This window comes from Miniopterus schreibersii (assembly GCF_964146895.1).
Source record: "Miniopterus schreibersii genome assembly, chromosome: 20".
Classification (NCBI taxonomy): Eukaryota; Metazoa; Chordata; class Mammalia; order Chiroptera; family Miniopteridae; genus Miniopterus; species Miniopterus schreibersii.
The window spans coordinates 15,797,173-15,909,736 of NC_138122.1; the positions used below are offsets into that span (position 1 = coordinate 15,797,173).

General features: G+C 51.6%; 6 protein-coding genes and 1 pseudogene across 15 annotated transcripts; 3 read left to right on the top strand and 4 right to left on the bottom strand.

Annotated features, from left to right (window-relative positions):
- Positions 1 to 1,246: 1,246 nt before the first annotated feature.
- Positions 1,247 to 12,266, bottom strand: TCN2 (transcobalamin 2). Of its 2 annotated transcripts, none has more exons than XM_081122961.1 (10): positions 12,160 to 12,266; positions 11,718 to 11,928; positions 8,621 to 8,813; positions 7,733 to 7,902; positions 6,639 to 6,800; positions 5,960 to 6,132; positions 5,644 to 5,830; positions 4,579 to 4,750; positions 3,954 to 4,069; positions 1,247 to 1,812 (listed from the first exon to the last, which is right to left on the bottom strand). In XM_081122961.1, exons 2-10 carry the CDS (start codon positions 11,779 to 11,781, stop codon positions 1,751 to 1,753), a joined length of 1,299 nt encoding a protein of 432 aa, XP_080979087.1. In that variant the 5' UTR covers positions 11,782 to 11,928; positions 12,160 to 12,266; the 3' UTR covers positions 1,247 to 1,750. The 2 variants fall into 2 exon arrangements, with proteins under 2 accessions (XP_080979087.1, XP_080979088.1); XM_081122962.1 differs by having other exon boundaries at positions 11,718 to 11,931; positions 12,160 to 12,244.
- A 1,974-nt stretch (positions 12,267 to 14,240) lies between these two features.
- Positions 14,241 to 27,446, top strand: PES1 (pescadillo ribosomal biogenesis factor 1). 2 transcript variants are annotated; one of them, XM_081123087.1, is made up of 15 exons: positions 14,241 to 14,584; positions 17,252 to 17,331; positions 18,028 to 18,181; positions 19,616 to 19,725; positions 20,301 to 20,472; positions 20,563 to 20,652; positions 23,123 to 23,239; positions 23,355 to 23,429; positions 23,664 to 23,750; positions 23,909 to 24,039; positions 24,397 to 24,522; positions 24,657 to 24,841; positions 25,286 to 25,449; positions 25,567 to 25,728; positions 26,939 to 27,446. In XM_081123087.1, the coding sequence occupies exons 1-15, from the start codon at positions 14,561 to 14,563 to the stop codon at positions 27,020 to 27,022; spliced, it is 1,761 nt and encodes a 586-aa protein (XP_080979213.1). In that variant the 5' UTR covers positions 14,241 to 14,560; the 3' UTR covers positions 27,023 to 27,446. The 2 variants fall into 2 exon arrangements, with proteins under 2 accessions (XP_080979213.1, XP_080979212.1); XM_081123086.1 differs by having other exon boundaries at positions 14,476 to 14,584; positions 25,286 to 25,728.
- A 1,983-nt stretch (positions 27,447 to 29,429) lies between these two features.
- On the top strand, positions 29,430 to 41,384 carry GAL3ST1 (galactose-3-O-sulfotransferase 1). 2 transcript variants are annotated; one of them, XM_081122810.1, is made up of 3 exons: positions 29,430 to 29,559; positions 39,066 to 39,202; positions 39,950 to 41,384. In XM_081122810.1, exons 2-3 carry the CDS (start codon positions 39,075 to 39,077, stop codon positions 41,088 to 41,090), a joined length of 1,269 nt encoding a protein of 422 aa, XP_080978936.1. In that variant the 5' UTR covers positions 29,430 to 29,559; positions 39,066 to 39,074; the 3' UTR covers positions 41,091 to 41,384. The 2 variants fall into 2 exon arrangements, with proteins under 2 accessions (XP_080978936.1, XP_080978935.1); XM_081122809.1 differs by lacking the exon at positions 29,430 to 29,559 and adding an exon at positions 34,430 to 34,500.
- Positions 41,385 to 47,334: 5,950 nt separating this feature from the next.
- On the bottom strand, positions 47,335 to 47,972 carry LOC308549887 (peroxiredoxin-1 pseudogene; annotated as a pseudogene). Its single transcript has one exon. The product of its transcript is annotated as a peroxiredoxin-1 pseudogene (transcript).
- Positions 47,973 to 54,936: 6,964 nt separating this feature from the next.
- LOC308550147 (SEC14-like protein 3) lies at positions 54,937 to 82,870 on the top strand. Of its 5 annotated transcripts, none has more exons than XR_013997850.1 (12): positions 54,937 to 55,074; positions 57,650 to 57,725; positions 58,997 to 59,040; positions 59,325 to 59,384; positions 59,517 to 59,705; positions 61,351 to 61,446; positions 61,749 to 61,809; positions 62,792 to 62,875; positions 63,396 to 63,502; positions 63,573 to 63,711; positions 63,802 to 63,971; positions 65,129 to 66,370. XR_013997850.1 is itself a non-coding variant. In XM_081123613.1 (12 exons), the coding sequence occupies exons 1-12, from the start codon at positions 55,021 to 55,023 to the stop codon at positions 82,031 to 82,033; spliced, it is 1,203 nt and encodes a 400-aa protein (XP_080979739.1). In that variant the 5' UTR covers positions 54,937 to 55,020; the 3' UTR covers positions 82,034 to 82,870. The 5 variants fall into 5 exon arrangements, 4 of the variants coding, with proteins under 4 accessions (XP_080979739.1, XP_080979736.1, XP_080979737.1 ...); XM_081123613.1 differs by lacking the exons at positions 57,650 to 57,725; positions 58,997 to 59,040; positions 59,325 to 59,384; ... (6 more) ...; positions 63,802 to 63,971; positions 65,129 to 66,370 and adding exons at positions 74,844 to 74,919; positions 75,173 to 75,216; positions 75,348 to 75,407; ... (6 more) ...; positions 80,924 to 81,093; positions 81,912 to 82,870; XM_081123610.1 differs by having other exon boundaries at positions 63,573 to 63,709; positions 63,799 to 63,971.
- Positions 82,871 to 87,698: 4,828 nt separating this feature from the next.
- Positions 87,699 to 91,320, bottom strand: MTFP1 (mitochondrial fission process 1). Of its 2 annotated transcripts, none has more exons than XM_081122495.1 (4): positions 90,775 to 91,320; positions 89,861 to 89,988; positions 89,221 to 89,453; positions 87,699 to 88,298 (listed from the first exon to the last, which is right to left on the bottom strand). In XM_081122495.1, the coding sequence occupies exons 1-4, from the start codon at positions 90,839 to 90,841 to the stop codon at positions 88,226 to 88,228; spliced, it is 501 nt and encodes a 166-aa protein (XP_080978621.1). In that variant the 5' UTR covers positions 90,842 to 91,320; the 3' UTR covers positions 87,699 to 88,225. The 2 variants fall into 2 exon arrangements, with proteins under 2 accessions (XP_080978621.1, XP_080978620.1); XM_081122494.1 differs by having other exon boundaries at positions 90,792 to 91,168.
- Positions 91,321 to 92,663: 1,343 nt separating this feature from the next.
- Positions 92,664 to 112,262, bottom strand: SEC14L2 (SEC14 like lipid binding 2). Its single transcript, XM_081122496.1, has 12 exons — positions 112,096 to 112,262; positions 109,963 to 110,038; positions 105,817 to 105,860; positions 105,362 to 105,421; positions 104,907 to 105,095; positions 103,739 to 103,834; positions 103,492 to 103,552; positions 103,004 to 103,087; positions 99,988 to 100,094; positions 99,768 to 99,907; positions 99,461 to 99,630; positions 92,664 to 94,150 (listed from the first exon to the last, which is right to left on the bottom strand). Exons 1-12 carry the CDS (start codon positions 112,147 to 112,149, stop codon positions 94,020 to 94,022), a joined length of 1,212 nt encoding a protein of 403 aa, XP_080978622.1. The 5' UTR covers positions 112,150 to 112,262; the 3' UTR covers positions 92,664 to 94,019.
- Positions 112,263 to 112,564: the final 302 nt, after the last annotated feature.

Consider the following 112,564-nt stretch of genomic DNA (forward strand, 5'->3'; position numbering starts at 1 on the left):
GTTGGTGTCTCAAGGAGTGGGGAGGCGGCAGGGGGGTGTAGTGGAAAGTCTTGAGGGCTGGAGTCGATGGATGAGGGTCTGGGCTCTGCTACTTCCAGACTGTGTGACCTGAGGCAACCTGCACACCTCTCTGAGTCTTTACTCTCCTGCGACGGGGCTGTAAAGGGAAGAGTCACAGGGCAGGTCCTGGATCCTCCTGGATGTACACCAGGCAGTGATAAGGAAGGACAAGTGGCCCAGCTGGGCGTGGCTCAGCAGTTGATCCCTGACCTAGGATCCAGGAGATCGAGGTTCAATTCCCCATCTGGGCACATGCCCGGGTTGCGGGCTCAATCCCCAGACGGGGGCATGCAGGAGGCAGCTGATCAATGACTCTCATCATTGATGTCTGAAATCAATAAAGATATATTTAAAAAAAAAAAAAAAGGAAGGACAAGTGAACAAGCATCCTGGGTTCTGGGCACAGACAACTCGCCTTGAGAGGCTGCTTTGTCATTTGGCTTTCTGATACTTTGATGTTTGTTTCAATACAAAAGAATTTTTAAATTGCCTACTTCCCCCACCTGCCCAGACCCTACATATTTGAAACTGGCACCCTAGGAAGAGGCACCTGTTTAATCTTTGGTTTCGAGGACTCCATGTGTATCACTGTAAAGCCTGACAGACATGCTGCCAATCAGAGGGCCCCTAACCTTGGTGGGGTGTGCAGGGTGTCTCCCTGGCCTGAACCCCACTTCCCAGAGGGTAGCCCAGGGCCTTCCCACTGAAAGGCAGGGTCCCTGCACCCTGGCTGCCGAGGCCTGGGGTGGTGTCCTGACTGCACTGGGGGAAAGCCAGGGGTGAGAGCCCAACCTCCAGGGTCTTGGGCCTCTGGTTGAACTTGGTGTTTTCCATGTAATCATAACAATCATTGAAGCCCCCAGTTTTCAGTGTTTGAGTGAAGCAGCCAAGAGGCCACCGCAGGCCAGGTCTGTCTATCTCCTAAGCCATGCTTGACACTGTGGTGAGTCAGTTTCCCTCTTTGAGCCTCAGTTTCCTTATCAACGACCGCAGAGTTATGCAAGAAAGTGTTTAACAAGTACATGCTCCCTAAACAGTAATCAACGTGGCCACTGCCAGCATCGTTTTCCCAGGACCCAGAATACGCACCCACCCTCCTCTGCTCCCTGCCTGGAGGTATCTCCGCTTTCTCTGCTCATGGCACCTGCACTTGCTCCCTAGCATGAGGCATCAGGACGCTGGGGCATGTGCATAATCAATACTTTAATCATTTCGAAGATTGACTTTGAGCAGGGCCCTCACCAGCTGCTATGCCACAGCCAGCTCTGAGGCTGCCGCCCTCCCAGTGGACTGGAGAGCTGGGCTCAGGGCTGCACAGGTGCTCCCTGTAGGACCCCAGTCCCAGAGCAGGCGGTGCTCACAGTGCAGCGGCCAGCAGCCTTCTTGTGCTAAGGAGTCTGAGTTGCTTCAGACTATGAGTGGCCTTCATGACACGCCCCCAGGGCCAGGCTGGGCCAGACCCAGGCAGACACCCCAGGGAAGGTGCTTGGCTCCCTACTCCCAGGTGGGCAGTGGCTTAGGAGCCTTGCAGGGGTGGTGGTTGCAGCCAAGAGGCCACCGCAGGGGGACATTGCTCCAAGTGCGCATGAGGTGGCGGCAGGGTCAGGCAAGTGCCTGTTACAAGGATATCTGGACAGAGGGTAGAGGTACAGAGATTATTCAAGGCAGCTGGAGTAGGTGAGCTGGGAGGCTACCAGGTAGCCAGTCTCAACTCAATGGTTTCTCCATCCTTGGGTCTGTAGTCAGCAATACCTGCAGAAACAGTTTGAGCAGGGATGTTAACAGGGCAAAGCGTCCCACCCACCCCCATCTCATCTTCTGGGCCTCCACTCTGAGGTCAGGGTCCGTCAGATCTGCTCAGGGTTTGGTGGTAGGAAACTGGGGGCTGTCCAGAGCCGGTGTGGAGACTCTGAACTCACCTGTGACCTAGGGTCCCTGAGGCCCACAGCTTCATTTTGCAGTGGGGCAGCCCCCAGAGGGTGGGTGTTAGGGACAACCTACTGGATAACCAACACAGGGTGAAAGGAACCAGAGACACTGACAACACCTGACGGTCACTGTCTTTATAGTCCCTGAGGGGCTGCCAGGAAGAGGGACTTGCTCAGTGTGGCCTGGAGGGAGAACCAGGACCACAAGCAAAGTCTCCTAGAAGCCAGCTTTCACTCACTGCAGACAATCCAGGCTCCAGCATGACACCTGGGATCAAGCCCCAGCTCTGTCACTATTGGCATGACTTTGGGCAAATTAATGAACCTCTATGAGCGCTGGTGTCCCCATTTCTGAAATGGGGCAGTAAAGATATCAATAACTGGGCCCTCCTTCTTCCCACAGGGGTGGCCATCCTACTGGACTGGAGGGCCAAGGGGGAGGGAGGCAGAGGACGCAACCACCCACATCTGCCTCATGGCTGAGCCCACTGGGCTCTCCCCCTAGGCTACATCTTCCATCCAGCCTCTATTAGTAACAGAGGCCAGATCTGGGGTCTTCATCTGCCACCCCTTTGTTTTATTTATCAATTTGTTCAGAAGCCAGGCAGAGAAAGAGAATGCTTCTCATGGGGCTCCCTCAGAAAGTTCCCACCTTCCATAGAGCACTTGGCCCAATGACTGGTACATGGTAAGTGCTGAGCAGAAGTTCCACGAAGCAGGAGCAGGGGCAGGTGACTTTTAAGAGTCTGTCTGGTGACTGGGCTGTTGCACAATGATGCTCATGACAGTTTGAGACATAAGACGTAAAACTGGAGACAACTTAGAGGTCCACCCATCCTGATCCATGCCCCCTTTTGAAGTACCCAGCACTGGGGCGGGCACTGAATGGCCTAAGCAAGTCATGTGGTGATCCCTTCTCTTCAGCCAATGGTGGTTGCAGAACCTGGGCCATCTCCTAGCAATAGGGGTGGGCCCGGGAATGCACCTGTGTCCCCATTCCACCTTCGAGGCACCAGGAGAAGTTTGCTGAGGAGTCAGACAAGTTTCCTCAGTCCTAAAAAAGAGGGATCTCTCTGGAAGAGGAAGCCAGCTAAGAGAGGGGGACAGAGTCCCAGGGAAGGGGGCTGGAGCCCAGGTTACACCAGCCCTGAAGTCCTCGCTCCTTCTGGACTCCAGTCACTTGGGCCAACGGCTGTCAAATTGTGGGAGCTAATTTGCACTGCATTTTTTGTTATTTGCAGCCTAAAGCGCCCTAGTGGATAACATATTCTATGTGGCCATTACAAAGAAATGGGAAGATCTACACACACCAACATAGAAAGGTATCTATAATATATTAAGAATGAAAAAAGTTGGAAAACAGTACATAGAACTGCACCATCTGATATGCTAGCAATTTACCACATACATGGCCACTGAGCACTTAAATATCTTAGTAAAAAAAAAGAGCATGCAAAATATGTGATTAATAATTTTACATTGATTTCATCTTAGAATGACAATATTTTGTATATACTGGGTTAAATAAGAATATATTACTAATATTAGTTTCACCAACTAGAAAATTTAGAATTACACGTGGGGCTCACATTTTATTTCTATCGAACAGCATTGCTATAGAGTATGGCTCCATTTTTTATGAAATGACAAACTTACATATTTAAAAACTCTCTGGAAGAAAATACACCAAAAGTTAAAAGAAGTTATTTCTGGGTAGCAAATTACAGGTGATTTAAATGTTCTTCTTTTTTTGCCTATCTGATTTCCTAGAGTTGCCACACTGACTTCCCTAAAAATTCTTAAGAATTCAGTTAAGTAAATTATGCAACCTTGAGCATCAGTGATTATCCAAGGCTGGGGCCCAGAAAGGTTTGGGGGAAAGCTGGGGTGAGTTGACAAAGCCTCACTTCTGGGACAGGGCTGGGGTGGGGGACACATCTAGAGGTGGCCGGCCACCAGACTCACCTTGCTGCAGCGGGGTGTCTGGGGCTCGGATAAGCTGCCAGAACTCACGTTCTCCTACTTCTTTCCCCATCACAGAGGTCAGGTAAGGGCCTGACAAGGAGGGCTGTGTTCCATACCTACCAAAAGGGACAAGCAAAGAGGGAGAAAGGGTGAATTTTGCTCCCATCGACCCAAGGGCAGAAATGGAGCTCACTCACACTAGGAACTCAGGGCCAGTGCTAGCCAAACCCTTCCTGGGCCCTGTCCAGCCCCACTGACACTGCCCATTCAGGGGACTTCATCTCCTCTGTGTTGACCATGACCGTGGCCTGCAGGAAGGGGCGCCTATTACATTATCAACCCAGCAGCTGGCCCCTTTCTGAAGGTTGATGTTGTAGGGGTGAGAATCTGAAGCTGCCAGCATCACACATGAAATGCCAATGTCCAGTGAGAGAGGGTGAAGCCAGTGTGCAGAGAGAAGCTAGGGTCTGGGTGACCTGATGGAAGGCGCTCAAATTCTCTGGGCCAGATTCCCCATTGGTAACCCACTGGTAACCGGGGACGTGCTCCCATCTTATTTAGGCACGGCCCTGGTCCAAGGATGTGGGATCTGGTTGGGCGAGGGCTGGAAGGTGGGGGGTCTCACATGAATCCTCCGAGCTCCTGGGCCTTCTTCAGGACATCTTCCAAGGACGACCCAGCAGGGACAGAGATGTAGTGTCTGTACGGTGGCCAGACACTGGGGACCTTCAGCATGACATGGATGACCTCCGGGACTTGAATCTGTTCGGGGGTCACCGCAGCTGGTTCCAACATGACTGTATGTGGGAGAGAGGACGCGTCAGCCAGTGTGAGGGCAGGGGGCCTGGGTGTTAGTCTTCTTTTCTTCCCTTGAAGACACTGTGACCTATCAGGACCTCCTCCTTCCATATGGTTCCATCTCAGTCAACACCACCACCACCCGCTCAGCTGAAATCTGGCCACCATCTCAGGCCACTCTCATCCCTTAGCCCCCACATCCCCAGCCACCCAAGGTCAGGCCCCTCAATGGTTTTCTGCCTCCAGTATCCCCTCTCCCACCTATCTGTCACACAGCGCCCCAGAGGGCTCGTTCTAGAATATGCATTTGCTCATATCACTGCCCTGTTCTCTCTGGGGTCTCCTTTCCTTTTCATTCTTCTGCCTGCCACTCCAGCTCATTCTCCCAGACCCCATTCTTTAGCCAGACCCTCCACCCAAATTCCAGCCTTTACACCCCTGTGCCTTGTTGCCTCTGCTCCGCTCTGCCCTTCCGTCTGCTCCGCTGGCAAATCCCACTCACCAACTCAAGTCCCTCTCCCAGGGGAAGCCCTGATTCAAGCTGCTAATTGGGACTCATTATAACGTATAAGAGCTAAACAAAATGTGTCACTCCCTATCTATTCACTCATTCATTCATTCATTCATTCAAACATTTCTGTACTTGGTATTGCAGAAGGGCTGGAGATTACTGGCCTGCACAGAACTCTCCATTTGATGTCTCCCTCCCTACACTGTGAGCTTCTAGAAGCTGTGACCATATCTTAGCTGCCAGTGTGTCCCACGCACACCCACAAACTCCTGTTGACTCAACAAATCAGGACCAAACAACTACCCCTCACTGGGCCACGCAAATTTCAATGAGTGTCCTGCAGATTGAAAATAGCTGAGCTTCCGTGAAAGGCTCGGCTACCTCTTGGTGCCAGGCAGTCTGGGGAGATGAGATCCACATAGGTCTTGTGGTTCAGGACAGGCAGAAGCTGGGAAATCATGAGGGCATTCTGGAAGGCCCCGTCCCGCAGGCTGGCCAGCAGAGCAGTCCTTGCATTGAGGCATGCTGAGCCCAGCTCCACCCCGGGCACAGGGGAGGTCATCAGCAACTGGTGACAGAGTAGGGGAGAGAAGGAGGTGGGTCAGTAAGCAGGGAGAAACCAGGTCTTCCAGCCCCTGACTAGCCCACCTCCCACCAGCCTCCAGGATGGACCACAGTCCCAGAGTGTCTTTCCCACCTGCAGGGCCAGAGGGGTGCTGTAGACATTCCCAAAGTGACCCTCTGGGGTCTGGGCCCTCAGGATCTTCTCTTGCACTGTCCTGATGGCCAGGTTGATCCGGTTTCTCAGGTTGGGGTTGAGGTTGGAGCGCTCCAGACAGGTGAAGGCCAAGCCTGCCATGGCCACTGTGTCTGCGGGGGACAGAGCCAACTGGGGTCAGCCCAGGCAGGGCAGAGGGGCAATGGGTGGCCACAGGAGGGCTTGAAGAAGGGGGTCAACATGGTCAGATCCGCATTTTAGAAAGTTTCCACAAGCTAGGAAACCAACTCAGCTCAGTTTGCCCAGGACTTTCCCAGTTTAGGAAAGTGTCCAGTGTCCTGGGAAGTCTCTTAGCCAGGCATTGTGCTAAGCCCTTTACTTATAAGGCATGCCTTATCGAGATGCTGCTGGGAGGTTATTTTATAGGAGAAACTGAACTAGAAAGGCCAGCTGACTTGTCCAGGATGTCCTACAATGAGCATGTGCCATGGAGCTGGGGTCAGGATCCTGGTCCATCCCCAATGCTGGTCACAGCCGCTGTACCACACACAAACCCTCACCACTTTGCTGCTAATGGACTTGATAAGGAGGGGTCCCAAGGAGAGGTGAGCATGGGGCCAGGGGTGGAGCCTGGCCTCACAGGGTCTGACTCACTCACCCACAGAGAGGTGGCCCTCGTGGAGATGGTGGTCATGTTCCACGGCATACAGGAGCTTGCCAATCACGCTGTCGTGGACCCGCTTCTGGTGGACACACAGGGCCAGGATGCTCAGGCCATACTGGTAGTAGCTGGTGTGGGGATGGCCCTTGTGATCATGCCCTGAGAGGGAGAAAACCAAGGGGCAAGGGTGTCACTCCAGGTCTGAAGGGTTGCCTCTCTGCCCCTTCCCAGCAACCAGCCCCACCAGCACACAGGACCCTCTGACCTATACTTTCTGACACCCTCCTTTGGGTTATGGGATCCTTCATTCCCTCGACCCTTACTTGCTGAGGCCCTGCTAAGTGTCAGGCGCTGTGCTTAGAGGTATGAATACAGTGACAACAGGCCAGTCACCGTGCAGCTGGGGCCTCCGACAATAATACAATCCACACTCAAGGGAGCACGATTAGAACTGAAATGTGGATGGAGGTCCGTGCGGTGGTAGAACACAGGTCTTTGAGTATCTGGGGAGTCAGGACAGGAGTCTGCAAGGAAATAAAGCTGGGGAAGTGAGGTGGGAGAGAGCTAGAGGGGAGGGAAACCTTCCAGATACAGGAAACATATATGGAAACCCTGGTTTGGGAGCTAAGAGAAGGCCAATGTGGTTGGAGCCCTTGGAGGGGCGGGTGAGCCAGAGAAAGGGTGGGAAGAGCCTGGAGAGCAGAGAGCGGCAGACAGGCTGGGCCTGTGGGCTGTGAACACAGTAGTGAGCAGCCCCTGCAGGTTTTAAGCAGCGCTAAATGAGATCAGGTTTATATTTAAAATGCTTGCTCTGTGTGTGCTGGTTCAAGTCAGGAGGCAAGAAAGTTAGCAGAGAGGGGGTGAAGAGTAAGTAATAAAAAGGCTATCCAGAGCTGGATAGTCATGTCAATCTTGGTGGCTGAGCAGCAAAACTTGCCAACTGAGTGCATGTGGAGTGTAGGAAAGGCTTGATCAAGGATGGCTACCGGGCAGGCCCAAGCCTTGAAGTAGATAGTGAGATAGGAGGCCTAGAGACAAAACCCAAAGTTCTGATGAGCCCTCCCCACCCCAGGCAGACTGCATCTCCTCACCAATGGACCTCTTCTCATCCTCCAGGAACCGCTTCAACTGTGAGACCAGCCTGTCCCCCTTGTGGCCTCCGACAAATTCACAGTTGGCCCTGAGAGCGAGCATGTAGAGAGCCAGCTGGCCCATGGAGGGCTTGGCCTGGAGGTCACTGTTGTCATCACTGGAGCCAAGCCTAGGACAAAGCCAGTTAACAATACTTCCCGGAGAAAAGGCCACCCAGGCAAGCCTGGCTTGGGGCACCCCCCCAACATTACAAAGTGGAAAAAATCCTAGTAGTTGGAAAATTTGCTGGAACCTCCCAAAACCAGATCTAGTCAGCCATCTAAATTGTGAGGTGTATGCCACACCTATTTCATAAAAATAAAAAAATTAAACTCAAGGACAAACTCTGAGGCTTCTCCCATTCAAATGGCCTGTGGTTGCCATTTTGGTCACGTCATCCATGTACCCTTCCCTTTCTTTCTTCTTCCTGCCCTGCATCCACTTCTCAAGAGGGGGTCCAAGAAGGAAATGCTCCATGGTTCTCCTGATCCTTCATCTCTCATCCAAATTCCCACACTGGACCTCAGAACAGGCCTCCCCTTAATCCCCCTAGAAAGGGAGCACAGAGTCAGATGCTGCTTCTGAGCTCCGTATGGCAGAGTGTGGTCATGGATTAGGAATGTCTGCCTCAGGGACAGGAAGGTACAGTAGCAGCACAAGGACCCTGTATTGGCCTCTCCAGTCTAGTCAAGCCAACTCCATTCAACAGATGGAAAAAGGCCCAAGGGCGATGAGACTTGTCTGTCTCCCAACCAAGCAGTGACAGGCCCAAACCAGAATGCAGGTCTCCTGTCTCTTAGGATGCGGAGCAAGACATGGGGAAAAGAGAAGAGAGAGCATGGCAATACCTTAGGAGGCTCTGCTGGTAATCGAGCTTGAGGCTGTGTAGATAGAGGGCCTCCTTGGTACTGGCCTCCAGGCTGGAGAGGCGCAGGCCCACATAGATACTGGGGTTCAGGTGCTCCAGAGAGAGTTGGTCCATCCAGGGCAAGAGGCGCTGGCCTAGACTCTGCACCAGGTTGCTGTCCACCTCTGGTATGTCTTGGGAAAGAGAACAGGGCAAGTGAGGTGGCAGGGGCAGGCCACCAGCAAGGAACTGCTTTTACCTTAACAGGGCCTTCTCCAAGGAATTAATGTCCCCACCCCACCTCCACCCAGAATACACCCTACTTGTATGGGAAAATCTGGCCATAATGAAAGGCAGTGGGGCAAAAGGGGGGAAAGCAGGTATCCTAAAACAGAGGTTAGAGTGGGCCAGGGAGGGGTGGTGGGCTGAGGGCAGAGGAAGCTGGTTGCCAGGCAACTACTCTGCCCATCAGGAGTGACAGAGAGACTGGAGGCCAAGCCCTGTGGTGTGCCCCAGGCACCGTGCCTGACCTCATTTGGTCCTTATGCCAGCCCCTTGATAGTCACTGTCATCATAGCTTTGCACAAAAGAGGAAACAAAACTTCAAAGTCATGTCTTACATGAGGCTGCTGAGGATGGACCTGCCTGCAAAGCCGCTGCTCTTTGAAACTATGCTGATTGCTTGTTCTACGAATTTACAAAAACTTCAACCCACACATGGAACGTTACATGTCCAGTTTTAAAACACTGCCCACTGGCTACCTGGGGCTGCTTGGTGAACTTCCTCTGGACAGATCTCAAAATAACCTTCTTCCTGTCATCCCTGTTTAGACAAAGAGCACCCAAGATGGTGAGGTGAACTGTTAGAAAGCCATCACGTTTTTAACCATTTATCTACGTGCTTTGGGATTTACCTAAAACTGTCTACTAAAATACAAAAATCCCCAGGAAGCAGAAGGCTCAGGGATATTTCCCAGCTGCAGCTGACCTATTTCCCAGGCGATGCTGACTTCTGTCCACCCCTTTCCATAGGGAAGGAACCTGAGCTGAGTAGGTAGCTTTGCAGTTACCTTGGACTTTTCCCCATCTACTGCCTCCAGGTCTCTGCAGGGCGCCTGCTGTGTCCTCTGTGACCTGTCCCGGGATACTGTGCAGGCTGCCCCTCCCAAAGGAATTGCAGGGCAGAGTGCCTCCTGGGCCTCCTGTCACAAAGCCCCATCTCTTCTGGTTTGAGTCCTACCATCTTAGGTTTGTTTCCCCAAAGTCATAACTATCTGTTGCTATGAGAGCAGGAAGGTAGGGGAGTAGGGTGGGGGAAGTAAGTGGGAATTGCTTTTCTTGACCTTTCTATCTCTTAGGGTCTTTCTGTGTGTGTCTCCCTTTCTCTCTCTCTCTTTCCTCTCCCCCTCCCCCCCCCTCGCCTCTCTGACTGGCTCTCTGGTCATCTGTCCCCTCCACATTTCTCTTTCCCTGTCCCTTTTCTTCAAAATAGTGAAGGAATTCCTGCCCCCACCCTGGGCTCTGCCCTCCGGCAGGTGAGTCAACCCTGGAGTTAGAAGTGATAAGAAGAGAAGCTGGAGCTATAAACAGCCTCCTTGAAGGAAAGAGCCAGGCAGATTCACTGAGGGTAATAAAAGTGGCCCTGGGAGAGCACCCTTCCCCCTGAGTCTCCTGCTCGCAGGGCCACCCAGCTCTGCCAGCTGAGGCCTGACTGGCACTGGCACTCTGAAGCACACGAGCCCACCTCACACAAGCATCCCTTTTAATTTCACAGAGCTTTAAGCCAGTAAAGCAGGTGTGTGGGATCCTGGCACAAACAGGAGGAAGGCTGGGGAGCCTTCTTAGCCCATTTTGCAGGTGAGGGAATAAGGTTGGGAGTGACTAAGTGACTCAGCAGCAGCAAGCTGAGACCCAGCCCAGGGCTCCCCAGCTTCCATGCGAAGGAGACTTCTAAACTGGTCACGATCAGTGAGGTTGAAGACCAGGTCCCAGTTCTCCCCTGGGGACTGTCTAGACAGAAACCCAAGGGCCAAGGCTAAGGGGTCTGGTTGCATTTGCGGAACACAGGCTGGAGGTTCCTGGGGCCCAAGACCTTGTTCTGGAGTTCTGAGAACTGAGTCTGGCATAGCCAGCCTCCTGGGAAGCTGGAGCACCTTGGGCAGGTCAACTGGCCCCTCCAACCTTGAATGCTTTGCCTATCACCTGGACTTGACTGAACCTGCCTCTCCATTTCTCCAAGGATCACAAGAGCCCCCGGTGGTGCAAGTGCATTGACGAGCATAATGCTAGAGGGAAGAGGAGAGGTGGGTGGCCCCAGAGTTCAGAGGCTCCCCTTCCTGGCTTCTGCTTCCTGCCTGGCTCCAGTGCCCAGGTAGCCCCAAGTCTGTGCACTCAGACTCATAGACAGGTCCTGAGAAGCCTGTGGGGGCCCAGCCTGGCACACAAGTAATATAATGCAAATGTCTCACCCTGGCAGCTCCCTGCCTGTCTGGGACTCGTCTCCCCACCTGTGTCTCCATACTCACTTCCCTCTGCCTGGGAGGCCTGTCTGCCACTCCTTTCCTTGCCAGTTTCTTTTCTTCTACTGTGTTTCAGTTCCCATGTTGCCCCTAGCTCCTTGGAAATCCCTCCCCAACTTCTCTCCTTGAATAGGTGGCCTTCGTGCTTTCCTTTGGCACTCACCTCAGCCCCCAAACACAGCAGTGATTTGCCTCTTGACTTTATCCTTTCACTAGAATGGAAGCTTTAGGAGGACAGGGACTGTCTTGCTCTGTGTTCTTTCCCCAAACCCTAACACCACACCTGTCACAGAGAAGGCTCACTCAATGTGCACTGAATGGATAAATGAACAAATGACTGAATTAATGGAGGCGATCACGTCTGGCGGGGAGTCAGACATGTAATTAATCTCAATACAACATGCTAAATGCTGAGCCCAAACTGCTACGGGAGCCCAAAGAGGCAGGCAGATAGGTCGTACCTGCCTCCCACATCGGCACCTTGGTTTCCCCAGCTATATAATGCAGGACTTGGACAAGACGGTCCTTCCTCCTAAGGACCCAGGAGGAAAGAGGTACAGGGTAGGTCCAGATACTTACTGCAGATGTCAGCGAGAGCCCCCAGGGCCCCCAGCAGGAAGAGGAGGGCCCCAAGGTGGCCCATGGCAGCAGCAGGTGGGTGAGCAGCAGACAGAGGGCTGGGCAGACTCCTAGGCCCGGGCTCGCAGAGGCTGTCCTGACCACAGCCGGCCACTGCTCCGAACGAGGCAGCTTCCTGTCACTGATTAATCTTTGCACGTCTGGCAGGGTGCTGCTAAGTCAGCAGAGACAAAAAGGGAAAAGGTCTGTAGCTGAGGGGAAAGGAAGGCCAAAGAACAAAGGAAGGAAGGGCAGAGTGGCCTTCCTGGAGGTAGGTGCAAGCAGAGGGGAAGGGCAAGCAGGGATGGTGTGAGCCACACTTCGTCCTGCCCGGAGAGCCCGCCAAGTCTGTCCAGTAACCCCCAACTGTTCCAGCGGTGCGCGGGCAGTGCTGGGGGCCTACCTGTTGCCCCTCACGGAAGGAACCTGCACAAGCCTGGGACAGGGAACAGAACGGGGAGCCGCGGTGGTCACATGAGCGGGACTGCAGGAGTCAGCTGCTATCTGCCCGCCCAGAGGGGTGGAGCTGGCTGGACTGGTACCAGACGGGACAGTTTTCTTAACCAACCGGAAAACTGGGGGTACCCTGGAGATAAAACAAAACAAGTTAAGGAACAGGATTTAATCATTTGAGACACAGAGCCATGGGTAGCAGGGTTGTTTGTCAGGACTAGAAAAGTAACCTAAAAAAAAAATCTCTGCAAGGAGAGAAAATGAAGGATTTCTCATCTGCCCAGCCTCACAGGAGAATTGACGTACAAGCATGAACTATGGCTGTACTGTGTGACCTTAGCCAGGTCATTTAACCTCTCTGAATTTGAAATAGTTTCCCCTGTGTGAGAGGAAAGAGTTGGACAAGATCATTCTAACTAAGCTCCCTTCCAGCTCAGCTTGGGAAGATGTTAAGCCCTTAAAACACCTCTAATCATTTCCTAATAAGCTTTTTATTGCAATCATATTATGGCAAATTGCCAAGGTTCATTCTTTTATGATAATCTGATTTTGTTCCTGACTTATCACAAGTCAAGCTCTTGATATAGATACAGTCATATACCATATAATGACATTTCAATCAATGATGGATTGCATATACAATGGTGGTCTCATAAGCTTATAATGGAGCTGAAAAAAGTCCTGTTGCCCAGTGATGTTGAAGCAATCATAACATCATAACGCAAATGTTACAAAAATCAATAAGGCTGTGCTTGAGATGGCAAACACCTTTTTTTTTTTTTTTTTTTTTTAATAGCTGTACAGTGTGTTTGGGTTTCAACCCAGGTGTTATAAAAAAGTCAAAATGTTAAAAAAAAGTTAACGTTTTTAAAATAAAAAAATTACAGTAAACTAAGGTTAACTTATTAGTGTAGCCTAAGTGTACAGTGTTTATAGAGTCTACAGTTGTGTACAGTAATGTCCTAGGCTTTCACATCCACTCACCACTCACTCACTGACTCTCCCAAAGCAACTTCCAGTCCCAAGCTCTATTCATGGTAAGTGCCCTACACAGTGAACCATTTGTTATTTTTTATAATGTATTTTTACTGTAACTTTTCTATGTTTAGATATGTTTAGATACACAAATATGCACCATTGTTACAATTTCCTGCATTATTCAGTACAGTAAAATGTTGTACAGGTTTGTAGCCTAGGAACAGTAGGCTATACCATATAATTTAGGTGTGTAGTAGGCTATACTATCTAGGTGTGTGTAAATGCACTGTGTGATGTTCACACAATGAAATCACCTAACGAAGCATTTCTCAGAATGTATCCCTGACATTAAGCAATACAAGACTATACAGAGACGTGCATCTGTTTATGGAAGTACTTTATAAATAACAATTCTACTGTCCAGTGTAGGAAGGTTGGCTGTGGCCCATCGGGGTAAGATTCTAGAGAAAGAAGGAGCCCAGCTGGAGGCCTAACTTCTGTTGATCGGTGGGTTCAGAATTCCAGAGGAACCTCAGCAATTTGTGTGTAATGGAGCTGCCTTGGTCCAGGACAGGACTGCCTTGGCCCCCCACCCTCTGCTTGTGAGAATGATGGTGATGCTGGTTGTTGCCACCTCCTGGAGGACAGCCTGGAAGAGGTGGCCATAGTCAGAGACTCCTGATTGCTTGGCCACGAGTTCTGCAACTCTGCTTGGCGTTTCATCATTTTTCCAACCTACTGCTAAGGCTCAGAAAATATAAGTGGCCTCCCACGTTTGCCTCTGCAGGACAAATGTCCACTTTAACTTTATTTTACTCTCATAGCAGCGAATGAACTAAAAGAGAAGCCAAGGGCCCGCGGCTATCGGAGCGCAGCTTCACTTAGCGGCCCTGGTGGCCACTTTTCGGGCCGGGTTGCCAAGTTCCGACACCACCTAGCAACCGTTACCACGACAACACAACTCGCGCTCACGCACTTTGAAACGCGGCTCCCCTCTGCATCCCAGAAGGCACTGCGCTGTCTATAAGCTTTCCGCCCCTCCTCCATCCCAACATGCAACGGGGCTCGGACGCCCTGCGTTCGTCCTGACGATAATTATAGAAATGCCTTAATATCTTCCCCGGTTTAAACTTTAAAACTGTCTGCAATAGACGCGTAGGTGGGAAATAGGGCAAAAGAACAGTCTTAGTGATTTTTTTTTCCTTCTTAGATCTTGAGGAGGAAAGCCCCATCTATTCCTAGACTCGCTCAGGCACCTTGTTGGGCAGCCTGCGCAGACGGCTGCGTGGGGGCCTCGGGGCCTTAGGCAGGGCACACGAGGGAGGAAGTGGCGTTGTCAGTCCGCGCTGCGCTGGTATCCCCTTCGTGGAGCCATGGGAGGCCTGGAGAAAAAGAAGGTGAGTGGGGGTGATGTTGGGGCGGAGCAGCAGCGGGGTACTCGGGAAGTGGGAAACGGGCGCGACGGAGCCTGGGGCCTACGCCTTTTCTAGGCCTTGGTCCCTCGTGGGTACGGAAACGATTGGGATCAACGCGACGGGAGACAGTCGTGAGAAGGGGTCCGAGGATGGGCGAGGAAGGCAGTACTTGTCCGGTGACATCCGGGAAAGAACCCTGGAGTAGGACTCTAAGAGAGTTGGTAACCAAGCATAGATTCACCCGGAAAGAACAGATGTTTACTGAGTAAAGAGGGATAAATGTTACATAAAGTTCTCCATTACGTCGAACTCATCGTCTCGAAAACTTACCCCTTTGCTCTTGGAACAAGGCCATGCCCTGGACACTGGGGATGAGACGTAAACAATCACATGTCGTCCCTGCATTCTCCTAGCTCATTTTCTAATGGGGAAGGTGAACACTAAAATAACCAAATAAAACTATCAAAGATTGTTAAGTGTGTTGTGAAGGAAGCAGACGAGGGATAAGAATGGGGCATATAAAAGGATACTTCAGTTAGTATTGTGTTGGACGGTGTCTCTGAGTCATAATATTTAAGTTGAAATCTGAAGACTAGAAGACCTCGGATGGGTTCTGGGGCACAGGAGTGCTTACTGAACAAGCCTGGCAGGGGAAACTAAGTGCCAGGGCCCTTAGTTGGGGAAGGCTTGCTGTGTACAAGGAATTGGAAGGACACCATGATTGCTGGGGTATAATAAACCAAGGGAAGAATGGCATCTGCTGAGGTTGAGGTTGGGTAGGGACCAGATCATGGAAGTCCTGTCAGCCACAGTGAGGAGCTTGGACTTTATTCTAAGTGCAGTAGGACTCAACTAAAGGGGAGTAACATGATCCGTTTTTCAAATTCCTGTTGCTGTGTGAAGAATCATTGTGATGCCATGAAAAGATTGGGGAAGGGATAAGGGTGAGGAAGATGTAGCTGCCTCAAGTGTTTCCTTTAGCTTGAAAGCTTCTTTTGCCAATTTGTGTTTAATCCAGTACACTGTTGAGTACCAAGTAAGAACAAGTGATTGGAACTACAGAGATATAAGATGGAAAATCTTCTCTAGTGGCACAGATGCAGATATGTAAACAAATCATGACAGTTTTTGAAGCTGGGTTTCACAGCATTTTGAGCCAGATAAAGCTTTGTTTGAGCCAGATAAGTGCACTGGAAGGGCTGTCCAGTGCACTGTGCAATGTTTAGTAGCATACCTGACCTCAACCCACAAGGTGCCAGTAGCATCCAACAACCCAAAATGCCTAATCCCCCCCCCCACACACACACACGGAGTAAAATCACCCCAGTTAAGAACTAGTTATCCCTTTAATGTTTAAAAGGATAAGCATGGTGACAGAGGTATGTGTGGCATAGGCAATGGAAAACACTTTTTAATAAAGACAACTTTCTGAGATAGTCTGAAAGTCATTTTTGTATCCCCAGGACTTGGCATGGGCCTGATTCCCCAATGGGCAATTAATAAATGTCTGAAGGAAAGAATGAATGAGGAGTGTGTTTTGTGGCTGTAGGGTTGTCCATAAACATACCCCTCAGGAGGCTACAGTTTTATTTCTAAAAGCTGTTACGTGGCCATCCAGGCCCTTGCTCTCTGACTCCAGGGGTAGATCATGTTTGGAAAGGACATGCTTGGTTAGCATTGCATGGTGCTTGGTACAATGCACTGCTACTCTATCAGGGAGAGAGATGTGAGTGTGTGGCTGCATCTTGGCATCATAGACATCCAGATGGTTGCTCAAGACAATATGCTCCTTAGGAGCAGGTAGAGACTAGGCCTTTTATTTTTATTGCCCTCATAGCATATAGCTTAATGCTTGAAACATAGTAGAGGTCCTGTTATTGTCTGTTGAATGAATGAATGGGGAAGGGGAGAGGCTTTGTGGTTTAGAGCATGTATTTTCAACCAGATGATATCACCCCCAAGGGAACAAAAATTGGTTGAGGGTGGTCTTAGATATTACAATTGTTTGTGACTCTTTAAAGGGCCACATTACATAAACAGATCTATAGTATATCTGTGGTATTAACATTTTATGGGGCTGTGAGAGGGGGCAGTTAAGGGGGGAAAAGTCTAAAAAGGCTTCTGCTGGTGGGGTTAGGTGATTATAATAAAAATTGAGAAATCTGTTTAGTGGATTAGGCACTCAGGTTCTGGACTCAGACCTAGGTTTCACTCCCAGCTCCAGCTCTTAAAAAGCTGTGTGTGACCTGGGCAGGTTATTTCACTGAGATATCCCCTCCCATGTGAAATGAGAGTTTAATGAAACCCATGTCACAGTGTTGTGGGGATTAAATGAAATCATGTGTGGAAATGGCTAATCATAATGGACAATACTAAGAGCTACTACTAAGTGCTTGGCACAGCACTTGATCCATAGGAACCTCACAATTCCTAGCACCATGCAGATGTATGTGTCCTTTATGTTGACCACTGCAAGGCCGGTGCAAGAGAGCTCATTCAGGTGGGTAGGCTCCCTCGCTACAGCGTTTTCTATTCCAGAAGCCACTTTTCCAGTAATACTTGCTTTTAGCATGCGACATGCTCAGAGATTGATGTCAATCATTTTAATCATTGCTAATGGGAGAATTGGTGTGTTTTTTTCTCCCCAAGTATGAACGAGGCTCTGCCACTAACTACATCACCCGAAATAAAGCCCGGAAGAAACTGCAGCTGAGCCTGCCTGACTTCAGGTGAGGTTGGATAGGAGTGGAATAGGGGGGTCTCGGGTCTTCCCTGCGCTGCTACAAACTCTGTCTGGAATTCTGATATTCCTCCTCTTTCTCGCCTGGCCTTGTTTTAGTAAGTTGTGTTTTGCGAGGTGTGGTCTGTGGGGAAGCTGGAGACCTGGGTTACACTACCCTGAGTCATCAGAATGGGCCATACTGCTCTCTTTCCGGATCTTTGTAAACCATCACCTCCCTTCTGGCAGAAGAGACACCTGACCCTACAGCTAGGGGTTCTCAACTCCTCATAGAGTCAAATCCAGACTCCTGCACGGCCTGTAGGTCCTGCCACCTAGCCCGCTTGTAGTCCTTCAGGTGTGCCCAGCACTTTCCACCCGTATAGGCTTTGTCCTTCTCAAGATGTTCTTCCACTTTCATATGGCTGAAATGTTGGTTTCTCAGGAAGGCCTTTCCTGACTCCTGTTGCTAAAAGCAGTACCTGCCATCTGGCCCCTCTCAGCAGCCTGATTGTCTCCTGTCTGGTGCTTGTGACAGTCCACATTATGTGATTTTGGGGGAATTTGTAATTGTTGGGACTCCTCACTAGGATGTTAGTTTTCCAAGGGCAGGCCCCCATGTTCCCTGTTTAGTGCTGTTTTCCAGGCCCAGTGTGGCCAGTGCTCAGCATGTTTACTGACAGAAGGAATGGCCTTTGTCTTCTAGGCGGCTATGCATCCTGAAGGGCATTTATCCCCATGAACCAAAACACAAGAAGAAGGTTAACAAGGGCTCCACAGCAGCTCGGACTTTTTACCTGATCAAAGACATCAAGTTCCTCCTCCATGAACCCATTGTCAACAAGTTCCGGGAATACAAGGTGAGGCTCGGGCTCTAGGGCCTGTCTGGATGGGCCCATCGCAGCTCTCTAGCCCACTAAGGGACCTTGGGCAGATTGTTTAGTCTCTCTGAGCAAGCCTGTATATCGGGCGACATAATTCTACCTGAAAGGAGTATTGCGAGGATTGACTGAGCTCACGCATGGAAATCATTTGCTCAGAACCTGGCAAATGATTAATGCTTTACCTGTTGTATTTTTCCCCTTGTTCTTCTGTAAAAGAGTAAATTTATTGCCTCTGAGGCAAAGATAGTGCTTTTTCAGGGCTCTCAGGTGTGTTCTCTGCCAAAAGGCACTGCTGCTATTCAGATTCTTTCTGGAATTGCTCCCAGGACACAAAGCTTTTCATTCCACAAATAGAAACCATTAAATTCTTGAATACCACAGGGAAAGTAGAGACTTGCTTATACCAAATGCAAATAATTGAAAGTAGACTGCTGTTACTGAAGCCTTTGTGGAGCAGCAGGGCCGGGCTGAGGCCTTCCGTGGGAGGGTTGGGGTGCCTCCTGGTGGCCACAGCTAGCTGCTGGCCCTCTTGTCCATCCAAGTCCACTGAGGTGGGTGGCTGGCCCTGTTTTGCTGCTGGATTTTAAAACTACAGTCATGATCACCTAATGATGCATTTCGCAGGACATATCCCATCGTTGGGTGATTTCATCATTGTGTGAACATCAGAGTATATACTTATACAAACCTAGATGGTATAGCCTACTACACACCAAAGCTATATGGGATAACCTGTTGCTCCTAGGCTGCAAACCTGTAACAGCAACTGTACATAACAATACAAGATTAAATCAAACCCCAGAGAAGGTGATGCAATCAAGAGATGCAGTAAACACAAGGTGTATGCGGCTGCTGCCAGCATAACACAATCTACCTTTTTATAACAAACTTTTTTTTAATAAGTAGAAAGAGTACACTAGAGTGTATTCTAGCACAGTAAATAGTATAACAATAAAAAGTATAGTATAGTAAATACATAAACCAGTAATACAGTTTATTATCATTATCAAGTAATATGTTCTGAACATAGTGTATTGTACTTTTATATGACTGGCAGTGCAGTAGATTTGTTTACACTGGCATCGTCACAAACACATGAGCAATGCACTGTGCTACGACGTTCCGATGGCTATGACAGCAATAGGTGATAGGAATTTTTCAGCTCCATTATAATCTAATGGGGCCACTGTCGCATATGCAGTCCATCGACTGAAATGTCGTTATATGGGCTCAGCTCGTAAGTAGGGGGGTTAGTTTTGATGTTTCTTAGAGTTGGCTGTTTTGCAGATCCTGGGCTGAGGAAGCAGATGACACAGTCACACAGCTTAAGGAGTCTTGAGAATCCTCCTGTCCCACATATACCTCCTCCACAGATGGCCCCAGCGTCAGCTTTCTCTTCCTCTTTTCTAGGTGTTTGTCCGGAAGCTCCGGAAGGCCTATGGGAAGAGTGAGTGGAACACTGTGGAACGTCTAAAGGACAATAAGCCCAACTACAAGCTTGACCACATCGTCAAGGAGCGGTGAGTTGGGGGCTCAGTCTTAGTACTGGGGATACAGTGGAGAATAAGACCAAGACCCTGTCCAAGCTGCTGGCATCCAAAAATCAAATTGCTATAATGATTGCAAGTCATAATGAGTGCCATGAGGGATGCTGTGTGCAGGGAACTGGGGGACACGTGTTAGTTACAGGCTCATCAGAGGAGGTCTCTCTTAGGAGAGAAGTTTGAGCCAGCCAGGGGAAACATAGTCCATGCAGAGGCAACAGCAAGTGCGAAAGCCCTGGGGTAAGAGAGAGCCAGAGATTTGAAGTTGCCACCTTGAGAAAGAGCGAGCCATTGACTCCGTCTGCCCTCTCTGACCACAACATATGGAAGTGGGTCAAGGCCTATTCCTTGGTTTGCAGTGGGTGTCTTGGGGACCCAGGATTTCTCTAATCCTCAGAGCTAAGTGGGCATGTTCTAGTTCCATGGTTCCTCCCAAGGCTGTCGGGAAGCTGGCACTGCCAGGCCCCTTAGTGGCAAGGCCTTGCTTGGAGAATGGGGTGTCCAGGGTGGCCCATAACCAAACCTATGAGTCTGTCCTTCTGGCCGTGCAGGTACCCCACATTCATAGATGCTCTTCGGGACCTGGATGATGCCCTCTCCATGTGCTTCCTCTTCTCCACTTTCCCCCGGACTGGCAAGTGCCACGTGCAAACCATTCAGCTGTGCCGCAGGCTCACTGTGGAGTTCCTGCACTACGTCATCGCCGCCCGGGCTCTGCGCAAGGTGAGCTCAGGGCCACGTGGCAGGGCCCCACCTGCTCGCTCTCTCCCTGTCCCCTTGGTTTTCACCAACCTGTCCTCCCTCTCCCCCCAGGTCTTCCTGTCCATCAAAGGCATTTACTACCAGGCCGAGGTGCTCGGGCAGCCCATTGTGTGGATCACGCCCTATGCCTTCTCCCATGATGTGAGTGTGCCCGTGGGGAGTGGCTTGTGCTGGGCTGTTCTCCCTCTGGCTCCTAGACAGCTAAGAGCGTGAGCAAAGAGGGGGTTCTGCTGTTCTGAGGTGTCCAGCATGTGCTGGGTTCCTAAGTGTTGGCTGGGAGTGTGGGGTCAGGTGGGGAACATGCTACATAGCATCATAATAAGAACTCAAGGCAGCCTGGCTCCGGAACCCCCCAGCTGGTTGACCTTGAACATGTTCCTTCACCTCTCTGTGCCTCAGTTTATGATGTGCTTCTACTTCCTAAACGTTGTGAGATTTAAGAAAAGAATTTTTCAAAGTGCCCTTAGCTTAATGAATAGTTAGTGGCTGCTGGGTTTGGGACAGTGGCTAAGCCCAGCCCTCCTCTCCAGCCCACTGGGGTCCTCATCCTACTCTGTTACTGGCAACTGCCGGACCTTAGCCAAGCTGATTTGCTTAATTCCTCAGTTTCCCCCATTCCTATCCCCCACAAAGGGCTAGGGGAAGTTAGGGAGGGTGAACACAAGGGAGACATTTAGCATGTGGCACTACTTGTCTTTTTTTAGACTGCAAACTTTTGACAGAGATTTCATGGAGAGAAATCCTGGTTTTGCCTTGTTATGGGGCATTATTAGCCTCTAGTCCCCCCACAGGGTCTCAGCCAGGCTCAGTACATGACTTGTCATTCTGTGGGCCTGCATTTGGCTCAGTTTCCTGCTTGTGCATTGAGAGGGAACTGGCACCTTCAGTGGAGAGCAGATGCACTAGCCTGGCCGGAGAGTGGGTTTGCTGCCAGGTTATCAGGTGCTCCAGGGTAAAGCCAAGGTCTGGGCTCCTTTCCTTTACCCTGGGCTGGTTTGAGGGCCAAAACCACTCCGACTATGGAGCAGCAGTGAGTTTAGTGGCAGTCTGCAGTCTGTGGGTGAGAGGCGGGCTTGGCCCTCAGCAGTCCCTAGTCCCACTCCTTGGGACAGGCTTGTGTGCCAGAACCCGTGGGTCTTTCCTCTTCCGTTCTGCCCCTCCTCCTCCCTTTCTGCCTTCTCCACTCTGCCTTTCCTCCTTCCTCTCTGGCTCTCCTGCTCCTTCCTTGCCTCTGATGTCCCACCCCCATGCTGCTCAGACTGGGCTTTGTGTGTCGTCCCGGTGGTGAATAGGGCCCTGTGGAGGCCAGCCTCCACACAGCTGGCCTGGGGGAAGGGAACAGCCGCCATTCCTCCTTCCTTCCTGACCAGCTCACTGCCGCTACTTCCTCTCAGCAGGAGAATGGAGGACTGGTACTGGGTTGTAGGTGAGGCCTAGATGTGTCCCCTCCCCCTTAGTGACCAGCGCTGGGTCCTCCAGAGTAGGACCCAGGCAGGTGGGGGGAGATCCCACTCAACACTGTGCTGTAGGAAATGGAATTGGTGCTCAGATGCCACCAGGCCCATCAGGGGTCTTGCAGATGCTTTCAGAAGGACAGAGGTGTGAGTGGGGGCATAGGTGGGTACCTCTTGGCCCCTGTGCCCCCCTAGTCAGCTCACTGCCTGCTGGCAGGATGGAGAAACAGCTCAGAATTCTAGGCACGCCCAGCACAAGAGAGGAGTTGTGATTATTACCGATTTTGACATTGCTTGACATAGCCTCCTGTCCAGGTCCTGGAGGTCAGTAGGGCTGGGCTAGCCTCCCTGGTTGTGGGGGGCAGTGCTTCTCAAGAGTTGAGGTGCTTTGATTTGACTTTCAGAGCCTTGCCCTGTTTTGCTTTATCATCTCCTAAAGGGCCAAGATGAGCCCTTCTCTGTCTCCTGCTTGCTGGGTGGGCAGCTCACGAGGGTGGCTCTGTGCCTTTGTTAGAAGCAAGCAGCTTTTCTGCCCACCATTTCTCCAGAGCTCCCTGGGGCTGAGTCAGGCAGCTACCCCACCTGTCCTGGATCCTAGGTCAGTGCTCAACCGCTGAGCCACACCCAGCTGGGCTTACCCCACCTATCCTGCATCTTCAGCTTGTGCCTTTGTTTCTGACTGGGTCTGAGGCTGGGTCACTCATTTCTGAGTATCTTTCCCAAGACTCCTGCCACCCACTGCCCCCAGCTGGGCCAGCGATGGTACTAGGCTCTGGGAATGGTGTCCCCCGGAGGCTTGTGGGCTAGGCCAGAGAAGATATTAAACGAAGATTGTGGGTGGACAATGAGGAAGGCATGAGCTCTGATCAGACTGGGGGGGTGGAGGATTGTCAAAGACTTCCCTTTGCTTCCTCCTAGCTCCCCCTACATGGCTTGTGGATCTGGCACTGGCCTCTAGGACACCCCTAACCCTTGAGACCCCTGTTCAGCACCTCACTGGTTCCCAGATGCTCCTGAGTGGGGACACGCCATACAGCCTCTTTCTGTGGGTCAGAGTTCTGAGGCAGGGCTGCCCTGGAGAAGTACCTCACCTCGAGTAGGTTGTGAATGTCATCTTGGCACACCTGTCTTGCTGATGTGCCTCCTGTGCCCCGCAGCACCCGACAGATGTGGACTACAGGGTCATGGCCACCTTCACTGAGTTCTACACCACTCTGCTGGGCTTTGTCAATTTCCGCCTCTACCAGTCACTCAACCTGCACTACCCACCCAAGGTAGGGCCCAGCCTAGCGCCTCCTCCTCACTGTGCAGGGGCCACAGCCCTTCTCTCCCCACATGGAGGAAGGGGCTGTGGGCATCCTTTTTTTCTGACCTTCCCCTGCCTCCCAGCTCGAGGGTCAAGCCCACACAGAGGTGAAGGCCCATGAGGACACCTATGCGTTGGACTCTGAGAGCTCTATGGAGGTGAGAGGGGCTTCCAGAGCATGGGCCCTGCATCCCCCAGAAGGGTGGTCCCTGGCCCGGAGGTAGTCGTGGCTACATACGTGGTCTTAGGACTTCCTCAGAACCCAAATAAATGATGTCCCAGAACGGTCATTGTTACCCCTTCCCCACCCTGGCCACACCCCCAGATAAGCACCCCCCACAGACACACACACCTGCAAACAGCAGCCCTGCATTCCTGCCTCTTTTCTTCAGAAACTGGCAGCCCTCAGCGCCAGTCTGGCCCGGGTGGTGGTACCTGCAGAAGAGGAGGCTGAGGTGGACGAGTTTCCTGCCGATGGGGTGAGGACTGTGTTGCCTTCCAGGAGGAGCAGGCAGGGCAGGGGCATTGGGACTGAGGGATCTAGAAGGAAGCTGGGAGGGTGGTCATCTCCAACCCCTGCCCTGTGTCGGGAATGTGGGTATGCCTGAAGCGTGAGGCCTGGGCCCTTTCTCTGTAGGAGTTGGCGGCACATGAGGAGGACCGCAGGAAGGAGCTGGAGGCGCAGGAAAAGCATAAGAAGCTCTTTGAGGGCCTAAAGTTCTTCCTGAACCGTGAGGTACCCCGTGAGGCCCTGGCTTTCATCATCAGGTAGGAAGGTCAGCAGCACTGGCTCTGCCACACTCTGGGCTGGGTCTTGCCCTGCACAGGGCAGCCCTGGACGCCCACTGGTAACTTGGGGATAGTGTTAGTATCCACTTCTTAAGTCTGTTGTAAGGATTCAAAGTGCTCAGCATACCCTGAGCATACAGGAAGTGCTCATCAGAGGGCAGCTGGCATCCCTTACTCACTGACTTTGGACAGAAGGTCTCTGCTGGGTCAGCATGGGGGATCCTGGGGTGGGGAGGGGACGGTTGTGTCCTGGGAGGGTGTGCTTGGGGGCCAGTGGGTCCCAGGGCAGGCACCTCATGCCTGAGTACTTTTGTGGGCTTTCCCTTGTGCCTGTAGGAGTTTTGGGGGGGACGTGTCCTGGGACAAGTCTTTGTGCATCGGGGCCACCTATGATGTCACAGACTCCTGCATTACCCACCAGATTGTTGACCGGCCCGGGCAGCCGACCCCTGTCATCGGCAGGTAGGCCCCCAGGGTCTTTATCTCCCTCCACCTATTTGGGGTTCTGAGTGCAGAGGTCCATCTCAAGGCCTCTGTGGATGGAGTGGGGCCTCCGGTGGCCCACCTGACCCATCTCTGCTGCCATTCTGCGTCAGGTACTACGTGCAGCCGCAGTGGGTGTTTGACTCTGTGAATGCCCGGCTCCTCCTCCCTGTGGCAGAGTATTTCCCCGGGGTGCAGCTGCCCCCACACCTCTCACCCTTCGTGTCAGAGAAGGAAGGAGATTATGTCCCCCCTGAGAAGATGAAGCTGCTGGCCCTGCAGCGGGGAGAGCACCCAGGTGAGTGGGAGGGGCTGGGCAGGGTGGTCGTGCTGGTCTTTGCCCCCTAGGCCTCAGCTGTCGTTTCCCTTCTTGGCTACAAAGGTGGCAAGCTCCAGAGAATGGGGTAGCAGAGACACAAACTCACCTTTGGAGTGAGGGTTAGAAGAACGTCTGTGTTCTACAATCTGGTGTCCTTTGGGTTCAGAGTAATGCAGCAGAATGGTTTGGAAGTTGTCGTCAGTGTTTACGTAGGAAGCGGCAGAGCTCAGGAGTGGGGGTCTGGAGTTTCCTCTGAAGGCACCTGGGACTGAGGAGAGGTGCCAGAGGGGGCACGGTTGGGACAGCCCTGCACTGCCTGTGGAATGTCCCCAGGCTGAAGAGGGAGGGACCCGGTGCCAGTTCTCGTCCAGCCAGGGAAAGAGTAGACTTCCAGGGCATTCAGAAGCCATCGGCTATTTACAGGAAATTTGAATGACTCTGGAGAGGAGGACGAGGAGGAGGACAGTGACGGTGACAGCGACGGTGATGGAGGGGAAGAGGAAGAGAAAGAGGAAGAGGAGGCTGGTTCCGAAAAGGAGCAAGAGGCCCAATTGGCAGCTCTGGAGGAGCAGAGGATGGAGGGGAAGGTACTGGGGGGCAGCCCCACTGGCCATCTTGGTGCCAGCCCTGGCCTAGAAGGGCAGGTGCTAGGGGACAGGTGGCATGGGGATCTGCATGCACAAGCACCCGCCCTGCGTTCTCAGAAGCCCAGGGTGATGGCAGGCACTGTGAAGCTGGAGGACAAGCAGCGGCTGGCCCAGGAGGAGGAGAGTGAGGCCAAGCGCCTAGCCATCATGATGATGAAGAAGCGCGAGAAATACCTCTACAACAAGATCATGTTTGGCAAGAGGCGCAAAATCCGGGAGGTGAGTTCCTGTCACCTGTCAGGTGTGGCCACGCAGGTGAACTTTGAGGCCAGCTGGCTGTTCTTGGTGGTCTGTGGGCCCTCTCCTGCCTGCCTAGCCCGGCCTAGCTTCTGAGGCCCTCACTTGGGCCTGCGTGGGCATCTTGGTATTAGGAGCTCTCAACTGGGCTCCTCAGGGCTTCGGTCTCCTTCCTACACTCGGCTGTTTCTGAGTCTGCTGGGGTCTGGGGACAGATACGTCCCAGGAGACTCAGCCTGCTTTTATGAAGGACCATTTAACAGAAATGCCTAAAGTGTGTGTGGGGAGGGGGAAGGGGCGGCTGCAGGAGGTTTTGGCTAAGCTGCTGTTTTGTTTCTTGTTCACAAAGCCACATGTGCTCATTGGGGAAAAAATATTTTTAAACAAAAACGTTCTGTACATGCCAGAACTCTGTAATAGATGGCACAGAAGTGCTGTAGTCCTGCCCTTAGGGTGATCTGTAGTAACAGCCCCCAGGTTTCTTTTTGTGCATGTAATAACACAGATAATACTTTGGGGCAAAAGTAGGTTTACACTTGTGAGTACACGAAGCAGAGAGTTTATTCTTGTATTATTAATTATTGTATTGTTTTCCATACAAACAGCTGTAAACCTCCTTTTACCATAGCCTGTATTGATTGTTTTGCAGTGTTTTTTATTTAACCATAGCATGAATTTCATACAACACGCCACCTGTTCCCTGCTGAGAGGATTAGATTGTTTTCCATTTTTAGTCATTCTTAGAAAACACCCTTGAGCTGTCCCTGCCTACCTCCCAAAGTCTCTGTAGGGTTAATTCCTAGAAATATAATACCAGGTCGAAAGGCCTATCTGTTTTGTAATAGATATTTCCAGATGGCCCTGGGGGGGAGACTGTTCCAGCCTGACCCCTCCCCAGCAACTCCTAGTGAAGGTTTGAATGGTATCCAGGGGAGGGGGTAAGGGGGGCAGTTGCCTCATCTTTGGGAGCCAGGAATCCTCCTAATTTGCTGTAGGCCCATAAAATAATAGGTTTAAAGGTGAGGGCTTTGCTTCATCTGAGGTGGTTCAAATAGATTTGTTTTCCCCCATGGTAATTGCCTGTTAATTTTTCTGGAAGCTCTGCTTTTAAGGGATGGCCTCAAGTAGAAGGGGATGTCTCCTCTGCTCACTTGCCCCATCACAGCTTGATTTTCCCCTTTTTTCTTCATAGGCCAACAAACTGGCAGAGAAGCGGAAAGCCCATGATGAGGCTGTGAGGTCTGAGAAGAAGGCCAAGAAGGCAAGGCCAGTGTGAGCGGCTGCAGCCTCTTGATGGGCCAGGCCAGCTCCAGACAGCTGGACTTGGCACAGGCAGGCCAGAGGATCCAGGCTTGGTGGCAGACCCAAGTCCCAGAGTCTCTTCTGTTTTCATTCCCCTCCTTCCCTTGCTGGCCCTGGCCTCCTCTCATGCTCTCTGACTGGGCTCATGGGCAGCCCTGGTTTCCCTTGGATGAAGCTCTGGCAGAGAAGAGGTATCTGTGCCCAGACCAACTGTATCTCCCAGGACTCAACGACATGGGGAGCAGGGCCCCACCAACCCTTCACCAGCTGCTCCCATTCACCCTGGCTTTCTGCAGTCCCCCTACACACATGGTTAGACCCATGATTCTTCCAGTGCTGTGATGGGAGGGGAGGGAAGCATTTGTTATTAAACGGCTGGAGTTTTGCAGCCAATTGAATTCTGTGTCGTGAGCCTTCTTGAAGTTAGAGAAAGGCCACCTACTGAGTGCCCTGTGTTCCAGGCTGCACAAGCCTGGGTATTTACAGAGAAGGGCTTGGTCAGTGCTCAGAGCTCTCTAGATGCCTAAGGACCCCTTTGGGCACAAGGATGCCAGAAGGTAGGTGCAGAGGTTCTGGGTTTGGATTCTGAAGTCAGTCTACCCTTAGTTCACAGTCCAGCCCCTGTGCTTTTCAATCTCTGTGAACCTGCTTCATCATACTTAAATTAGGAGTGGAAATTCTGGAGCCTGCTTGCCAGGGATGTGTGGAAGTATTCCATGATAGTTATGCAGGCTCAGTAGTGTCAGGTGTCTAATAGAGTGCTCAGTAAACCAACTGTGGTTGTCATTGCTTCCTGTTTAAGTCATCCCAGAAAGTAGGAGCCAGTGCCTGAAGATAACTGTGGGGCCTGAGGGAACGAGCTTTACTTTGGGCTCATGGGCAGAACTGCCGAGTAACATCAGTGTGGACGTTGTAGCAGTCTGACTTGTTACCCCTGCTAGGCTGTCCTCGGGGCTTTCCACAGGACCTTGGCAGTGCCCTTGCTGAGTCCCAGGTAGACAAGCCCTTGCCCAGGACTGCCAGTGCCTCATTGAAGAACCAGGGCCAGAAACCGGGCTCAGAATGGTCACAGCCCCTCCCAGGTCAGGCAGGGAGTTTCTGAATAGCCCCCCCCCCCACACACACACACAGGGTGTCCCAGTGGGCTGAGGGGAATGGGGGCCAGGACAAAAGTGTGGGTTTGGAACTGGTCTCCACCTTCCCCACATTGAAGCACCTGAGGGAGGGCCTTGGCTCTCTGCCCCCCATTGTGCTCAGGTTCTGGAAGTTTTCTGGGCAGTTGGGCAGGCTCTGGTGGGGGAGCAGAGAGCCCAGGGCCCCTGTCTCTGCTGGGCCTTGCTGTGGGTGTAGGAGAGGGCTGTATTCCATCATGGCATGCTCATGGTGGTGGAGAGCTGCTTCCAGAGGCAAGGTCAGGGCCTCTGGAACCAAAACGTGCTGCCCTAGGGCATGACTAGGACCTGCCTAGGTGTATGTGCATCCTGGGGCCATGTGCAGGAGTGCCAGGGCAAGGCTAGAGAGCAGGCCCATCAGATATGGAAAAATCTGGCAGCCGTGCTAATGTGGAATTTTCCCCATTCCAGAGTTGCCCAGTAATGGCGGGGGCAGTGGGGCTATGGTGATATGGCCCAAGCTCCACTGTGTCCAGCTACTTTGGCACTGCCTACAGCTGGAGCTGAGCATTCCCAGCTATAGATCGGCAGTAGTCCCCATCCTTGGCCCTCTGGGTGAAGGAGGGAACCCCAGAACTGGAAAAGGGCGGATCCTGGATGGGAGGGTACCTGCATACTGATGGCACTATGTTCAGCCCTGACGGGTGCCCTGGAGAGGTGGGGTCACCTGAGACTTTCCAGTGGCTGACCAGTTAGAGATGGGTCCTTTGCCTGAGCTTCCCTTGGAAATTGTGGCACCATCCCCCACCACATTCATCTACATGTCAGAAGCCAAAAAGTGTACCCCAGCTGGCACTGACTGGAGCAGGGGCCAAACCTTCCATCGAGTCCTCGGGGCTCCAGAACTCCCAAAAGAAGTTAAGCGACTAGCCGTCTCCTTTTTCCCAGAGCTGGGCTGCCCTCGCCACCACCACGCCACCCCGTTTCCCAGGCACCCTCGAATCCCCTCAGGCTGGGAGCTCAGCTGAGCCTCAGGGTCCGGTGGCGGGACAATGGCCCCGTTGGCGCGTCCGAGACAAACGCGCCTTGTTGGGCCGCCGGCGGGGGCGCGATGCTGCCCCGGACGCGCTGAATGCGGCTTCTGTGCGTCCCGGGCGCCCGCGGAGGGGTCGGGAGGGGCCCGGGCCCCGGGAGCCCATTGGCCGCAGCCCGGGGCTGGGCGAGGCTGACGCCGCACCTGGCGGGAGCGGGCGTGGCGGCCTCGGGGGCGGGGCGGGAGCATGGCCCTGGCCCCGCGGAGCTGGGGGCTCCGGTGGGTAAGCCCCGCCGCCTAGGAAGCGGCCCGGCGGCGAGGCCCGGGCCGAGCCATCAAGCCAAGCCCAAGGAGAACGGGGACAAGGTACGTCCTGGGGGCCCCGCACCCACCACCAGCTGACACCCTGCCTCACCATCCCAACCTCAAAATTGGGATTGGACGTCAGACCAGCCTCTCAGGCCTGCGTGGTATGGGAGCGCTGCACTACAGCTCCAGGGGCCGGGTGTCAGGCTGGGGCCAGGGACGGCACTGGTTGGTTCTGACCTTGCCCTTGGTTTCTTCCCCAGGGTCCCATTTCTAGGGTTTTCCCAGTCACTGAACAGGGGATGGGTGGGGCTGGAGCTGGGCTGGAGCTGGAAGTCCATTAATGATTAATCTTGGACACAGCAGCCTGTGTCCTGGAGGAGAGGCCTGAATCTCTCCTCTTCCTACCAGCCCTCCCCCAGAAGGGGGGCTGTCCAAGCAGGGGCTGGGGACTGGGGTAAGGGATGGATCCCCTCTGCTTTGGGGAGACCCTGTCCTGTACCACAGAGGGGGCAAGGCCACCAAGGAGAGGCTTGTGGGAACAGGACAAACCCTGGTATCCAGGAGGGGTCCCCTAGGAAATACAACAGTTCCCCTGTTTCCTGGACCAGTGCCCAGGAAGGGAGACCAGCTTGGTACCAGGCCAGGACTTTGGTAACAGCTTAGGGCAAGACTGTGGTCCCTTCCCAATGGGGACCCTGTTCCCACCTGGCTAGAACAGGAGAGGCGATGGGTGCACATCTGGTGGCAGAAACCTACACCAGTGGGAGAGAGGGAGGGTGACAGTCCTGACACCTGATCGCCTGGGTTGCTGAGGTGACAGGTGCCATGGAAATCCTCAGAAGGACAGTCTAGTTGGGAGAATCCAACCTCTTCCTTTACCAAGGGGGTGACCTGAGGCCCAGAGAGGGTAAGCCTGTGGGCAGGCCTGGGCCAGAGCAGCCCCTGCAAAGGAGACACTGCTACTATCCCCATTATCCTGAGGGGAAACTGAGGCTCAGGGAGATTCAGAGACTTGCCCATCACATAGTATGAAGGTGACTGCAGATCATAGGACTCTTGCCCCAGCCCACATCTCAGGATCCCAACCCTGCTCAAGTCTTCTGTGCCCCTCTGGGGTCCCAGGCTCTTGGATCTGCCTAGGCTGCCCCAAACCCCCACCCCCCTTGCCTCCCTGGCTCCCAGCTCTGCCTGACACTTGGGAGTGAGCAGACTGCTACGCTGGGAGCAAAGACAAGAGAGCCCTGTTCCCAGCTGCCACCTCGGGCAGCTTTATTCCCTGCTTTCTCTCTCAGGCAGATCCCTGCCTGAAGGAAGTCCCTGTGGACCAAGAGGCCTGCCTGCTTCCCGTGCATCCCCTTATCCTATGGGCAAGGGTCTGATGTTTGAGAGCTTGAGTCTGATGTCCTTGTGTCACCCAGCAAGGGAGGAGTGTGTTCCCTGTGGTACCTCCCTCTCTCTGGGGCCTAAGGTACTGAGTGTGCTTCTCCAATGAGAGAGGCGATTAACCAAGAGAACGATGCACAGATGGTGAAATTCCAGGCAGCAGGATCCTGAAGGGCTTCTTTGATTTGATGAGGTGAGGAATATAGACAAGCTCTTTTAGGAACCCTATCCTACTTCAGACAGGAAGGACAGGACAGAACAGAGGTGCTCATGGGGATCAGGGGGCTGGGGGCCGGTGGAATCGCCAGGTGAGAAGTGATGGTTGGGAAGTAGTGGGGTCCCAGAGGATGCCTTCTTTCCCTCCTGCTGGTTCCAGGGCAAAGATGAGACGTGGTTGGGCACCCCTTCACCTGGTCCCAGGGGTGTCCTGACTAGCCATGTGACCTTAGTTGAGTCCTTCCCTATCTGTGCTTCAGTTTCCTCAGCTGTGAACTCTAGGGGTTAGGGAACTTGGGTCTGGAGCCTGGGGAATATGGGTGCTTTGATGGGGAGGATGGCCTTCCAGGAGTATGCACCGGCAGGTCCTGCGTCTTCTGCCAGAGGTGTCTAGAAGGGTCATGATAATACTCCGAGGTGTATGCAAAGGACTGTGCATGCCTTGTCCAATTTGATCCTCACAGCAAGCCCCTGAGAGGGTTGGTTGCAGCATCCCCATTTTTTTTTAGGAAATAGGCTCAGAGAGGGGAAATCACTTGCCCAAGATGGCCCAGCTGGGGAGTGGTGGAGCCAGGATGTATAGCCAGAGCATCTCAGTCCCTCCAGAGCGGAGAGGCAGGTGGGTGGATTCAGGGCATTGTGCATAGCAAGCGCTCAGCTCCTTTTAAAATCTTTATATTGTTTCATGTTTTTATGAAAATAAGTGCATGGCATTCCTTTAATTTAAAAAAACATTTCAGTTATGCTAGAAGGTAGAGACTGATATTACCAGCTCCCACATACTCACCTCCAGGATTCCCAGTAATTTTGGAGCTAATAAAGAAGTGATTGACTTTTTAGTTAACCTGTGTTTTGCCACTCTATAATTAGAGCCACTTTGAAGTGGCAAATCCACCATCAGGAGAGGTGGTGATTTTGTCTAGACAAGGCACTGTGCCAGGAAGAGCTATGAGCTTGTTCCTAGTTCTGACATTTAGCTCCTCCACAAGTTTCTGAGCCTCAGTTTTCCCACCTGCCATATGGGCTAGCAGGTGCCACTGGGAGGGTAAATAGAGGTTGCAGATGTGGCTGCCATTTGAAACGGTAAAGATAGGTGACCCTGCAAGATAAAAAATAGCTTTCGGAATTATCAAAGATCGTTGGCTTCTTCTCAGTGAGGCCTGGTATGCAGTTGGCAGCCATTCCTCCAGTCAAGGGGGCAGTAGGAACAAGTGTCAGGGCTGACAGTTTGGACATGGTCCTAGGAGCCAGCAAGTTGGGGTCCAGCTGAAGTACCCCTCAGGGCGATCCTCCCCATCCTTACTCCAGCAACCCACTCCAGAGGGGCTCAGAGTGAGGAAGCTTCCAGATCCTTGCAGGTCACTGTCCCAAGCACTCCTGGACAGAGGACCAACCTCTGTCATCTAAACCTTTAGCTGTCCCAGGCTGTGCTGCCTCTTCCTCGTTTTAGGACACTGAGGTTCAGAGAGGGCAGCATGCCCGCCGTGGTCACACAGTGAGGTGGGACATAGTTCAAACTAGCCACTTTCCCTTCTACAGCCAGACTATTTTTTCAAAATGGAAATATCTTAATTTTTTATTTTACCTTTTTTCCCAAGTAATGCAGACTCTTTGTAAAACAAATTGTTTGTGTGTACATATATATGTGTGTGTGTGTGAATATATATATATTTTCACTTCATTATATATTGTGGACATCACTTTAATGAGCACATAATAGACCATGGAGTGAATGTCACTTAATATTTTTAACTACCCTTTACTGTTGGGCATTTTAGGCTATTTCTAAATTTTCCCTTTGCTAAATAATACCACAATGAACATCTTTGGGCGCCATCTCAGATATCTTGCTAGATTATCTTTGAACAAATTCCCACAGGTGGAATTCCCGGGTCTGAGGATGGGCACTTTTAGGCCATAATAGTTGCTGTCACATATGCACTCTGAGCACTGTAGAGAGAGTCTTACTGCTCTACTCTTAAAGTCTCCTCCAGTGTCCCCATGAGATTCTCTCCAGCCACCAGAAACAACCCTAGGACACTCACCCCATCACTTGCTCTGCCAGGGCCCTGTTCCTATGTGCACACTAAGCAAAGAGCACAGATACCCATCAATCAGGGAATGATTCGTGGGGGATCAGACTTCCTCAGAATGATCTGCAGCCAATGGCTTTGGAGGCCTTTTATGCTTATCTCCTAGGGGCATTTCCCCCTTCCTGCTCCCATTAGTGCAGGTTCTTCCCCTTCCTTGGCCTTTCCATCTGCTCCTCAGGCCTCAGTTCACACCTCTGTGCCATGGCCCCCACCCCTCTCTCCTGAGATCTTCTTGTGTTCCAGGCAGGGGATCCTACTGCATCTCACACATTGTCCAGACTCAGCATGTCCTAAACTGAAACTGACATTGCCCACTCAACCCCATACTAAACCTGCCCCTTTCTTAGTCTCCCCCCACTCAGGAACTAGCTCACTCCTAACCAGTGACCCCAAAAGGGATTCTTTTCTCCCATCCTCCACATTCTCTCACCCACAAAATGCTGCCCATGCTATGGTTTCAGTCGATGCCTGGCCCATTCCAGGTCATTTCACACCTGGACAGCTAGAACAGCCACTGTTGCGACCTGCCTGCTTCTCCCACTCCTTCACCCTTACAGTTAATTTTCTATCCAGCAGCTTGATGGGAATCCCATCTCCTCACTTCTCTGCTGAAGACCTTCCCAGGCCCCACATTGCCGACAGGACCCAGGCCTTCTGGGATGATTTGCTCACTCTCTGGGCTCCCCTAGATTTTAGGCAAAACTTTCTCTGGTTGTGTCTCTTTGAGCCCTGGAGTTCGGCAAGTCCGAGTTTGGACTCTTGTCTAGCTGTCTGCCCTCTGCTAACTGTGTGACCTTGGGCAGGTGAGTTCACCTCTCTGAGCCTTAGTTTCTTCACCTGGGAGTGGGATAACAGTGGTGCTTGATGCACAGGACAGTGTTAAATAAGATGTGGTTCAAGGAGCAATTAACCTTCCCACCCCAGTTGCCTCCTTGTCCCTCCTATGGCCTTTGAGCCTGTCTCAGGCTCTCTGCAGGGCTCTGCGGCTGCTTGTGTCCTTGCCCCAAGGACACCAGGAACCTTACTGAGACTTTGGATGAAGGAGCTGCCCAGCTGCTGAGGTCTGGAGAGGGCCAGGGGCCACCCAGGGGGCAGAGGGTATACCTGCAGGGTACAGAGACATGCCACCTGCTATCCCCAGGGAGGGAACTCATGAATATTCACACCCCTGGAGCGGGAGGGAGTCAGCCAGCATACTACTGGGTGTCATTGGAGCGTTCCCGTTTCCCAGTGACCGCAGAGGCAGCCTGGGAATCAGATGTGGCTCAGGCAGGGAAAGGAAAGGGGTAGCCATTCAAGGCCCGAGGTAAGTGTGTCTTCCTCTGCCCCCCCGCACAGAGGTCCCTGGGGAAGCAGGACACCCTGGGGTCAAGAGCTGCTTGGTGGTGATGCTCTAGGCCAGGAGGTTTACCGCCCTAGCTTAGCTTCCCTGTGTGCATGCCGTGGGGGATGAGTCCTATTTCTCCTTCGTTCCATGGAGGGTGCTAGTCGAGACAAACTGGAGGATTTCTAGGCCTGGCCTGGAGCCAGCCGTTGGCACAGATGGAGGGCAGTGTGGCCGGGGTAACCCAGATGGGCAGGAATAGATGAGATGGGTTAGGGAAGGGGGATCGTCTGCCCTGAATTCGTGGGACTATCACCACCATAGGCAGAGGAAGGAGACCCAGGTTCTAGTCCTGTTTCTGCTGCTGCTGTGCTGCGCTGTGTGACCTTGAGGGTGGCCCTTCCCTCTCTGAGCCTCAGCCTTCCTGCTGCGCTGTCTTCCAGCTGGCGGCTAGGAGGCTTGGGCCACACTGAGATTGTCCTCAGTATCTCATGGTCTTAGACCTGGAGCTATCCATTGCCTTCCATCCTTCATGGTGGGCAAGCAGGCTTATACCTGGAAGGGGCCATGACTGGGATCCTGGGAGGGTAATAATAATGATGATAGGAACAGGGGTGGCAGCCCATTCTCAGTGAGTGCTCTGTGATGGTCACTTTTCTTGTGGGATGCAGAGGATTCATATACCACCCTGTGATGAAGGGAGAGTTGATACCATCATTTTGGAGGAGAAATTAAGGCCCAGAGACGGGCAGACTTGCCTAGAGCATAAAGCAAGGAAACAGCAGAGCTGGGATTCAAATCCAGGACCCTGGCCCCCAAGTGCTGGCACCATCTGACTGTCACATGTGTGACTGACACATGTGGCTGTCACACATGTTATCTGCCCTGGTCACATTCTGCCCTGAGAGTCATGAGGGTTCATTTATCAAACATTCACCAGGTGCCAGGCTCAGAAAGCTCAGAGCTGAATCACCATCAGGCTTGCCTGCACGGAGGGGATTCCTCCTCCCACATACCTGGCCTGGAAACTGGGCTGGGGCTCTGGTCAATAGTGATCATTGATAATAATTAATATGTATTGATTTCTGCCTGTGTACATGCATTCTCTCATTGAAATGAAATTCTCACAGCTTCATAACTATCCACGCCCCCTGACCCTCCCAACCCCCAGCCAGGCTCCCGCCAGCCAGCCTGTCTCCGGGCCTCAATCTACCCAGGGGCTCTGCCTGTGATCGCTAAGGGTGCTGTCTGCCCTGATGTTGCTTTTGTGTGTCCAGTGTACACAGGAGACTGAGGCTTGGAGAGGGTGAGCAATGTGCCCAAGTTTGCAGAGGTCAGGTAGGAAGGGAACCACCAGCCTTGGATGCCTCAGTCCGCCCGCCACCAGGGCCCTTTCTGCTTCCCCAGCCTTCATCCTGGCTGCCCTGGACCAGCCCTGGCTGCGCTGCTGGGACTGAGATCCACAGCCTTCCGGCTGCACACACCCTTCCTCCCAAGGGCTTGGGGCTGGGACTGCCATGGAGAAAGCTGGAAGCTGCACATTGGAGGCTGGCAAGTCATGTCACCCCTCGGAGCCTTGGTTTCCCCATCTGCAAAATGAAGGTGACGGTGGGGCCTGCCTCCCAGGATAGCTGAGTGTAGTCAGTGAAATGCTCTGGAGAAGACCCTGCCCAGCGCCTGGCTCATACTAGGGGCTCAAAAATGAAACCAGAAGGTGGGACGGCCCAGGGTGGCACCTGGCAGGGCCCAGCATGGTTTGAGGAAGTCCAAGTGGGAGAATGAAAGAATGAATCTGTGAAGCAGTGACGGGGGTTGGGGAACATCCTGGGCGGGGCTAGGCAGAGCCTGATTGATGGTTCTGGGAAGCTGGTCTGCCCCCTGCTGCCTGGCCTTCACCTCAGAGCTTCTGCCATCAGCGTCTCAGAATTCCTTCCAGAAAGTACCCTGGTGAGTGGGGCTGCTCAGGTAGGGGTGTGCCCTGGAGATTTTCTGAGGGCTGGAATCCTAACCCCTCCCCATTTAAAAGTCAGAGAAGCTGAGGCCCAAGGTCCCACTCAGGGTTTGGGCCTGAGTCTGAGACTCTGGCCTGACCCAGGGCTGTTTTCTGATGTGCCCCAGGGAACCGGAGGCCCCGGGGGGCACTTGAGGCAAGGTGCAGGTTTGTGCTGGGGGGGTGCAGTGACCACTCTTGTTCAGCGGGACACACCCTGAGGGTGACAAAGACAGGCCCAGAGCAGATCCCTGGAAACTCAGGAGGTGTGCAGCTAACACTCTGAGCGATAACTGTTAGTCACTTTTCCTGCCCCATCTGAGGAAGAGCCAGCCAGAGGGGCTACTAGCTCTGCATTTTACAGGTGAAAACTGAGGCTCCAAAGGGTTCCTGTAATTAAATCACAGAACTGGGGTTTCCAGAGCCTGAGGTTGGCACCGCTCCTTCCCGGGGCCCCTCCTTGACCAGACCATCCTAGCCGGCTTACCCCACCTTACAAGCTTTCTGATCTTCTATTTAAATACATTAAATATACTTTATTGCCTTTTTCTGATTAAAAAGGTCATACATGCTCCTTTAAAAAATGCAGCCATTGCAGCCCTGGCTGGGTGGTTCAGTTGGTTGAAGAGTCATTCCGTAAACCAAAAGGCTGTGGGTCCCATTCCCAGTTAGGGCACATACTTAGGTTGTGGGTTAGATCCCTGGTTGGGGTGAGTATGGAAGGCAACTGGTCGATGTTTCTCTCTCACATCCTTGTTTCTCTCATTCTCTCTCTCCCTAAAATCAATAAAAACATCCTCGGGTGAGGATTTTTTTTAAAAAGCAGCCATTGCAGAAATGCAAAATACCAAAAAATATTTCTGCATATACCCCTGCCCAAGCCTTGAAGAACATACCATTGTTAAAATTTAAAATACTGCCCTCCAGTTCTTTCTCTCTGGGCCTACACGTGCATTTATTTATTTATTTATATGTTTGTGTGTGTGGATTTGTGGGGGTAGTGTTCTGGAACTTTCTTTTTTCACATTAGTAGATCATGGCGTGTTTTTGAGCCAGTCCACTTAGCTCTGCCTTGTTTTTTTAAACGGGTACGAATGACTCCATTTGGAAACGGGTCACAGTTTGTGTAATGGTCCCTGCTGATGGACAGTAAGGTTGTTTCTGATTTTTTTGCTTTGCCGACCAAGCTGCCATGGACACCCTTGCATGTGTGGCTTTGCCCAAGCGTTTCCATAAAATAGTTGGAATTCAGAGAGCTTATAGTTTCCTGCTTTGATAGAACCGTCCTCCAGAAACTCTCCCACACTCTTGTCCACCCCTGACCCCATCCACCTTGCCCACCTGAGTGAACAGGGATATGTCATTGTCATGAGGGAGGCCAGGTTCCCTCTCATATAGTTTCTTCCTCTGCAGATTGTTTCTTTATGTCCTTTCTTGTGCGGAGAAATTTCTAGATGATAAGCAGAGGACTCAGGGACTATTGTGGCTGGTAGAGTGGGCCTGGAGTGCCTCTTCTCTGGGAGGGGTTTGTGGGTCCCTTGTGTAACTTTTCCAGGGAGAAGTATGTGGGGTTCTCCAGGTGGGTTATTTGGTCTCTGCCCCCAGGGATAGTAGTGACATGCCAATCCGTGTAGTTACGGGGCAGCACGCGTGACCCCTTGTGGCCTCAGGGACTAGGGCCTCGTGCCACATGCACCAGAACAGGAGTGGAAAGTTTCATGTCTTGGCTTTGCAGCTAAGGGGAGGTGGGAAGGCCCCCTGAGCCCCAGCTCTTTCCTGGACCCATTACAGCTCTTGCCTAAGCCCCCTGCTAATAGGGATTCCCATGCAATACTTGGGACATATTTATACTAAAACCAATTTTGTTGTTTATCTGAAATTCAAATTTACCTGGGCAACCGTGCCTGCTGGGTGTGTGGGCAGAGGCCTGGCTGGCTGTTTGAACCTGAGCCCTCTCCTTCCTCACTCTGAGCCTCAGTTTCTCCATCTGCCTCCCCTACAGATCCAGGGGCCAGTAAAGAGATGAGGAGCCTCGGCCCCTCACTGGCAGCTGGGGAGGATGCCACAGGAGATGGGTGGGACCGGTTGGGCTTTTGAAAGCTGTGGGATTTATGGTCTCTCCCTGCAGACAGCCGTGGTCCCAGGCCTAGGGAGACAGGCAGTGAAACAGGGTCTTCTTTTCCTTCTTAGGAAATGATTTCATTATGAAGCTGAAAAAGGTGTACAAAGTAAACTAATGAGCAGCCATGGACCCACTCCACCACTCTGCTTGAAAATTAAAACTGAACCGGGCAGTAGGAACTTTCTCCCTGCCCCGCTCTCTAACTTCTCTCTGCGTTGGAGAGTTGGCTTCACCAACCATCTCTGTCTGCAGTCATGTCACTGTGTCTCTCCATGTGTTTGTCTCTCTGTCTGTACCTTGCTGGGGGGCCACAGAGCTGGCAAAGGCAGGGCTCAATATCAGAGGCTCCCCCTCAACCCAGCCAGGCCTGGGGCAGCAGTGGGCGCCCCCTGGGGCCGGCCTCCTGAGGCTTCCCATGCTCTGTGCCCCCCACAGGTGTCTGAGATGCCGCTGCCACAGAAGCGCTGGGAGTCCATGGCCAAGGGGCTGGTGCTGGGAGCGCTCTTCACCAGCTTCCTGCTGCTGCTGTACTCATACGCCGTCCCCCCGCTGCACGCCGGCCTGCCGTCTACGTGAGTGGCCCTCCTGGGCAACCAAGGGGTTGGGGTACAGGTGAGGGAGCATCCTGCGCCGTGCTATACTGGGCAGAAATTCCACTAAGGGCAGAACTCACTGTGTAACCCCCTGTGAACAGGGCTTGGATTATCATCATCTGAGCCTCCAAGGGGGCTGCGAGGTGGAGGGGACTTGTCCAAGAGCACTCGGCTGGCACAGGGCCTGGATTCAAACTGGGGTCTGTTTGCCTCCAAGCCTGGCTCCTAACCATGAGACAGGCTATCCCACCTCCCCATGGGGCTGCTCAGCCCAGGCCTGGCATAGCCCATGCTCTTAGTTGGGTGGTATTAAGTTGAACTAGAGGAAATTACTGATAAATGACCATTTTTGGTCAAAAGTTGACCATTTTTGGCCTACAGAATTTCATGTGGTTCAACCTACTGCCAATTCATGATAAATGTACGAGGATGCAGTGGCCACAAATGAGACAAAAGCCAGCATGCTCGTCTCACTTTGACCTCACACCAACATCATGAATAGAGTATGTTATTTCCCCCATTTCATACATGACGAATGTGAGGCCAGACAGGCCAAAACCAGCCCAGGCATTGCAGCCTGGAGGAAGGCCCGTGTGGCCCCCATGCTGGCTCCCCCGCCACCACTATCCCCAACAACCCTGCTGTCTAGACCCCAGAGCCTGAGGTTGTGACATCTGGGGGCCCCAGCAACCCCTGAGGCTCCTCCTACCACTCTGTGCCCATCAGGACCCCGGACGGCACACCATCCTGCTCTCCTGCCCTGGGCGAACCAGAGACCGCGACTCCGGCCAACAGCTCATCGCGAGTGTGCCAGCCACGGCGTGACATCGTGTTCATGAAGACGCACAAGACAGCCAGTAGCACGCTACTGAACATCCTGTTCCGCTTCGGCCAGAAGCACGGGCTCAAGTTCGCCTTCCCCAACGGCCGCAACGATTTTGACTACCCGGCCTTCTTCGCCCGCAGCCTGGTGCAGGACTACCGGCCCGGGGCCTGCTTCAACATCATCTGCAACCACATGCGCTTCCACTACGAAGAGGTCCGGGGCCTCGTGCCCCCCAACGCCACCTTCATCACCGTGCTGCGGGACCCCGCCCGCCTCTTTGAGTCCTCCTTCCACTACTTCGGCTCAGTGGTGCCCTTCACCTGGAAGCTCTCTGGCCAAGACAAGCTGGCCGAGTTCCTGCAAGACCCCGACCGCTACTATGACCCCAACGGCTACAACGCCCACTACCTCCGCAACCTGCTCTTCTTCGACCTGGGCTATGACAGTGGCCTGGACCCCAGCAGCCCAAAGGTGCAGGAGCACATCCTGGAGGTGGAGCGCCGCTTCCACCTGGTGCTCCTGCAGGAGTACTTCGATGAGTCACTGGTGCTACTCAAGGACCTGCTGTGCTGGGAGCTGGAGGATGTGCTCTACTTCAAGCTCAATGCCCGCCGCGCCTCGGCCGTGCCCCGCCTGTCCGGTGAGCTGTACCGGCGTGCCACAGCCTGGAATGTGCTGGACGCCCGCCTCTACCACCACTTCAATGCCAGCTTCTGGCGCAAGGTGGAAGCGTTTGGGCGGGAGCGCATGGCCCACGAGGTGGCCGCCCTGCGACGTGCCAACGAGCGCATGAGGCGCATCTGCATCGACGGGGGCCACGCGGTGGATGCCGCCGCCATCCAGGACTCAGCCATGCAGCCCTGGCAGCCGCTGGGCGCCAAGTCCATCCTGGGCTACAACCTCAAGAAGAGCATCGGGCAGCGGCACGCGCAGCTCTGTCGTCGCATGCTCACGCCCGAGATCCAGTACCTGATGGACCTCGGCGTCAACCTGTGGATCACCAAGCTCTGGAAGTTCATTCGAGACTTTCTGCAGTGGTGACACCCTGCCCACCCAGTGGCCCCCTTGGCCTGCTCACTCGATGAGGTGGGGGCAGGCAGGGACCTGCTGGCCTTCCCCAATCCCCTCCTGGTGCCACCTCGGTCCCCGGGGTAAGGTGGGGCTGTTGTGGGGATACAGCCAGCCAGGTCTGGGCCCATTTCACAGAGAGGGCCTGAGATCAGTATTTGACTAATTATACCTTTTTTTAAATTAAATCCTCGTTTCTGTTCTACTTCCCGCCTCCCCTTAAAGGGGAGACCTCAGAAGTAAAGGCATTTGATGTTGTGTTTTTGTTAATCAGCCTCAGTGGATGTGACTGGTGGGGCCCAGGTGGGGGTGACTGGTGGGAACTGGGGACCCCAAGAGAGCATGGTGGGTGCCTGTGTGAATATATCTGTGGGACAAAGTCCCATGGTGTGGCAAAATTTGGTGTGTAACATGCAGAAGTCCTGTGTGGTTGAAGGATTACCATGAGCTTCCAAGACCCAGAAGATTGTGTGTGTGATTATCCAAGGGAATGTACCAGTTGCTTGCTTCAGCTGAACACTGATTATGTGCCCGGGACTGGGCTAAGTACTTTGTGAGCATTATCTCAATTTATCTTCATCGAAACTCAGGGACATGAGGACTTTTATTATCTTATGCCAGAGATGAGGAAGGGAGCTCAGAGAGGGAAAGTCACTTGGCCAAGATCACACAGCAAGTAAGTGATAAGATTGGAGCAGGGGCTGGATCAGGCAGAGTGTGTGGCCTCATGGGGATAGAGTCTAAGTGTGTGTGTGTGTGTGTGTGTGTGTGTGTGTGAGACAGGGAGGTGGGGAGCACTCAGTGGGACATTGAGCAGCAGGCCCTGGGCCCAGGCTACAGGTTTCTACAGGTTTCTTGTACAATCTCATTAATCCCACAACAACCCTTTGAGGCAGGCACAGTAACTGTCCCATTTTGCAGATGTGGGAACTGACATTCTGAGAGGGGAAGGGACTTGCCCAAGGTCACGTATCAAATCAAGAACTAAACCATCTCCCTGGGACCCTGAACCCTTCCATCTCCACTGCCTGTTTACCGCATCTCTAACTGTCCCTTCTCCCCCACTGACTACTCCAGGCTGCCTTACCCTTCGCTTGTGCTCCATCCCTACCTAGGCCCTGAGTTTCCCTTTCCACCCTGGACTCGGTTTATTAATCCAAAAACTACTTGGTATTCATGAGATACCTGCTGTGCCCCCCAGCCCTGAGCTGGCCCCAAGTGTACAGCAATCAGCAAGTTGGTCTGGGCTCATGTCCAGAGAGGAAGATGGCAGCCAAGCAACCAAAGCACACCGGGTATGACAAACCAGGGTGGGGATGCATCTGCTCTAACCACCTGCCTTCCTTAGCCTCCCAAGGGGGACAGGGGCCCTTTCTGGGATTCTCGGGTCTCTAACCAGGAGCCAGCAACCAGATGTGAAAGGCAGAAACCACAGCATGACTCTACTGGAGACCTGCTTGTGCCAGGCTCCAAGACAAGTGCTCCTGCACTTTACTGGAATATTTACAACATCTCAGCTTTATAGACCAAAGCTCAGAGAGGTTAATTGACCTACCCCAGGTCACACAGCTAATCAGTACCAAAGCCAGAATGCAAAGCCAGATCAGTCAGCTCTTAACCCTTCCCTGGGCTTGAGTCAATCTTTCACCTGGGAGTGAGCTTCTGGTCCAAGCAGGGTGGGAAGGGGTCAGGATGACTGTGTCGCAGTTTCCTGGGACAGTCCCAGTTTTAGCCTGACATCCCAGGAAACTCCTCAGTCCTGAGCAACCCGCATAGTGGTTTATCCCGGGAGCAGTTTGACCCCACCAACCCCTGGAGCCACTACCTGCATCCTTATAATGGTCTTTGCAGCAAGAAATAAACTAACCCTTGAGGATTTGATTTAATTCATATGGAGAGAATGAAACAGAAATGAATAAATAAGTAAAACTGGCAATAGCTTAAGACTATTCTCAGGAAAAGATGTTAGTGACCCCAAAGTCATGAGATAATTTTCTTTTCCTTTTATTAATTAAAGATAGATGTGACTTAGTGCAATACAATAGCATCCTGGGTTTGTGGGAGCCCCGTAATCATATTTTCTTGGACCCCTAAGGGCCTAGAAATGTAAACAATAATATTATATATTATTTTTGAAAAATAAATTTATTTAAACTAAAAAAATAAAAACAATTCACCCATTTCTTCCATTCCCTATCCCCACCTCTGGCAACCACCAATCTGTTCTCTGTATCTATGAGCTTGTTATTTAAAAAAAAAAATTATATATATATCACATCATCATCATTATTATTATTAATACTGACACTTCTAGGCCCTTAGGGATCCAAGGAGAACAAACTGGCAGGTAGTAGATGCCAAGAATATAAGTTACTTCATTAGCATTTACTATCTGTCTGGTTTAAGAGCATTATAATTATTAACTCATTTATTAACACGATTGTTTTAGTAAGCAGTTGCCAGGTACCTGCAATCACTCTGTGCCCAGCCCTGTGCAGTGGGAACATGCACAATCCCCTTTGCTCCCTCAGGAGGCCCTTGAAACACAGAGGCTGAGCAACCAGCCCAGGGTCACCCAACCAGGCATCCATAGAGGCAGGATGCAAAACCAGGCCAATCAGATGCCAAGGCTGGTCCTCGCGGCCTCTAGATCTTCAGCGCCACCCCAGTTGGCCACCTCAGCGTCAGGACCGAGGGCTCTTCCATAGGGGAAAAAGTCTGACATCTCCAGGCCAGCATGGCCAACTCGCTGCTTCTGCCCAAGCAGGGGCCCTTCTCCACGTAGATGCGGTGGATGCAAGCCCGCAAGGCCTGGCCCCAGCTCAACCTCACCGCCAGCCCTGCTGCGGGCTCAGGTCCCTGCACCGTGCGGCCTAAGGCAGCTGCATGTTGGTTGCCCCAGGCCCCAGCAGCCCAGAGGACTGCTGCCTGATGTCGTGTGCCACAGAGGCGGCCCCAAGGCCCAAGCCCCCAGCCCCCAGCCTGGCTCCCAGCCCCCCGGCCCCAGCAAGGCTCCCCCTCCGGCCAGTGCAGCCGGCTGACCAGGCTGCACGTTGCTGCTGCTGCTGCTGCTCCTGCTGCGTGAGCAGGGTTTTACTTCTGGGGGGACCTGTCCAGTGACTTGCCTTTAGGGCCAGGTGCCGGCGTTTGATTGCACCATTAGCCACAGCCAGCCTTCCCGAGGTGTCTTCTCTACCTACACCCACTCCGGCCTCACTATGAGTGCAGTTCATTACTTGATCCTGAGAAAAGTAAGGTGGAAAGGGAGACCTGAACTTTTGCTTTGATCTCACCTTAACCAAGATGATAGACGTGGGTTGATGAATTTTTCCCCTCTGTGTTCCATTGTGATGCTAGAATATGTGAAAACCTCCACTATAAACTTCATAATCAGCCATCCAGGTTTATCTTACATTTTCGTACAAGGGAGTCCCACTTTCCAGATTAACTCTGAGTATTTGGCCTTTGGGTCTGTTGGCGTTAGAAAAGAGGGGGGCAGGGAGGCCTTCGTTTAAGCGAGAGCGCCCTTTCAGCCCTGGAAGAGTGAGTCAACGTCTCTTGTGAGGTTTTCATTCTGCCTTGTCATTATGGTTTGTGGATCTGAGGACACTGGAAAGGCAACATTTATTAGGTGCCCAACCAGCCAGTTATTAACTATACTATTTCCTGTGTTGAATATTTGGAATGTGATCTGGGACAGACAGAATTTACTCTTCTGGGTTGTGTTTCCGTTTTTGAAATTCTCACCTGAGGATATGCTTTTATTGATCTTTAAAGAGAGAGGAAGGGAGAGAGAGAGAAACATCGATATGAGAGAGATAAGTTGATCGGTTGCCTCCCCTACGCTTCAGCAGGAATCGAACCCGCAACCTTTTGGTATACTGGAGAATGCTACAACCAACTGATCCACCTGGCCTGGGCCAGTTCCTTATATCTTTATAATAATGTTCACTATATTAGCAGGTCATTAGTAGCAAGTCTCAGAATGAAAGTGCTGCCCTGTCATTTGCCTTTTCATGAAATCCAGGCTTGCCTTTAGTTAATTTGAAAGTTAACTTTATATTCCAGTTAAGGATGAGGTCTTCAGTCCCCATGGGTAAAGAAAACAAACATTGCCACTAGAGGGAGTTGTCAGCCGTTGGTCAGAGGGCCAGATGGACTAGAGTTGGCTGAAGAGCCTGTGTAGGCCTTTTTCCAGGATTCAGAGACATGATTCTGTGGTCAGCTCCAGGTATGCTGGTCAGACCAGCAACAGTGCTGTTGACCTTGGATGTCTATTTGATTATCAATGTCGATGGTCTGGGCTTGTTATTTTTACAGACTGTTGTGGTTTAGGAGGGGAAGGAATGAGTTTGCATTGGAGACATTCTTAATTATTGGTGTGTGTGATTTCCAAAATAGTATGTGCTTCTTTTAAGAAAATTAAAGAAATAATGTGACTTAGAATGTGAAAACCCTTAGTTGCCCATTTTGTGATTCTTTAAAGTCAGTCCTTTTAAAGACATCCATTTATAGGAAAGGTGGATATGAAAATAAATGACAAGATTCTCAACAACAGCAAAAAAGCATGAAGTCTCCAAGGGTCTTTGCTGCTTGTAGCTTACAGGAGCCAGGCTGCCCTTGCTACAGCTGGGCAACAGGGGGCACCATGGTGCCAAATTTGGTCTTAGATATTTCTACCCAGGAAAGGGCACCACTGTGACCAGTCATCCGTAGGCCTGAAGTGTGAAAGCCAGAGCAGGGATCATGGCTGCCCCTTGGGAGAAATTCAGTGGAACCATCTGTTCCTCTCTGTTATGGGTTGAATTGTATCCCCTAAAGAGATATGTTGAAGTGCTCATCTCCCCAGTTCCCTATAAGTGACTTTATTTGGAAATATGGTTTTTGTACCTGTAATCAAGATGAGCTCATGAGGTGGTCCCTAATCCAATGTGGCTCGTGTTCTTATAAGAGGAGGAAATGCCATGTGAAGACAGACACACGGGGACAACGCCATGTGAGTAAGGGCAGAGATTGGTATGATGCAGCTGAAACGGTGCTAGCTTCAGCCCCCGGGCGGTTCCCCGTGGCCTTGGACCTGGCCAAGTCATGCATAGATGAGAAGACTTCTATGAAGATGTGGCTGTGAGTGCTGAGGGAGCAGCTCCAGGCCCCCTCTCCAGACTGGAGCCCGAGCGAGGGGCTGCCACTCTGGACCTGATGGTTCCTGCTTTGAATGTCTGCTGTCTCCCTCATTCTTCCAAGGGCATTGGGCTCCAAAACCCAGCTGGAATGGAGGACCCACTGCTCTGTGATCTCCACTGGTGAGGCAAATGTGCCCACCTGAAGGGGGCACAGGGGCCAGGAGGAGTCTGTGAGACCCTCAGAGGCAGCATGGGTGGGAGCGGATGTGGGTTGGGAGATGTGAATTTGAGGGTTGACTTTATACCAGTTAGTAGCTGAGTCACCTGCCCTGGCTGGGTCTTGGTTTCCTCATCTGTAAAACGGGGTGGTAAGATCCAGGTTTTCCAAATTATACAACCAATACAGTTTGGAAAATTGGAAAATATAGAAATATATAAAGAGGAGGAAATTCTGTCAGAGAACTACTATTAATGTTTACTGTCTCTTCAGAAAAATACATTAAAAATAAATAAAAATGGGTTTATATCATATATATCCTTTTGTAACCTTTTGGAATCATTTGTTATGTGATAAACATTTTTCCACTTTGGTAAAGTTCTAAATTTAGGTTATTTGTAATATTTTTATCATTATGGAAAAGTCGGTAGTGAAGATCCTTATAGATAAACCTTTGTACACATCCACATTTTCCCCCATAGGATAAAATCCTAAAAATGGAGGGTTGTTGTTTTTCCAAAGAAGAATGCACATTTTAGGACTTCTGATCCCTTTTACAGTGTAGTGCTCCACATAGATCATCTATGTTTGAATGGGCCCATTTCCCCTCATGCTTGCCAAGATTGTCCATTAAAATTTTTTCCCCCTCAATTCAAGTTTAATAGAAACTATAAAAGATCAAAGGTGATGTCCCACGACTGCACACATCAGTGGGCCTCCTCCATAATAAGTTCAGACCATTTCCTCCAGAGGAAGAAAGGCTGACTTCCCAAACCCTACAAAAAAGGCCACATCTGGGCTAAGCATGAAAATAGTCTTTTACAGGTTTTGTTCTCATGACAGTACACTGCCACATGAGCCTATAATGGCCCAGTGCTCACTTTTGCTTAGAGAAATATTCTTTGCTCTTCTGGACATCAGGCTCAGTGGTATCACTGCCAGGTTTCCAGCCAGCTGGGCATGCTTCCCCATGTTTGCCAGTGAACTGGAACCCTGAACTAGTCTCAGAGTCTCATCCACAGAGCGGCCATCAGGAAGGTCGTTTACAGTGATCTGGCGAAGGATACCTTTATCATCAATGATAAAGAGGCCCCGAATGAGATGCCTTCATCAGCCTTTAAGACTCCATAGTCCTGAGCAATGGTGTGCTTGGGGTCTGACACCAAAGGAATGTTCATGGGTCCCAGTCCTCCTTGTTTCTTGGGTGTGTTGATCCATGCCAGATGACAGAAGTGAGAATCCACAGAAGCATTAATCACTCGGCAATTCAGTTTCTTAAATTCTTCTGCCCTATCACTGAAAGCAATGATCTCCGTGGGGCACACAGGTAAAGTCAAGAGGGTAAAAGAACACCACATATTTTCCTTTGTAGTCAGATAGGCTGATGTCTTTGAACTGACCATCTGGCATAACAGCTGAGGCTTTAAAGTTGGAGGCAGGGTGCCCAATTTTAGCATTTCCTGAAGACATCTTGCAGCACTGAAGCAAAAGTGGTAAGACCAGTCAATCAGGAAGAAGGCTGCCCATTAAAATTTAAAAGGCTCTTGCCATCTTTAAAATGGAAAATGATATTTATTATTGTTTTGCATTGGATTTCTTTTCTGACCAGTGAGATTAGAATTTTTCTTAATGCTTTACTTTTTTGTTTGTTGATATCACCCATTTTCTAGAAAAGTATTTTCCTTGTTGATTTATAACTGCTCTTTACATATTAAGCACATTGACCTTTCCTGTCATATCTGTGGCAAACATTTTCCCAAGTTTGTAGGGGTCCCAAGTGTGAGAGCTCAATATAGGTGGTGGTTGGAGTGTCGGCTCTATATTAGTTGGTTTATATTTAAAAAGCACACTCCTAGCCCAGTGGGCATGGCTCAGTGGTTCAGCGCCAACCTATGGTCCAGGAGATCATGGTTCGATTCCCAGTCAGGGCATATGCCCAGGTTGTGGGCTCGATCCCCAACAGGGGACATGAAGGAGGCAGCCGATCAATGACTCTCTCATCATTGATCTCTCTCTCTCTCTCTCTCTCTCTCTCTCTCTCTCTTCTCCCCTCCTCTCTCTGAAATCAATAAAATATATATATATATTTAAAAACACACTCATGGGCAAGTTGTTCACCACCTCTAGGAATTGACTGTTCCTGGGAGGAGCAGTCCCTCCAGAATCAGCAAGGCCCCAGATGTCATAGCATCAGAACATAGAAAATAAAAGACGTGGTTACTACAGTTGCCCAGCAAGCAGCTGTGCAACTGTGGCTCTGAACTGAAATTTAACCTCACAGCTTTCCCCATCTAGAAAGAACTTTTGACCCTCGATTGTGTCTCATACACACATGTTCTTTCTCAGTGTGAGGGTATCTGAGAACTTGTTTACTGTCTGGGTCTCCATCCAAGCTCCTGAGTAAAATTTCAGACCCGGCCTCTCACTGAGCCCCGCAGGCCCCACAGCCCCACTACATGACCCTGTCCTGTGTCAGGCCCTGGGTCTGGCTGTGTCATCAGCAGAGATTCTGCCTAATTATCCACTGTTCACACACATTCCCCAAGCTTGCTGTAAATGTGGTAGCCCCAGACGACAGCCATATTATTTCCCTAATTCGCCACTTTGCTGGAAATCCTGTCCAAAAATGGAAATGTGGGTATTCAGCAGGTATTCCTCTTGGTGGCCTTCCTTACACTTCCAGGACTCACTGCCTTCGTTTTTAAGAGCTCACCACCCACCCCTACGCAACAATCTATTCCAGATTTTTGATAACGAGTTTACTCACCTGATTCAAAACCCATGGTCTGGTTCCTCTCGTCCTCCACGACTCTGCCCTGTCGTCCTGCACAGATGATTCAAAGGAGCTGGGGTGGGGCGGACTGCTGAAGAAGCAAGCCCAGGGGACAAGGGGAGGGCACTGGGAAGTCAAGGCAAGGACAGAGGGGTCTCCCTGGGTCTGGCCCCTTGGCCCATGGTTTACCCCAACCCACACATCACCTCATCCACTCTAACATCTGTCCTTGACACAGTCTCCTTGGGAACAGGCCAAAGGCCAGAGCCATTGGCCAGATAATGGCGGTGTCCACAGCTGGTCCCGCCTGCTTCCTCTTACACTGTCGTCCTACTCAAAGCATCCACTCCAGGTTCACCCTCCCCCGTCCCAAACAGAGGTGAGGCTCTGATCTGTCCTTACTCACTGTTTGTTCCTCCCCAGGCCTCCCCCACATCTACCATGAATTTATACAGTGGCCTCCTAACTAGCTTCCCTGCTTCAAATGTCTGTTGTCTCCGTCATTCTTCATACTGAACTCAGGGTTATCTTCCTGGCACAGGTGGAATCACGTCTGTCTCTTCCTCTAAAACCTTCAAAGTCTCCCCACCTTGATTAGCACATGGACCAAAGTCCCCAGCACTGCCTAAAGTTCCTTCATCGCCTGATCTCAATCTTTTTGAGGCCCCTACCCTCCTAGCATCTCTCTTCCCTTTCCGTAAGTTTCCTTGGGTGGTTACCTCCATCTAGAACATCTTCTCCCCATCCCCACCTTAGAGACCCAACTCAAATACCATCTCCTCTGGGTGACATTCCAGAACCCTCCTCCCCAGTGCAGTGCTCTTACTTAGACCTCAGCTAGAACACTCTGCCTTCAGGAAGCCAGGACAGGTGGTGGTTAAGCATCTAAACCTTGAGTGTAGATAGTTAAGGGTTCAAATCCTCGCTCTGGCTCTTACCAGCCTCTGAAGCTCAGTTTCCACATGTGTAAAATGGGCACATGGGTACAATGCACAACAAATGTGGCCCACACCTTCATGGGGCTGACCGGTAAGGGAGTGAGTCAAGTAGCCAAAACACACAGTGTTCAATGAGAATAATACTCGCAAAGGAGAACGAGGGTCCTGTTTGACCATTTAACTGGGGGATCATAGATGGCAATAACTAGGCAGTTCAGGAGGAGGAAGTAAAGGAAGTGTTCAAGTCAGAGGGAATAGCATGTGCAAAGGCCCTGTGATAGATCAGGAGCAGCAAAGGGAGACAGATAGCTCCATACACTGCCCTGCCCACTTGATGTTCTGTGGCTTGGGAATGCCAGTGACCTCCTGGATTTTGTAGGGAAAGAAATCTATCTGTGGCCCCAGACCCCTAACCCAGCTTTTCCCCTTGTGTGTCAGGTCTTTGGGAGTATTGGGTCAGGCTTCCCTTGGCCATCGCTCTCTCTCCCAGGCCCTTGTGAGAGCAGAGTATGGTGGGATGTGGCCATACCAGGCCTCATCTTTCCCTGGGTCACCTAGAATTGGGGGAGCCAAGGAAACCATCCCACAGCTGCCCTAGAGCCTAATCTCTACCTCCCAAGTCAGCCAGGTATGAGGCCACCCTTGCCCTGGACATCTGTGTCAGGCAGACACTCCCTCCCAATCCTTCCCCCCAGGGTAATCCAAGCTCACTCCTACATATTTGGAGAAGCATCCAGTGGCATCTGTCCAGCTAGATGTCCAGCTAGATAACCATAAAGTGGGGCAAAGCAGGCAGGGACTCCTGCAAAGCCTGATCTCACCCAAAAAATGAAGATGCCATTCACCCAACAGAGTTTCCTTCAGTTGGCAGATTACAGGTTTGAATTAGGACTGCAAGAAGGGCACTTGTGGCCATCAAGAGATGCCAGTAGTTTTCAGCGTATCTGGAAGGTGGGAGAGGCACTGCAGTGAGTGGGAAGTGTGAAATTAGTGTTACATGCCATGGCAACACCATCACTGCAGTCCAACTTCTCAGCCCACGAGTCATGAGGCAGTGAGGGAACAAGTCATCTTTTGGAAGGTGGGAGGAGATGGGCACGCCATGGAAGAGAGGAGTCATCTGTCTCCCAAACCACTGGCACCCAGATGGTTAAAGCAAAAGTCCTCCACATCCAGCAATAGCTGTGTTGGAAAGACAGGGACTTGAGGGTGACCTGGAACCACGGAGCTGAGAGGACAGAAGAATATGGCATTGGTGAGCACTTGGCCCTGCACCAGCCTGCCTGAGTCCCAGTCCTGGCTTTGCTGCCTGCTGGCTGTGAGACCTCAGGAGGCTCCTTAATTTCAGTTTCCTGGTTCATAAATAGGGGTAAAAATAGTGCTTACTTCAGAACGTGTCTGGAAGATTAAATGAGCTAACACTGCACTGTCCCATAAGCCCAAGACTGAGTGACTTCAACAATAAAATGTGTTCTCTGATCTTGGACTTCTCAGAAGGTGTCAAGAGGCTTGGTTCCTTCCAAGGGCTGTGATGAATATGTTCACGCCTTTCCCCTAGCTTCTGATGGATTGCTGGCAATCTTTGGCTTCCTTGGTTTGTAGAAGCATCACCCCAATTCCTGCCTTCATCTGCACATGGCATTCACCCTGTGTGCACGTCTGTGTCCAAATTTCCCCTTTTCATAAGGACACCAGTCATATTGGATTAAGGGCCCACCTTACTCCACTATGACCTCATCTTAACTAATTTCACCTGCAATGACTCTGTTTTCAAGGAAGGTCACATTCTTAGGTACTGGGGATTAGGACTTCAATATAGGAATTTTTTGTGGGAGGAACCCAATTCAACCCATAACACCACATGTGACTATTTGAGCATTTGAAGTGTGGCTAGTGAGAATTGAAATGTGCTACTATGTTAAATGCACACTGAAAGGTGGATTTCAAAGACTGGAGTTCGAAGGCTTGGTACAAAAAAAAAGCAAGATATCTTATTATTAATCATAAATTTATCGTATTTGTTAGTGATATTGATTATATTGAAGTGACAATATTTTGACTATATTATGTTAAATAAAGTATATTATTAAATAAAGTATATTATTAAAATTAAAATTTTTAAATGTAGATTTAAAATTTAAAGAGAATTTAAAGTTATTTAAAGTTATGTGTGAAAATTAGCGAACAAACAAAATTAAAACAGATTCATAGATACAGAGAACAGACTGATAGTTTACAGAGAGGAGGGGGGTTGGTAGACTGGGAGTAAAAGGTAAAGGGATTAAGAGGTAAAAATTGGCAGTTGCAAAATAGCCATGGAGATGTGAATAAAGTACAGCGCAAGGAATATAATCAGTGTTGTAAGAACTATGTATGAGGCCAGGTGGGTACTGGAAATATCGGGGGAACACTTTGTAGAGTATATGATTTTCAACCCCTATGCTCTACACCTGGAACTAATACAAAATAATATTGAATGTAAACTGTAGTTGGATAAAATTTAAAAAAATAATAAAGTTACCCATGTGGCTCCCATTACCTGAGCTAATATTTACAAAGCCCTTAGGACAGGTTCTGGCCCATAGAAGACACCTGTAAATGCTGGTTAAATAAAGACTTCTCTTTGGAGGCGACTTGCTACCTGTGGCATTTCAAAAATATGACTTCCTACCCCTCAGAGACTGGGGAAAGTTGTGGACAATTTTTTTTTCCTGTCTGGCCCTTCTTTAATAAGTCAACTTTGTTTTACATTCCAAAAGCTTATGGCATATATAGTATGATCCTATTTTTTCCCAAATTATTTTGTGTGTTTTTTTAATGTTTTTTTAAAAATTGATTTCAGAGAGAGGGAGAGGGAGAGAAAGATAGAAATATCAATGATGAGAGAGAGTCACTGATCGGCTGCCCCCCCCCCCCCCCGGGGACCGAGCTCGAAACCGGGGCATGTGCCCTGACCAGGAATTGAACTGTGACCTCCTGGTTCATGGTTAACGCTCAACCCACTGAGCCACACCAGCCAGGCTATTTTGTGGTATTTTTTTCCATGTTGTTTTAAACTCTTCCTCAACCTCATTAAGCACCGTGGTTTCCTGAAAAATTGTTTCCAATTTTCCTATTAACAATGCACAAACAACTTTAAGAGGAAAATATTTCCCGTTCGTTGGACTATTATTAGGCAAAGTGGTAAGCTATCGAAGGATCCTGACGGTATTGTCAAATAGTTTTCCAGGAAAGCTGAACCAATGTCTGAATCTCCATTTCACCAACTTCTAACTAACTTTACTATTATTACTTTAGAAAGGTTTTGCGTGTGTGTTGTTTCTTTTGTTTTATTGCTGATTTGGTGAAGGAAAAAAGCACCTAGTTATTTGCACGCACATTTCTTTGGTGACACCCGGAGGCTGAGCATTTATTCACTTGTTTGCATCCCCTCTTCTGATAATTGGTGTTTTGAGTCTTTTGTCCATTTCTTAGTGCTTTACTGTTTTTCTCATCAATTTGCATGCATTCTTTATAAAGGTATCAATTTTTGTACATTTGATGTTTCCCAAATTCACATCAGCAACTACCACCCTTAATGCCTTAATTCTGTTTCTTGTTTAACAGATTTTTGTATTTTTATATAATCAAAAGAAACAGGTAAAATTAATTTTAGCAATATATCTTATTAACACAATATATCCACAGATATTATCATTTCAACATGTAATCAGTATAAGATATTAATGAAATATTTAAATTTTTTGATACGAGGTCTTTGAAATTTGATGTGTAGTTTACACTTACAGTACATCTCCATTTTCACTAGTGACAAGCCACATTCCCTAAGCTCAACTGCCACATATGGCTTGTGGCCACCAGATTGGTCAACGAAAGCCTAAGACTTGGTTTGACCCAAGGGAGGGCAGAGGGCAAAGGTTCTGGTGGCCTCTGCCCTCCAGATTCCCCCCCCCCCCCCCCGCCTTTACCTTCACCTTCCACCTGCTCTCTGGAAAATTTCTGCCCAGCCAACTTGAATTTTCTCACCTCCCCCTGTGACCTTTTCCTGACTCTCAGGTGGCATCCTGTACACCTGCGACAGCCGCCTACTGCCCTTTGGCCTCCCCACCACTCTACAATCCCACCCCAGGCGTCCATCTGCCCACAGCCACCCACTCCCCACCTTCGGGTTGTGGATCCTACCCAGGAGTTCCCAGGGAGGCCATGCCCGGATCTCCACCCCTGCAGCTCGCTGCTCTGGCCACGGCCTCAGGAGTAGTGAGTATGAAACAATACTCCCGCCAGCCAACGCTGGGCGTGCAGTGGCAGGCAAACCCCCGGCCGATCATCTTATCTAACCCTCCAGACCATCTTGAAGGCTGGAACCATCTGGCACACGAGCGCTCTCCTATCAGCTGGTGAACACTGGCAGGCACAGCCTGTGCTCAAGGTCAAGGGGAGGGGGCTGGGGATCCCTTGGGAAGAAAGGGCCACCTAAGAAGTTTGAACGAAGTTTATAGAAAGTTCCCCCATTTTGCTGGAAGGGGATCTTGGCGTTCCCTGGAACTTGCTCCAGTGTCCTTTAGGCCCTCCCCCTGCACTGCCCTGTGGGAACCTGTGGGAGCCCCTGGGATGAGGCCTGGAGGTGGGGGCGCCTCCTGCCCCGGACTGACGTCGGCTCTGGGATCCCTCTGGGGGCGTGTCACCTCCTTGCCCCAGATAGGGTGCGTCTTGGTGACTGAATGTGGCAAAAATCCCCGAGAGGAGGAGAAGCCAGAGGCGGGACGGGCGGGGCGGGACCAACATCTGACCTGCGGGGCCAAACCAGGCTCCGGGAGCACCGCGAGCAGCGACACCGCGCCCCGCAGACACCATGAGCGGCCGAGTCGGGGACCTGAGCCCCCAGCAGCAGGAGGCCCTGGCCAGGGTGAGGTTCTCCGAGGGCCGAGGGGCCTGGGGAGGGGCCGAGCAGCCCGCCTGACCCTGCCACTTGGGCTGGAGCCCCTATTGTCCTGGGGGAGAGGGGACCCTGGAGAGCGCCTCTGTGCAGCTGTGTACAGGACGCGGGACAGGGGCCCTTCTCTGGGCGACCCCGGGGGCCCAATCCAGCCTCCCACTCCTGCTCCCTCCTGGCCGCAGAGCCACGGCTCCGGTTCCAGGGCGGAGGGCAGAGGGTGCGGGTGGTTCCCTCCTGCTTCTGCGCAGTCTACGGCGGCGAACAGACTCCCAGATCTCCCGCCCAGATTGCAACATTTGTTTGGATTCTCTTTGTGGCTTTCTGAATCCCCAGGGCCTAAGCTGTGTGGCAATTGTCAGTGTTTTCATGAAAGGGGAATGGGGGAGTTTTGGGTGATTTCAAGGCAGCCTGGTAGGCCACAGCTGGGAGCGTCATGGCCATGGGAACGAGAGCATATCCAAGTGGCCAGGGGCTGGAAACTGTGGCTTCAGGTTGAGGGAAAGGGGTGAGTCACAACCCTGGCTTCCACTTTGGGCCTGTGAGGGGGCAGGTTCAGACTTGTGGAGATGATTTCTGTTGCGGCTTCTACCCTCAGGAGGACCTGGGGGGTCCTCCAGAGAGGAATGAGGACCTCTGGTGAAGGAGGGGGGCCTGAGTGAATTCCTAGTAAAAGAGAGATTGGTCCCAGGTGAATGATGGGGTCCCCGGGTGAATCCCCAGGTAAAGGAGGAGGTTCCAGAAGCAGAGAGTCTCAGATGAAGGAATGAGGGTCCCCTGGTGAGCCTTCTCCCTTCCCCTTTGGCAGTGACCTTGGAGAAGCCTCAGACACTAGGCTTCCAGGAGGGACTGGACACCTGGCCTTTGGGGTGAATTATGATGGTGATGCCTGTTTGGCAAAAAGCTTTAAACAATGTAAAAATAATTTATTCTTATTTTTACCATTATTTAAAAGAAATGGATGCTATTTTTAAAATTAGGGGAAAAGAGAAAAGTAGAAAGAAGGGGGAGAAGCCACCCATGGTCACAGAGTTATAGACAACCACGCTAGGGGCATTTCCTTCTAGCTTTTTCCTAAACCTCATTTTGACCACCTGAAGTCCCACTGCCAGATGCTACTTTCTCCACTTGGCATCATCATTAGTTTTTTGGGGTTTTTTCTCCACGTTGCTCCAGATCCTTCTGAGCACCTGCTTAGTGTCTTTCTCTTTTATTTGACATGAGTTCCAAAGGTAGAGTGGCCTTGAGGTTGGAAGACGTGAACTCCTTCTGACCTTGCAGCTTCCTTACTCTGTCCCTGGGGAAGACTCCCTCCCCCTCTTCTACCCCGGCCTCAGTCTCCTCATCTGCAAAGCAGGGATGCGACCTTGCTTCTGCCTCAGGGCACATCCTGAGGTTCAAAGGAGGGAATCTGGTCTTCTGGAGGGGCCAAGGCGCACAGAGTTATTGCTTTTAAGGTAGCATTGCTCCCTTCCCTGAAGAAACTTCCTCCAGAGCCCAGAGGCTATAGCTGTTCAGTGTGCAAGAGGCTCCTTTCCAGGTGCCTGTCCCAACTGGGGATTATTACAGCAGATGCTGTTGCTCCTGTTATTAACAACGGAGATATTGAAGCTGATTGTTCATTTTAAATTATGGGAGCAATGCATGAATACATTCTTATTTTAGAGATCATCCATAAAGCTAAATTAAGATGGTTTGGTGGATGGTCATCAAGAATTTCCTATGGGTCTGCTGGCATCTGTTTTGAATCCCAAATTCTTAGTCACAGGTTTCCCTGCACACCCAGCCCTCCAGGCCTTATCTTCAGCTCACTTCATCCTCATGGAACTGGGGTCTCCTCTCTGTCTCACACTTGAGCCTCAGTTCCAAACCCAAATTCCCAGCGACTTCCCCAAATTCTGCCAGTAAGAAAAGGCATCCCCCACCAGTCAGCCACCCTCCTTTCCCCCAGCCCTGATGGTGCCCAGATGAGGCAGCCCTGGCTCCTCTTTCAGTCCCTCTCTGCGGACCTTTTCCCAGGGTTGTTTTCACAAAGACTCCATGGGCTAAGCGCCCACATTTATGTGGCACTTGCTGTGAGCCTGGCCTGATGCTGTGCTTTACCTGTACAAACTCTTTTGATTGGCACAAATCTATCACTATCCCCACTTCACAGATGAGGAAACTGGGGCTCAGAGAGGTTAAGTAACTTGCTTCCAAACCTGAACCTTCAAGATGAGGTACCAGAAGCAATGTTCCTAAAATGTCCTGGTTGGCCTGCATCAAATTCACCAGGGATCTTTGCAAAAATAGGGATGTCAGGGCCCCACCTCAGACTTATAGAATGAGGGTCTTGGGGGGCAGAGATCCCCCAAAGTTTGAGAAGGACACAACTCTTCCTGCCATGGTGGGCTGGAGGGGTGGGTGTGCTCCATTCCCAGGTAGCTGCGGCTAACTGTGCAGCCCCTGGGCAGGGCTGACTGGCTGACTGAGGGTGAGAAGGGTCGGAGATGGGGTTGAGGGCCCCAGGGGTAATGGGAGCCCCTCTGACAATCATATCCCCTCTCAGTTCCGGGACAACCTCCAGGACCTGCTGCCCACCATGCCCAATGCTGATGACCGGTTCCTCCTGCGCTGGCTGCGAGGTGAGGCTGGCGGGATCGGAGGGTCTCAGGAAAGGGTGTGAGAGACTTTGGGAAAGAACATGGGCTCTGGAATCAGCCTACTTTGGGCTAGAATCTGAGCTCCCCTTCAGATTGGCATGGCATAAAAAACCCCACTGAGCCTCAGTTTCTTCATCTGCAAATTTGGGATGAGCCACCTCCTCACTGGTTATTGTGAGTGTTAAATGAGAGGGTGTAAAGCCTGGCACCAGGGGGGCACAAGGTTGAGGTAAGGTTAGAGTTAACACCTGAGACGTTCTCAGGATGACAGGCTTGGCCAGGCCTTGAGTCAGCTATTGCTGAACATGGTCTTCAGGACCTGCTTTTGCATCTACCTCCAGTTCCTTGAAGACAAGGCTATGCTGTCCCCTTAGAGAATCTGACATGAAGCAGATGCCCAGCAAACACTACAGGAAGTGGATGTAATTAAAGGTGGAGGAGTTTCTTCTAAGAATTGCTGAAACAGTGTAAAATGATTATAATAACAGAAACCACTCCAGGGCTTAGGGAAAAATTTATTTCAACTCAGCACACCCCATGGAATGGATTTTGAACTTGTTAAGACAGAGCTGGTGGCCTTGGTGGTTTTTTTCTGGAGGTGGTTTATGATCAGGGCAAAGAAAGCTGGTAGCATCTTAGGCCCCTTCCATTTGAAAATCTCCGACCCTAGATCTTATCGAAGGCTCATCACAGGACAAATTCCTCAGTGAACCAGTGATCTCAGAGAGCAACAGTCATGGCCTTTCTAAAATAGAGCAAGCATTATGTTTTAAATTAAAGTGCATTTATGTCTTCAAAATAAGTAACCACAACAATATCTACAATTTATTGAGAACTGTGAACCAGGTAATGTGCCAAGCATTTTGTCTCATGTCGTCCTTTGAATAACTTTAAAAAAGATGTTATTCCCACCCTAGTTGGTTTGGCTCAGAGGTTAGAGCATCAGCCTGCAGACTGAAGGGCCTTGGGTTACATGCAGTTGCAGGCTTGATCCCTGACCCTGGTGCGGGAGACAGCCAATCGATGTGTCTCTCACATCGATGTTTCTCTCTCTCTCTCCCCCTTCCACTCTCTCTGAAAAGCGGTGGAAAAAATATCCTCGGATGAAGATTAAAATACATCAATCAATCAGCCAATCAATAGATATTATTCCCAATCAATGGATTAAAAAACTAATTTCCTCGTGAGTTTTCAGAGAATAGCTTGTTCCAAATCCAGCCTCAAGCCTCCTCTTATTTTGATTCTTCTTGCAGCTCAGAACTTTAACCTGCAGAATTCCGAGGACATGCTCCGGAAGGTGAAGCCCCATTCTCATGAGCTTGCTGCCTCCCACACGCTGTACCCCAGGGATTAGCAACAAAGGGTGGGGACTCTTGCCCTGTTCCGTTGTCATGTTTCTTCTTCCTTCCTCCTCGGATCCCTTTCTGCATCAGACCCACGTCCCCCGCACCCCTCCTCCTGGTGTCCCCATCCCCAGTTCAATGTTGGTAGATCCTGGGGATGCTTTGGCAGGATCATGGTAGCTGCAGGCAGAGGGACCTTTGGGGCGGGCAGTCTTCAGGTCCTGTCATGTGTCCCCAGCACATGGAGTTCCGGAAGCAACAGGACCTGGACAACATCCTCACATGGCAGCCCTCAGAGGTGAGCCTCACACAGCATTCCCCAGGCCACCTAGTAACCCCCACCTCACTCCCTGCCCCCAACCTTGTCCAGCCACCTGATGGAGCAGGGACATGGCCTGGCGGGCTGGTTTGAGCCAGGACCTTTTCCCAGGTGGTCAAGCTGTACGACTCGGGCGGTCTGTGTGGCTACGACTATGAAGGCTGCCCCGTGTGGTTCGACATCATCGGGACACTTGACCCCAAGGGTCTCCTCCTATCAGCCTCCAAGCAGGAGCTGATCCGGAAACGCATCAAGGCCTATGAGCTGCTTTTGCAGGAGTGTGAGCTGCAGAGTCAGAAGGTGAGTGACCAGGGAGTGTTGGGGGGTGGGGTGCGAGGAAGGGGTATGTCTAAAAGGTGGCACCAGGACCAGGAAGGGGAGGCACCCTGCCCTTGCTTCCCCCCCAGCCTTCAGGCCTCCAGGCTGAGGTGAAACGTGGCTTCTCCTGCAGTCATCCATCCACAAGCATCTAATACGTGCTCTCTGCTAGCATGAGCCAAAGGTCACCAAAGCCCTTTCTCCCTCTCCTCTGACCTTAAATGAGATGCTGACCTTGGGTGCAGTGAATGCCCTCCTTCTGCTCCCCAGGAATGCTGGGAAGTTTTCTTATGGAAAAGATGTCCTGTGATTGCAAATTGCATAACTATAATCACCTGATGGGGGACCATTGCTTTGGATGTCCCTGAGAGCAGTGACCCTGGAAATTGGACACAACCCTTGTGGGTCTCTAGAAGCTACTGTGGAGTTGCTTCAAAAAATATTGAGTGCTGTGGGACATGGGGCTTCTAAGCCAAGAAGGACCCCCACACACCTTTGCAGGTCTTCTTGCCCTCGACTCTGTGTTTCCTGGCCTGTAGGCTTCAGAGTGAATCTAATGCCTTGTTGGCTTTTTTTTTTTTTTTTTTAAATATATCTTTATTGATTTCAGACAGAGGAGAGGAGAGGGAGAGAGAGAGAGAGATAGAAACATCAATGATGAGAGAGTCATTGACCGGCTGCAGCCCACAACCCGGGCATGTGCCCTGACCGGGAATCGAACCCTGATCGCCTGGATCCTAGGTCGATGCTTAACCGCTGAGCCACACCCGGCCGGGCTGCCTTGTTGGCTTTTTGAGTCTAAGTGTCTAATGAGCCTAAGAAGAAGACCCCCAGGGGGAGTTGTCATATCACTGTGGAATGATTTGGCAAATGGCTGACTTCAAATGACGTGGACAGGGCCTGTGTCTCCAGCAGCTGGCACAGTGCTGGACACCAAAGGCCTCCACAGAGATCTGTGGCAATCGTGAGAGAATTTCAAAGCACTATATTTAGTGCCTGGTTCGAATAGATGTGTGCTTCTCAAGTAAGATGGCTGATGTCAAAGGGTCAAAACAGTGTCTTCCATGGTATGGCTATCTCAACTGGAGCCTATGATTATGGTGATGACGATACTGCTAACAATATCTGTTAATATTTACCATGGACCAGCCATGTGCCAGGCACTGGGCTCATTGAGTACTCCCAGCAACTCTATCAGAGCCTGGAATTATCCCCATTTTACAGAGAGAAAAAAGTAAGGCTCAGGGGGGTTAAAAACCCACCCAAGGCCACACAGCCTGCCAACAGCGTAGTTCTGGCTTGGACACAGTTGTGGGACTGCAGACACTGGCCAGTGTAGCATACTTTTGTATCTAAAGACGCCTAGTGAGTAAGGAACGATGATATTAATTCCACAGTTAACTAATTCCAGGCAATAGTGTTGAATAAATAGTGTGATAGGGCCACTGTGCCAGGGCTTAAATGCAGCATCTTCTCCAACCCTAGATAAGTTCATCTGCTTGGAAAACACTGTGGGGAGCCAGGGGTAGGGGTGGCAGGAAGGTAGGAGCTGTGCCCAGGTCTCTCTGGCCAGTATCTCCCAGCTGGGACTGTTGTCTGACCTATATACTTGCTCTGTCCCATGCAGCTGGGCAGGAAGATTGAGACAGTGCTGATGGTGTTTGACTTGGAGGGGCTGAGCCTGAAACACCTGTGGAAGCCAGCAGTGGAGGTCTACCAGCAGGTAAGGTAAGCAGCTGGCTCAAGCTCAATAGGGAGCCACTGCCCACAGCAGCTTCAGTCCATGGAGGAGGGGAACGCCCTCCAGGGGTCCCCCGGAGCAGTCAGTGATGCTGGCCTGGGGTACCTCCGGCAAGGAGAAAGCAGAGCAGGAGTAACACAGAGGATGGAGTATGTGCTCAAGGGAAGACAGGGTGGACCAGGGAGCAGGGGGATGGGGCTCTTGTCTCAGCTGCCTCAGAGGCCACCAAATCCAGGCAGGAATGGTGGAGCGTGGCCTCAACCAGATTCTTCTTGACTTCACAGTTTTTTGCCATCATTGAAGCAAATTATCCTGAGACACTGAAGAATTTAATTATTGTTCGAGGTGAGGATTAATTGGGCAGTGGGGGAGGGTGGGGAATGGGGGATGGGCAGTGGGTAAGCCACAGAGTTCAGGGCTTCTCAAACCATCCATTGTGACGATGGTTTTTGTTTTGTTTTGGTTTTTTGTTTTTTGGTGTGTGTGTGTGTGTTTAGCTCAGTCCTTCACAGACTGATACTTTTAGGATATACAAAAGCCTGTGCAGCAATGTCAAATAAGTCATAAGTTTCTAAATGTTTGCTGTTATTTTCTTTACTTATCTGGGTGTGGACTGGTAACCGATGGTCCATGGATCACACAGATTGGTGGGCACACTTTGGGTGGGAATTGTCCTGTCTGTGGCAGCTGTATAGTGGGGGGGGGGGGGCCTGTATGTGCTCTGGGTCGGATGATCTGGCTTCCAATCTAGCTAGCTCTGTGACTTTGAGCAAGTCTGTTGAAACTCATGAGCCTCAGCTTTCCCATTTTGTAAAATGGTGATGCAATGGCACCTTCCCTGTAAGATAGTTGTGAGGTTAAATGAGACAGTCTGTGGAGAAGGCGTACAGAGCCTGACCCACAGAAAGGTCCCAGTAAGTGTGAGTGAGTCAGGTGGGCCATGAGGTCTAATGCAGATGCCCCACCTACTTGCACCCAAGAGGATTCCAAGGCAACCTGGGAAAACCCTGAGAGTGAAAAGGAGAGGCACCACTGGGGAATCAACACTGCCAAGGCCCTACAGCTGAACAGGGAAGACAAGCATTTATTGAGATCCAGGCATTGTGCCAAGTGTTATGCATACACTGTTAAATTGAATCTCCATTTTATAGTTATCGTTTATAGCACTAAGACTCAGAGAGGGTGAGTAACAAGCTGAAGGTCACACAGTAGGAATTGTCAGAATTTAAATCTGTCTAATTCCTATCCAGCCCATGCCCATGAGTGTGACTTTATATATCCGAGTCCTCTCTGGTTCAGTTTCCCAAGGGAGTTGCATGTGTTTCAGCCCCCAAGCTGTTCCCTGTGGCCTTCAACTTGGTCAAGTCGTTCATGAGTGAGGAGACTCGAAGGAAGATAGTGATTCTGGGAGGTGAGTGATATGGCCCCTGGGCTGTGCCCATCTCCTTCTCTGCCCAGGAAGCAGAGGTCAGTGCTACAGGACCCATTTCTCCCTGGCTCATTTTCTTTTTCTTTTTTTTTTTTAAACATATCTTTATTGATTTCAGAGAGAGGAAAGGAGGGGAAGAGAGAGAAAAAAACCCATCAATGATGAGTCATTGATCGGCTGCCTAGCCCGCAACCCGGGCATGTGCCCTGACCGGGAATCGAACCCCTATCTCCTGGATCCTAGGTCGATGCTCAGCCTGGCCGGGCTGGCTCATTTTCTTTACCCAGGCATTGATCTTGGCCTAACTCCATCGGCCTTTGCACACTCAGATAAGGCTTTGGGCCCTAGACCTCAACCTGGGTGGCTACGTAAAGCTTTTGGGTGCTCTCCTGAGTAGGGGAGCAAGCCAAGGACATGGCAGGTCCCTTCCCAGGGCTTGGTCTCCTCTGCCTTCTATCAAGCCTCCCTGAGCCCCCACAGAGCCCCCCTCTTGCTCCCACAGGCAACTGGAAGCAGGAGCTGCCAAAGTTCATCAGCCCTGACCAGCTACCTGTGGAGTTTGGGGGGACCATGACTGACCCCGATGGCAACCCTAAGTGCCTGACCAAGGTACAGGGTGTCCGAGGGATGGGGAGGGAGGAGTAACGGTTGTGGTCCCCTCACCTACGCTCACCCACAGATCAGCTATGGAGGCGAGGTGCCCAAGAGCTACTACGTACACAACCAGGTGAAGGTGCAGTATGAACACACGGTGACTGTGGGCCGAGGCTCCTCTCAGCAGGTGGAGTTCGAGATCCTGTTTCCCGGCTGTGTGCTAGGTAGGGGCGGTGGCCACTCACACCTGGGCACAGCTGGGAGGAGCCTGGAGCCGGAGCAGGTGGTCATCAGTGGGGCCCTGTCCCTTGCAGGTGGCAGTTTGAATCAGATGGAGCAGACATCGGTTTCGGAGTTTTCCTGAAGACCAAGAAGGGAGAGCATCAGCGGGTAGGGGAGATGACAGAGGTGCTGCCCAGCGAGCGCTACAATGCCCACCTGGTGCCCGAGGACGGGAGCCTCACCTGTCTCAAGGCCGGCGTCTGTAAGAACTGTAGGGTTCACTAGAGTTTTCTCCCTCCTGGCAAAGAGATGAGCTGACATGTGTGGCCAGTCTGACTTCTCTCGTTGCCTTCTATTTGCAGCTCTCGGGGAGGGTGCGGGGGTCTGTGCAAGCCCCTAGATCCCATGGGTGCCAGGGGAATTGGCTCAGGGTGCTGGATCTGATAAGAGGCTGTAGGTGTGGGCACAAGGGCAGAGGTGCATTGTAGAGAGCTGGATTCACAGCCTGGGGCTGTGGACTCAGCTCCTGGGAAGCTTCCACACTGGGCTGGAAAGGCTGAGACAGGTAAGTAAGTAGTGTGAGACTAGCTTCAGGGGTCCTAAACTGCCCAGGTGTGTGGACCACCCACTCTGGGCATCCTGAAGAGATGATTCTTCCAGGGGTTTATCCTTTCTTCCCAGGCTGCCCAGGCCAGTTGCAGTTTGGTCAGTTTTATCAGAAACAGGGCTGCCCAGGGACACCGCAGACCTCCCACCTCTGTTAGGATCGGAGCCAGGAGAAGGGGCACCCAATCTTGGTTTCCTTTGGAGAAGGGAAATGACTTTGCTAATGCCTTAGTTAATCCAAACCTAGTTTCTCTTTGTGGACAGGGAGAGTTAGGAGAGTGGAAACAGAAACCGATGGCTCATTACGTCCCAGAGTCAACATTGGCCTTTGGCATTGAAGGACATGCCCTCTATGAAAGGCACGACCAAAAAGTGGCTTATGGAGCTCATCCCTCTCTTCTGGGGAGAGCAAGGCTTCTCTGGGTTGGAGCATTGGGATAAGGGAATCTCAGTCCCTCCCCTCTCTTGCTCCATAATTGTCAGAAAGCCTTATTAACCTCTCTGAGCCTCAGTTTCCTCATTCATACAATGCAGACGATGGTACCTTCCACGGGGCTGCTTGGAGGATTCAGGGAGCTGTGAGCACTGACTAATGCTTTGTACCTGGAAAGGGCTCATGCATGCTGGTGGCCGTTACTAATTCTTTAATGAGCACAAGCATCGTCCAGAGATGGTCCCGAGCAATGGGCTGGGGGCTGCGCAGTGGCCGACCCTGCAGCCCCACCCACAGTCCTGGGCAGCCAGGTTTCCAAGGGTACCAGGTATGCAGATGGGTCAAGCTTGAGTTGCCTGATTACTTCTCCATCCTTGCAGACGTCCTGCGCTTCAACAACACCTACAGCCTGATGCACACCAAGAAGGTCAGCTACACTGTGGAGGTGCTGCTCCCTGACACTGCCTCCCAGGAGAAAATTCAGGGTCTTGAGGCGACAAGACCATCCCCAACACAATGAAGACCCTGACCTCTGTGCCTGTGCTCTCCAACCCCCTGCCCTCCCAGGCAGGGTGGTGCTGGAGATGACCATAGAGAGTACTCACCTCACATCGCCTGTCCCCTGCCCTCCCAGGCAGGGTGGTGCTGGAGATGACCATAGAGAGTACTCACCTCACATCGCCATCTCAGCTCCTCATGGGCCCACCTGCCACAGTGGAAAAGCAGGAAGGGGACACCCAGTGCGTAGGCCATCCGGAGGATTCAGACGAGCATCTTTTCCCCTGTTCACAAAGAATGAGAATGAGAACCCCGAAGATGAACCAGCATCCACTGAGGAAGGCTCCTGCCTGCAGAAGCTGCCCCGAGTCCCTCCTGACAAGGTCCACCTGTCCCAGGACTCACCCAAGCCCGGCTTCCAGGCTTGAGGGCTTGAGCCCTAGGCCTTGCAGGGGGCACAGCTTCAGACCCTAAGAGCAGGGAGGCTGAATTCTTTGCACGAAGGGGCTCAGCAGGGATGGGCAGGGCCAGCTGGATGGAGGGACAGGGCAAGGCTGAGGGTGTCAATTCCAGCAGAACATCAAGGCCCCTCCGGGGTTGTCTTCCTGCCTTTGGAGTGAGACCGAGCAGGGATAACCACCAGGAGAAAAGACCATGCTCAGTCTTACACAGATCTGAGTGGGTGAGGACTGAGTCTCCAGGGAATTCCCAGTGACCCCCCCTTCCCAGCTGCTGCAATCCAGCTGACATCCTTTCCAGCTCAGAGTGGGGCCAGAGCCCAGCAGAGCTGGAGGAAGGTGGACTGTGCTGGAATAAGGTAGAACATGCTGGGGTACAGAGTGGAGCTGCCATCCCAGGGCGCTCATCTTAGGCCCTGACTTGCTTCTTAGAGAACCATCCAGATTTTCCTCCACTTCTGTGTCTCCCCAAGGGGACAGCTGAAGATTGGCTGTCAACACCTGACCCCACCATGCAACCCAGCAGCTGGCCAGTTATGGCTTCTGTTTCTTGAAAGCTGGCTCTCCTTGTGCCCACAGCCAATAGTTGGGACCGCCAGCTGCTCTGCTGTGTGGACTGTACCCATCAGAGCAGAGCTTGCCATGGAATAAACTGAGGAAGCCACCAAGCTGCGTGTTGCTCTGTGGGTTGACTCCAGGTGGCAATAAAGCCATCGAGCGGGGTCTGGGTGTCCAGGCTGTGCTACCCTGCCCCATCCCCACCCTGCCCCCGGCACTCTGGCTGGGCCAGGCCAGTGGCCACCAGTACTTCTGAAGACCTGACCCTGGGGGTGGCTTGGCCCTTGGCTCCAGATCTCTGCCCACCAGCGCCTTGTTTGTCTTTCTGTACTGCTGTCCCCCAGACAAAAGGATGCTGTCCCCCCAGGTGATATTCCCAGGAGTGAGTCCCTATAAAGGGGTTCTCCCCACAAAGCGTTAGTGTCCTGGCTGCCAAGACCCTTCCCAGAGACTGGAAGCCTCAGCAGGTACTACTGTCCAGGTGCTTTGCAACCAAGAAGCTGGGCTGCGGCCTTTCCCACCCTCAGATCCTGTGATTTTTATTTTTCCAGCTCTTAGAAGATTTCTAGATTTCCCAGGGCCTATTTTTAGCAAGGAAATTATAGGTTTGGGAAGGTGGGGGTCTTTAGGTGAGCTCTGTGAGGTCTTTGGGGCCCCCAGGGACAGTCCTCCTCCGCACTCCTTGTCTAACAGAGTGTTTGATTAGTGCGGCAAGAAAAAACCTGTTGTGCCAGCATCAAGGAGCTGGCCTGGGGCTGGTCGTCAGGCAAGAGGACATCCCATGTTCCAGGGCTGCTCCCTGATCCCAGACATGGCAGGCTTTCCCACCACCCCTGGGGCACTGTGTGGTCACCCTCTGTGCAGCCTCCCCAGGTGCAGCCATATCTGGAGAACCCTGAGGCCTTGGGCATCCCAGAGCCATTTCCCACTGCCCTTGGCAGGCTATGGAGGCACACCGACAGGGTTGGAGGGACCCTTTGCCAGGTTTTGCTGGGCCCACCTGTTCATATGACAGAGGCTCACAATGCCTGACTTCCACCTTCACCACCATCTGCCTAAAAACAAAGGGCTTATGGACTTGAACCCCGACCCTTGCCTTTCTAACCACCCACAGCCAATTTCCCACCATCAGCACAGCCTCACCTGGTTTCCTTGCAAGTAGCAAGGGTCTCCCGAACCTCTGATCACAGAGATTTGACACAAATACAGTTATAACAAGGGGGGTCAGGTGTGGGCTTTAGCCACTCAATCCCAGAACTGGCAGAGCACTCCTTGTATTAAGCAGCGAGGGCAGCAGTCACTTGCGGAGGTGAGAACAGTCTCCTACCTGGCAAGGTGGGCAGGGGCACCTTGGGAGCTGCACAGGGGGCTTGTCTTCAGCAACCCCATCCTTGACTCTTAACACTATCACTTTAAAAAAAAAAGTAGCCCAGAGAGGGGCTGGCTGGCCTGAGGTTTGTTTCTTTGCTCATCCATTTATTTATCAACATTTATTGAGCGCCTGTTCAGTGCCAGGCACTGCAGGCCCTAGGGACACCAAGACACTGGGCTGATCGAATTCCACCAGCAGGAAGGTCGCCTGTATTAAAAGAGACGGAAGTGACTCTGATGACCCATTACCGAGTGAGCATGTCATCACCACGTGTGGTTGGAGGGCCAGGAGCCAAATTCTGGGGGAGCATCCAGCAAAGAAACCCAATGGGGGATGAGATGTGCTTTGCCCATGGGAGGGACCCCTGAAGAGAGAGCTGAAGCATGTGTGGGGGTGGTCAGGTGTGGCCGAGCCTCCCAGACAGAATGGGGTGAGGGAGGCTGTGGGGTGTTTGAGGCTGGAGGAAAGCCAGGAGGGGCTCTTGGATGACACTGGTAACAGCTGACTGATGTTTGATATTTGTGAACAACTGCGTACACTTGGTTGCTAATAAACTATTTTATAATACGGGTTACGAAACAGAGTCTGTTGTTTGTCAGAAAAGAATGGCAAGATCTCTTGCAAGAGGCCACAGATCAAAGCTCTTACTCAAAATGAGATGTTTGGAAATACCTGGCCTCACCTATCCAAAGGAATGGAGGCAGGGCCTGTGCCTCCTGGCCCAACTCCTCGCTGGAAAGCCTCCCAATCTTCCAGGGGAGGCAGGGGGGTGAGGGGGAACCTATATGGGTGTTTCGAGGGCAGTTGGAAAGTTTCCCCTGACTCCCAAATCTCCACCCCAGTCCAGCTCACCTTTTAAGAGCCCAGATCAGAGGGGACACCACTGTGGCACAGTCACAGCTGCCTTTAACAGCACACCATGGTGCAGTGCTCCACAGTTCACATAGCCCCTTTATATACAACCCTGAAGGAGACAGGAATTATAGCCCCATTTTTCAGGCCAGGAAATGGAGGCTCATGAGGGCAAGTGCCTTGGCCAAAGGCTCAGTGTCCAATGGGAGAGGTCGAGCCAGCACCGGGGTTTGCTGCCAGCAGTGGTCCTGCCCTGCCTCTCAGGGAAAGAGAGGGCAAGTGGGCCCTTCCCTGGGAGGACCAGACTGGGGCAGGGGCACAGAGTAGGTCAGAGCGAGGTGCTGGGTTCCTGGGGTTGGGGAGCCCAGAGCCTGCAGAAAGTTGCTTGGACATCTGTGCCTCTTGATGGGATGTGACAGTGCCAGCTCCACTGCACAACTCCCGTGTGCCACGCCCAAGCTAAAGCAGGAAGCATCACCCCCAGTTTACAAATGAGAGCAAAGCTCACAGCAGGAAGAAACTTGTCACATCACACAACAAAGAGAAGGAGGTCAGACACGAGCCTGGATCCATCTGTCCAGATGGCACAAGAGCTTAATGAGCACACTGGGTGGGCAGCTTCACACTTGGTGACTTCCAAAGAGGCTACTAGGCCAGGCCTGAGCTGCATGGCCCTCAGGTGACTTCCATCTTCGGCAGCCAGGGGGCGTCACTGGCCCAGCCATGCCTCTGTCCTGTGAAGCATAACCAGGGCCCCCCAGCATCTGATTCATGAAGGGCAGCTTTGCAGGTGAGTTGAGGCTCCATAGGCCAAGTTCACCAGGCCCAGGCTGTTTGTGGTGCCATCTGGTGAGGCAGAAAGAGGTGGTTTAACCTGGGTTCAGATCCTGATTCTGCCATTCAGCCCAGTCGCCAGTTCAGGCTGCACACCCTAGATACTCAATAAAGCCTTGCTCTGACGTTTCCTAGTCATCAAAATTTACTTTTGCCCACCAAAGGACACTCAATAAAGTAAAAAGACAACCCACAGAATGGAAGAAAAAAAAGATTTGCAAATTATCTATCAGATAAGAGGTTAATATCCAGAACATATACAAAAATTTACAAGTCAATAATACAAAGACAAAGAACCCTATTTAAATAATGCATAAAGACATTTAAAAAATTTGAATGGACATTTCTCCGTAGAAGATATAGACGGGACCAGTAAACACATGAGAAAGGTACTTGACATCAGTCACTAGAGAAATGCAGTTCAAAACCAGAATGAGATACCACTTGACACCCACTAGGATAGGGTGGCCATAATAATTTAAAAAGAAAACAGAAAATAAATGTTGGTGAGGGTGTGAAGGAATTAGAAACCTCACCCACTGGGGATGTAAAATAGCGCATCCACTTTGGAAAACAGCTTGGTTGTTCCTCAAAAGGATAAGCGTAGAACAACTATGTGATCTAGCAATTCCTCTATTAAGGACATAATACATGAGAGAATGGAAAACACAAAAACCTGTACCAATAAAATGTTCGTCACAGCATTATTTATAATGGCCCAAAAGTGGAACAACCCAAATGTCCATCAAATGATGAATGGATAAACAAAATATGGTATATCCATACAAAAAAAATATTATTCAGCCATAAAAAGGAATGAAGTATTGATGCCTGCTACAACACGGATGAACCTTGAAAACTTACGCTAAGTGAAAGAAGCCAGTCACAAAGACCACATACTGTATGATTCTCTTGGTAAGAAATATCCCAAATAGGGAAATCTACAGATGGACAGTAGATTAGTAGTTCCCAGAGGCTGGAGCAGGGAAGCAGGAAATGGGGAATGACTGCTAATGGGTACAGGTTTTTTTGGGGGATTGATGAAAATGTTTGGCAATTAGACAACCTGTGGATATAGTAAAAATCACTGAGTTGTACACTTTAGGAATGGCAGATTTATGATATGTGAATTATATCACACTTACATATTTTTTAAACAAAGGAAATGAAAAAGCTAAAAGATGGAAGGTAGACTCTCCCCAGGTGCTCCCACAGCACCACTGGGGCTCTGGCGAGGTGCTACCAATTTCTTTTTCATCTCTCCTTTTTAGGCCTCCCCTGCCTCACCTTACTGTGGTCTGAGCCCTCTCCCACCCCATACACACACTTGCCTCTTCCCAGCAATGCTCACTCCTTGGGTGAGGTTCCTGTACCTCCTGGGCCGTCTGTCTACTCGCCCAACTGGTTCTGGTGAGACTCATCTAGGGGAAGGCAGACAGGAATGTGCCTCCCCCCATTGGGGATAGAGTGGCAGCCCTTCCACACTCCCTAGTAACTGCCTAGGAGAGGTTCCAAGGTGTGGAGTGGGCGGCTCTGTCTACCACCCTGCAGTTGTTTGCATGTGTTGCGGTTGTGGCCATGGTCCCCTGAGAACTTGGCAAACGAGGAGCTAAACACAATCTACGGACTTACTTGAGAAGATGTGTTCTGTGGGTGGGGGTGGGGATTCTTCTTCGCCAGGGCCTTTGTTTCAGGGGAGGAAAATTAATTCTGCAGCCCTGGGGGACACACGAAGATGATTTAGACCACTTATTGAACACTTACTATGTGCCAGGCACAATGTTAAGCCCTCTGAGGGAAGGCTGGGCTTGGCTATGGTTCCAAAGTCAAACAGGCTTGGGTTCAAATCCTAGCTCTCCATTTACTGGCTGAGTGGCCTCAGAAAAGTTTCTTACTCTCTCGGACTTTCCACTTCTTCTACTATAAAATGGGGATACTCCTACCTGCTTCCAAATGGTTTGGTAATGATGTAATGGTCTCTGCACAGAATAAATGCTCAGCAAATGGGAGACCGTGAGCTCCGTGTGGGCAGGGATCTAATCCATCTTATTTACTGTCATATCCCCAGCATTCCCTCCACGCACTTTTCACTTTCCCACCTCCACACCTTTGTCCACGCCATCCCCTCCACTTGGAATGCCCTTTCCTCTACCCTGATCTCCACTAATCAACATTCTCCTTTCCTTCAAGGTCTAGTTCAAATACCACCTGCATCCCATGGGGGTAACTTCTGTGCCTGGGTCCTCTCCTTGATTAGGGTGGAAGCTCCTGGAGCTGAGGCTGGGGTAGTCAAACAGCTATAGCAGAGAGGTTAATTGCATGGGCTTAACTCTGGATAAGTTAATTAAGTTTTCTATACCTCAGTTTGCTTATCTGTAAAATGGGCTTAATAATGGCACCTACCCCCAGGGATGTTCTGAGGCTTAAATGAGGTGATGCACTTACAGTGAGGCCTGGCATGTAATAAGCTTTTGGTAAATGCAATAGACCTTTGCTCTCCAATATAGCAGCCACAAGCCACGGGGGCAATTTAAAGGCAAATTCATCAAATTCAGTTCAATTAAAACTGGAGTTCCTCAGTCTCACTACCATAGATGCTCTGTGCCTATTTGTGGTCTGGGTCAGGAAAAGCACTTAGGGGTGTCTCTGAAGGCCCACAGCTCCTGGGAGGACCCCCAAACCCTCCTCCTGGCTCTCTCTGCCCAGCCTCTGATGTCCCCAGAAGTAACTGGGGCACCTCCCATTGAAGGGATTAGGGCGAGAAAGGAGACTGGTGAGAAACGGGCAGGATTAGGGGCTAATGAGAGGGCAGTGGAGAAACCCAATCTCTGCAGCTGCCAGCCTGGCAGGAGGTGGGTGTGGACAACAGCTGAGGGTTTGCAGAAAGAGGCTGGAATGTGAAGGGGGGGGACTGGGGTGTGCAGAGTTATCTAATGGCCCCTGAGCGTGTGCAGCAGGCACCCCGGACAGATGGCCAAGGACAGCCCCTCCTTCTCCTTCTGGACCCAACTCTATCAGGGGCCCAGAGCAAGGAAGATGTCCAGCACTAACTCACATCAGCTGGCCTAAGGAGGCCCCGAGATAGCCCAGAGGTGGGGACCCAGGATGCCCTAGAGGTAGGGGATCTGGGAGAGCCCCTGGGTAGAGTGGCTTGGGCTAGCCCAGCTACTGGGGCCAAGGCTAGCCTAGGGGTGGTTTCAACCCATGTGAAAACCTCAAGGCTTAGAAGACATGGCCACATGGGTGTACTGTGGTCTCAGGCTAACACATTCCCTACGGTTGTTGACAATGTGGCCTCTGATGTCTCGGAGCTTCTGACAGCTGGAGGACAATCCCTCCAACCATGTAAGGAGGACAGGGCAAGCGCTGACCACCCCCCATTCTATAAACGAGGCAAGTGACCCTTGGAGATGTCATCTTAAAAGGGAGGTCTTATGGGCGTGAGTGGGGAGCAGGGCCAGGCTTTGCAGGCAGGTCTAATGGTAGAATATCATGCAGTGTGACAGAAATCAAAGGACAGGGGAACCTTCTGTGCTTTTCTCATCACCTAGCATGAATGGTGGACGCCCCTCACTGATCAAGTGTTTAAAATCCCAAGAAACACCTTTACCACCCCAAGGCTATCAACATGCCCCACCTCTCCCTTAGGGCCCAGGGGATGCAGGATTCAGGACAATACCTCGCAGTGAGAAGAGAGGGCAGCAGGGTGGGGGGTGTTCAGCCCTTCTCCACGTTGAAGGTGCAGGGCCAGTACTGCAAGATAAAATCTGAAAGACATCAGGAAAAGTAGCACTGGCCCTTTGGAGAGAACAAACCTTCAGCAAGGACACTTGAATTCTTTTTTTCCTGGCCAAGCCTGTCTCTTCTTATGTATGAATGCTTGTTGCAAAAGGACATGAGATTCCTACCCAGACAAAGTGATTGGACTGTTCACTAAACTGACCAAGTCCCTGACTCCTGCCTGTCAGAGCCGGGTGAGTGGTGACTTTTGCAGAACTACGTGTAGAGTCTCTTCATTAGTGACATGGGGAAACTGAGGCTCGAAGAGAAAGGGTGCGGTTCCCACTCCCTCTGAAATGCACCCCCTTCTCCAGGACAGTGGCCCGTGGAGGCCTGGGAACACTGATGGGGGTTTCTATAGGCACTCAGCCTGGGCTTGCAGGCCATGGGAGGCCAGCCTCATTCCCTCCCAGCCTCCTCCACCTGGCAGGGGACCTCTTGCGTGCCCTCACGTGCCTGCTGGCCCCTCAGACCTGGCCAAACACCTAACCACACTTAATCCCAATTATGTAATGTGCCATTCAACAGTTGTCCAAGGAGGAGGTGCCTAGAGCCACACCCAGGAGTGGGGGGAAAAAGGCCCGGCTGGATCAGGGCCACAGACCAGGCTTGGCCTCTGCCTGCAGTGGCCCCTACTCATCCAGCCTCACCCAGCACCATGAGCGGCCGAGTCGGAGACCTGAGCCCCAAGCAGGCAGAGACCCTAGCCAAGGTGAGAGACCTCTTCCCTGGAGCCCCAGGGAACGGGGCTGAGGGGCAGAGGAGGGGCAGTGGCTGCAACCCTGCCTTACTCTGTTGGCTCAGCATGTCCTTGACACTGTCTCTTTGCTGTCCCCTCTCCCAAGGTCAGGTCTCACAGTGCCCAGTGACATCAGCCCTTCCTAGGGAAGGGGTTGAGGGAACAGCACCACTTCCAGTCAGTAGTGTGGGTACCAGATCAAGCTTGACTTCCATTCAGGAGCCAGACCCAGAGAGCTTCATCTGAAAGCTGCCCCTTCCCCTCTCTCCCAGGCCCCTTAGGTGGGTATGTGTATGGGGAAAAAAACAGTATATATAGGGTTCAGTACTCTCCGCGGTTTCAGGCATCCATTGGTCTTAGAACGTATCCCCTGTGGATAAGTGGGGACTACTGTACATCCATACTCCAGTTCACTTACCCACCCATTTTTAAAAAATATATCTTTATTGATTTCAGAGAGAGGAAAGGAGAGGGAGAGAGAGAGAAACATCAATGATGAGAGAGCCTCCTGCATGCCTCCGACCGGGGATCAAGTCCGCAACCAGGGCATGTGCCCTGACAGGGAATTGAACCCTGATCGCTCAACCGCTGAGCCACACCCAGCCGGGCTACCCACCCATTTATCCTTTCTTCCACCCGTCCTCCCACCCAGCCCACCCATTTATCCATTCCTCCTTCACCCATTCACCCACCTAACTCTCCTTCCTTCTACTCACTCTCCCATCTCACCTTTGCTCCATTCACTCATTCACTGATTTTTCCTTCCTATTTTTCCAATCACCCACCCACCCACTCACCCACCCATCCATTCTTCTTTCCATCCACTTACTCACCCATATTTCCTTCCTTCTGTTCACCTACCTATCCATCCGCCCACCCAGCCAATAATCTACGTCTCATTATCTGCCTGCCCATCCTTCCATCATCGTGATGAATGTGGAAGACAAGGAGGGTTGAGGGAAACAATCACTGAAAACCACTTTAACCAGCATCTCCCTTCCTAGTTCCGAGAAAATGTCCAGGACGTGTTGCCTGCCCTGCCCAACCCTGACGACTATTTCCTTCTGCGCTGGCTCCGAGGTGAGGGCAGAGATGGGAAAGCTCAAGGTGAGGGGGCAGCAAGAGGGACCTGGCCCCAAGTGCTCCAGAACAACGAATGGCTCTCAGGCTCCAGCCACATCACCTTGCTCCACATGTTCAGGTCCAGCAGAGGGGAGGGGGCGTGGAAGAATGTTCCCACCCAGGCCCCCAGTGCCCTCCATAGCTCCCACTGCCCAGGACCAGGCAAGGCAGTCTTTTTCCCACCTCACTCCTTCCTTCCATCTTCCCACAGCTCGGAATTTCGATCTGCAGAAAGCAGAGGCCATGCTCCGCAAGGTGAGACCCACTCCCCAGGAGATTTGGGGAGGGCCTTCATGGGGAGCAATGCATGCTTCAAGCCCCTGCTCCATCCCTTCCTCTGGGGTGCTGGAAGCCCGGTGGAGCCTTACCACTCATCTCCCTTCTAGTACATGGAGTTCCGGAAGGCCATGGACATTGACCACATCCTGGACTGGCAGCCCCCAGAGGTGAGCCAACACCCCCCCCCAGTCTTTCACAGACATACCACTAAGCCACCTCGGGGTCACTGGGGATCATGAGTGAAGGGCGGGCAGTCTGAGAAACCTGTGGAACGCTGTGGGCATAATGCCAAGTTCCGTGTATCTTTCCACGCCCAGGTGATCCAGAAGTACATGCCTGGGGGCTTGTGTGGCTATGACCGTGACGGCTGCCCTGTGTGGTATGACATCATCGGGCCTCTGGACCCCAAGGGCCTGCTCTTCTCGGTCACCAAGCAGGACCTGCTCAAGACCAAGATGAGGGACTGTGAGCGCATCCTGCATGAGTGTGACCTGCAGACGGAGCGGGTGAGACCCGGGCTGAGCCGGGTGGGCAGCTGGGGCAGGTGAGGCTACCAGCGGACATGGTCCCAGGAGTAGTACCTGTTCTCCTATTATGGTCAGAGGGCTCTGGGGTCCACAACCAGCTCTGCCAGTTTCCAGCTGTGCAGCCTCAAATAGTCCCTTCACCTCTCTGAGCCTGTTTCCTCACCTGGAAAAAGGATTATGATCAATAATAATTGCAAAGATTAAGTGAGGTAATGCAAGTATATGCCTAGCACACAGGGCCTAAGGTATTTCTCAGCCACGGTAGCTATTGTTATTCCTGCTGAGTCTTCGCCCTGCTGTTCCTTCTGTCTGGATAACCCTGCTCCCAGCATACACACCTGCCTGCCACACTTCCCTTGGCTCTCTCCTATCTATGCTTCAGGTCTCAAACTTATATGTCACTTTCTGTGAGTGCCCCATCTGGGTCAACGTGTGTTCCCTCAGCTCCCATGCTGTCCCATCCCTGCACTCATCATAGGACCACTGTGACCTGGTTGCTTGTCCATCTCCCCAACCAGACTGTGGACTCTTTGAAGACAAGAAGGGTGGATTATTGAGCATTTGTGTTATGCTCTCAGTATTTGGCACAAAATAGGTGCTTAATAATATGATTTGGACAAGTGGAGGAATGAATGAATGAATGAATGAATGAATGGCAATATGAATGGATGGACAGGTGAATGGATAGGTCAGTTAATGGATGGATGGATAAATGTATTCACTGTTTTGTTCACTTGTTCCTCTGAGGACAGAGTAAGGAGGGGGCTGGGAGAAACCCTGAGGTGTCATGTGCTTGGGTCACCATGTCCCAAGTTCTGAGCCTGCACCCTGAACCTTGGAACTGGTCCTTGCTCTCATCCTTGCAGCTGGGGAAGAAGATTGAAACCATTGTGATGATATTTGACTGCGAGGGCCTGGGATTGAAGCACTTCTGGAAACCCCTGGTGGAAGTATACCAGGAGGTGAGGAGAAATTCCAGGGCACACCCTGGTTGGTTTAATAACCAGCTTGGCTTGCTGTGACCTGACTGCTCACTCACAGCTAAGATTTGGTAAAAGGTGGTAGCCTTCCTGGGCCCCATCATGTGACTCATGACCCATAGATATATTTCTTAGGAGATCCCACAGAACAGGCCTCAGGGACAACACTGTATTGAGACCACAGGTACCAGCTTCCTCCAAAGCCTTCCCAGCCCTGCCATCCTTAGCTCTGTGACTTGAGCAAGTCATTGGGGACACTGATAGTCTGCATTTTAGAGGGATACTTCAGTGAGCTGATATGTAAAGTGTATACACTGTTCTTATAAATAGTGAACATTTAATAAACTGTAGTCATTATTATTACTATACTATCATTACTATAAGCTTACTTTAAAATGATTATTATGGTATGGTTGCAATAGTCTGAGGTGAAAAGTTCCCCTCCAGGGGCCAGTAGTGGCCACAGCCCTCAGAACCCTCCAGAAGGGAGAGTGCAAAGGCAATGGGGGTAGGAGAAGATTAGGTGTGGGCTCTGATGAGGTCTTTCTTGGTTCCACAGTTCTTTGGCCTCCTTGAAGAGAATTATCCAGAGACCTTGAAGTTCATGCTCATTGTGAAAGGTGTGCAGCAAGGCTTTACTTCCCTGTGATTTGTTTTCCTAATCTGTACCCGGGGGTGGGGGGGTGGTTGATGGTAGTGCCTTCTTCCCTGGGTTGTAGTGAGACAGGTTGGTTACTTGACTGCATGCAAATCACTTGGAGTGCCTGGAACAGAGTAAGTGTTCCATAAACGGAAGCTTCTATGGTTGGCCTTACTGAAAAAGGAGACAGCTCCAGCCCCAGCTCTTCCAGGAATCCCCCCTCACTTCTCCTGCCTCATTGATCTCTCCCTCTCCACACTGCCTCTGACACTGGCAACTGGTGCAGCCCAGTCTGGCCTTTCTTGTCTGCTGCCTTCTGGGGCTGCCAGTTGTCTTGTGTGTATTTATCCTGTTTTCCTTTCTGGGTTGTCCACTCCTTGAAGCCAAGGGTCTCTGATTCTCCACTTCTGCTGTATCCTTCACAGGCCCGGGGCCATGTGGATGCTCAATGGGTATCTAGGTGGTTGTGATTTGGGTGGGTGGATGGAAGGATAGACGTATGTTTGATGGTTGGCTGGTTGGCTGATTGACTGGTGGGTGGTTGGATAGTTGGTTGGTTGGATAGTTGTTAGTTTGGTTGACTGATTGAACGACTAGTTGGAGTTTTGTTTGGTTGGTTGTATTGAGTGGCTAGTTGACAGATTGGTTAGTTGGCTGGCTGGTTTGTTGTCTGGCTGGATCTTGGATGGTTGGCTGTTGGTTGTTTGAAAGATTGACTGGTTGGAAAGGGGAGCTGGTGGGGCACTTAGCTGGTTGCTTAATTGGCTCATTAGTTTGCTGATTAGCTGATGTGTTAATTGGTTGTTTAACTATTAGGTAGGTTGGCTGATTGATTGGTAGGTGATTGGTGGGCTGGTTAGAAAGTGAATTGATTGGCAATTTGTTGGCTGGTTGGTTGGTTGATAGACTGGATGACTGATTGAATTGGTTAGTTGTTGCTTGTTGGTTGGTTGACCAGTTGGTTGAATGGTCTGTCAGGTGCGAGGCATTGAAATTTGCCAAGGTACTTCATGATTCCTCCATGTTGTTGGCTACAACTATCATGGAGAGAGTGGTTCAACGAAATCACTTTCTCCCCATTATCTTTGCTTGTATCTCTCCAGCCACCAAACTGTTCCCTGTGGGCTACAACCTCATGAAGCCCTTCCTAAGTGAAGACACTCGCAGAAAAATTATAGTGTTGGGAAGTAAGTAGTTCTAGTTCCATCCCCTGAGCTTTGTGCATGAGCTTTGGAGTGAGGTTGGTCCATCACTCCATCAAGAGATCTACACATCACCTAGAGTCAGAGGCTCCTCTTTCTCAAAAGTGAGGTGGGTCTTACACTATAGAGTCTATCAAGTTACCTCTATCTTATTCCCTGTCTTTTGTGACTAAGGCTTTCACACCTTCCTCCTTATTGGTTTCAGTTGGTTGTTAGTCAACCTATGGGTTATGGGCCTCAGTTTTCTTTCAACTGTCCTTATTTCAGTGCTTCTAAAGGCAATTTTGGCTGAGGAGGGTGAGTAAGAAGAGTAGGAAAAGGAGATGTAATTCAGAGAAGGGAGGCTCAACAAGAAGGGGCTGGATAAGTAAATGATGCAAGCACTTAATGAATTATTGGGCAGCCATGAAAAAGGATTTGATGTCATGGGAAATGTCATTAAGTTTTTTATTAAAAGTTGATTATAAAAAGGTGTGAATAGCATGATCTTATTTTTTAAAATATATGTATATTTTTCTAGAAGCAAATACAACAAAGTGTTGATTTGTGGATGGCAAAAAATCAAGTGGTTTTTCATTTTATTTTTGTACTTTTCTGTATTTTCTAAATTTTTACAATAACATATGTAACTTTTATAGGTAGAAAAATTGTTATTGTTTTAAATGATAGGGAAAGAGAAAGGAATAGAGGAGATAAATATTTTTTAAACTCAAACCAATGACCCTGAGCTTGGAGGATAACTTCTCATAAGAATGGTCAGGTAATCAAATCAAGAGATCTGAGGATTTAGGGGTGAGGCAGAGGAATCTTACAAACTCCTATTTTCTCTTCCTTCCTGATGCTTGAGTCTCTACCTCTGCCCAATTCCCCTGGGATAGGGAGCTGTGTGGGTCACAAGGTAGCCCCCTAAATTCTGGAGCAGTATGGATAACTACCTCACTCCAGCCCTAAGTCTAGCCCTCTGCCCCATTTGGTGGTACACAGGGCTCTGTGCTTTTGGCCCTGGTGTGCCAGGCATTATAGTCTTATCCCACTGGTGACAAAGAATCTCCCATGACCACAGTGGGATGGGGAGATGGTGCAGATTGGTCACAGGGCTGAGACCATGGTGACATCCCAGGACCCAGAACTCTTAGATCTTTGCATAGGGCACAAAGAATAGTAATGGGCACTGCGGTTGTGATTAAGCAGTGGGGTATGTGGGGGTGTCCTTCAAAAGACCCAAGGCTGTCTATCCCCCACCAAGGTGTCTGACTTGGGTATGCCACTTACACACTGTGTGGCCCCCAACAAGGTCCTTGACTTCATCGGGCGTTAAAATCTCGTTGAGACAATCCGGAAACTCTTATCTTCATTACTCATGACTGGGAGACTCTCAAAAATGTGCAAACACATCAGCCAAGGGGAAACATTTCCATAGCAACACGATGCTGGAAGACATTCCCTGCAGCCTGAGGCCTAGGAGGCTGGGGAGCTGGCCCTGGCAGCCTAGCTTCTGTATGATTTCTCCCTAAGCTCAGGTCCTCCTGGTGGGAATGGGGGGTGGGGTGGCATGACAGGTTCTCTTCATGCCCAATAACTGCCTTTCAACCTCTGTGCCCCCAGACAACTGGAAAGAAGGTTTGCTGAAACTCATCAGTCCTGAGGAACTGCCTGCCCAGTTTGGGGGAACCCTGACTGACCCAGATGGGAACCCCAAATGTTTAACGAAGGTACAAAGATTCCTAGGACAGGGAGGTGAGGGGAGTAGAGCTAAGTTCTTTTCTCATCCACTCATTCAGTCCACAAATGTTTATGGAGAGACTTCTGTGAGCAAGGTATTAAGCTAAACAGTCCAAGCACTGCATCCCCATGGGGCTCTCATTAGTTGTGCAGGCAAATAATAAATGAGGAATTTTGGCCCAGAGGCATGAGCTGGGAAAAGAAGTTCCCAGAGGAGGTCTTGGCCCAGCCTAGAGGGTCAGGGGTGGGGTGGGAGAGGACAGATTGAGTAGAATACTTCCAGGAAATGGTAAGAGTATCTCAGGCAGATGAAACAGCATGAACAATGCAATAGCTGGAAGAGGGGAGCAAGCCCATCTCATCCTATGTCCTCAGATCAACTATGGAGGAGAGATCCCCAAGTCCATGTACGTGAGGGACCAGGTGAAGACTCAGTATGAGCACTCAGTGCAGATCAGCCGCAGCTCCTCGCACCAGGTGGAGTATGAGATCCTGTTCCCAGGCTGTGTCCTCAGGTAGGGACAGGCCACTGACCCACCCCTGGCTGGGTATTAGCCCCTTGGGGATCCACCAGACTGAGCAGTAACCTGCCCCCACCCCACCCACACATAGGTGGCAGTTCTCATCTGATGGTGCGGACATCGGCTTCGGGGTTTTCCTGAAGACCAAGATGGGGGAGCGGCAGCGAGCAGGGGAGATGACAGAGGTGCTGCCCAGCCAGCGCTATAACGCCCACATGGTGCCCGAGGATGGGAGCCTCACTTGCTTGGAAGCTGGCGTCTGTAAGTCTGCCCCAGCCTACCTCCAGAAAGCTGAAGTCACCTGCCCCACAGATAGTTTAGAGGCGAAAACAGAGGGGCACTGACCCCCTCCCCAGGTACACATAGCCTAGGTTAGTGCCATTCATTCACAAAGCCGCTCATTTGGTCCACACTCATGAGCACCCACTGTGCACCAAGAGCCGGAGACCCACAGGCCCTGGGAAGGGTTGAGACCCCTTGGTTCACAGGACACAGATGAGGAATGAGGGGGAAGGTGCAACTCTCCCCAGGAGGAAACTGGTGCCCTGAGAAGTAAATCAGCGTGTCCAGAGCCACACACCTCAGCCTCACGGTAGCTGTGTAACCTTAGGCGAAAGTCTTTCCTATCTGGCCCCTTGGTTTGCTCACCTGTGAAGCAGACATTACAACCCCTTATAGGGGTGCCTGTGGGGAGGCCGAGGGCATGCGCAGGCCTGGCCCAGTACCCTGTTTCATCTAAGGGGCTGGGAGGCCTCTGACATCCCCAGATGCCCCCCTCAGGCCCCCATTATGCAAGTGTTCAGATGCGAAGACAATGGGATGCAGTGGCCGTTGCTCTCACTGCCAGTTTGTGCAACTAAAACCAGGTTGGACATGTGCCAGGAAGAGGTCAGTGTCTGTTTACAGGCCCTGCTCAGGGGTGGCAGTTCCCATGGGGAAGGAAACAGTAGTGGTGGGAACTTGGCTCAGCTTGGCAAGCACAAGAAATGGAAACAGTCTGTCCTCCCCCACGGCTGGGGCAGGTACACAGGGAGCGTAAAGCCAGGCCCAACCACCTGTCTGTCCATCTGTCCCCCCAGACGTCCTGCGCTTTGACAACACCTATAGCTTTGTCCACACCAAGAAGGTCAGCTTCACAGTGGAGGTACTGCTCCCGGACGAGGGCATGCAGAAATACGACAAGGAGCTCACCCCTGTCTAAGGCAGCTGCCTCGCGTCTCAGAGACCCCTGACCCTCTGCTTTCTCTCTCTATAGTCTACCTTCCCACCAGAAACCGATCATTAGTTCTCCTGACTCGGACATTAATGGGTAGAGAAGGAGCTGCTTTGGGGAAAAGTCATTTGCTACAGTCAAGTCAGGAAGCCTTAGAGGATGCCAGTGTTTCAGAAGGGAAAAAAGCAAGGGTCAAAGCAAGATGTAGGCGTCCTAAAGCCCAAGAATTAGGAAAATAAATATCCTACCCTTTGCCCTCACTTTTCCTGAGATGCTTGAATTCCTTCCCTAAGCACTGTGAGCAATTTGGGTTGGAGATGTATCTAATTTTTTTTTACTTCTACTTCCTATATAGCAGATATACATGAGTACAGCCTCACAGCGCATCCTTTAAAGTTGAATGGAGGTAGGAAGCAGGTGGTCGTGGTTGTACATGGTAGGAAGGAGCCGACCCAGGCAGATTTCAGCACCTTGGACAGAACAGAGTCCTGGAGGGGATGGACTCTCCTGGAGACTCAGGCAATCCATCAGCCTCCAGATTTCTGGCAGTGGCTGCCCCCTTGGGGAGGTAGGAGTTGCTTACATGAAGGCTCTATCTGACTTAGGGTGCAGAGCTTCCCCCACCCATCACTCCCACCCTCGCTTCTTTTCCTTGAGCTTATGTTTTGAACTTAGAGCTTATGTTTTAAACAATTAAAGGAACTTTCCTGGAGGCAAAGGAAGTCATATCTGACTCTAGCAGCTGCGTGGAGATCATAATAAAAAATTACAGCTATTGTGCTGTGAGTGCTCTCTATGTACCACACACAGTGCCAAGTGCTCTATGAGTTTAGCTCGTTTCACTCTCATGCCTCCCCTGAGGCTGTTCGTCATGGCCACCCGTGGACAAGGGAACTAAGGCTCAGAAAGGTGAAGTCACTCACCCAACATTACACAGCCGTTGAGCAGATCCAAAGCCCAAGGTTTTTTTTGTTTTCTCTTTACTCCAAAGACATTTGTCTTAATTGTCCCATAATACCATTTCCCTAAGGCCCTACTTTGACAAAGAATGCATGCAATATTTGGGACATATTTATACGAAGAGATTCATTGTTTATCTGGGCTGGCCCCCAACTCTGCCCAAAGTAACCTTGGGAGGGGAAGCAGAGTAACAGGAAGAGAATTCCCAGACTTCCAGCTGGGCCCCAGGCATTGCCCTCACCTCGTTTTCTATCACGGCATCACTGATCATGAGGCCTCCATGCTGAACTGCAGCATCTCACCATCCTGCTGGGACCAAGGGCCAGACCTGGATCCACTGAGAGTCACCTGCGGGACAAGCCAAGCAGGACAGAGGGACCATTAGCTTGGAGAGTGGCTGGAACAAGTTTCCTGGGAAGCCATGAGGGGCTCACACCATGGGACCTTCTTGTTCCTTAAAATCACACTGAAAAACATCCACCCCATTACTAGAGTTTGGGGACAGCTGTGTTTAGCCTGAAAAGGGGGCAGAAGTTACAAAGTCGGCCACGAGTGGTAAGATTTTAAGGCAGTTTACAGCCACCCTGACAGCCCAGATGGGCAGGTTCAGACTCAGGTAAGTTCATACTAGATGCAAAAAAGGTTGGTCACCAATGACCAAGTGCAACAAGACAAACCTCTGCGCATGATTACAGTAGCCCAGCTAAGCTAGGCCCCAGGGTAGGGATGAGCCTTCTGCTCTCCCTCCCCCTCCACTTGCAGGCCCATGGACCCCTCATTGAAGACGAGGGTGTACTTCTTCTGGGAGCAATTCAGACACTGGCTCTGGAAGCTCACACACTCATCCATGTGGAGTTTCATGGCCCAGTTTAACACTAGCCGGGTGTGGGCTTCTAGGGTAAGCCATGAGCTTTCTACATAGGGAAGGGACAAGGCACCTGAGGGAAGAGAGGGGAGAGGGTTAGTCTTGGCCACCCTCTAACAAGCATCCACTGCATGCCTCATAGGTCACAGCCATAATTCCATGTATTCTTGAATGGTCCTAGAAGCGTTTATTACACCTATTTTACAAATGGGGTGATAGAGGCTCAGAAAGGTGATTGAACTTCAGTTCTCTTATTCTGGCATCATCTATCAAGTGGGTGTACACCTGTCCCACCATGGGTGAGAGACTGAGGGCAGACAAGTTTTAAAAAAGAGAAGAATTTAAGGCATTTGCTGAGTGTTTGTTGAGCATCTACTGCATAACAGTTTCTGCCCTGGAGACCAGGGGTGCAAGGAGGGGGTGAGCCCCTGCCCCCAAGTTTGGAGGGAACTTGGCAGAGCGACTCACATACCATCAGGAAGGAAGTCCTCTCTTCCCAGTATCCCCAAAATCCCAAGTCCAACTCCTGCAGCGGCCTAGGCCAGGTGTGGTGGGATGAGTTGTCCTCTAGTGGTCTCAACAGGTTCATGGTTGGTGGGGGGAGGCTCAGCTCAGGTGCAGAGAGGACCCCAACTTACCACCCCAGCTTCCAAGGGAGCCCCATTGCCCAGACTTTACCCAAAAGTAAGATCAGAGCAACCATGGAAGCCCCTGGGGGGTGACCCTAATGAAAAAAAACATTACCTACTCCCCAACAAGCCTCCTTAAATTGGCCCAAAGGAGGCTGGGGAAGAAATAAGCCTCACCTGGAGCCCACAGGTGAGTCTAGGGCATGGCTGAGCTGGACCCAGGTCACATACCTCCCCATTCCTCCAATGCCCCCCACCTGCCTGCAGTGCCTCCTGATTTTACAAAAGGCTCCAGAATCCTCCTCACTCACACAGAATTTAATAAAGATAGTAAGAGTTAATGCTGATGGAAGGCTTACTGCACAGAGGACTTAATTTTTTCGTCTGTAGGATGCTAATGGTGGCATTATCATAGGCTCTTATGGAGGTTACATAACACAATGTTTATCCAAGTGCCTGGCACATAGTAAGAGCGCCATTCATGTGTTCTGTGGGCGTCATTTCATGACTCTGGTCCACAGAGAGGATTCTGTCTCGGAGAGGATGCCGAAAGGATTCATGGAGCAGGTACCATTAGCGCTGACCTTGAAGGCTGGGAGCAGAGGGAAATGGGTATGGAGAGGGCATTCCTGGCAGGTGGCATGGTCTGAGCCAGGGCACAGATGCCAGATGTGCAGGGCATATCCAGGGAATGGCGAGGGGTCAGTGGAGGCGAGAACGTAGGTGCAGGGACGTGTTATGGTGAGAAGTGAGCCTGCCAAGGCCTGGAGGCTCTGAATGCCAGACCAAGGTGTTCAGACTGGATCCTGGGGGCAGGCGGGAGTCATGAAAGGTATCAGAACAGAGGAGGCGCTTGGGAAGATTCAGCCACCAGCATGACCAGACCAGAAGAATGTTCCTTTACTCATTGGGCATTTCAGGAGATCTCCCAAGATTTTAGTTTGTACAGAGAAGACCATGATGATCACCCTCACATCTAAGAATCATCCAATTATTTCCTCTGAATAAATTATTAGGAGTGGAATTCCTGAACCATGTAAATGGCATACTTAATATCTGGGTTAGTCATCTGATGGAACGAATCTGTTGTTCACCCTTGAAGTGATGTCTCTTGCCATATTAAGAGCGGCCAATGTTTGTGGAACTCCCTCTGTGAGCCCCTGCTCTGGCTGAATGCCTTATGAGTCATTTCTCTGGTAATTCTCACAGCAGCTTCAGGAGGTCATTATGGAGAACTGTACATGAGGAAACCAAAGCTCAGAGAGGTTAGGTAACTTGTCCATGGTCACACAGCCTTAGTTAGCTCTTCCCCTGACTGTGTAGAGGGCTGTGGGCTGAAAGGTAATAGTCAGGGAGTCAGTACTGGGCTGAGGGAAATTGAGGTGAGGTGGTGGTAAGGTCAAGGGATATGGGGCATTCTGTGTGAGTTTGGGCCAGCGACTCTAACTCCAGGAGACAAGGGCCTAATCATAACGTGGTTGCAAGGAGTAAGTGAGCCACATCACAGGAAGCAGCTAGCATAGGACCTGGCATGTACATACTAGGAGCAGTTCACTAATATATACTGTTCTCAATGACCTGGAGGCAACTTGGACCAGCAAACATGGGCACACTGGGAGGAGAAAAGATAACACATTTAAACTGTGATGTGAGTGACTAAGAGCCTTCTCTCAGAAAGGCACTGATCAGGGTCATACAGAGATGGAGCTGAACATGTCTCCAGCACCTGTGTAATAAAGATCAGACTAGAAGCCCAAAAGTGGCAGACCAATCTAATGCTCTCATTTTACATTTAAGGAAACTGAGGCCCAGAGAGGGAAGGGATTTGCACAAGGTCACACATAGTAGGAGGCTCTCTAGACAGGATGTAGAGGCTGATCCTTCCTTGGTTTTGCTGATGAACTGGTATCTCGAGTGGATCTTGTAGGAAGCCAGTGTCAGCTTCCTCAAAGGTCTTTGAGAGCAAGACAGTACCTTGCATAAACCCAATTGCCTCCCTTGCCTCAGAGTCTACCCCCACCCCCACCTCCAAAACCGGGGGCGTCCTACCTGCCAAGGCTCACAACAGTTACACATACTGCTCAGGGAGGCAGGGCCCAAGGTAGGCTCAGGGGTGCTGGGCAATGCTCCCTGCCTGGCCGTACAGCTGACTTGATGGAGGAAGGTGGCAACGGGGCGGGGGGCTGCTCAGAGCCCCTAGGTGGGAGTGCAGAGATCAGCAAAGAATTCTACCAGCTTCCCCGAGATCTGGGGGAACACCACCTCAAGATGGTACAGGAAGCCAGAACTGGTACATCCTCAGCTTGGGCCCCACCTGATTGTCACTCGCCTTTCTGGGCCTCAGTTTCCTGTTCGAGGTCCCTGTCTTGCTCAAAAACCTGCTTGGTTTTGAAGAATGATGTGCTAAGTTGCATCTAGGGGTGGACAGTGGGGCAGAGTTGAGGGGCAACAAAGGGGGGAACATAGGGGCTGGTTCTGAAGGAAGCTCAGGGTTGGCCAAGAGGAAAGGATTTCCAGTTGAGGAATGTGGGGGGCAGGGGAAGGGCTTGTGGGCAGGGGTGGGGGACAGCCCCTGGGTGGCTCCCTTTTCTCCCTTCGTGGGAGTGCCATGTCATACTCATATGGGGCTCTCTTCATCTCAGGCACCTTCAGATTCAGGTGGTATACGCCCAACAGGCTCCCCTCCCAGAGGCGTGAGTGCTTTGGGAGACTTGCAGAAAGAGGGTAATGCCTGCCCTAGCTGGTTTGGCTCAGTGGTTAGAGCGTTGGCCCACAGACTGAAGGGTCCCGGGTTCAATTCTGGCCAAGGGCATGTACCTCAGTTGCAGGCTCAAGTGCCGGCTCATGCAGAAGGCAACCAATCAATGTGTCTCTCTCACATCAATGTTTCTCTCTCTCTCCCTCCTACTCTCTCTGAAAAGCAGTGGAAAAAATATCCTCAGTGAGGATTTAAAAAAAAAATTAATTTAAAAAAAAGAGAGAGAGAGCAATGCCTTCCTCGAAGGAGACTGCAGCACCAAGGGTGGACTCCCAGGCATCTGCAGCGAAACGCCGGTGGGCAGGGAGGGACCAGAAAGGCCCAGTGCTGGCCACTGGGAGTGATACCTGGCCTGAGGAGGCAGCCTCCACCTCTGAGGGACCCCAGCCCTGCTCTCCACCACCACATCCCTGCTCATCCCCAACAGAAAAGAAGAAAACTCAATGTCTTGAGGATTTATTAGACCAGGGCTGTCCTGCCTTCCAGCCGGGCCCCAGCAGCCCCTGCCCCAGAGAGGGGATCAGTCCTCAGGGACTACTGCACGCCTGTGCTTCTCCCAGTGCCTGCTGCTCCTCTGTCCAGCCGCGCTGCCATGGGGTGACTTGGCTGAGCCGCTGGGAGTCCTGTGTCCCCAGCTTGCCAAGCGATCCTGGTCATAGTCCTTGCCCTCTCTGGGCCAAAGTCCCCTCACCCTCCATGGGAGGATGCTACTTTCCTGTCAAAAGACAAGGCTGGGCCCACCCAGGGTCCACCCCCACTCGGTATCACGAATTCCATGGAAGCAGACAGGTCCTGCCCCTGTGGCTGTTGCTCCTGGAGGCCTTTGTCTCTGTTTTCATCCAGCTCAGATCCACTCTGGTGCCAAGGCCTGGACCCCAGGGAGCCAAGCGTCGAATCCCCTGGCAGGAGGTGGAGGTTGGAACAAAGCAGGGAGTGAGCCAACCCCCAAGCCAGGTACCAGGGTGGGGTCAGGAGGAGCTGGGCTTCTCCACTGAGGGGTAGAGCTTGCGCAGGCTGGAGTCCAGGAGGAAGTCCACTGACCTGTGGGGCAAGGGAGGGTGATGAGTGGGTGACCAAGGGGTGCTAATCGAGGAATGGGAAGCAGGAGGTCAGGGCTAGGGGAAGGGGCTTTCTGGATGTCGGGCACAAGTGACACCCAAGTGGCAGCCATCACTCTCTTCTTTATTCGGTTGGGACAACTGAGGCACAGAGAGGGTAAAAGACTCACTCAGGGCCTCAGGGTGAGCTATGTTTTCTTGGAGAAAGAACTCCTCCCACTCTATTTTGGTCTGCCCCATCTCTGGTTCTAAGAGCAGGCACATGACCCAAGCCTGGAAACCAGAAAAAGGGAACTGGCTCAGAACTGGGCACCCAGTTTACAATGGACTAATGACAGCCTTCCTTGGGATTTTTGCTGTCACTATTAAGAATATTCCTATGGGGCTTGCTAAGCTGGTGGGATGGAAGCTGGGAGCTGCTGGGGGCCATTTCTGCTCCCATGAGGAGAAAGTGAGTGAAGCCAACATGCGGTAGAAAAAAAGGCAGCAAGATGGGGAGACCCAGACCCCTAATGACATCATTTAGGTGCCTAGATCCATCCATGCCTGAAAGTAGTTTAACTTTTCATTTTCACAAAACAATTCCTACTTCTGTCACTAAAACTCTCCAGGGTGCACCTGCTCCCACCTGCCTCTGGTTGTTTTGTAACACTAGGTTGTTTTTTTCTGGAAATTTACTTGTCTTGTGTCCTATACCCTCCAGAATCCCCACCCACCCACCACCACCCCGCCTTTACTGCCAAAATATCTGTCAGATCATATGACAAAGGCAAAGACTGTCCTTTCTACCTCTGGAGCCCAGAATGCTAGCCCTGTCTTTGCCACTATTTTTCTCCACAAAGTGGGTACAACCCACACCTCCACCTGCAGAGTGAAGGATCCCTGAGGCTGGGAGCAGCACCCACCTGTCAATGGGGTGGATGATTATGGGGATGACCAGCAGTCCCAGTGCAGTGGTGGTCCACTTGCGGACGGCCAGAGGCCAGCGGGTGGCAGTGCCAAGGACGTAGAGAGAGGCTGCACACACGCGGTTGATAGTGAAACCTGGAATGGCCACAGAGGCCAGAGCCTGCCACACGAAGGTATCCACCACAGCTACAGTCACCCTGGTGCTGCGGCTGGCTTCAGGGCTTGGCATCTGGTGGGCACAAGAGAAACTTAATCCAGCAGGGGCAGAGTGAAGAAACCCTGTGGGCATGAGGCTGAACCAGGGAAAGGGAAGTGGCAGGGGTAGGGGGTTGGGGGGTAGGGGCTGGGACAGACCACAGCAGTTTTGGGTTCTGGACTGTATCACATTTAGTGCTGGAGGTAGGCTTCTCCACATCCAGCACTGGGATATAAAGTATGTCACATACAGGCTGGGGGGGGGGAGGGGGGTACACTACCCTACAAACAGGACTGGGGTAGGGACTGCACCAGGTGAGGTTGTGGGGATGGGACTGTCCACCTGCTTTACCACAGTGACTTTATCACATGCAAGGCTGTGCACTAAACCACAAGGGGGATGGACTGGGGTGGGGTGTTGAGGGGCAGGTTAACACTCACCTCTCCTGCCTTCTTGCCCTTGTCAATGGCATCAGCCAGCACGTAGGAGCTGGACACACCATAGCTCAGCCACACCACGGCTGCTGGCACCATGGAGCGGAAGGCCTCCCCCACCTCATTGGCGTAGCCTGGTCGGGAGGAAACATTTAATTCCATTTAATTCTGGGGTGCATGGGTTGTTCCACAAGGGGGCACTCCAGTGAGCTGGTTCTAATCCCAGCCTGCTAAGCCGAAGCTGGATGACCTTAGACAAGAGGTTTTATCTTTCTGAACCTATTTGTTGGCCTATAAAATGGCACCCATGATGCCCACCTCCATTCTAGGGCCACTGTGGGAGAGCTGAGTACAGTCACCATGATCACTCACGTTCCTTCCCAGTCTGCATTCCAGAAGCATCTGCACTAATGGGGGCACAGGCAGGGACAGACTGACCAAGGGCAGCTCCACTGACCAGGCACTCACCGAGTGCCAGGCCTTTCTGTGCCTTATCTCATTCTACCCATGCAACTACCACCTGATCAGAGAGGCCTTGTGTTCACCCCTTTTTGGCGAGGAAACTGAGCTGGGACAGAGCCCGTGAGAAGCTGGGATAGGAGTCCAAATATTTTAACTCCAGTGCTGGGGCATGTCAGGGAAGGCAACCCGCTCGCTCACCCCATTTCTCCAAGCAGGGTCCGAGCTTCCCCCTGGGAGGCAGAACCAGCAGAGATTCCCCAAGGGCAGGGCTGGGCTGACCGGAGCTGTGTGACCTTGGGTAAGTCTCTAAACCTCTCTGAGCCCAATCTCTGGCCCAGGGGCAGAATGAGAACAAAGATCCTCCCACCATCTCCGGGACCCGAACCAGCGTCCGGCGACCCCCTCCTTCCCCAGCCACAGGGTGGGGGAGTCGCCGTGCCCCCTCGCCCTGCTCTCACCCAGGTATCGCACCCACGTGTCCCGAAAAAGGTCGCGCTCTGCACCCCGCGGGGGCGACTCGGCCATGGCGCCTCCGCTGAGGTCCGGGTCCCTGCAGCCGGTGGTGCCGCCGCTGCCTCAGCCTCCGCGGACCCTCCAGTCCAAGGTGGCGGGACCGACTGAAGGTCCCCGACTGAAGGACAGGTCGCGCTGTCACCACCAGCAGGGAGCGTCTGTAAATTCCCCCGCGCACCGAAGCCCCTCTCCCAGGCTCGGGCGCCGCCGCTGTTCTCCGCGTTCGCCATGGGGCGGAAGGCTCCGCAGACCCTCTCCCCGCCCCGAAGGCGGCCAGCTACGCTTCGGGGCTGTGTGTCCCCAGGGCTCCGCTTCGTCTCTGAGCCTCGCTTCACTCGCCACAGCGCTCGCTCCTGGGACCTCGGTGAATTATGTCATCATCTGTTGCGTAATATGATTGCTGGCCTGGTCGTTGGCCAAAGACGAACTAGGACTTGAACCGCTAAAGGCTCTAGACAGATTCCTTCCTTTAAACCCACCCATCCACCTGTGAAACCCCACCTCCCCATTTTACAGATGAGGTAATAGAGGCACAGGAAAGATGGGTCACTTTCCCCCGGGGTCATACACTTGCCAAGCGGGGGGGCCAGGACTGGCTTCATCCAGACCCTGTGCCCTCAAGAGGAGCTCGGGAAGTGAGCCTGGAGGGGCGAACGGTGAGCGCCCCGGGGAGATGACGCTCGGACTCTATGAAGTCCCTTCCCTGCGGGTGCCATGCTCACCTATCGGGGACTGAGGTGCAAGCTGGGTGGGTGTGCCCCTAGACAGAACCCCTCGGGGACAGGACCTTGAATGAATGAATGAATGAATGAATGAATGAATGAATGGGGCCAGGGAGACAGGATCGCGGTGCAAGGCTTCAGGGAAATGAGCAGAACAGAAAGAGGGGACTTGGGGGTTAGCGATGACAAAGGAGGGAGCTCTTCTCCTGCGGAACCTCAGTTTACCCACGTGAGAAACGAGTGCAGCTCCGTGAACCCTTTGGGGGTATCAGCGAGCAAAGAGTCATTAAAGACAGGCAGGCCTGGGTTCAAATCCCAGTCGTGTGGCCTATTACCTGTCCGCCACCTGTTAAAAAATGAGTAGCGCACCCTGTGTGCTCGCTTGTACCGGACTCTCTTCCAAGCGCTTTGCACGTATCATGTCCTTGAATATTTGCAACAACCCAAGGCGTACAGCACGGAGTTGTTGCATGGTACCCAGTGGGCGTTCATTAAAGAATTAGCTTTTATTATCATTAAATAAAATAGGAAAAAATGATGAGCGATGACTCCCTATTGCGGGTCCCATGTTCAGCCCTGGGCGTCGCTGTCTCTGTAGGGTCGTGTACGGAAAGCCTGGCCAACGGCGACCTCTCGGAAAGCTGGGCTCGGGGCTCCAAGAGTTACCCCAGCCCCTGAAACACCGGCAGTGCTGGAGCGGAATTAGGAGACGGTCCCTAACACCACGTGATTGTTGTTCCTCCGCCTCCCTCCGGAGCGTGGCCCACTGCAGGTACTCCGCGCGCTTGCCGCGGACCCCTACTTGTCAGCGCGAAAAAACTACCTACCAAGCACTTAGTAGCCCGAGTGGGGCGGGGCTTCCGGTAGTGAAGGCGGCCAGGAACTTTCTTCGTGCCCTTAACAAAGATGGCGGAAGACAGCCCACCGGGTAGGCCAATTAGGAGGCAAGCTGCGCCGTTGCCCCCTCCCCTCCATGGGAAACCGCGCGCCGGAGAAGAGCGGTGGGTGGTTTCTGCGCATGCTCCCCGTCGCTAGGCTCTTGAGGCGGGAGTTCTGGGCTGTGGGTGACGAGCGGCGAGGAGCGCGGGGCGGTAGGCATTGACTTCCACTGCCTCGTTCACCGAGCGTCACTTTATTCATTGGTTAATTTTCCTAACAGAGCGTTGTAAACCAAGGTCGGGATGTCCTCCTGAAGGTTCTGCCTGGGGCGCATGCGTCCTCGGGGCCCCCCCTCCTGCTCCCTCAGCTGCGCCAGACCGGCTCCCCAGGCTGGGCTCCGGCGCAGCCCAGGACCCGGTTTGCATTTGCGGGACGTGGGGCTGGGATAAGTGCGCTGGTTGCCCGCCAGCTCCCGTCCTGGAGCGGCTCCATGGCCATCCCGGCCCGTCACGCGGGTGGAGGCGCTGGGGGCGGGGGCTGCGAGGCCATCCGTGGTGGCCCCCAGCCCCCGGCCCTCACCGGCGCGGGCCCGCCTTTGGCCCCCTGCCGGGCGGCGTCCCCGCCAGGCGCTGGGAACCCACGGCAGCCGCCAGACGCCTCCCACGGCGATGGGACGGCCGAGGCCTCGCGCGGGTCAGCCAGGAAGCGGGTAGGCGGCCCTCCCTGAGTTCCACTGTCTGGATGCCACTTGACATTTTTGTGTGGGGTGCTCAGGTGATGGGAGGCTGGTGACGCTGAAAAGGGAAGCGGAAACCTCCGGGCTCACCCCCACCCCCAGCCCCCTTCCCTTCCCAGAGCTGGGATCCCTGGAGGTAATTTCCCTGTGCTTTGTTTGCATTGGAGGACAGTGGCTGGGTACCAAAGCTCCCTGTCCCTAGAAGCTCTGAATCAATGACAATCATTAGTAGTTAAAGCAGCAGCCATTGGGACCCAGGAGTTGCTGAAGTTCTCAAGGTGAGGGTAAGATCTACCCCCGAGTGGGAAGATCTAGGCTGACTCTGGGCCACCTCCTGGGACCCGGGAAAAGCCAAAAGATCCCAGCCTCAGTGACAGGAAGTTTTAGAAGAGCCTCTGACCCCCACCGTAACTCTAGCAACTCCTTGCTGCTCCTTATTATGATCTAGGCGTACACGTTCATTTGGTTGCAAGTTCCTCCCCTGCTGCTGGCTTCACTGAAATGTTAAGCCTCAATCTCTCCCCTTTTCTAATTTCTTCCCTGCTGCCACCCATGGTACCCACTTCGTGTCTCAGCTGTCACAGGTAGGTGATTTTGGCACAGTTTGCAGGATAAACAGATCCTATCATGGTGCCCAGCCCTGGGGACTCCTTAGTAACTTGAAAGGCAAGGAGACCCACTCTTGCTATGCTCCCTTTTCCTAATTCTGAAATATAAGCTCCCCAGATTCAGCTGAGGTCTTTCTCCTAGCCCAGTTTTTTTTTGGGCATCAGGGTACTGGAAAAATGACTGCTACAAGGGATAGAAACTGATAGGGAGACAGAGGGAGCCAGGCCTCCTGTGGGAGGAGGCGTTACTTAGGGGTGACAGGCCCCATCTGATTTATCTTCTCTTCTGAAGCTTTGTCTGGAAGCAGGACCTCCACAGTGAAACTGACCTTCTTGGCATGAATGAAGCTGTAGGTGTTGTCAAACCGCAGGACATCTGAAGGCAGAAAACCAGACATTCAGGCAATTCTGAAAAAAGGGCTTGGGGACAGAGATTTTTGTTGACTGAGCAAGGCAATGTGTGTGGTAGGTAATGAAGATGAAGGTAATATAAGCAACGGTCCTTCACCTTCTGCAAATGAGTCTAGCTGGATTGACAAGATGTTTATGGAGAGAAAAAGTATATGTAAGATAGAACATGCCAAGTGCCAGATGAGTGTGAGAGACAACCACATCTGTAAAGCTTGGAAAAAGAGCCCTATAAATTGAAATTATGTGAAAGGCTTTTTAGAGAAGTTGTAGCTTGAACTGGGCCTTGAAAAAGGGGAGTAGAATTCATAGCAGCAGTAGTTGTTACAATAATAGTTATGGTAACAATGGCCATTTAAGTGTCTCAACACTGGGCTGGTAGTCTTATATATGTTATTTCCCTATTCCTCAAAATAACTATGAGCTCAGCATTAGTCTTGTTTTACATCCTATAAAAAAGAAGTTCAGTGTGTCACACAGTGAGGAAGTGATAGAGCTGGAATTTCCCTCTCCTCTGAATTGCTGCCTGACTTGGGCCCTGGAAAGCCCTGCCCTGTTCAGTTTCTGACAAAAGGTAAACTGCAAACTTTTTGAACCAGGAATTTACCCCACAGAAATATAAACAAAGATGCTCATTGCACCCCTGTTTGTAAGACTAAAAGCTTGGGAAAACGCGAATGTTCAAAGGAGAATTGCTTAAAAAGGTTATATTGCAATCCATATGATGAAATACTGTTCTCATATTAAAAGAAAGAGGTTAGCTTCAGAAGTGACTGGGGAAATCGTCCTCAATGTATCCTTTGGCCAAAAAGCAAGTTGCAGAACATAATTATAAACAGTTGGAAGCACTTTTGTTAATATAGATGTAAAAATTTTTGGCTTTGCTACTTTGTGTACTTACACTCCCAAGTTCTCTTTAATGATACTACTCAGGTGCTTGTTCTAAAAAGAAAGTTTTCAAGTATGGCCATACCACCCTGGATATGCCCGATCTTATCTGAAAGGGAAGTTTTCTCAAATACTGTGACAAGTTTTACAGTTTCAAAATTCCTTCAAACATACATTGAATGACAGATATAATTCTTGTGAATGTATACGTGTGATACATGTCCTGTGCAGTATAGCAATGTGTAATGCTTCTAAAGAGATAGGAGATATTTGATAAGATAGTAGAAAAGACCTGTTAGGAGTGGTTTCCTCTGGGGACAGAAAATGGGCAGGCTGCTTTTAATTTAACCTTTTGGGTTTTCTTTTTTTTGAGAGGTGGTTCCATTTCAGTCAAATACCCCTTCAGGAGAACCGAGTGTGAAAACAAAAAACTAGCTCTTCCCCTTCCCTATCCTGGTTTTCTCTCACTTTCCCCAGCAAAACAAACAAACAAACAAGCAAACTGTATTTAATCTTGAGACTTGGCCTTTCCCCTTTCCTGTCCCTAGACGGAATGCGTAGTTTAGACTGAGGGTAGATGCATCACCCTTCCTTCCTTCATGGTGTGAAGTGAATATTAGTCATTGATTTCCTAGCTGTGCCAGAGGTCTTTCAGGACCTGTAGTCCCTCTGGAAAGAGGGAAGTTTCCTCTCTGCCCTGGACGACAAAGCCTTAGCAACCAGTCACTGTGCTAGAGAAGTCTTCAAGCTCCTTGGACCAAGCACAATCGAGATGGCTCTGCCTAGTATGATATTCTACCCTCAGAAACAAGGAAGGGGCTGTTCTAAGGGTAAGGCCCGAGGGAAGCGGAGTTTATGAATTGCATGGTTCATTTTGACACTAATCATGTAGTCACGGACTCTTTACAGCCCCCAGAGATCCTCCAGGCTCTGGCTCCGTAACTTTTGTTGGGAAATTGATCCCCTTGAGAACCTGATGCTTTCATCATCAGATGAAATTTACACACAATCTCAGATCCCCTGGGGCCCATCATGGACCCTCTAGGGCAGTGGTTCCCAAGGGGAATGACTACAATCATGCCTTCTCATTTATGTACTGAAACAAAATATATATTCTAAATTAGCTGCCTTTTACTTCTCCAAATGCGAGGTTATATTGATATTTTAATTATCTGTGTGAGTTATTATATTTCAGAGTAACAAAGAGGATATTAGACACTATTTGTTATAAAGGGGGAGGCGTTTGGTCTTTAAGATTTATAATTACTGCTCTGGGGAGTCCCTGAACCCTAGATTAAGATCTCCTGCTCTAGCCCACTCCCCTCATTTTAAGGAGGAAAGGAAAACTTAATTATTTAGGGACACTTGTGCAAAACACCTGGAGAGTTAAGGGCAAAGCTGGACTCAGAAACCAGGCCTCCTGATGCCCACCTGGGCTCTCTTCACCCCAACAGTGGGTGGCAGTATTGTTTCACCTTCATTTGGTTTCAGGTCTCCTAGAGCATATTCTCCACTCCTGGCAGACAAAGTCCAGATCTTTTTCTGAATCTTTTTCTTTCCTAGTAGAGTATTCTACACTCAGGCCCTCAGGAAATATTAGTTGAGAGAAGAAAAAATTAAATCAATTTAGACTTGGTTTCTCCTCCTCAGGAATTGAGGACATTTAGTCAAGGACAAGAGCAGCCTGGGGAGAGTTAATGTGCTCTTGACATTGGAGGCAGGCACAGAGTTTTCGTTGCTCCACTTTGCAGGGGGTTGCCTGGTTCTCCAGGGACTTTGCGCCCCCCACCCCCACCCCAGCTCAGCTTGTAACCTAACACTAGGTTCTCTCTGGGCGCAGGTCTAACCTGAGCCATGGCCCCAGACAGCAGCTGATCCCACCTCATTGTCTTTACACCTGGGAAGGGGGCATGGACACTGTGGCCTGCCACTCCTCTTCCTGGGACTGGACAACAAGCAGTTCCCACTCAAGGCCCTGCAGGCAGATCAATGTTCCATCCAGGAATGTATCCAAGAGGAGCTAAAATAAATTTAGGGATTTGCAGACCTAAACCTGATTTAGTTAAAAGCTTCATGGTCCTTTCTCAGGCTGTGTCCTTTAGATCCTGTAGAAGGGTGAGGGGCAATGCTGCAAAATAGGTTGGGCTCTGCTACTAGCTATGTGATCTTGAGTAAATGACTTCCCTGGCTTGGGCCTCCACTCTCTCCTCTTTCGCATCAGGGGTGGACCTGTTCATCTCTAGGACAGTCTACTGCCAAGAGACCCTGGACCAGAATCCTAGGAGTCTCTGGTGTCTTCTGTCGTTTGGTGTCTACGCAAGCTACTTTGTGTAAGAGAGAACATACCTCCTCTCTCCTTCAGCTTCCCTGTCCATTAAGGAATTCAGCTTATATGTACAAAATGATTTATGCTCTGTGGATGACAGTATCTGGGCTGGTGCTAAGCCTTGTTCTTGCTAAAGCACACAGTATACGCTTCTCCCCCAGGACCTGGCTGCTCACTAACAAGAATACTTCTCCTCCCCGGGGAGCCATACCACAGAGCATCTGTGAGGAGGTGGTGGTAGAGACTGAAAGTTGTCTGGATGTGGGAGAGGACATAGAATCTCGAGGTTGGGGTGATGGTGTACACAAGCACAGAGGCCAAGATATCTGTAGGACTAGTGCAGATCTCCTGGTTGGTGCTCTATAGAAAGGGGCACAGGGGTTCTCCCACCTCCAGGACTATCTCCAGGATGGCCCTTTCCCCCCAGGTCTTGCCCTAGTAACAGTTGTGGCCGCTAAAGTGTGTTGAGCACTTGCTGTATTCCAGGCATTATATACTAAGTGCTACAAAGACCTTATCACATGTCTCTCCGAAGTAGAGAATTTGGTCCCATTGTAGCAATCGGGAAACTGAAGCCTGGGAAGGCTGAACCACTTGCTGTTATTAGTTTTCCATGCCTAGCCCCTTGTCTCTGACAGTAAGTGAAACAATGTATAATGAAATCAATTTTACCATAGGCTAATTGATATGGCCTATTTCTGGTCACAAAAACATCACCAAAATTCTAAATAAATACTCAAAACACTTCTAATATTAAATACTGAAATAAATTTGAGCTATGCATACACTTAAGAAAGATTAATAAAAACAAGTAAGAGAGTGATTTTCCAACCAGCTTATTTCAGTTCAGCGTCACTAGAGGCCAGAGCCTCTGCCCCAGCTCAGGGTGCACGGCATGAACCAACACTGGACAGGGTGCCATTCCAATGAAGGGCATGTTCACATACATCATACTGGGAGAGTTGCACACCAGTGACTCACCTTATGTGTACATCTTTGAAATGTGGGAAAAAACGGAGTCCCCATAGACATGGGGAGAACATGGAAACTCCATAGTCGTCCCGGCTGGGAATCATGTTTTTCTTACCAACATTGTAATGAAACCATTGACGTTATTTGAGGACCTCTGTAGTGTAAAAATGAAAGCTCTCTGTAAGCCTCCTACCAGCCCAGAGATAACTGCCATGAGAGTTAGCATAGATTCCCCAGAATTTTCTATGTACACATTTCTTATTAACCAAAGCGAGTGTATACCATATATGTTATGTTTCATACTTTATTTTTTTTTTTAACATGAATCAAACATCTTACATGTCAACTTATTCTCATTAATGGGTATATTGTACTCCATTGTATGGTTGGACCATTATTTAACGAGACCTTATTAAGGCTCATTTAATTTATTGCCAGTTTCCAGGCTGCTAGGAGCATCCTATATCTTTGCGTAAATATTTCTGTAGGCTAAATTTCCAGAAGTCAAATTGCTGAGTCAAAGGGAGTTTTAATTGATATTGCACAGTTGAGTGAGGTTAAACACCTTTTCAAATGCCCGTCTACCATTCTTATTCCCCTTGGATTAAAATTCCTGTTCACATTCTGTGCCCTTTTTTTTTTTTTAACCAACCTGGAGATGAGTAAAGCTCAGAGGGGTCAAGGTTGGGCTTTTCCAGACCCTGCTCACCCAGTAATCCCCACACCCAGCCAGCCAGTTCTGCCTCTCTGATGTGTGTGGAAAAATTCCCACCTGACGTCTGATCATAGTCACAAACCCAGTTAGACCTGGACCAGAGAGTAGACAATCCCTTGTGATCACCTAGCACTGTGATTCACCTCTAACTGGTAGGATCAGGCCAGAGTCCCACCCTGCTATTAACCAGCTGGGTCACCTTAAACGATCATTTCAGCTCCCCAAGTCTAAGTTTCCTCACTTGTGCAAGGAGAGGGTTGAACTGATGAGGTACCACTTGTAGTTCTAACAGTGCTGAGAGCATAAGTTTCTGGAGAAAGAGGGACCTCACCGGCAGACATCTAGGGAAGGAGATTCAAGCCAAGACAGGTACTTACAGATGCCAGGATTGCTGCAGGTGAGGGTCCCATCCTCAGGCACCAGGTGAGAATTGTACCTCTGGTTGGGCAGCACCTGTGTCATCTCTCCTGCCTTCTGCCGCTCCCCCATCTTGGTCTTCAGGAAAATTCCAAAACCTATGTCCGCGCCTTCCGACGTGAACTGCCACCTAAAGGGGACATCCGTTCCCATTCAGACATGATTAGGAAATTCTGGTTCCTGCCACCAGGCCTCTCCCACCGCAGGCCGTCCACTGGCGCCTACGGCTAAAGGGCTCAGGCCTCCTGGAAGGGTGCGGAACCCCACCTGAGGACGCAGCCGGGGAAGAGAATCTCATACTCCACTTGGTGGGAGGAGCCCCGGGAAATCTGCACAGTGTGCTCGTACTGCTGTTTCAGCTGGTCTCGCACATAATACTTCTTGGGGATGTCGCCCCCATAGTTAATCTGGAAGCAGAACATGGAGCGAGCTGGAGTGTGCTTTGGAGGCAGGCTTCCCGGTCCCCTCCAGCCCCTGGGGCCCATACCTTGGATGTGCACTTGGGGTTTCCATCGGGGTCGGTCATGGTGCCCCCATACTCCACTGGCACCTGGTCAGGGCTGATATATTTCAGTAAAACCTCCTTCCAGTTTGCTGGCAGGAGAGGTAAGGAAGGAGAAAGAAGGGTCACCACTGGGCAAGATTTCATCACAGCCCCGGGAGGCTACACAAAAGAGGTAGGAAAAAAAACTCCATCTGCTCCCCGTCCCCCCCCCAAACAGAGGCATTAGGAGCACTTGCTGTGCACAGAGCACTGCAGGGGGCAGGGGCATCCGTCGCCCGGAGAACTGCCCTGGAGTCAGAAGACCTGCGATCTGTCCCCATTGCCTCTGCCTCTGGCCAGGTTATGGGAGTGAAGTGACCTAAGCACCCGAGAGGGTATTGTAAACTGTAAAGTGCCCTACATGTGGGAGAGTGTATTAGCACTCCCAGGAAGGTGATACATTTGAGTGCAAGCAGGAGGGAAGAAAGCAAGGAGGGAAGGGCATTCCCTGCAAAGGGGAACAGCATGCGGAGGCACAACATGTATCTTGCCCCCACTTTTCCTACACATAACGGTGCTCAATTGTGACTAAATGAACGCATCACTGTAGAGTGACCCCTTAAAGTGGGTTCCCTTGGCTTTACACCCAGACACGATTTCACATCTGCTCCTTTTTTTTGGTAACCAAGCCCTTTCCGGACTAAGAGAGTGTGACTCTAGTGCAACCAATGCTCTGAACCGCTTCATCATTCCAAATTCCTCAACAAATGTCAGTCAAGTACAATATTTTGATAGTGGAAACTTTTCCATGATGCTGCTGGAAACCATATAAAGGCAGCAGCTCGAAGTCCTGGGGTACAGCCCAGTGTACTCTGCCCCCGGTGCTGGCTGGAAACCCACAGGGACTGTCCAGGGTCTCCCAGCCCTCAGATTTCAGGGACCCGAGTCCACGCAGCTCCCGGAACACAGCGTCGGTGGTCACGGGGTGATTTAATCTGTGCTAAGCTCCAGCGACCAGCCCGGAGTGAATTTCTTCCTTTCTCTGTTGAAGATCCTTCTCAGCCCGAGGCGGGCCTGGGTGAAAGGATTTCAGGTGTGGGCCGGAGAACAGACTGAACCTCCTCTGCAGCTCCGCTGCCAGGAAACCTGTCTCATGTTCATGGTGGGTGGGAGCAGCAGAGACGCCAAAACCACCAGAGCCTTCGCTGGGATTTTTGTATTTCTTCCCCCAGTTCAGCTGGAGAGCTGGAATAAGGCCAGGGGGATTCTTCCCATCTTACAGAGAGAGTTACCGAGGCAACAAGAAGCAGAACTTGTTGCTGCCAGAGCTAGAAGGAGAGCCCACAAGTCCTGGACTTTCCAGACCGTCTCACTTTACTCCTAGGACTCACCAGCACACATACGGAAAAGGTGAACATTCAGAAACCTCCAGAATCCCTATTACCTGCCCCCAAGTTCAACTCCAGAGGTGGCCTCCAGTCCTCCATAATCTACCAGGTCGCAACCCACCTTCCCGGCCTTTTCCCCCAGCGCTCCGCTTAATGCTCCAGCAACACTGACCCCTGGCTGGCCCTGGCTGGCCCGACTCCTGTGCGCCTTCCTCACTGCCTTGCCCTGTGCCCTGACACCGTCCCTGCCCACTGCTTCTCTGTCGGCCGCCTCAGTCACATCTCAATCTCCCTGGCGGGCGCGTCTTCCCCTGCCTGCCCTGGCGCTTGGATATCCCCCGGGGCTCAGCCCCTCTTCTCCTGGGGGTGGTCTTACCTATTCTCAAGGCCTTGGCTGCTGCCTACGCTTGACGGCTCCCAAATCCCCAGGCTGGAGTTCTCACCTAAGCTTCAGGCTCAAAGTATCCCCAATGTCTGTACGTCTCACGCGCTTCAAACCCGGCTGCCAGATGGTTCTTTCCCTTGAATTCCTCCACTGAACTAACAGCGTCAGAGCGACTGCAACACTCAGCCCCTCGTGCCAGACACGAGGAAGTCGTTCTAGATCTCTGTTCCTCCTTTCCTACATCCAACCATCCGAGTCCTTCTGTTTTACTTCCTAAGTAAGTCCTAAACCCATCCTCTCCTCCCCTCTCCACTGCCCCGGAACAGGCTTGCAACACCAGCTGCATGGGTTACGGCCACGGGGCAAACGGGTATCTGTCCTTCAGCATCTCGCCAATGAAATGTGTCTCAATTTAAAATCTGATCCCAGTACTCCCCTGCTCAGAACTCGCCTCTGCTTGCCAGTGGCCTGCAGAGTCACGTCCCAGCCTCGCAGCGTAGTGCCCTGGATGCTCTGACCCGCTCCTGGCTCCCGCTCCGGCCTCGTCTCCTGCCACACCCTGCCGTGCGCTCGGCAGCTGCTGTGCCACGGTGCGTAAGGTCTTTGCTCGGTGCTGTTCCTTCTGCCCAGCGGCTTGCTGCCTTGCTCCACCTGGCCACTCGTACTCATTCCACAGCACTTGGCTGAGGTCGGCCTCACCTCTTCCCTAGATCAGGTGGGCTTGGCGTCTCCCTCCCCAAGAGAACTAGAGCTCTTCACAGAACGTGGTCTAATTCACCTTTGTACCCTTGGCACCTTGTCCAGGGCCTAACACATAGTAGGTGCTCATCAAATGAAGTCACTCCTAGTTGCCCCAAGCTGAAAGCAGGCTCTGCTCCTGTGACCTGCATGGCACCTTCTCTAGGCCATTTCTAGTACCTTTTCTACTTTTTATCATGGCTTTCTCTCTAAAGGCCTTCTCTCTCCTGCTACACTGTAAGCTCCTTGGTGGCAAGGACTTGTGTTTCAGTCATCTTTGAATCTACAATGCTGAGCTCAGTACTTTCTTTTAGAGTGTCTGAGAGAAAGTTCTTATGAAAACAGACATGAAGACCCTAGCCCAGCCCCAGCTTGCTCCTGGGTCCCACTGCTACCAAGCCAGCAGAGGGAACTTCTGCCCCTGGTGGCTGTGGCCCTAATTCTAAAGCCATCCCCAGTTTGGGCCACACACCATCCTGTGGCGTTGAGAAGGGTCTGGGCTACTCACCCCCCAGGACCATGATCTTCTTGCGAGTTTCCTCACTCAGGAAGGGTTTGACCAGATTAAAGGCCACAGGAAACAGCCTGGGGGCTAGAACAGAGACCAGACAATGTGAGACTGGGAGCAGTGCCCACTCTGTCCCTAACAGTGTCACCCACAACGCCCTGTGTCAGGCCACATGTTCCCCAGTGCCGTGGATCTCACATAGGCAGCCCAGGGTGTGAGGCTCAGCATGGGCACCTCTTTGATTTCCAGCTTCCCCATCTGTACAGTGGATATAGTCAAGTAGGTACAGTCTTCCTGTCTTACCTGGCTGGATAGCTCGAAGGCAGCAATAAATCCTAAAAGCTTTGTGGATTGTAAGACAGTCTGGGTATGTGAAGGGTCCTCAGATTCCCTCCTTTGGCTCTGTTTCATTCTCCTGAATCTGTCCCAGGAACATTTTTGGCCCCTCTTTCCTCATTTGACTTCCTCACACGGAGTTCCCAACTTACCTTTAATAACAAAGAGACGCTTCAGTGTTTCAGGATAATTATCCTCAACCATGCACAGAAACTGTGGAAACAAAATCACTGAGTCTAGTGGGCTCAGACCTCTGTGCCAGGGTGAGAGGCCCGGCCTCCTCTAGGCTAGACTGTGCCCCCATCACCCCACCCATCCCACAGGGTATCCTAGCAGAGGGATCCACTCCCCCATTCTCTGCCCACCCCCCACCCCCACCTCCCCAGTCCTGCCTCTCACCTCTCCATAGGTCTCCACAGCAGGCTTCCAGAGATGCTTGAGGCCAAGGCCCTCGCAGTCATAAATCATGGTGATGCTATCCACCTTCTTCCCCATCTGCAGGGGACAGAGGAGCAGAAAGTCACAGCAGGCTGCCCCGATGCAGGAGCCCACCCAGTTCAGGGCAAACACTGATTGCGTCCTATGCTCACTGCAGCCGGATATGTACAGGGCCGTACCTAGGATTTTGCAAATGGAGATAATTGCCATTTGGAAATTGTGACCCAAGCAAGTCATCCTTCCTGCCTAATTCTCCATGTGCTCATCCAGTAACCACTGGGCGGGTCTAGGTTACATCGGAGGTCCTTTGTGTTCTGCAGTTTGACCTGGCGGCCTCCCTCTTTCTCTGTGTGCAGCACCCCACGGAGTGCTCTGCGCGTGTGGCTTTGTGTGGCCAGTTCTCTCGCGCACAGAGATGTTCTCTGTCCAACCTAAGCCCTTAAGGGTGCATTCCAGTCTAATGCTTCTTTGCCTCCCCAGCCTGCAGGGTTTCTGCACACACTAGGCTTTCGGCAAGTGTTTGTGGACTAGTGTTGAAATGGTCCCAAACTTACTACACCATTTCATTGGATCTTTACATTTGCTGAAGGGGAAGGAAGGAGAAAAGATCACGGTAGCAGCTCCAGCTTGCTCTTCAGCATTTTTCTCAGTAAGGAAATGAGCTGTCCTTATGTTTTTTAAAATACAGAGTTAGAGAAACATGGACTCTTAGCTCATTCACACCAGGGATACCCACATACTTGTCTAAGGATAGGGCAGTCTGTGACAAAGATCTCACTGGTGCCCAGAAAAATGAGAAAAATAACAGTAATATAGGTAAGTTCTTTATGAAGCTATATTTGTTCCTCTTAAAGGACTGCCTTTTATTCTGAGATTTTGCCATTCCTATAATTTTGGGGGTTAATTATGATAATAGTAGCTGGCAATTTTTTTAAAGTTCTTCCTGGGAAAAATAAAAATTCGGCAACGTAGGTCAGTCCCTAAAACTTTGAAATTTCACTGGCCTATGAAATCCAAAAGTCCAGGCCTCAGTCCTGAAGCTGTGTTTGAGTCCCTGTGTGATGTCCCTGCTTCTGCTTGAACGCCTCTACCGTGATTAGCTCATTTTCAACTGCGCTAGTCCACTCACCTTCGCGGACTGGCTTTTACACTCCTGCACAAGCCGCTCGCAGTCCCGCATCTTGGTCTTCAGCAAGTCCTGTTTGGTGGCTGAGAGGAGCAGACCCCTGGCATCCAGGGGTCCAATGATATCGTACCAGATGGGAGAGCCCTCCATGTCGTAGCCACACATGCCCCCTGACAGATACAGTTGGACCACCTGGGCAAAGACACAGAGACGGCACCTGGTCAGCAGACCCAGGGTGGCTACACCTTCCCTGTATCCCAGGGCCTTCCTCTGGGTTCACCAGTCTCTCCTTCCACAGCCTTCCCCTGGGTGCCAATGGACACCCATTCTGGGAACCATTAGGACCCACGTGGCATTGTCAGACCTTTCTTCTCAGGGTTCCAGTCCCACAGACCCAGGACACAGGTTGTGGGTCCAATGACTTAACAGAGGGATGGGCCAGGATCATTTCTCCTCACCTCTGGAGGCTGCCAGCTCAGGATGTTTTCAATGTCCTTCTGCTTTCGGAACTCCACATGCTGCAAACATACAATCAGGGCTTTAAAAAAGTGAGAGCGGGACAGGGGGATCCCTTAACAGACATCTAGCAATAGGTGACAGCATGCACAGGTGAGTCATGAGAAGGCAACTGACAGGAATGCAAAAAAAAAAGGCACTGCCTATTTTAGAGGTCTTGGCAGAACACTAATTCTTGGCTAGCCCAGACTTAGGAAAGCTCTGTGTTTCCAGGGAATGGGATGCACTTTCTTCCAGAGGGACGAGGGAGTAACGGCCAGCTAATACTCAGATATGTCACACCAGCCATCGGCTGTGATGGAGGCAGGTGGAATGGGCCAAAGAGGTTCAAGCACCGTGAGACTCTGATGGGCAGAAACGGAGGCAACCATGGGATTTGGTGGCAAATGGATCTCACCTTCCGGAGCATGGCCTCGGACTTCTGCAGGTCGAAGCTTCTTGCTGTAACGGAGACATGGGCAGGGTTAGGCCAGCAGGCTGGGTGTCCAAGGGCACAGAGGTTTTCCCTGTTCCCATGCTGGTTGGTGCCAGCTCCTCTCCAACACCCCAGCTGCCCCTCAGGTTACCCCACATGTAGAAGCTAATATGCGGGCATCTAGAGCGCCACAGCCCCTGTAGAGCAGGTCAAGGTTCAGGGCAGGCGGGAGCAGCACTGCAGCTCAGGGTCAAAAGAGTTTTACCCTAGTGGATGCAATAAGGTGAAGGGTCTTATCTCTTCAGGAAAAGTGAACCCTGGACTCAAGCCTTATCATTTAGCCTTCCCCTTACACAAAGTTAATCTCTTCCACAGTCTAACAACCAGTCCTGAGATCCTGACACACAGTTCAAAGATGAACATAGCTGCCCTGTCATCTGGGGTAGAGCTGGCAGAACATCCAGTAGGATGAGGTCCCGGCCAACTTTTCCATGTCCTCCCAGGCAGACCCCAGGCAGACCCCATTGGGACACAGAGGGCCCTCCTCCCAGGGCTCCTGGGAAGTTTCAGAATGAAAGGTCACCTAGGCCAACTTTATTTTAGGCATGAGCCCTAAAAAGTTGTCCTGCTAAAGCTTGAACACAAACACCGCACTGCCCCCCAAAGCCACCTGCTCCCAGGTAATCCGAGTTGCCGTCTGCCCTCGGCCCTCACTGTTATACTGAGTGGAGATCCACTCCAGAGACAGAGAGTGGGGCTGCTCCCTCGGCCATGTGACCACCTTTCCAATACCGGCAAAGACTGTGCTGCCGTGTGAGTCCCCTCTGCTCTCACGCTCCCCATCCGTGTATCCTTTCACCGTTCCTCACAGCTTGGTTTCAAGTTCAACCAAATAACTTCCCTTGGATGTTTTCCAGTCTGCCAATGCCCCTCATCCAGAGCTGAGCACAGCACCAGATATTGTCTACCTTTCTCCAATAAAGCCTAAGAACTTCCTTGGCACTGGTCACACCCTTAACTCAGGTGGAGCTCACAGTCAACTGAAACCCCCCAATCCCTTTCAGCTGTCCTGCTGCTAAGCTTTCATCCCCTCTGCTGTGAAATGGTTTTCTGGCTCCACCCCTATCAGATTTCATCTTGTTACAGTCAGCGTCGTTGCATCCTTTAAAGAGTTTCCAAGATTCAGATTTTGACCAGTTTTGTCATCAGACCCATGAACTAACTGTCCCTCCCAGCTGTATGTCCTCTGGGGATTTGATCGACATCAAGATCTTTCTGACAGCCCTGGAACCTGGGCCACATAGGCTGCCCTCTGGACTGTCACTGGTCCTTTAATCACGGCTCCCCAGGAGTGCCCCTGACTCTGCTATCATGAAATTCAGTCCACTTTTGATGTGTCCAAAGGGTGCATGGAGAGATTTGACCATGCCACATCCTGCATGGGCGCTGGACACGTTTGCAGAACTGAAGTCTTCACTCTTGGGATATTCCTCCTGACATCCCTTTACGTGCCACTGTGGCAGCAGGGGGCAGCTCTTAGAGGAATATAATCCGGGTTTGCAGCTCAGCCCTTCCACATCCCTGTTTGACCTTGAACAAGATATTGCACATCTCTGACAGAATCGTCTACTGAGCTAGAAACACGTGGAAGACGTAAGGCAACGTGCTCTCATGATGGGGAGCCTGGCTGGACTGTGAAAGTGGGAATTCTCCATTGGAGGGACACCCCCAATTGTGAGAAGAGACCTTATCTTCCCAGGGAACAGGAGTGGCAGTGAACTGTGAGCCCCCTTATCTCAGCGTAGCTCTCCAGTTACCCCTTATCTGCCAGGGTCCAACATCCAGGGTCTTCAAGGGCCCTCCCTTAGTTGCCACTTGACCCTGGCAGCACCTGGCCTGGTCTCTTTCCATACCTGCTGAGTCAGGCCTCTCCAGGGCTCCTGCTGCCCTGCTCAGGGGCAGCTCAAAGTATGGCTTAGGACACTGTCAGAGAAGCCCACATAGGTGCAACTGTCCCAGTTTCTTATTTGATCACCTCCTAGGCCTGGCAAATGAGACTCAGACTTGCTCTGCCCCCTCACAGGGTTCCCAGCACTTCCTTGTCTTTATCTTGCCACCTGACTCTCCTTGCTGCAGTGCCCAGAGCTCAGCCACGGTCAGGGAGAGGCAGTGGACATTGGTGTGTCTGCTCTCAGGGCCTGGGGCCAGGAGAACACTGAGTCTGCGTGGTGGGGAGAGAGGAAGAATGGAACCCCAGCTCACACATAGGTTAGGAAAAGACACTCTACTGGCATGCACCTTGCAGATGTTTCCTTTAGAGCCAAAAGGAGAAAGAGGAAAGGTTTCTAAAAAAGAGACAACAAAAACCCTAATTGAAATTCATAGTAAGGTCTGGCCAGGCCTGAGCTCCTGCCCAGGAAATGTGAGGCACAAATAAAGTACAGAGGAAATACTTCCTCTATTCGAAGAGGCACAGCTTGGCTCCAGGGGCAGCTATGGCTTACTGGAGAGAATATTGGTCTGGGAATCTGGGGCCCCAGATTTCTGCCCTGATTCTGCTTCACATTAGCTGTGTGCCTTCAGGTAAGTGTCCTCCCCTCTCTGAGCCTCAGTTTTCTCATGTGACAAACAAGGATGACCACAGTGTGCAATGTTCCTGCAAAGAGAGAAGCCATCTCAGGACTGGGGAGTTGGGGGTGCTGGGGAAACCAGCTGCAGGAACCCAGGCTGGCCTCCTCTTAGATAAAAGAGAGCTGCGTTGTTGTTCGCAGCTCTCTGAAACCACACTTCTCCACCTAACGGCAATTTGGCAGTTTGTTTGATGATCTTACAACTGGCCCTTTAAGGCAGTGCTGCTTTCCCACTCTCTCCACCCACCCACCCACCCACTTCTCGCTATAGCCCTTCAGCAAACTGCTAGGCCAAAACACCCTCCAGCCCTGGACCGATTCCACTGCCACCCCCGCACTGCCCCTCCACCCTCTCTGGCTAGGCCAGGGTTGTGGGTTTGTAGCTTTTTTAGGGAAAGGACAGTGGCACACTTTCACAGAGTCCCATGTGGCCCTCCTGGCTGCACCGGCCCTGGGGTGCCTGCAAGTAGTCCCTCAGAGCACAGCAGTTTTTTCAGTTTCTGCACAGGAAGGAAAATCCAGCTCTTCGCCTGCCCCAAGATACTCTGTGTGTATGTGTGTGTGTGTATCTATAAATAAATAATCAGGTATGATTTGGTTTTTAATTTTTGAACTATGGTTCCACATCACAACTTAATCTCTATTAATCTAAGAAAGTGGAATTTATTCTCTATTATTTTTATGCCTAGTAATAAAGTTTCTATAAAGAAAAAAAAAGTGTCACAAGAACCAGAGAGGGTGACATGTGACTTGAATCACAGAAGAGGAGGCAGAAGGAACAGGAAGATTTCAGGAGTTGAAGCTTGGGGCTGAGTTTGACCCCGATGCTAATAGAAATGTATACATTGCGTCACATGCCCAGAGCTCTGCCCTGTCTCGTCCTATCCCAGAGAGGGGTCTAGGGCAGATGTTCACCACGGCCAGACTGGAGCAGAAGTAGAATTAGAACTCGGGACTCTGGAGCCTGGCGGTGGCTTGAGGGAAGTCTTGCTCACCTAGTTCAGGCTGAGTCTCCCCATGTTCCCATGCACTCTGCCCCACCTTCAAGCTGCCTAAACTGCTGGTAGCAGCAGGAGGCCTGCCATCCCAACAGGCTACAGAGGTGCCCAGACTCTCCCAGGAGCCAGGACTCTGGTTCTAAACTTGACTCTGCCTCCGACTTCCCACATGACTAGGTCCTTTCTTGGCTTTTCCTCAACCTGTTTCCCCAAGTCCATCAGCAGAGTGGGTGGGAAGGACCCAGGGCTGGAACTCAGGCAGCCTGGGCTCTTGTCCTCTCTTTGCCTGCAGCTCAAGCACTATGTGATTTAGGGCACGTTACTTCACCTCTCTGAGCCTCAGTGTTATCTATCCAGTAGGAGGGGTGAGGTTACATAATTGCTCCTAAGGGTTGAATGCTACAGATTCTCAGATTGCCAGGTCCAGAGTTTCCAGGGGTGCTATTCTGTTAACCAGAACTAGCTCCTGCCCCAGCCTCCTGCAGCCCCTGTTCCCTCACCTCGGAGCCAGCGCAGGAGAAAATAGTCATCAGGATCCGGCAGGGTGGGCAGCACATCCTGGACATTCTCCCGAAACTGTAGAGAGAGGCAGCTGGGTGAGTGACAGGTCCCAGCCTGACTGCCCTCTGCCCAGGACTCTCCATAGGCCTTTACTGGACCCTCTTCAACACTAGTCAACTCTGCACACTGGCTGAGCATTTGGGCTTCAGGGGGCACTCTGTCTGTCATGCTAGTGGGAGCCGGGGAGCAGAAGGAGGTGGGAAGGGAGTAAGACCCTGCCCCTGCCTGGCTGTGTCAACTTCCACACCCAGTGCGGTGGGCCCACGGACGTATTCTCGGCAACTGTGATAGTAGACACTGTGGGGCGTGCCACAATAAAAGCTTTCAATTTATCAAGTATTCCCCATGTGCCCAGCACTGAACTTGGCACTTATCTTTTTCTTGCCTCATTCAGAGTCCCTAGAGGTATTACTGCCCCCATTTTACAGATGAAGGAATTAGAGCTCAGAGAGGCCACGTAACATGCCCAAGGCTAAACAGCTAGTAATCAGCAGAGCTGGATGCAAACCCGGGTCTGTCGGAGGCCAGAGCATGCACGCTTTCATGGTTTTCCGCCCCTGTTAGTAATGGAATGGAGAGCAATGTGCTTGGCAGAGCAGAGGGAAGGAAGAGTTTGATTCTGACTGGGCCAGGAACAGAGTGGTCTCATATGACTTCATATTTTAAAACATGGTACTTGAGCTGGTCTTGAAGGACATCACAGGCAGTGGGAGGAGGGAGGAGGGCTATCCAGGTGGAGGGAACAGTTCCAGTGGGAAGCCGGGAAGGTGGAAAGTGCAGGGAGTGCCAAACAAGGAAAGTGGACAGTGACCCCAAGGGATGGCCACACCCACTTCCAACTGTTCACTGCCCTGTGAGGACGCTGGCTGCCCCTGCCCTCCCCATGCCTCCCGCTCCCAGCCACTCACCTCTCCCTAGTCACTGACCCACAGGGCAGCTGCAGAGGGGGCCAATGAGCACCAGCCACCTCTGCCCCTTGCCTCGGTCAGCCGGACTCAGACCATCCCGTCCCCCAAACCACTCCCAGACCCCCAGGTAAACTGCTCACCCAGGGAGGGCTCCACTTACCGAGGACCCTACCTGGCCCCTGATTTCCAGTTTAATCACCACCTAATCCCTATCTGCCTGGCTTCCCCTGCAGGTCAGCAGTAAAATCTGAAACCTTCCTTCCTGCCCAGCCTCCCTGGGATGGGCGAGGCCCAGCCTGAGCACAGCTTTATTTCATAAGGCTGGCGCCTCGGCCTCACTGCCCCGGCTGGAGCCATCTATCCCCCCAACCCTTTCCCAGCAGTGGAAAACCTCCCTGCTATGGAGCCTGCAAACCTTCAGACTGGACCCCACTGGCTCTGGCTCCAAGAATAGCCAACCTTCCCTCTTCCCACAGGCGACACAGAAGTGGGGATCCAGGTGGTGGGGAGGGGGTGCAGCCCTCCAACCGTTGCCTCCTCCTCGGCCCAGGTGCCAAGGCAAAGCCAGGCTTACCCCCGAGCCTGGGGAGCGGGGACCGCAGGACGGAGGGCTGGCCTCAGGTCCAGCGCGCTCCTGCCCACGAGGCACCAGCAGGCCCCAGACCTCCCTCCGCATCGTGTGGTCCAACCTGGTCTCGGTTCACCGAGGGGCAAACGGGTGAAGGGCAGGTTTTGCCCAAGGTCACAGAGCGACTTGGAACCAGAGCTAGGGGCCATCCGAAATACCCTCCGGAGCTGTCCAGGGCCCTTTCCATCTGTGCCACGGCCCCGCAAGAGGAGATCCTCCCGGAAATGGAAGGAAACCTGGGGCCCCGCTCCCAGGACCCGGCAGCCAGCCCCGCAATGAATGTCGCCTTTGTGCCTTGAGCTTGCCTCCAAGGGCTTCCGAGCTTCTACCGCTTCTTCCCAGGTGGTACCTCCAAGGGCTCGCTCGGGGGGCGGGGAGGAGGGGGGCCGGGGGGCCTGGGGGGCAAACGCCCCCTGGCGCGCGCGGGAGGACCGGCTGCACGGGGACTGCCGCTCGGCCCCCAAAGCGGACCCTTCCCGCTCGCGGCCGCGGAGGGCGAGGGCGGGCCCGGCCCGGCCCGGGGGACGCGGGCTCACCTTGGCCAGGGCCGCCTCCTGCTTGGGGCTCAGGTCGCCGACTCTGCCGCTCATGTTCGCTCAGGCCGGAGCGCGGCCGCCGCTGACGGAGCTGCGGCTGGTTCGCCGCCGTCCGAGAAACTCAGGTGCCCCGCCCGTCGCCGGAGCGGGTCGCGGGCCTCGAAGCCCCGCCTCTTGAAGGCGCGCAGCCAGTCCGTGCTCGGGCCTCCGGGGCCGCCCGAGCATCCCCCGCCGCCGCGGGGACTTGGGCGGGCCCCCGGCGGGAGCGCCCGAGCCCTGCGCAGGCGAGGGGGGGGGGGGGGGGGGGCGGGGGGCGGGGGGGGCGTCAGAGAGGAAGGCTGGACTCTAGTTCCAGGGCCACTCGGAGCTCACAGCGTGGCCTTGGCTGAGACACCTGAGCTCTCTGCGTCTCAGTTTCCCCATCTTAAGTATTGTCTAACGAGCCTGTCCAAGATCAGGCCCCCCGCAG

Excerpts from the sequence above, each read along its gene's own strand:
- TCN2 (XM_081122961.1), bottom strand. The coding sequence starts at position 11,781 with ATGGGCCACCTTGGGGCCCTCCTCTTCCTGCTGGGGGCCCTGGGGGCT. Across the intron at positions 6,133-6,638 it reads CGAGGGCCACCTCTCTGTGG|ACACAGTGGCCATGGCAGGC; the intron begins GTGAGTGAGTCA and ends TGTCCCCCGCAG. Across the intron at positions 4,070-4,578 it reads CAGGAGCTCGGAGGATTCAT|GTATGGAACACAGCCCTCCT; the intron begins GTGAGACCCCCC and ends CCCTTTTGGTAG.
- PES1 (XM_081123086.1), top strand. The coding sequence starts at position 14,561 with ATGGGAGGCCTGGAGAAAAAGAAG. Across the intron at positions 23,430-23,663 it reads ACTCTGAGAGCTCTATGGAG|AAACTGGCAGCCCTCAGCGC; the intron begins GTGAGAGGGGCT and ends TCTTTTCTTCAG. Across the intron at positions 24,842-25,285 it reads GCAGCGGGGAGAGCACCCAG|GAAATTTGAATGACTCTGGA; the intron begins GTGAGTGGGAGG and ends GGCTATTTACAG.
- GAL3ST1 (XM_081122809.1), top strand. The coding sequence starts at position 34,453 with ATGTGGCTCAGGCAGGGAAAGGAAAGGGGTAGCCATTCAAGGCCCGAG. Across the intron at positions 34,501-39,065 it reads GTAGCCATTCAAGGCCCGAG|GTGTCTGAGATGCCGCTGCC; the intron begins GTAAGTGTGTCT and ends TGCCCCCCACAG. Across the intron at positions 39,203-39,949 it reads CACGCCGGCCTGCCGTCTAC|GACCCCGGACGGCACACCAT; the intron begins GTGAGTGGCCCT and ends TGTGCCCATCAG.
- LOC308550147 (XM_081123612.1), top strand. The coding sequence starts at position 74,854 with ATGTCCAGGACGTGTTGCCTGCCCTGCCCAACCCTGACGACTATTTCC. Across the intron at positions 75,747-76,633 it reads GTGACCTGCAGACGGAGCGG|CTGGGGAAGAAGATTGAAAC; the intron begins GTGAGACCCGGG and ends TCATCCTTGCAG. Across the intron at positions 78,575-80,194 it reads AAAAATTATAGTGTTGGGAA|ACAACTGGAAAGAAGGTTTG; the intron begins GTAAGTAGTTCT and ends CTGTGCCCCCAG.
- MTFP1 (XM_081122494.1), bottom strand. The coding sequence starts at position 91,059 with ATGGCGAACGCGGAGAACAGCGGCGGCGCCCGAGCCTGGGAGAGGGGC. Across the intron at positions 89,454-89,860 it reads AGGGCAAGAAGGCAGGAGAG|ATGCCAAGCCCTGAAGCCAG; the intron begins GTGAGTGTTAAC and ends TGTGCCCACCAG. Across the intron at positions 88,299-89,220 it reads ATCATCCACCCCATTGACAG|GTCAGTGGACTTCCTCCTGG; the intron begins GTGGGTGCTGCT and ends CTTGCCCCACAG.
- SEC14L2 (XM_081122496.1), bottom strand. The coding sequence starts at position 112,149 with ATGAGCGGCAGAGTCGGCGACCTGAGCCCCAAGCAGGAGGCGGCCCTG. Across the intron at positions 105,422-105,816 it reads CCGAGGCCATGCTCCGGAAG|CATGTGGAGTTCCGAAAGCA; the intron begins GTGAGATCCATT and ends GTATGTTTGCAG. Across the intron at positions 103,835-104,906 it reads GTAAAAGCCAGTCCGCGAAG|ATGGGGAAGAAGGTGGATAG; the intron begins GTGAGTGGACTA and ends TGTCCCCTGCAG.